We start from the raw sequence: 128,664 nt of genomic DNA on the forward strand, positions 1-128,664 counted from the left end.
TCCTTCTGCTCCCATCTCCTCTGGGTGCTTCTTGGGATCCTTCACAGCTCCCCTTGTCATCCTTCTAGCCACGCCATTTGCCTCTCACTTGCCTCTCACTTGGTTGGGTGTCATGTTTTCTGAATTCTATCTCATCTTTTTCAGTTTTTCTCTCTGTTTGCTGTAACTCATCCATAAGTAGTGTTCTCAGAAATGCATGAGAGAAAATTCTTGAGACCTTCTAGTCTGAACAGTTGGGATTCTAGCATTCCACTTGATCATCTGGCTGGGTATAGAACACTAAGTAGCAGATCAGATCAATTTCCCTTGGAATTACCACCCCCATCACCCCTTCACCCCAAGTCCCACCCTGGTACTGGGGATGAAACCCAGGACCTTGAGCATGTTAAGCAAATGATCTACCACTGAGCTACCTGTCCCCAGCCCCTCCCTTAGAATTTGAAAGCACTGTTCCCTTGTGCTGGTTGGGTCCTCTAGAACAAGGTTGAGGGAAAATGGTGAGAGTGGGCAAATTTGCCTTGTTCTTCATTTGGGGAGAAAACATTCCATCTTTCATGTTTTCCTCTTTTTCTTAGTAGTACCTTGCTCTAATTCTGTGAATGGAAGTATTTTCCTCCTTATTTGAAAAAAATCAATTATTGATTGGGTTTCCTTGATTAGATTTGCTATGCTCCTTGTCTGATTCTGCCAAGTTTTTGTTTATATTTTTTTTCATTTATTTTTGGTTTTTTTCTTCCATCTATGACTTTTCTCAAATGGAATTATTATCACTTGTCTGATTGTATATAAAATGAGGCACTGCAAGTTGGGTGCCTGTGGTGGTGCACGCCTGTAATCCCAGTGGCTCTGGAGGCTGAGGCAGGAGGATTGTGAGTTCAAAGCCAGCCTCAGCAATTTATCGAGGCACTAAGCACATCAGTGAGAGCCTGTCTCTAAATAAAATACAAAATAAGGCTGAGGATGTGGCTCAGTAGATAAGTGCCCCTGAGTTCAATCCCTGGTACCAAAAAAAAAAAAAAAAAGACATGGCAGATGACTGGTTTTTGCATATTTGGCTGTTCAGGTAGAGAATACACTTCAAGCCTGCTTTGTGACTACCTGAGGTCATATAACGAAGTTTTCACTAATAAAGTCAAACAGAAAATATACATGCTGGTTCCATCTCATTTACCTTAAACAAACTTGCTGCTCTCAATTTCCTCTGTTCTCTTCCTGCAAGCCAGAACATAGATTCCATGACTACATGAAGGTCATCACTTAGGGGATAGTAAACCAGCAAGATAAAAAGAAAGTGAGTCTGCGAAAGACCTGTGAAGCAAAACGCAATTAACTTCTATCATCTTTAATCCACTGTGTTTTAGGTCTCCTCGGTATACGTCCCCACTAATACAAACACTGAAAAACTGATTTTAAAGTCTACTTGCATGAGTGACAGGTTTCACTGCAAGGGAACAGATCTCCAGGTGTGATCCAGGCAGCTCTGGGAGTCCTTGAGACACTCGCAGGGAGCATTTAAAGTCATTTTCATGATAATACAAAGTCAATATTTACCTTTTTTATTCTCACTCTCTCCTGAGTTTCCGGTAGAGTTTTCCAGAAGCCACAGGACTTTTGATAGCCCAACAGATTAAATGAAGGATCCAAGCTTTACAAAAATGTAAAACAATGTCGCTCTTTTCACCAAATAGTTTTGGGGGGATCTATAGACATTTTTCATAAAAATATGTTATGAGTTTCTTATTGTTATTTTAAATGGGTCAATAAATATTTTAAATTTCTCATTTTAATGTTGAATGTATAACCATCCATATTTTAGAAAGCTCTCTTAATAACTTTTAAGAATATATTCTACTGTCATGAATAACTAAAAAGAACAAATAAAAAATTTTTTAAAAATAACTTTTAAGGATATAAAGCTCTCTTAAACCAGGTGCTATGGCACATACCTGTAATTCCGGTGACGTGGGAGGCTGAGGCAGGAGGATCACACGTTCCAGGCCAGCCTGGGAAAATTAGAGAGCCCACTGTCTCAAAAAAAAGAAAAAAATGTAGCATGGTGGTAGAGCGCCGGACTACTGAGGTTTAATCCTTGGGGCACACAAGCACACACCCGTGAACACACACACACACACACACACACACACACATGCACGCGTGCAAAAAAAATTTTTTTTAAATGTCCTAAAATGAAAATCCAAGGGCCATTGTGCCAGGATGATCTGCCTTGATTCTGACATTGTGAAATTCCAACTGTCAGCATCTATAGATTTTTCTTTGGGGTTAAATGTTTCCTCCAAAGAGAATTTTCTATTCTGCTTTAAGACTCTCAGGGACTTCTCACTTCAATTAAAATCAAACAAAGCTTTTAAGTCAAGTTTACAACATCCTCCAAGGCTTGCTTATCCCACCACTGAGCTCTCCCACTCGCTCCTCATGCTTTGGCCACATTTGTCCTCATCTGATTCCTCCAGTGGACCAAGCTCTTATAATACTGGTCCACTTTATGCTTTGAAGATAGCTAATTTATTTATTTATTTATTTAAAATATTTTATTATGATTATTTTTTTTAGCAGTAGTTGGACACAATACCTTTATTTTATTTATTTTATTTCTAGGTGGTGCTGAGGATAGAACCCAAGGTCTTGCATGTGCTTAGGCGAGCGCTCTACCGCTGAGCCACAACCCCAGCCCCTGCAATTTATTTTTTAAATGGACATGTTTCTCTTCCTTTCTCCTTGCTCCTCCCTAATCTCCCCCCACTCCAACCCGCTAATCTCAGGGGAAACAGGATTACTTTTCTTCCTCATGCTACACAGAGTTATCCATCCTTGCCCACGTACCCACCACAAGAACCAAGTAATCCAGACTTTGGGGACAGCACCGGAAGATCTCAGAAATGACTGTCTCCCAAATCAACAAGTGAATTACAACTCCAACAGAGAACACGTGGAATGTAGTCTTTGAACTACTTGTTTCAAAGCCTCTTGCTCCCCTTGATGGGCAGAATCACAGCCTCTAGGACAGGAGTCCCTTGGGTTTCTCTTTTGCTAGCCAAGCAATAAATCTTCTTTTCTTTTTTCTCAAAACCATGTCCTCATTACTGGATTGGCACTGGGGACAAGGACTGAGCTTTCGGCAATACTCTGACCTGCCTCAGTTTCCCTGCGCGGTAGAGAAGTGGCTCCTCCGGAGTGTCCTGGCAACCTCGCACTCCCTACACAGTCCACCCGGGCAAACCTGGAAGGAACCTCAGTTGAATCTACGTCTTGGCAGAATGCCTTTCCATCCTCCCAGAACACAAGTGAGGCTTAAGAGGAGTTGCTACAGGCCATTTCTCACTCATTTGCCTAACTACCAGGAAAGTTGCCATGAGCCGTCTTCTCATAGTGCCCAGTTCTCAGGAGGTGTGAGGCTGTCATCTCATTTCCCCTGAGGATACAGCTGCAAAGGACAGCTGCATCCTGGCACTGGCTCCTCAGCAGCAGGATCACCTGTAATCTGTGTTGCAGTCCTGTGGTCCTTTTGTTTCTGTGTCACCCTGCACAAGGGCCACTAGGAGCTGGTATCTTTGGCTACTCTTTTTTCTGTGTCTATGTAAGTAATAAACTGTCTGAATCTAAGAAGGGCTCACTGTCTCTTTAGAACCAAACTTATCAGTCCTGCTTTGCCTTGTGCACATGCCCTTCCCTCTGTCTGAGTGCTCTAATCTCATCCTGCCCACTCTTTTCTAAATATCATCTCTTTAGATCTTACCCTAAATGTCATCTTCTCATAGAGGCTTCTTTGGCCGGTTTGTACAAAGTAGACCCTTATGGCAGACACCATTGATTGCAATTCCAACAAGCATTCTCCCAGTCCATTCTTCTTCCTTTTTTTTTTTTTCTCCCCCAAGTCTGGGGATCAAACCCAGAGTCTCACACATGCTAAGGAAGCACTCTACCACTGAACTATGCCCTCAACCCTCCATCATTCTTCTTTACTAATAAGAACCCCCATTTTGACTTGTTAGGGTGTTAGGAGATTTGTCAGATTTAGGAGAGGCCCCTCCCCAGTCCCAGAGCTTTCCTCTTGATACTTAGAATCCCAACATAGCAATCCCATTCCTTTGACTACAGCCTGTTCAATCAGCCACTTCAATGCCCTACATCATTGATTCATTCAACAAAAACTGAGCCCCTACTCTGCACCAAGCTTTGTTCTTTGTGCCAAGAACAGAATAATTAAGAGATTGGACTAAACTTCCAGCTCTCTTAGAGTCTAAAGATCTGAGGAAAAAGTTATGGTTAGTTTGGGCAAACCCAGGCTACACAAAAAGTACTACCATGGATATCGCTGCCCATTGATTATGACAAGGAGGGATAAGAAATCATAGAGGAGAGAAATGTATGGAAGTGGAATAAATCCAATCCAGAAATGGTTCCAATATTGTTACAATTATGCGTCCCTACATCATTTATGCAGTATCCCAGCTAAGAAATGCAAAACCTGAATCTAATCATGATGAAACATCAGACAAATCATCTAAAATGAGAAACATCCTTTCCCCCCCCCCCAACTTAATAAAGGACAAAGTAAAGCTGAGGATCATTTTTGGATGAAAATTTTGGGGACTAAAGAGATGAGAAATAAATGCAGACGGCATCCTACACTGGAGGGGAGTTCTATAAAGTTTATTATTGGAAAAACTGACAAAATTAGAATGTAGAGGATAGACTGCATTTACTCAAGTAAGAATATGTCCTTATTCTTCAAAAATACACAATTCCTTCCAGAGAAGGAAAGGGTGGTGAGGAAGGCCAGGGAAAAGAGAGGGGAGGGAAAGAGGTAGGGAGAAAAAGGGAACAAAAAATAAAAACAATGGAGTTAACTGTTAACAATAGGTGAATTTGACAAAAGATACATGTGTTTTTTGTACTATTCTTGAAACTTTTCCAAATACAACTTTTTTTTTTTTTTAATTGTGTCCAGGCGACTGTATTCTAAGGCAGCTCCCTTGCTCACTTAGGGCACGGACCTGCACAAATCCCTTCCTCTCGGGCCTGTTTTCTCGTCCAGATGATTTCTAGGGTTCTCTCTGGCTCTGGCAATCAAAGCCTCACGACTCAAGGGACGTTTCCAGACAAGGCTTTGGAAAGAAGACGGCTCTTGATATCCTTCTGTCCAACAGTTATTTCACAACAACTTTCTTCAAAGTGTCCAACCGTCCTCTTTCACCAGCCACAAATTTGCCCCTGCCCTGTTTTCCAGACTCTCCTTCTCAGGCCCTAGGGGCTCATCTTCCGGCAGTCATGAGCGATGTACAGAATAGGCACGTGTATTTATCCCCAGAGCACTACAGTCCCCAAGAGGCTTTGAGGCAACATCTCACCGTTTACCACCAAAGAAAAAAGGCTTTCCTGTGCGGGTCAGCCGCCGCAGGGCTTTTTGGGAATTGCAGTCCCTCTACCAAGAGCCGCAAGAGCTGCTCAGGGCTGCAAAACACGCTTCCCAGAAGTCATTGCGCTCCTCACCACCAATCAGAGGTGCTGGTCTTGGAGGGAGGGCGGGGAAGAAGAGCAGCTTTTCGGCGCACGCGCAGTAAGTGCTGTTGGGGGAATTCATGTGGAGGTCAGAGTGTAAGCAGGTGAGAATGGCTGGGGGTGGCCCAGGCTTGTTTCTGGCGGGGGGGTCTCTGCTGCCCTCCTCTGCCCTCCGATGTGCATTTTGGGCGAATAGGGGTGCGTGTGCGTGTCCATTTTGTGGGGGAGGGGAAAGAGCTAACCCAGGACAAGCCAGGAGTTGCGCAGGTTAAGGGAGGTGTGTATGGGGGCAGGGTGAGGAAAAATCCAGAAGCCATTAGAAAGGAAAAGGATTGAGTGCCTGGGTCTCAAGGAGGGAGCTAACGGGCGGGGAGAGATTAAGGTAGTTCTGGGAGGAGGGAGGGGGGATTTGACGGTCTTGGGGCGGGGCATTAAAAAGTTTAAGGCTGGGGCTGGGGTTGTGGCTCAGGGGCAGAGCGCTTGCCTAGCATGTGTGAAGCCCTGGGTTCCATTCTCAACACCGCATATAAATAAATGAACAAAATAAGGGTCCATCAATATCTTAAAAAAAAAAAAAACATTTAAAAAAAAAGGTTTAAGACTGGAGTGTTTTTTAGTTGGGTCAACTGTACTCCTACCCGTGGCATCGCAGCCCCTTGACCCTGTTATGCAGAGCTCTTCCTCACAGTGCAGCAGCAGTTTAGAGACTTTCCCCTCAGTTGCTTCTTGTGTTATCTTGATCCCAGAATGTCATTCAGCTCGTCCTAATCGGTTCTCACTACAGCATGTAGAGAAGTGGCAAGGTGAGGAGTTAAACCATACCTCCTAGAATTAGACCTCTGCGTTTTAATCCTGGTTCTGCCGCTTAGTGTGATCCTGGGCGTCTCATGTCACCTGTATGTGTTCCTCTGTTTCCTGGTCTATAATAATTACTTCATAGAGTAGCTGTGAGGGTTAAATAAACTGATATAAATGATGGCAGTTTACTGTTATTTATTTTTGTTGTTGGCATCACTGTTGTAGCACGTTCTTTTGTTATTTTTCTAAACAAAATTTTATAGAACCAACCATGTAGTGTCTCTTGGGAACTTTTTGTCCAGGAAATGGGAGTGTGGTTTAGTATGGTGCAAGATCCCTATGGGTATGAGGCCCATGCCTTGTTCCCATTATTTTGAACCAAGTGTCCCAGATTCCTTTCTTTCTTGGTTGAAAAAAGAAACTGCAAAAGAAAAAGGTTGAGGAATTGATGATGGCACTTTGCCAGATGTAGAGTTATTTATTAGGTGTCCTCAGTTGGTGATTAAGAGCTGTCAGGAGTGGGAAAATAAATAATAAGCTTGAGAAGTGAATGTTATGCCTCAGACCTTCCTCTGAGGGTTTGGGCTAAGTTGTTTTATTTTTTGTTTTTACCCCCTTAGGTGTGAGTGGGTCCAGCAGAAGGAAACATGGCTGCCAAAGTGTTTGAATCCATTGGCAAGTTTGGCCTGGCCTTAGCCGTTGCAGGAGGCGTGGTGAACTCTGCCTTATATAATGGTGAGGCACTGAGGTGAGGGGTGGTGGGTCGCTGCCCTTTACTGGAAGATTTCTGTTGGAGTGCATAGCCCATGACACTCTTGATGGTAGCGACTGTTTGTGAATGTTTGTGAAGAGGTTTCACTATTGCCATTCCCCACCACGTGCTTGTATTATTAGAGCCTCTGTTCAAAGACAGCTTCCCAGCCCAGTTGCTGGTTGGATGTTTTTGGCTGTTCTTATCAATTTGCAGTGCTGCTGCTTCATTTGAATACTGCAGCAGAGTATCAGGGGATTTGCATTGCTACCTGAAATGGAGATCTTGTCTGTGTCTCATCTGCCTGTATGTGAAAAAACTCAGCAAAGACTTTAGATCAGTTTGGGTGATCCTTGTCCTGAGCAGCAGCTTTTACTCTGCTAGTTTCAAAGAAAATGTCTTTGCAGTGTATCGCCCAGCTTTTAACAGGGTTTAAGGTAGCCTTTCTTCCACTTTACTGTGTGGTCTTAGGCAAGTTGCTTTCACCTGTAGGCCTCAGCTTCCTCATTGGTCAAGCAGTGAGTTTGAACGAGTTTAATCTCTAAGATCTCCTCTAACTCTGACATTCTTTTACTTTCATGCCCCAAATAATTGTAGATTGCTACATACCTGGCTGTCTAACAAAAAGATTGTTTTCAGAGTGAAGATATTTGGATCAACTCTAAAGTCTAGCGATGGAAAGTAGTTGATGAGAAAAGCCTACTTGGGCCAGGCACAGCAATAACACCTGTAATCCCAGGAACTCCAGAGGCTGAGGCAGGAAGATGTCAAATTCCAGACCAGCCTTGGCAACTTGGCGAGACCCTGTCTCAAAACAAAAAAACTTAAAAAGGGATGGGGATGTTGATTAGGGTAGAGCATCCCTGGAATCCCCTATGAAAAGAAACAAGCCTGCTTGGCTTATATGGCAGCTCTTGATACTGTGATCATCTTGGTCTCAATCTGTACATCTAAACAGTGGTCTCCATCACTGAATTTCTCTCTGAATCAACAAGATAACACTATATCCACTCCAAGTTTAAAAAAAACTGTTATTTGTGGGACCTTCTGAATTTCAGGATTCTCCTAATGAGGATGCTACTGGGTTATGTTGGAACCAGGATAGACATATTAAAATAGTGAAGATCTGAGTTGTAGAAGTTTTAGGAGATGATTCCTAGAAGTATATTGTTGGGAGTTTGGGGATGGGATGGTTAATCAGAAAACCAACAACCAGTTTTTTCAAGGAGAAAGGGAACCAAGGAACAGATCCTATTACCAAAGACCTTGGGAGGCACATGGGACAGGAAGTGATTGCTTAGTTGTGTAGCTAATTAGAAACCTCTAGAGACCAGAAGTTCGGGATAGGGAGAGGAGATACTCAGTAAATGAACAGAAAGCAACAGGGATCTTTCAAAGTCAGGATCCTCGTGGTTTACAAGGTAAAGGACCTTTTTGACATGTCATTATCTTTCCTTCCTAGTGGATGCTGGGCACAGAGCTGTCATCTTTGACCGATTCCGTGGTGTACAGGACATTGTGGTAGGGGAAGGAACTCACTTTCTCATACCTTGGGTTCAGAAACCTATTATCTTTGATTGCCGCTCTCGACCACGTAATGTGCCAGTCATCACTGGAAGCAAAGGTGAGTCTTGCCTTTGTTTTGGTAAAGCACGGAGAGTGGAGGGTTCTCTCTTTTCTCGGCTCCAGCAGCCTGCATGGGATACTAGGATCCAAAAGAGGTTGAACTTAGGACTGGGGATGTGGCTCAGTGGTAGTGTGCTTGTCTAGCATGTGCAAGGCCCTGGGTTCAAACCCCAACTCTGCCAAAAGAAAAAGAGGTTAGACTTGACATCATAATTCTCAGCATGTTTGCCCTGGAGAGCTCTATATGGATTCATAGAGAGAAGTGTATTCATAAGATACATACAGACAGTAGAACAAACTTAGAGATACATGTGAAGGTTTATTATGGACTGGGGATGTAGCTCAGTTGGTAGAGTGCTTGCCTCGAATGCACAAAACCCTGGGTTCAACCCCCAACACCACACACACACACACAAAATTTTTTTTAAATAAAATAAAGGTTTATCTTAAGAGTTACACAGTGATATCATTTTAAAGAAATCTAAATTATTCCCTCTGTTGATCCTTCCCATCAGCTCTTGTTCCCCAGAGTGACTATCCAAGCCTGTCTCTGGCCATCTGTCTTTGTAACTGACTTATCCTTTGCCGTATTTTCCATGGCCTCTGCTCCAGTAGTGTGGACCTCACATTGCTGTCTCATAGGCTGAAGTCCTAGTGACTGAGATGTTCCACCAGTTTCCAGTCAGATCCTGACGTGGACTGCCATCACCATCCCCCCCCCCACCCTTAGACATATACAGACAGCACATAAAGTTGCACATACCCAAAATGTCACAGCTGTGACATTTCTGCACATAAAGGAGAGGGTACGGTGGTGGTGGTGGTATAGTGGGGAAGTTAGTTTTTATTATCTGGATGACATTTGGTGTCCTCCCTGTTATTCCTCAGTAGATGTTTGCTTGTGGTGATTGTGCCAGTCTTGATTCTATTTTGCAGAGTGGACTAGTTCAAAGAGGACTAAAATGGTTGCTGTGAAGGAGCTCAGTCTATGCAGGAAGACAGATGTGAACAAGAAATTACAGTAGAGTGTGGGAAGGACCACAGGGCCAGGGTTCTGTGGTGTGTTGGGGAGCAGAGAAGAGAGTAGCCTACTCCCTGCAAGGAACTGATGTCTGAGTGGTGATCTGAAGAGTGCAGAGTGTGTGAGGCAGAGAAGAGGGTGCAGGGAACGTTGGAAATCTGTCTGTGGCTCCTGGCCAGGGAAACAGCAGCCTTTTGAAAAGGGGCTGTCTTGCCTGCTTCAAAGAGGAAATAAGTTGGACAGGATTTATGAAGAAACTTTTTTTAGTTACCAATGAACTTTTATTTTATTTATTTACATGTGGTGCTGAGAATCGAACCCAGTGCCTTGCAGCTCGAGCCCCTGGAGAAACTTAATTTAACTTAAGCCTGCTTCTAAGTTTCCCATCTCTTGTGGATTTCTTTCTGTACTATTTTGCAGTTGTTCTGAGGATGCATTATGTACCTATTCTGAAAACTATTGAAAGGTACCTCCTGAGGTCAGGGGCTTATTATATATGTTGATAAGTTTCCCACCTCTCTTGGCCCAATCAGGACTCCATTTCCTGGGCACTTGGTCCATACTGTTGATGACTGCGGATGACCTGTGTCAGTGTGTTAGCTTCCCGCAGGCCTGGTGTGTCTAAGGGAAGGGCTGATTCCCCCCAAAATCCTGATAAGGTCTATGACTAATCAGACTCTTAAACCCTCCCCCTACCAATGACTTGCGTGTCTTCTCTTTTAAATGCTTTACCAGATCTACTCACACCTCTTGGGTCTTTTGCACATTTGACAGAAAGCTCTTGTATCTGTTTTCTCCTCTAGTTTTTCCTGGATCATCCCCATTCTCAGACAAGAAAGTAAGTTCAGGTTATCTAAGGCTATCTGAAGCTGCATAATTTGTAGCCAGCAGAGTGGGACCACAGCTCAGTTCTGTGGAGTGTTAGTGCTGTGTCTACCAGTCCCACACTAACTTCTCAAGGTTGACTCATAGTCATGTTCACCTGGCCTTGGAAAGGCCTGATTCTAGAATTCTTAGTATTGACTTGTTATTTGTCCTAAAATGTTCAGTCTCCTAACATTTCATGTTACCCATGAGACATACTGTCATGACCCACCTGAGGTTTACTTAGTTTCTCTGAACTGGGGCAGTGAGTCAGATTAGAATTATTAAGCAGTATGAAAAATTTAAGAAATAAAGACCAGGGGCTGGGTTTGTGGCTGTCAGTGGTAGAGCGCTTGCCTAGCATGTGCGAGGCCCTGGGTTCGATCCTCAACACCACATAAAAATAAATAAAATAAAAATATTGTGTTCAACTAAAAAAATAAGTATTTTTAAAGAAAAGAAATAAAGACATAGAAATAAGTAAAATAGCGGGATCCGATGGGGACCAGCTCTGATGGAGACTGGATATAATGACAAAATGGAGTCTGCACCTGTGCACTTTATTTAAATGGGTGGAAACACCAATGGGATTCAGTGTGAAGAACTTCCTGAGAAAAACCTGAAGAAGATAGCAAAAACTGGGTTGGGGCTTAACAGGTTATGCCCACCTTCTCTACTTCAGGGCAGCTGGGATTTGAAGTCAAGGCTTTTTGAACTAGTGAGTTCCATGACAACAGAACTTCCTCAAGAACAGAAATCACCATGCAAATGGGTGGGCGTTCCCTGGGCACCCTTGTACCGCACCGTTTCACTGTCCAGGATTTCACATAGTTCAAAGCAAAAATTTATCAGTCGCCTATGACACCATACCATGGTAATTGCTTTATCTGTGGTCATTAGGACACACTGAAAAGCTGGTGTCATCACCGAATCCTTTCAGACATTCCTAACTCTCTACAGTGCTCTATGGCTTCTTTGCCAAGGAAACCGGACATATCTACTCCTTGCCTTTTAAGATCTTACTAAATACCATTTTGCATTGTAGCAAATTTGGGGTGGGAAAGGTCACATAAAAGGCCATTTGTTTCCCCTACGGGTTTTATTTTAACTCCAGTGTTTGTTTCTTACCAAGATTTGCAGAATGTCAACATCACACTGCGCATCCTTTTCCGACCTGTTGCTAGTCAGCTTCCTCGAATCTTCACTAGCATTGGAGAGGACTATGATGAACGAGTGCTGCCGTCCATCACCACAGAGATCCTCAAGTCAGTGGTGGTGAGTGGATAGGGCCTTCACCGTGAGCCCAGATCACTGCCCTGAAGATCGCTAGGTAGCAGGAAGAACTTGGCCATAGTGGGTTGGGATGTGGCTGAGGTTCTTTTCTGCTTTATCATTAGCCTGACTTGCTTTCTGCCTGTCCCTCTGAAACCAGGCTCGCTTTGATGCTGGCGAACTGATCACCCAGAGAGAGCTGGTCTCCAGGCAGGTGAGCGATGACCTTACAGAGCGAGCAGCAACCTTTGGGCTCATCCTGGATGACGTGTCCTTGGTAAGATCCTTGAGGAGTCTGAGCAAAGGTTTTGGTTCTTGTCTGGTACCTGGCTCATTTCTGTATACACATGATTAGGTCTTGCCTTCCACTTTCCTAAATGTGAGACTTGAAAACAGAATCTTCATGGGGGTGTGAGGCAGTGTCCTTGCATCTGTTTTCAGTTGAGGGTTCTTTATCTCCCTGTCTTACACATTTTTTTTATAATCTCTGCTCATCCCCAGACAGTCTCTAAATCACCAAACTATGACTGTTCCTCAGAAAGTGATGTCTTCTTATTAACCCTATTTGATAAAGTAAGAAATTGCCTGGTAGAGACCAGAAAATAGCTTGGTAGTGTTTCTCCCTAGCACAGACTTCCCAGCCTGACCCCCTAAGAATTTTCTAACAATTAGGGTTTGAAGCTCTGTGAAGTTCTGGGGACCCCCAGGGAAAGGTGATAGAGTGCTAATAAATGGTTCTGTTTCCCAAGGTCTGGTATTGAGGACAAGGGACTTCTCTGAGGTGTAAGCTAGCCTCCAGAGACATTATAGTCTGTGTATTTATATGACACTGAGTGTCATAACTCAAACAGAAAGCAATACAGGCAGGATAGGGTTTCGGGTGGAGGAGGGTGAGGGGAAGGGGTCGTGTTTCTAAGATTCTCTGGGAAAAATCATTTGGAGTAATTCGTTCAGGTAGTGAGGTAGAGTGTTTCCTGTTCAGTTCTCCTGTGCATCACTAGGGAAAGGCACTGCTTCCTCTCAGCATCTGCACAGCTGTTTAAACAGAGATTCTCTAAGTACCCAGCCCTCACCCTGAGGGCCAGGGCACTGTTCCACCTTCTGTTGCTCCAAGGGAAGGGCGCGTGGCTCCCTCTGCTGGCAGCATGCCAGGCTGCAGCCTTTGGCCCCTCCACCTCAAGCTCTCCCCATTTGCTGTTAGTTAACCTGAGTACCTTGGCTGTGAAAGCTCGCTAAGTAAAAACCTGGGGAAAACTTGGCATTTTACTTGACTCTGACCACATACTCCATTCTGGGGAAATGTGGGCTGACCACAAGAAACCATATCTAAGAGGTGTAAGAAGAAAATTAGATTTCCTGGGGAATTTGCTGGCCTCAGCTGGCTCTTTTAGAAAGAAATTTTATTCCTTAATTATACATTTCATTTTTCATTTCTCAGAATTGTACTTTCTTATCCAAACTTTGAACAAGAATCCAGAAATGGATCAGGCAAAGTAGAGCAGCTGCAGTGTGAGAGTTCGCAGTATAGTGTAAAAGCTTTAGAAAACAGTAGGGCCAGGATTGACTTCTCAGAAGTTTGGGGCTGCTTGTTTTTTAAAAAGCAGACATTGGGAGAGTGGAGGAGAAAATGAAACAAATAACATTTGATTGCAAAACCATTGCTGCTCTTCTCTTTATTTCTTCTTTTTAAATAAAAAAATGAATAAGAGAATTGCTTAAGGCTAGGCATTAGGAGCTCTGAGTCTATTCCCATTATCTGTACTATCTTTAGAGACAGTTGCTTCAGCCAAGTCTGTTACTTGATTAGGGGAGGTATATGGATAATCAGACTTAAACCCTCACCCGGACCAATGGCTTTCCCTGCCTTCCCTTTCTTTTAAGCCCTTTACCAGAACCACTCATATATAGGAATACCATGATGTGCTCTCCATCTTGCTCCATCCTCTTCCTGTTTAGTGGTGGGGATGTTCTGCAAAAGTGGACTGGTGAATCCATAAGCAGAGAGTATCAAGCTTTTGGAACCCTGGGAACTGGCCGCATCCCCTGCTCTCAGGGGCTCACTTTTCCATCTGGCCTCCCTTGGGTCTTTGAACAGGCATCAAAGAAGATGATGCCTTGGAAGAAATCTGGTCAGTGGTGGGGGTCCTAGAACTCACAGATCTCCTCCTCTAAGGAGGTGGTCTATTGAGTGAACACCTTCTGGTGGCCATGGGCCCCATCAAAAGCTGCAGATGCCGTTTTCTGCGTGAGGTGGCCACAATGAGGGTGACAGAAATTTGTAGGAACAGTGTTGACAGCCAAGGATTCTGGGGTATAAACTCAGTGTGGATGAGAATTTGGAGGTGGAAGTGTGTCTCCTAGTGCCTCCAGCTGCTAGAGCCATTCCTGGCCTTTTCCTTCCAGCAGCTGGGGAGGCCTCCCAGCAACCCTGTCTGAGCAATTACACTGCCTCAGCTTGTGCTTACTCTCTCCCCTTAGACACATCTGACCTTTGGGAAGGAGTTCACAGAAGCGGTGGAAGCCAAACAGGTGGCTCAGCAGGAAGCAGAGAGGGCCAGATTTGTGGTGGAAAAGGTGAGCATTCAACCAGATGGCAAGAGCCTCTTTTCCTTTCTCCTCTGCTCAGCTTTCCCATTTGCTGGGTGGCCTGGAAATTCATCATCTGTCATCTCTTCTTCCGGGATAATCGGAAGGGGATTGAAGGAACTGTACTCCTGCAATTGGTTGCAGAGTCTTTGGGGGCTAGTCAGGGACATGTGATGTTATGTTCCTAAATCACTGAAGGGTAATTTTTTTTCCACGTGCCCAAGATCAAAAACTTTCATACAAATAAAAATGTTACTCCTGGAATATTTTCAGCTTCACTGAGAAGTCATTTTGAACCATAGTTACATAGTGAAAACTTGACGTTGATCAAATGTTGCACCAGATGTGATATGGTCACTGGATATTTTTCACTAAATCCATCCAGATGTGTCAAGAGAGTGTGATGGAACACAGTATATTGGCCTAGCAGCCTGGTCTTGCAGATATTTGTGAAGGTATATTTATTTGCTCTCCATTCCCCACCACTAGTATTCCTATTCTAAGGCCTTTTGGTCTTTCAAATCAAGAGAGAGATTCGATTTTGGAAACTGTAAGCTTCATATGGGCAGGGTCTTGCTTTGCTTTGTATCTGCCATGACTCCAGTAACAAGTCTAGCACTTTGCCTGATGATCCTAGATATACAACATTTGTTGAAAACATCCTATCAGTTTCAAAATTGTTGGACCAGGGGTGTCACTCAGTGGCATAGTGCTTGTTTAACATGTGCAAGGCCTGAGTTCGGGCCCTGCATTAAGAGAGACAAAAAGAGGGTTGATTTCAAAGAAGCTCAATCCTATACTCTCCTCCCACATTCTGAAGGTCACTTGTCTAGACAGATGTTTCCATGTTGGTGTTGGTAGGACAAGCCGTGGAGATTCCAGGTACCAGCTGAGCTCACAGGCAGCTCCTGGCAGTCATAGATGCATGCTTCTCCTTCTTAACTCTTGTGGTGGTTCTGTTTTGTAGTGCTGGGGATTCTGAACCCAGGGCCTCATGCACTCTACCTCTGAGCTACAACACCAGCCCGACCAACTGGTTTTGATGGAAGTTGTTTTGGCTTAGGACTGGAGGGAAAGATGAGCCTGAGGATTGGTTCCACCTTTCTTTTTTCCTCCATTTTCTCTGGCCTGAATCCTTCTAGCTTAAAATAGAATTGTCTGGATCAGATCACTAGTAATGTTAATGGGAACTTTGAAATAAGTACACTACTTACATAGCCAATTGAAGCATATGCCTGCAATGATAAGTGGGCATTAGAGGAAAGAGGAGGTTGGGTGGACATAGTGCTTGTCGACTCTGTTAACAATAGGAATGTAAGTTTCCGAGTGCCTTCAGAAACCTGTGAAGGCAGGGCTGGGGTTGTGGCTCAGCGGTAGAGCACTCACTTAGCACGTGCGAGGCCCTGGATTCTATCCTCGGAGATAGATATATATGGAGATATATATATTTATTTATTTATTTTCAAGTACAGCTTTAAAAAATAATAAGTAAATATTTAAAAAGAAACTGTGAAGGCACCTAGGCTGGTCCTTGCTAGGCTCTAGTCTGACAGCACCCTGAGGTTTGTCACTCACTCTCCATCTCCACTCTTTAGGCTGAACAGCAAAAGAAAGCTGCCATCATCTCTGCTGAGGGTGACTCCAAGGCAGCCGAGCTGATTGCCAACTCACTGGCCACTGCAGGTGATGGCCTGATTGAGCTGCGCAAGCTGGAAGCCGCTGAGGACATAGCATACCAGCTCTCACGCACTCGGAACGTCACTTACCTGCCAGCAGGGCAGTCCGTGCTCCTCCAACTGCCCCAGTGAGGGTGCCCTGTCCGCACCTCCTCAGGCCACTTGGGCCACAGCCCCAATTCTGAATACCATCTTTCTTCTGCCCCTACCCCAGAAATCACTGTGAAATTTCATGATTGGCTTAAAAAGTGAAGGAAATAAAAAGTAAAATCACTTCAGATCTCTAATTATCAAATGAAGCTCTTTCATTCTTCTCACCTCCCATCTACTTTTTTATTTACCTCCCTACCAAAAATTGCCAAGTGCCTATGCAGACTGGCTTTGGGTCCTGCAGGGCCTGCTGGCACTCCAGCCTAGGCACTGGCAGTTGGCAGAAGAGCAGGGCAATGTGCGTGATGGATGGGGGAGCACAGCCAACAGCCTGCATAGACCTGTAGCCTCCCTCCTGCCATTTATTGAAGATTTGAGGACAATGGCACACACGGCTGAACCAGGAAGGCAGGTCTCAGTTACTTTCCAGCCTGTCCTGCACAGATGCAGCTGAAGAGGTGCTGGGGAAGGTCAGAGAGGAAGTGGTCTGTCTCTTACCATAAGGCTGATTCCCTCCAACTGCGACCAGCGGAAGCAGGTGTGTGTCAACAGGGCATGGATTGAAGAATCTGCCCCTATTGAGGTGGGTGGGCCTGATTTTGCTACCCCCCCAGGGTTCTAAAACTGGGATGAACTTGGATAGTGAGAGAGGAGGTCTGGACTGAGATGTAAGTCCTGTTGAAGACTTCCTCTCTACCCCCCACCTTGGTCCTTCTCAAATACCCAATGGAATTCCAACTTGAAGGATTGCATCCTGCCGGGGCTAAGCATGCCTGCCAAAGACGTGTGCAGCCTGCGTTCCTGCTGCTTCAGACTGCCCTTCTCGAAGGCTGTGTGCCTGTGCTTTGAAGGAAACAATCATGGGAAGAAAACAAATGTGTGTAAACTGCTGTTAATAAATGACACCCAAACCTTCCAGCTGTCCTACGGGTTTGTTTTTTGTTTGTGGGAGTAGTGGGATCAGAACAGAGTGTTCTAGTAATTTTTGTGTGTGCTTGTTTGTATCACCAGCTGGGATAGAATATCCAGCAAGGCAAAAGATGCTTTGGTTTCAGAAAGCACTTTGTCCTGTGTTCCTAATTGAGACCCATTGTGAAGTGAACCTCGGTGATATTAAGTGAAGTTTCTCATGAGGTGATTCTGAGGAGGTGAGGCTGTCTTCTGTGTATTGGTATGACCAGCAGAGTGGGCCTTCCTGCCGCCAGCAACACCCTGACGAAAGGGAAACCATTGGCAAGAAGTTCACTGGTCAGTAACCCTTCCTGCCCTCTAGTTTGATCTTCATACACATTAGGTTTCCTTGGGTGTTATTTGATGTGTCATTCTACTTTACTGTGACTGATGTGGGAAATGCAAATGCTTTGGCATTTAAGGAGACCAAATTTATGCATTTTGGATGGTGGAGGAGAGCAGACCTAGGATTGAGAAATAACTGCCAGCCAGCCACCTCAAAGGCTTTTTAGGAACAATCAGAAGTGTGCAGCCAGGTGCGGTAGCATATGTCTGATGACTTGGGAGGCTGAGGCAGGAGGATCACAAGTTTAAGACAAGCCTGAGCCACTTAGACCCTAAGCAACTTAATGAGACCTTGTCTCAAAAAATAGAAGGGGCTGGGGAATGTAGCATGTAGCTCAGTGGTAAAGTGCCCCTGGGTTCAATCCCCCCATACAAAACAACAATAGAGTAAGGCCCAGCCCTACCTGCGCCTTCTCCTCCGCCTCTCCTCCGTATTCAACCCTGGGCCCCGCCTGGCCTTAGGGACCCTTCTGAAGACTTAGGTTGTGTTCTAATCTAGAGGGCCAGGGCCAGCTAGCAGCTAAGAAAGAAGGGGACCTGATGCACAAATTTGGGGTGGAACTGAGGATTTAAGTTTTCCCAATAGTCTCCAGCTCACCTCAGGCCTCAGCAGGATCTGGTCCCCTGAGAGCAGGCGGCAGTGTGACATGGTACTGACCCTCCGCTGAACCCCAGAGCTCCCACCAAAGTCTCCCTTCTGGCCTTCTCCCTGCCCCTCCCCCAGACTCCTCTATCTAGGCCTGGTGTAGCTCTTCCGCTTGTGTTTTTGCTGTAAGGATGGCAAGGCCTGCAGATGATGAGGTGCCTGGACTCAAAGCACATTAAAGACTGGAGCAGAAAGAGCATAATTCCCAAATAAGTTCCAGACTGACTTCCACTCTGCAGCCGTCCTCCTTTCCTGCTGTTTATTGCTTTGGACACCCTTTGGGGGAAGGGGGCAGGAGGCGCCTCTCTCCTTAGCCCTCCTCCCAGGCCTTTTTTAAAAAAGCCCTTGTGTTTCCTGAATTCGGTGGGGAGATTGGGTTTCATCCTCCAGGTGTCTGTGGGGGACCCCTGAGCTGAAATGCTGCCCAATACAACGTCTGGGTTCCTTCTGTCCCAGGTCAGTCTTTTGGGCAGCAGACAGGCCAGGTCTCCTGCTGGCTTTGCCATTAGTCTCCCCGTCATGGGTGGCAGAGGCACCTCCCAGTGGCAGCCCTGGCGCCTCATTCTGCCTTGATTTCCGCCAAGTAATTCTTTTTACAAATGTTCAAGAGCTGTTAATGGCTTCTTAGCCCCAGAGACCCCTGATGGCCTCTGGGTTTCTCAGAGGCTGCCACAATGGACCTTTATCAGCTGCAGTTCTCTGGGCTTTGGATCCTAAGCCATGTCCTGTCCTGGCTAAGGAAGGGAGAGAGCGGGAAGTGTCTTCCTCCCTCTCTCCTTTTGACAGGCTGAATAGTTCCCTTGTTTAGACTCTGAAGGGTTGCATGCTAAGAAGGCAGTGGACCCTGGATGGGAGGGGAGAGAAAAACCCTCAAGGGCTTTTCGTTTACCTCGTGTCTGTGACTTTTAGGTGTGCACTAGTTGGGGGAGGGTTGTGACCATCCCAGATGGATTTATTTGGGAGGTGGAGAAAGAAGAGAGAACATGGGTCAAATCCTGACTTAACTAATGCCATTCTAATAGGACCTTCCAGAAATTAGCATTGGGTTCTTCTCTTGACCATCATCAGTAACTGTGAGTGAAACATCCACCCTGGGTAAGGTTACAGGATATTGCACCACCACCCCTTCCTCAGTCTCCCATTCATACATAGCGCGCACTGTTTCAAACCTCATTTTGCTAAAGCAGATCTCCTCCCTTCCACCAAGGAGGCTTCAGTGGGCATACAGATGATCTCATCTCCCCCAACCCCATTACCTCTCCCTTTCCTAAAGAACTAACTCATATTCCCATGAGCATTTAGCACTCTCTTCATTAAATTGCTGTGTGTGTGTGAATTCTCTCCTACCCTAAAATTATAGAGGGAAGATACCCTTCCTTTTCTTTCCCCTGTGATATTTTCCCAAGCCAAACACACCTGGCTTTTGTGGGAATTACTGAGTGTATTGGAAAAGGATCTGAGTTTGAAATGAAGGCTAGGGGTCAAGGCTCCTGAGTTCACCCATGCTGTTATGGCAAGTTACCTCGAGCTGCACCTAATTGGGGTTCTCTGAAACTAGCAGGCCAGTCATGCACTAATTGCCACCCCCACACCAATTCCTCAGAATCATCCCTCTCTCCCTTTATATGGCATCCATGTGGGAACTCTCCTTTGCAGTCACCTTCCCATGGCCCACTCTTTCCTGCTTCTTCCTGGAACACCACTCTGTTCTCTCCTCCCTCCTTCAATCTCTGTGTCTGTCCCCACCACAAACCCAGCTTAAAATGCCCCTTGTCCAGGAATTTACCTCTGGCTGACCCCTTACAAGCTCTGCTTGTGTATAAAGTCTCCCTTTATAAAAGAGACATCGGCTCTGGAACTCCGGCAACACTGGGATTGAGAATTGAACATAAAAGGAGTGATGAGGCCTGCCCCAGCTGGTAGGCGCTGGGTGCCTTGGCAAGGCCCAGACACATATCTGGAAGAGAGATAGGATGGAAATGTACTGGGCCTGGGGAAACCAGTTTATAGCTGGAAGGGAAGGCCCTTGCCCATGACACAGGGTGGATGGGAAGAGGGTTTCCTCTCTCCACCCTCCTCTAATCAAGCTACTTCTGAAGAGAGGAAAGCCAAAGACAAGGCTGCTTTTGGGGACCTTAATGCTGCCATTATCCTTGGAGGTCAGGACAAACCTCCTGGATTTACTAGAAAAGCCATGATCAGTGAAAAGCTTAGACAATCTAAGTTTGGCTGCAAGAGTTACAGACACTTCAGGGGGTTTGCAAACCACAGTGCACAAGCTTACTGCTTGTTTTTGTCTAGCTAAGAATAGTTTCCATACTTTTAAATGGTCAGGGAAAAAAATCCAAAGACTATGAAATATGAAAACGATATGAAATTCCAGCTTCAGTGTCTCTACGTAAAGTTTTATGGGAACACAGCTAGCTATGCTCCTGTGTACTGCAACAGCAGCACAGGGTATTGTCACCGAGTCTGTGTGGCCTACACAGCCCAAAATACTATTATAGAAAAAGTTTGCTGACCCCTGACTTAAGGGATTAGATGGTCTCAGAAAAGGAAGAACTCTGGAATCCAGAAGTCTCAGACACCAGAAGGAACGGAAGGCTTCAAGTCAGATACTAATGTAACGTCACCAGAGTCCTTGATTGTGTCCAAGGCCATGGTGACCTGAGAAGCAAAGTCACCCTGGGGCTCTGGTGTGCAGATTTATACCACCCACTCTTCTCTGTGGCTTGCGTGTGTTTCTGTAATGGCAGAAGATGAGAATGGGGGTAGCAAACAGGAATTATGAAAGAAGAAGGACACTAAAATCTCTCAAGGTCTGAGGATTTCCAGGTTTGGGATAAAACTACTTTTTTATTTTTTTTCCCCACTGCTCTGCCCTCTAGGAAGCATCTGCAGTGATGAATTCCAGAAACTGTGGCTTCTGGGTGTTTCAGATTTGGCCAGAGGAGTCTCTTAGCTAAGACCATGACTGTCTTGGACAACTGGAGACCCCAAAAGAACCTACATGGGCTCTTTAGGGAGGACTGTGCCAACTATGGTCTTTACCAAGCATCTGAGAACAGACAGATGAGCTTTCTGTCTCTGGCCGGCAATCCCTTCTTTCCTTGGCTGCCCAGACCTGCTCCCCGTGTGCAATGCCATTTCCTTCTTCCTGGTCCAGCCCCCTCCCCTCCTCAAGGTCCTCTTCAGCACTTCCTTCCTTCAGGACTCCTATCCTATCTGTACCCTACTGAAACGGCAACAGCATGATTTGCAGATCCCCAGGAAAGCTGCTCCCTTTGGGAGAGGAGAGCCAGGAGCCTTGCCTGATGTCCCAAAGGTGCTAGGTGGCAGAGCCCCAGAATCTGTCTAGTGCTGCTTCCAGTCCCTCTCAGCCCCCAAATATTTCCTTGTGGGAAGCACTTTGCCAGGTAAAGCCTTCCTTCCCACTCAGAGGTATGGCTGAGACCACCTCTTCATATATTTCCTGGGTACACTTTTATCCCCAGCTAGACTGAGGGTGTGGCAGGCAGAGTCAATGTCTTCCCTTTGGAAGGCTCCTTCCTGCCGGTGAGCTGCAGCAGTGCTTGCTGGCATGATGAGACTCTCAGTTGGTCTGGACTTCCCAGACTTCTCACTCTAGATGGCACAAGTTCTAGAACTGGAAATATTTAGATCTGAATTCTGACTCTGGTGAGACCTTGCGTAAATTACATAAATACTTTGAGCATCCTCTTAAAACCCTAAGGTTATGAATATTCATGTCCCAGTGTTGTGGAAGACTGAGAAGACAGGTGTGAAAAATTTCACAAGCAGAACAGCACTTAGCTTACTAGTCTCCTATAAAGGCCTTAGACAACCCACTCACCCCTGCCCTTGTTGTTTAAGGAAGGGTTCCACAGCTGCCAAAGTTTGGCTGTCCTGGTTCTTCTCAGAATTCCTCTCATCTCTGTTGTTTCATATCATGAGCCAGGGGAGGCTTTGGCCTCTCTTCTCCACCAGATGGCAGCAGCCTGACTTCTACTGCAGGTGCCAGGCTCTGGGGACAGGAAAAAGATGTTCAGAAAAATATGCTAGGGAAGGGACTAGGAGACTGTTTGCAGCAACACCACAGATAAATACATAGGTTGAGGTGACCCTCTGAAAATGACTTCCTGATAGAGAATTCCTCTGGGCATCTGTGGCTTCAATCTACCAACTGTCCTGCCTAACCACCAGCCAACTAGTGCCACCCATCTCTCCACACCGGCTGGGTGGGGATGGGGGTCACCACCCACCAGCTCTGCTTTCACTCTCTCTTAAACCAGCAAGTCTCAGGGTGCTGAATACTCAGGCTTTAGGAGCCCAAGTTCAATTTTGGGAGTTTATCCAGCTGTTAATGAATCCATACAAGACTGAAGGGACATGAGATTTTTTTTCTGCAGCCTCAGGAGTTTCCTTCCAATTTCCCAAAGTTAAAGAGGCAAAATTTAATCTGATAGGCTAAGTGGTTAGGGAGGCTTGACCTTCTATCCTGAGGATGCTTCTCTGAATGAACAGACCTGAAAAGGATAAGTCTGGTACACACAAGTTGTTTATACATCCATCTGGCCAGGGCTATAAGAACCTATTGTGTGCATTTCTGGGGCTAGGTATTTTAGGGGATTAAAAGCTGAATGGGATGCAGGTAATTTTAAAAGAGACTTAGTCCAAATGACAGGGGATTGGGCCACCTATCTTGAAGTATTTTGTTATTGTTTTCCTTCTTCTTCCTTCAGATTTCTGTTCTGTATTGTTTGACTCAGGCCAACAGTTAGATAATGAGGTGATGAAATGGGGAAGAAATATGGAAAAGGAGTGGTTAAAAGGGAGCCGGAGAGGCTTCCAGCACTTGCCATAAGGAATCCACAGAGTGGAGGGTAGAATTGGCTGTACTGTTACTGATGTGTACAGATCTTCTTTTTTGGGAGGTGTGGGGGCCCTGGGATGGAATGCAGGAGCACTCCACCACTGAGCCACATCCCCAGCCTTATTTTGTAATTTATGTAAAGACAGGGTCTCTTGGGCTGGGGATGTGGCTCAAGCAGTAGCCCGCTCACCTGGCATGCGTGCGGCCCGGGTTTGATCCTCAGCACCACATACAAACAAAGATGTTGTGTCCGCCGAAAACTAAAAAAAAAAAAAAAAGACAGGGTCTCACTGAGTTGCTTAGAACCTCACTTTTGTTGAAGCTGGCTTTAAACTTGCAATCCTCCTGCCTCAGCCTCCCGAGCCACTGGAATTACAGATGTGGGCCACTGCGCCCGGCCAAGATCTTAAGGCAAAGCATTTCTTCCACCTCTGTCTTCAAGTTTCCTGGAGAAAATTAGCTGCATACTGCTTCATTTTGCAAATGCATGCTGGTTCCCCTCTTTCCCTCTCTCTCAGTGCTAAGCGTCAAACCTATCATGGCCTTGTGCATATTAGGCAAGCACTCTACCACTGAGCTACATTTTCAGCCCCTGCCTGATTTTTAAAATTGTCTTTAAAATAATACTTATGGCCACACATGATGGTGCATGCTTATAGTTCCAGCTTCTCAGGAGGCTGAGGCAGGAAGATCACTTAAGCCTACGAGATTTTTTTTAAATTTTTTTAAAAATTTAACCAGGTATTGAACCTGGGGTGTTACCCACTGAGCCACATCCCCAGGCCCCTTTTGTGTTTTTGAAACAGGGCCTCGCTAAGTTGCTGAGGCTAACTTTGAACTCATGATCCTCCTGCCTCAGCCTCCTAAGTTGTTGGAATTACAGGTGTGTGTCACTGCACCCAGCTTTTGAGCCCAGAAGTTCGAGACTAGCCGGGACAACATTGTAAGATACTGCATTTAAAACAAAAGAAAACAAAAAACACCCCAAAAAATGAATATTTGTGGTTTAGTACTTTTTATTTTCAATGACACAGAGAAGTATAAAGAATAAAACAGAATGAACCATAATCTCACTGCCCACTGGTAATATTTTAATTACATATTACATCACTGTAATGCAAACAGCACAGAAAGACAAATAATGAAAAATGGGAGCCCTCCCCTCACTTTTCTCTCATAGTTCCTCTCCCTCAAAATAACCACTGTAGGTTGCTGAAATTTCCTTCCAGAAAAAAAAAAAAAAAAGTGATGCCTTCAGGATCACATGTAACTCTGAGTCTATATGTACACGTCCTCTTCCATTGTCATTATTTGCACAAAAAGGAATCACTGTACACACTGTTCTGCACCTTACTATTTTCATTTATTGAAATATCTTGGACATCTTGTCACCGTAGCACATCCACCTCATTTTTTTTTTTTTTTTTTAATGGCTACATTGTTTTCTCTCATGTGGATCTGGGATGTTTTGTTACCACCAGTTGGCTTTTCTTGTTGCAAACAAAGCTGCCTTCCTTACATGCTGCCTGGATCTTAAAAGGACCCAGAGATCCCTGCTCATGGTTTTCCCATAGGCAACAGGATTATGCCCAGGGTCCTAGAAAAGGACCTTTGCAGTGAGGGGAAGGGCAATGCTTGGGTTCCTGGAGCTACCCAGTGGCTTTCTATTGTGAATGTGTAGCTTTGACTTCTTTGGGGAAGTTGCCCTTCCTCTTCCTCCTGTTCCTAACAAGCAGGCTGGGCTGCTACCAGGCCAGCCCTCCAAGCACCGGCTACCAGGGAATGGAGTCCTTGCATCTCCCAGCTGGTTGAGGGCTTGCTGGGTTAGAAGGTGAGCTTCCTGCGGTTCTTGGCTCAGGTCAGGGTTGCTCTGCTTGGTTGGTGTTCATGGTTGCACGGTGCAGCTCTGAGATTCACAAACAAACAGGAAGCCAGTCCACTTCCTCCTTGCTGGGGCTGCTCCCTTGTCCTTATCAGCTGGTTAGCCCAGCGGGGAAGAAGCTGCTCAGGATTCAGAGGGCAACTTCCTGGTAGAAAGATGGGGAATTCTGGTCCCACTGCCAGGATGGTCTCCTCTCCTCTGTAACACCCTGTTTGGCCAACTAACACGATCAAACTTAAGTTCAAATTTACCCCTGGGAAGCTTTTTTTTTTTTTTTTTTGGATAAAGCCCACCCTGTTTGGATCCCCTTTGTCCTTTGGTTTTGAGACACAGGTTTTTTGAACTTGAGGTAAGAGCTCTCTAGGTGATGGTAGTATGAGAATATTTTATACTTTTTCTGCCTTTCCCAGGGTCCACCCCACACAGCAATCTCTCTATTCACGGGGGATGTTTGATAAATGTTTGTTGACTGAATGACCAATTCCCAAAGGGATGCCAAACAGGGTTCCACACAATGGGGCCAGAAAGCATTGCTACATGGGACCCAGGGGGAGCTGAACAGAAGGGAGTGGTGAGGACAGTTACAAGAGTGTGAAGCAGAGGTGTGGCCCGGGTGGAGGCTGAGATGAGAGCTGCAGATACTCAATGTGGTCAACAATCGTCCTGCATGCCACCAGGCCACATAGAAAAGTGATTCCTTAATTGAAGAGTAACTGCAGACAGGAGACAGGGGGTACTGATTTTATAGGAATTTAAATTTTAAAAACACATTCAAACATAAATACAAAGCTGAACACCTCTAATCCTTTGCAGTGTGACTCACAGTGTGGATTAGGATACCGTGGTGCCTCGGGCAATCATTATGACTATCAATTACTTTAGAGAACATTAGATGTGGGCCTGGCAGCCTGCATGAGTCACTGTCAGTTGTTTTTTGAAAAAAAAAAAAATCTCTGATATCAACCTGTTTAGTTGCTACTGTTTTCTTTTTCAAGAAAGCTGGGTACAGAAACTGAACTAAAACAGACACTATGAAGCCCTAAATGTCCAGTTATCTCCCAAATGCAGTTGTTTGGGTATCAAATGAAAGTTTCTCTATTAAGAATATGAATGCAGGGGCTGAGGCTGCAGCTCAGTGGTAAAGTGCTTGCCTCGCATGTGTGAGGCACTGGGTTCAATCCTCAGCACCACGTAAAAATACATGAAGATACTGTGTGTTCATCTACAACTAAGTACATTTTTTTTTTTAAAAAAAGAGCATGAATGCAGGGCTGAGGATATAGCTCAGTTGGTAAAGGGCTTGCCTTGCATGCACAAGGCCCTGGGTTCAGTCATGAGGCAAGAGAATTGGGGAGCCCATGTAGGTGAGGGCAGAGTGGGGAATGAGGAGGGGTCAGTCTGGGGGCACAGACCTTCCGGATGAGAATGTGTAAGGAGGCTCTGGAGAGGGAGTATGGAGCTCTCTGAGATTCATCTAAAAGACTGGGACAGAGCTGGACCCAGTGGCACATTCCTGTAATCCTAGCACTCTGGAGCCTTGAGGCAGGAGGATTGTGAGTTCAAAGCCAGTCTCAGTAAATCAAGGCATTAAGTAACTCAGTGAGACGCTGAATAGGGCTGGGATATGGCTCAGTGGTTGAGTGCCCCTGAGTTCTATCCCTGGTATCCCCACCTCACCTGGAAAAAAAGCCAGCTTCAGCAACTTAGCAAGGCCCCAAGCAACTCAGTGTGACCCTGTCTCTAAATAAAATATTAAAAAGGTATGGGGATGTGGCTCAGTGGTTAAGTGCCCCTGGGTTCAATCCCTGGTACCAAAAAGAAAAAAAAAAAAAATTAAAAAGACTGGGACAGGAGTTGGCGGTTCAGCTCAGTGGTACAGCAGTTGCTTAGAATGTGTAAAGCCCTAGATTCAACTGCTAGCACCAAAATAAACCACCAAAACAGAAAACTGGGGCAGCGGACTGGGGATGTGGCTCAAGTGGTAGTGTGCTCACCCAGCATTCGTGAGGCACTGGGTTCGATTCTCAGCACCACGTAAAAATTAAAAAAAAATAAATAAATAAAGATATTGTGTCTACCTAAAACTAAAAATGAAAAAAAAAAAAAAAAAAAAAAAACTGGGGCAGACTATGAAGAAGCAGTTCTGAAAGTCCCCAGTCCCTCCAAAGGACACCATGCTTAAAATGGGGATCGGAGAGTAAACTTGCCCCTGGTGTCTGTTGCTAGGATGTGTGAGGTTCAAGGTGTTCCTTGCTCTTCCTCTAGCTCAATATACCATCTTGACGGCATCACTGGGAGAAGGTGAGCTCCTTACATGCCCTGAGCAGTTTCCAAATCTTTGCTTTGTTGCATGTTTATTCCAGAAACTGACAAGGGATAGCTCCACAGCAAGAGCAGGGCCAAGCTGGGGCCAGGAATGAAGGAAGCAAACTGCAGCCTCGGAGACTGGCCAGACACTCCCAGGCTTCCCAGCCTGCCAGCACCCCTGCCCAGCCCAGTCCCCTTTGGACAAGAGGAGATGAGTGAAAACCTCAGGTTAAAAATACCCAGTCTTTTTGTAAAGAAAAAGAGCCACAGGAAGGAAGTGTGTGAGGGGGGCAAGGCAGAAAAGAGAAAAAGCCCCAGAAAGAGGGAGAGTGAGATGTTGTTAATGGCCAGAAGCTGATCAGGTGGAGCCAGGGGGGGACAGCCTCCAGGTGTCTGTAGGGGTGGTGGCTGCGGATGGGGTTTGATGAGCTTCACTTTCTTGGACATGGTTCACACAGTTCTTCCCAGAGAAATGATCTTGACCTACTAATACAAGGATTCAGATCCCTCTGAAGAGTCTTAGTTCAGGTTGTCAAGCAGGGGGCCCCCTCCAGGCAGTGCGGCCTGGGTACCCAAAGGGGAGTCTGTCATGCCTGTCACATTCTCTGGGGAGAGAGAACCACTGGGGTCATCAGACTCTCATCCCTGGGCAGGGTGGAAAGGGTGTTCAGTTGGTCTTGGGAATAGCAGCCACTCTTGTCAGGGAAGGGAGAAGAGTGGGACAGCTGAATGCCACAGCAGAGGATTGACCAAGCCACAGCAAGAGGTTGAGAGCAAGACTTCAGGTCTGGAAAGCCTGATTATATAACATTTTCTAGCTGCATGAACTTGCACTAACACAAAACTCTCTTATGCTTTAGTTTCCTCATCCATAAAAAGAGGATGACCACAGGTGGCCTTGCAGTATTGTGGAAAAGATTAAGTGAGCTAATATACTCACAGAGGTTGGAAAAGTATTTGCTATTTACAAGTTGGTTATTGGGGCGGGGTGGAGGGCAGTGCAGGTGATGGATGGAAAAGAAATCTTTGACACTAAGGTCAAAGGGAAGCTCTTCACAGGAGCCTGCTACCAGACCTGGCCAGGAGGCAGCAGGCGAAAAGAGAGACTAGAGATAAATAAGATCTGGGCCCCAAGTGTATTTGAACTACTAAGCAAACCCATTTCAGTGTAATCCAAGAATATTTAGCGGCAAGAGCTAAGGTGCAGAAAGAGGCGTAACTTTCTCTGGTTTCAGTATTTGGAAGGGACCAGGTAAGTTGCTCTGGTCCCAAAGAAAAGACCTGGAATGTTGAATGAGTAAGAGGGCACATGGTAGTCAAGGTGGCATCTTCAGGGTGGTTGGTTGGAGGTTTGGGAACAGGAAAGGTATCTGGGGGTGGCCAGTTTAGACAGGTCAGTAGGGACAGCCTTGCAATGCCCTGTCAAGAGTTTGTGCTTAGCTGGGTGTGGTGGTGCACATCTATAATCCCAGTGGCTCTGGAGGCTGAGGCAGGAGGATGTCGACTTCAAAGCCAGGCTCAGCAAAAGCAAGGCACTAAGCAACTCAGAGAGACCCTGTTTCTAAATAAAATACAAAATAGGGCTGGGGATGTGGCTCAGAGGCTGAGTAAGTTTAATCCCCGGTAACTAGCCGCCCCCGCCCCCCAAAAATAGTTTATGTTTTAGTGTCTGGGTTGCATTCCCAGGGCTCTCAAAGAGTTGCACTGTCCCATAGGCATGAGGCAAATGGAGAGACTAAAATGGGGAGAACCTGAACCAGATTTGTGTCTGAAAGATTTTTTTCTGGCAGAAATGTGTAGGATAAATGATAGGGGAAGAGAACCATGGCCCGGAGGCCAACCGGTCCCAGCGTGGTCTAGTAAGAGACAATGTGAGAAAGAGTCTTAGCAAGTGGGTTATTTAGAAGGATGACCAGGAGGAAGGAGTGCAGAATCTTCTGTGATTTGTAGTCCAGTTGCTGGGCATCTACTGGTGTCTTTAAAGTAAGCTTGAGATGACTGAGATGGCCAAGAAGGTATTGGAGGGGTCAGAAATGGAAGCTATTGCCATGGGAATGAGGTGGGCAGGCTAAAGACTCCCTTAGGACCAGGTCTGGCAAAGTTTTACTATATTATTTTATTTTGTGGTTCTAGAGATGGAACCTAGGATCTCAAACATGCTAGACAAGTGCTCTCCCATGGAGTTACACCCCTAGTCGCTCCAGTTACTTTCATGTGTGGATGAACACAAGAGTCACAGGCCTTGTTTGGTATGTGAGGTGTCCTAAGGGAGGCATGGGAGGGGTGTCAGAGGGGCTGACAGGGCTCCCTCGCTCTTTAGTTCGTGGCCAGAAAAATCTCAAAGCATCCTGGTTTATTTTGCCTGATTAAATGACATTATGGATTATATTATGTAATCTGAGCTAAATGAGCCTTTACAACATGGGGTTTAAAAATACTCCTGCAAAGAAACTGCAGGTGAAGACCATCCTAAACCAGCAAGCATTAACATGCCAAAAAAAAAAAAAAAAAAAAAAACCCAAAACAAAACAAACAAAAAAAACCAGACAACTTGGCCCTTCTCCTCACATGAGCTCTCTGTTGATCCCATTTTATGAGATTAAAACAGTGATGATCTAGTCAGATCTACTATGAAGATGGCCAACATTTTCTTTTGTATTGTTACTATCAAGACAGTTATTTGAAACGTGGACCTCCGGGTCTTCCATTGCTAAATATGAACCTCATCCCACATCCATACTGTGTCTTGAGATACTAATGATAGCAGGTGGCTTATACAGGTTAGCAATAATCAAACATCTGTTTAGGGCATATACTCAAGTTTTGTGACTGAGATGTCACACTTGGGTTGGGGATTGTCATCTTACAAAGAATTTATTTTCGCAAAAGTTTCTCAAGTCATGGGTTTTGGGTCCCAGGGAATGAACTGGTTTCCTGCTTTATCAGCTGTCCACATCTGCAATACTATGTGTTGCATTTACCTGAAAGAACAAAGGCTGCCTGTATTCTGCACTGTGGCTGCAATGGCTCACTTGTCTTTCATTGCCTTCATCCCTCTCTTCCTTCTAGAGATGAAGGAAAGATTAATTGAGCTCCCTGGAGAAAAGCATTAAGTAAATACAATGCGTTGCCAAAGTTATTGTTACTATTATTGACAACACCTGTAGGCAGCGGTGGGATGTGCTGCTCCGAGAGGTTCCAATGCCCATCTAGGCCATACTCTTCCTCCACTTCATCCATTAACCATGTGAATCCACAGGTCCCTCTGGCCTGAGTCTTATGGACCATGGAGGCTGCTGGGGCTTAGAAAAACAGAAGCTCACAAAGGGTGGGATTGTCATTTTCTAAAGAGGAAAGACCCTACTTCCTGCTTCTCAGAGTCCCAGAGTGAACTGGACTGGTGACTGGTCAAGGAAAAACATTTCTTGTGTCAATCCAGGAGCAGAGACCTTCACTCAGGCTTGGGACCTGATCCTACCTGCAGAGGCATCTGGGAAAGGGATGGGACTTTCCTGACCTTTGCTCTCTCTTTTCCTCTTCAAAAACACACAGCCAAAAGATTTTACTTTAAAATAATCATTTCTTTTTTTTCAAGGCACATCAGTGTGAGGAAGTTGACAGGGTAGATCTGATTATGCCCCACAACTTACGTCCAGCACTTATTTATTGAGCCTGTGCCTTGTGTGCAAGGTCCTCTGCTAGGCAGATGGAGACACAAAAACGATGGAATTGTGGGGACACCAATGATCCTGTGGGCAATTTCAGATATGCATGTAACCACAGCACAAGATTGGTCCAGGGGCTTGAGAGGCTTAAGCATAGAGGAACCAACGGTTCCCCAGTGAGATAAGGATATGGGCACAGTCATGGAGGAGATGACTCTGGCCTGACCTTAAAAGCTTGGAGGGTCTGGCCAAGTAGCAATGGAGGCAATGACATTCCCAAAGAAGGAACAGAACCCTCAAATGCAAAAGCATGGGCTATATATGCCCACCCGTGAGGAGTTACTTCTGACTGACCCAGAGGGTGAAGGAGAAACGTGGGGTTGGAGAGGTGTATTGGAACCAGACTCAGAACTACCACATGCTAAACGAGATCCAGAGTTTATCATCAGTGAGCAGCTTAGAGCCTTGGAAAGCTCTTGAGTGGGTGAAGCAACAAAGCCAAAGAAGTTAAAAACTAAACTAGGGTTGCCAGGGTCCTATGGTGAATTAGTTTGTGGCCCAGCCAGGATTTTAATCCAGGTTTTGGATTGACACAAGCAAAACTTCTTGCCCTTGTGCTGACCAGACATAGATGGGTCTGTGGGAAAGTGCTCCAGGCCAGGGGCGGGCAGGTTGCTTCTCTGGGAAACCCTAGAGCCTGAGTTTCCATGTAGCTGTGTGTCCTCTTTTACTGTTGGCTTGGGTCTTGTAGAGCTGAATCCTCCCATGGGATCTGGGTGGTGGACAAGCCAGTGGCTGGACTGTGGTTCTTGGGAACCCAAGAGGGTTGGGCTGGGAATGGCAGAGTGTGGGATCATGGCAATAAAACACAGGGAGAGGAGTCCTTGCAGTGTCCTGGGGTGTGAGGCACACAGGGTGTGGGGCCCTGCATTCCTGGATGGTTAAGACGCCACAGCTGATGATTATCATCATTATTCCTGCTCTGACTTCTCTGAGCTTTCATCCTGCAGGACCCTGCCTTGCTGGGCCAGCGTCACCAACAAGCAAGGGGCGGGGAGGGCGGCTCCTGGCTGCGAGGGAACACACAGGACCGGCTTTCTTCCCCAGTGCTGAACCTAACCTTGGAAGTACGAGCAGAATTTCTCGAGGAGAAACTGAGGCGCAGAAGCAGGGAATGACTTGATAGAGGTGCTGTAGAAGAGACCACCTTCCCTTCCCTGCCACCACCCCCTCCTCAGTAGACCATGATTATCCTCCCTGAGTTGGGACAGATCTTAGCCTGGAGGGGAGCCAGAGAAGGTGTGGATTCTAGAAGAGAGAACTGGTCTGGGGCCAGAACAGCAGAGCTGGTACCCTCTGTGCCAGGTGCTGCGGGCATCATGAGGTCAGGCTCCCAGTTTCGCGTCTCTCTGGAAGAATCTGCCACATGGGTGGATCTTCCCCAAGCCCCTGAGGGAGGGCAATGCCGCAGACGTGCAAAATGACCAGCTCTCTCCTTTCGAGGCCAGGTTCAGCATCCTGGAATAGGAAGAGCCTGGATCCCATAAAGATGGGCCAGGCCCAGGGGCAGAGAGCCAGACAATGGCGAAGAGACCGGGAAAGGCGTGTATGCATGTGTGTGTTGTGTGCACATTTGCTAACACCAGGCTTCGTGTGGTGACATGTCTCTGCTTGCTGAGATGAGATGAAAAAGAGAAAGACAGGCAGGGAATGTGAATGGCAATTTGAGGACTGGGTGAGGGGCTGAGTGGAATCCTATAGCACATTAGATCCTGTCCAGAGTGGGCACCCAGAGGAGAAGGGGGTGGTCTGCCAACTTCAGGCTGAGACTCAGTTTCCTTCCTCAATACCTGCAGTCCACTTAAACAGTAGCAATCCTTGGGAACATCTTCTGACTTAAAGGAGAAGTGGGACACCCAGAAAAGTAAGAGGAAGTTAGAGAAGGGAAAACAATAAGCAGGGCTTTGGTGGCCTCCATAAGCTCTCATATCTACCAGAGCCAGCCAGCCAGCCCAGCATTCGTGTATCCAGAACTTACTATACAGCTACTATGAACAAAGCACTCTGCTTGGAGCTACAGGTACAGATGTATCAGACATGTCCTCTGCCCTCAGAGGCTCTCTGGTAAAGACAAATCTTCCTTCCTTCCTTCCTTGGTACTGAGGATTGAATCCAGGATCTTGTACATGCTAGGCAAGTGCTCTACCCCTGAGCTACATCATCAGTCCTTATTTATTTATTTAATTTTGAAACAGGGTCTGGATAAGTTGTTGAGGCTGGCCCCAAAGTTGAAATCCTCCTGCCTCAGTCTCCCGGAGGAGGTGGGATTACAGCTGTGTGCTACGGCGCCCAACTTCTTGCTGGTTTCTCAATACCCACCCAGCCATTCAGCTCTCAGTCACAGAAGTCATCTCTTGCATTTGCCAGTGTGATCAGGAAATTCCAAGGCTCACAGTTCTTCCAGATCAAATATACCTTCAACCTCTAAGGCTTCTGCCTGCCTGCCTTCTGCTCTCTGTGACCTGAAGAACTTGCAGCGGTGACTCCCTGATGCTTATCAGACACAATTTGAACTTTTGGGGCTATTTTCCAGGACCCTCCCACACATTTCTCACTCTTATTACACAACAGTGTCCCTCCCCATCCCCAAGACAGGAGCATTTGTATTGTAACTCTTCACGTGTGAACAAGAAGGAACACCTGTTTGTTTTTCTTTGAATGTCTGGTATTATTTTATTTTTAATTTTTAAAATTTTTGTAGTTGTAGATGGACAGCATACCTTTATTTTATTTGTTTGTTTTTCTGTGGTGCTGAGGACCGAACCCAGTGCCTCACATATGTCGGCAAGTGCTTTGCCGCTGAGCTACAGCCCAGCCCTGCAACACCTGTTTTAAAGGAATCATTTTCATGTTTATTGTTGATTTACTGAACAGCTCCTACGTACCAGGCACTGTGACAGGTACTAACACAGCTCTTTTGGTGATTGAGAGAGACAGGCCTACTGCTCTGGAGAGCCCATGATCTAGTAGGGAAGACAAACACTAATGATTGAAATAGAAGGTAGTGAAAAGACATACAGGGCAACATGTGGGGTCCCTGAGAGTCCCGATGAGCTGTGTTTACACCTTGGCTTTGGGTTCTTCACATTGTCGCAGATCATGCCTTGCTGGGGAGAAATGTAGAATGTTCCAACAGGATATCCACATGGCAAGGCCCAGAACAGACTGGTTGCCAGTCTGTTCTACCCCTATGGGTGAGGTCTCTCCCTTCCTGAATTCCTGTCCTCTGGAAGTGACAGAGAAATCAGGGACAGAATTTAGAATCTAAGAAATCCACGTTAAAACAAACCCTTTGGACAATGAAATTGTGAGAGGCTATAAAAGGTACTCAGGATTTCACCGTGTTAGGAAATAGAAATACCAGCCCAGAGCACCTCCCCTGAAAGTAGCCATCATTCAAGATGTGAAATCTACTCTCCTCTGTTCTGACTAAACTGCGGTGACAGGTGGAGCGGCCGTGTTTCTGAGACTCACCCACGAAGAAAGCCTCTGACCCTTCACATGCAGTTGTTTAATGGGTAGTCAGAGTGTAACCACTCTAAATGAGAAAAAAAAAAAATCTTCCAACTCTCTAACCAAGGTGAGATGCCCGAAATTCCACCCTCTTGCTTGTCTGCCATTGCCTGTGGAATGGAGAAAATAAGGCCAGGTTATATTGCCTTGTATATTCTCTACTCCAAATGCTCCATAAAAACTCTTATAAAACTGACATAAAAAGGCTTTGTAGGACTGGGTTTGTGGCTCAGCGGTACGGCGCTCACCTAGCACATGTGGGGGCGCTGGGTTTGAGCCTCAGCACCGCATAAAAATAAAATAAAGGGCTGGGGATGTGGCTCAAGCGGTATCGCGCTTGCCTGGCATGCGCCGGGCGCTGGGTTCGATCCTCAGCACCACATAAAAATAAAAAAATAAAGATGTTGTATCCACCGAAAACTAAAAAATAAATATTAAAAAATTCTCTCTCTTAAAAAAATAAATAAAATAAAATAAATAAATAAATAAATAATTGTGACCAATTACAACTAAAAAAAAAAAAACAAAATATTTTTTAAAAAAGCTTTTGTATCGATGATCCTCATTTTCTCAAGTGTCAACATCCCACATGAACATTTTTTAGAGGGTGGATGGTGATTGGAGAACAGATAGAGGGCTCAGACATGCTGACCCAAAGCCTCCCAGAGCTCTCCTGTGGCCCTCTCCTAAGTGGGAGTATTCTCACCCACCTGTTGCTTCTGTCACCAAGGCACATTGGCCCCCAGGTGGAACATTCCTGGTGGTGGAACTGGGATGGATCCCAAGAATGCCAGGGGAGACAGCGCTATGCATATGAAGCATAGCTTTAAAATGTTCCTTTTTAGGTGTGCCTGGCAAAAATGAAAGTGACTCAGGCTCCACAGTGAGAGAGGCATCAGAGAAATAAAACGTTCAAAGCCTGCTGCCCTAAGTGTGTGGAAATTTCCTAAATCAAAGGGCAAATCTCTACAAAGCAAGAGAAGTTCTTCCTTCCTCCTTTGTTTTCCTTCCTTCCTTTCTTCCTCTCCCCCACCCTTCTTTTTTATTGGGAATTGAACTCAGGGGCACTCAACCCCTGAGCCACATTTCCAGCCCTATTTTGTATTTTATTTAGAGATAGGGTCTCACTGAATTGCTTAGTGCCTCGCCATTGCTGAGGCTGGTTTTGAACTCATGATCCTCCTGTCCGGCTTCCCCCTTGCTTCTTATCCTCCCTTCCTTCTTGGTTTCCTGTGTTTCCCCTTTACTCTTTCAGCCAACACCCGACCATCCTGTCAGTTGAAGTGTTACACACTTCATGCCTCCTCTACCATGTAGTCAAGCTCCAGTTGAACTCTTTCTCTGAATTTCTACTTAATTACACCAAATTGTGCAGATTGATTATACCATGTCTCTTATTCTCCAGCTATATAACATGCATGAGTCTTGTCTCCCCAACCAGTTTGCAAAACATCTAGAGGGCTGAGACCATGCTTTATTTTACATTTGTACTGAGGATTGAACAACCCAGCAGCACTGCACCTTGGAGCTCCATCCCCAGCCCTTTTAGTTTTTTGTTTGGAGACAGTGTCTTGCTAAATAAATTGCTGATGGGTCTTATTAAGGTGTTTAGGCTGGCCTTCAACTTTTGATCCTCCTTGCATCCATTTCCTAAGTCACTGAGATTACAGGAATGAACTACTGTACCTGGCCATGCCTTACAGTTTAAAATCCCTCAGAACACTGAGTACAGGGACGTATGCATAACAGGCTTTTATGGAGACCTTTATTTGCTTTTCGCTTCTCATTAAACTTGAGAGAATTCACACTGGAGAAAACATTCAGAGCCATAAAAAATGGACATCAGTCTTTATGGGATGGAGTAACTAACCATCCTATACATCAAAAGATTCTTTCTGGACATCCCCATCTCTGGATATGTCCATGGGAGAATCCTCAGGGGAGTTTTAAAGGACACTTTACTCAATACTCAAGCACTGAATGTAGTGACTGGGAAAACCTTTGCTTCAGATGATACCCAACATCAGCACACACCTCAGAGAGAAACTGTGAATACAAAGAATGTGGGAAAGTCTCCTCTAGGATCTTCAACCAGTACCAGAGAAGTCACCTGAGAGTAACAAACACTCTCGATGCTGGGGACATAAAGAGGTGAGAAGCAGACATGGCTCTTAGCATCATGAAGCTTGCCTCTAGACCTGTTTCCCCAGTCGAAGAGATGGAGATGTGGAGAGGAAGCATTATATACCATGGGAACAGGTGGAATATCACACTTTGATAAGCACCTTTTTCTTCATTGAAATGGAAGCATCTCATGTCTGGCTTTCTTTCTTTTTTAATAACACAATACCTTTATTTTTAGGTGGTGCTGAGGATGAAACCCGGGTCCCGCCCATGCTAGGTGAGCGCTCTACTGCTGAGCCACAATCCCAGCCCCTCTGGTTTTCTTTGTCCTCATGTCTCACTAGGGAAGGGAAGGAACAGTTCACTCAGGGCATGCCACTGATGGAGAAAGGGGGCCAGAGGGCAGTATTACTGGCCCAGGGCACACTGGCAGTCAGGATAAGAGCTCTAGTCCCTGAGGACCTTCATTTGATGTGCTGGGGACCATGCTGGGTATGAAAGAAGCCCAAAGATGAAAAGCATATAGTCCAGGGAGGGAATAGATAGGTCTTTAAAATATACAACTGCTGCTTTAACAGGAATGGATAAAAAAAATGCAGCAGGGGTACAGGGAAAGCAGTCCCAAGGCCCTCCAGGGGCAAGTAGGAAAGGTTTCCCAGAGGAGGCATTGTTTGAGCTGAGACATAAAGAATAAGGAGCTTGCCAGATAAACAAGTAAGGAGAGGTGTTCCAGGTGGAAAACTCAGTACCCCTAAAGGCAAGGAAGTCAGAAAGGGCAAGGTCTCTTGAGGATGCTGGCGATGTTCTATTTGTAAAGCACAGGGGAGCCAGGGGAGATGAGACCAGTTAGGCATCTAGGCAAGGACCAGATGGCACAAGGCCCTGATTGTCCTGCAAAGAAGCTCAGATTTCCTTCTAATCAGTGGGGAGCTGTATTCATTTCCTCCCTCTGCTGTAAGAAATCACCAAGAATCTAGTGGCTTAAAACAACACAAACATATTATCATACAGTTCTGGAGGTCACTCACTGGGCTAAAATTGAGGTGTTGGCAGGGTTGTTCCAGAAGAAACAGAGTCCTTCTGGAGGATAGGAGAGAGAATCAGTTCTTTGCCTATTTCCGCTTCTAAGGTGGTGGTGGAGACATGCTTTTTGGTTCAAGTTCAGCTTCATCTTCAAAGCAGCAATCATACAACTTAACTTTTGTGCCTGCAGTCACATCTCCTTCTCTGATTCCAACACTCCTGAACCCCCTTTTCTAAAGACCCTTATAATTACACTGGGATCACCAGGTAATGCAGGCTAATCTCTGCATCTCTTAAATTTAAGCATATTAGCAAAGTCCTGTTAGCCATATTCACAGGTTTCAGAGATTCAGAGATTCAGGTGTGGGCATCTTGGGGACCATTATTCTGCTCACCAGAGGAGCCACTAAAGAATTCTGAGCAGGAGCATGATGTGATAGAATTGGGTGCTGTTTAGTATGGCACTGTTTAGAAGAGCTAGAGTGCAGGAATCTGACCACCCAGGATCAATCCTGACTCTGCCACTTAACAGCTAGGTGACCTTATATCATTTCCTACTTACTTTCTCTGTGGCTTGATTTCTTCATCTCTAAAACAGGAATATCTACTTTATTCCTAGCTGGAAGGATTGTATGGGATAACAGAGGTGACACTTAGGACAGTAGAAAGCATTCAATAAATTAGGAATCTCTTGGTGCTTAGTAAGTGCTAAAAACCGAGACCTGGTCAGAAGATATTCATACTCAATGCCATGCAGAGCAGAACCAAGTTTCCTACGGGACTGGCATTATAGGGAAGGAGGTATCCAGGCACCAGGGAGTTTGGGGCACAGAGGAAACATGTGGCCACTCTGATTGGCACTGCACTGCTCAGGACAACACTCACCTGCTTGGGGCTGGGGCTGTAGCTCAGTGGCAGAGCACTTGCCTGCATGGGTGAGGCACTGGGTTTGATCCTTAGCTCCACATAAAAATAAGCAAATACAGACATTCTGTCCATCTACAACTACAAAAATATTTAAAAAAAAGAAAGAACCAAGGGGCTGGGGATGTGGCTCAAGCTGTAGCGCGCTTGCCTGGCATACGTGCGACCCGGGTTCGATCCTCGGCACCACATACAAACAAAGATGTTGTGTCCGCCGAATACTAAAAAATAAATATTAAAAAAAAGAGAAAGAACCAAGGGGGGCTTGGGCTGGGGTTGTGGCTCAGTGGTAGAGTGCTTGCCTTGCATATGTGAGGCACTGGGTTTGATCCTCAGCACCACATTAAAAAATAAATAAGTAAAATAAGGGCATTGTATCCATCTGCAACTAAAAACATAAAAAAAAAGAGAACCAAGAGCTATAATCTATTCTATCTATCCCCGTTTCATGGTGGGGTGGGATTAAAGAGTATATTTATTTTAAACTTCCTTTCCTGAGATTTCCAAAACAACTTCTTGGCTTGACAACAACTTCTTCAGGCCAGTTAAAGACCTGGCACATCTTACCCAGGCACCCAGTGTGATGATGAGTGTGCTTCTCGGAGTCGGTAGACACCTGGCTCTGGCTCCCTTCCTTCCCTAATACATGTTTTCTGTGCCCATTTCCTAGTTAGTATGGATGAACCTGTTGTTTTTTTTCTCTAGAGAATTCCCAGGAGTGGATATGAATCTCCTAGTGGTTTACCTGCAGGCAGTGTTGCCAGATAAAACAGAAGACACCCAGTTTAACTTGAGTCTCAGATAAACAATGAATAATTTTAATGTAAGTATATCCCAAATATTACTATGTGTTGAATAGTACTTTGTTAGCCAGATTATTTAATTAACCAGAACATTCCATTCTCCAGCTTCTGCACTGAATACTTTACTGTGTGTTCTCTTATGCAATCAACAAGGTAGATTGGTTTTCAATCCCTGAAAGTTCTAGTTCCTTCTTACAGACGACTTTGTAGTAATACAAGGAAGAAAGGGAAGGCTACGGTTCAAGAGAGATGGTGAAGATCTCAGGGCCAGAAGAGTGGGACTGGCCCCGTTCCTTTCATGACATAGGTTCTTCTGCTGCCCAACTCTGTTTTTCATGATATGAATTCAGACAAATACAGCTCCTGCTCTGGATCTCACCTGCCTCTTCATTAGATCTACCTACCCTCAGGATACTTGTTCTGTTGGAGTATATTGAGATTTTGTTGTTGCTCTTTTATTTTTTAAAAGGTGCTATACAATGCATGCTATGTATTGCTGTCTTTGAAACCTGACTAGAGCGATAGTGACAACTGTCACCAACTATGGGATGTGCACAGAAGTCTGTCCTTGGATTGGGTGCATATAATTTGTAGTAACTACTGTTTTGTTGTTGTTGTTGTTTTCAGGAGCATTTAACCTCTAAGCCACAACTCCAACCCTTTTTTATATTTTATTTACAGACAGGGTCTTGCTGTGTTGCCTAGGGCCTTGCTAAGTTTCTGATTGTAAGTTCTGGTTTTGAACTTACAATCCTCCTGCCTCAGCCTCTCGAGCTACTGGGATTACAAGCATGCATCACGGCACCGGGGTTGTAGTAACTCCTGTTATAGTCGAATCTGCCAAGCTTGTTTCTCTGGGCATGAAGTTTTGCTCAGGCTTTTGCTCCCAGGTTCCTTCCCCCTCAACTCCTCCAAACTAGGAAAACAAAAACAAAAACAGACAAATAAAAAACCCTCCTCTTTTTACCTCCCTCCAGCGTTCTTTCTGAATTTCCCTCCTTGGGCTCAGAGAGTTTGAAGGCTGTCAGCCCGGAGCCAGTCACAGGGCCTCACCCCACAGCGTACCAGAGGTGGCTCTTCTCTGCAGCATAATGTTCAGCTGTGCTGTCAGATGGGACTTGAGTGGTCACATCAAAATTGTTTAGGCGTCTTGTGGTGGCAATTTCTACCCGCTATCCTTTCAGATTTTAAATAATGCAAAAGATTCTAACAGTTTATGAAGCCCTAAAGAAACCCTGAATTTTATTCCTGTGAAAAAGAATGAAGCTTCCCAGCCGAGGGCAGCAGACCTTGAGAACTGGCAATGGGATGCTCGGGGTCCTCAGGTGCACAAGGATCTTCTTTGTCCTCTCACACCCCCACTAACTTTTTAGGAAAAGGTGTCCCCTCAGGGCCAGGGGAACTAATGACTTAATGCCTAAAATCTCTAGGAAAAACTTGCTCCAGATAAGGTCTCATTATCTTTAATTATTATTATTATTGTTATTATTGTTATTAACCCGACTCCTATGAAAAGCTGCCACAGCTTTGTTAATGACCTGAGGTCAGGGGTTTAATTAATACTGTCTCTGAATGTAGAACCCTCAGGCACCATGTTTCGGCCCCCACATCCCCACTTCTGGGCTCTGCCTCCTCCGACTCTGCCCACAAAAGCCCTCCTCTGGATGATCCTCTCAGCTCCACCCCAAGGCCTCCATCATTCCTGTTCCTGCCAACCACTCCTCCTCCCCTTCCAGTCCCTCTGCTTCCACAAACCTCCCCTTGACTTTCCCTTCACTTTTCTGCAGGTACCTAGTTCCCCCACTCCAAACAGTTCTTGAAAGCCAAGACTTTTGGGGGTCGTGGAAGCTAGGAGAGGGACCCCCGAGTCCTACCCCTCTCCCAGCAGCCCCCGCTTCCCACACTGCTTTACCAGGTCTCCCATCCCACCTTCATGAGAATCCCAGGGCTGTGCCTTGGGTGGTGAGGCCGGTTGGGTGGGTTGGCAGGTTTAGTGTTACAGAGTTTGGCACTCACTCCCAGCCCTGTGCAGCTGCCCTCTTTAATTAATTAATTCCATTTTTTAAAAAAAACATCTCAATTGGACCTCAGTGCATGCCTCTGGGGCATATGTCACATCAATTACAGACAACAATTAAGCGTGCTGCCTAAAAGAATCTGTGAGCGTCTTTGAAGACTCACACACACCTTGGGCCTTACTGCCTTGGATCTCGCTGCAATAGACAGACCGAGGCAGAAAACCTTAAGGGAGGAACTGGGCTACCAGCAGTTTACTTAGAGATAGGAAGATGTTCTTTCCCTCAGGTCCCAGCTCTGCTAACCCCAGGGTTCCTTTCTGCTTTTGCTTAGATATCCAGGAAACTAAGGTATTACAGGTGGGGTGATAGTGGCCTCATTTCTCTACGATGGGACTAATGTCTCCCAAATTCAAAAGTCCACCTAACTGGCTATCTGGCATGAGTAAGGATGACTTGCAAGCCTACTAAAGACAGGATGGGTATTGAGTCCATTATCTCAGTGGAATCCATGGTAGTGCAGGGTAACTGACACTTTTCTCACAGAGGTTTAAATTCAGGAAATGGCTGAAGATGTTGCTGGAGGGCAGAGATGATTTCTTAATGGCCTTTGATTCACCTTGTGATCCCTTACATTTGGTAGATGCTCAGGGAGGTTCACACAACATTAAAGACAAGGAAGTAAATTCACAGTGCAGTTACAAATATTTTTCCATATGCAAAAGCAAGCAGGCAAAATGGGACTGGCCCCAAACCTTAGTCTTATTAACACTGTCCTTTCTACTCCACTGGAATTACAAGAACATCAGTAGACTAGGTGAACATGCCTTGCCTTATCTATTTAACTAATTTGTTTATTGTGTGATTCAACTGTAAATCACTTTGTCCTTTTATGTTTGCCAGCAAAAGGGTTGTCCATTTGAATCCAAACTTTCAGAGGTCAGAGACCACATCTGTTTAATTTGCTTTGTATGGTATCCAGCAAAGGGCTGAAGTATAGTGTCACAGAGAAGTCCTGGACTTGGACCCAGAAATCAAGGTTTTGGTTCTGGCCACTGACCTTTAAGATCAGACTCCCCCCCCCCCCCAACTAGGGATGGAACCCAGGGCCTGGGGCATGCTAAGCAAATGCTCTATAACAGGTCTGCATCCCAAGGCCCAGGGCTTCATTTTTATTGGCTGCTGAAAAAAAACCCAACATTTTCTGTCCTTCCTACCTTACAGGGCTGAGGGAAGGGTTAAATGAAATAACTTAGGAGAAATACTTGTAGAGATCGTCACATTTTGTGTGGGGGTTGCAGTGGGGAGAGAGTGACTAACTAAAGACTGAACCCCAAGGAATTTTACCACTTAGCTACATCTCCAACTCTCCATCTCACCCCCATCCCATCTTTAAAAAAAAAAAAAAAATTGAGACAGGATCTTGCAAAGTTACTGAGGCTGGCCTTGAACTTGCGATCCTCCAGCCTCAGCCTCCTGAGTTGCTGGGATTACAGGTGTATATCACTGTACCAGCTTAAATATGGTTTTCAAAAAATTATAAAATGCACTTTGATTATAAGGATACAGAGTAATTAGAATTCAAAGTCTGAGATGTTTCAAAGGGAGAAACAGATGCACAGGGAATACAGCTGCAGGGTATGGTCCCAGACTACGCTGCCATGCCAGCTGTCAGGAGAAGGGGGTATTATTAAGGTGGAAGGAAGCTACAGCTAAAACCAAACTTTCCACCTACATGACATTGGCTCTTCCAACAGCCTCCTTATCTCTATAGCTACATTAATATATCCTGCATTTTTAGTGGATTCTCTTTGTTTCTTCTAGACCATCCTGGAATTTAACTTTTCACTAAAATTCAAGTGGGGCTAGTGGGAGGTGAGAGGGAACAGAGTGAAGGTACACATGGCCATGGCCCTTCAAGAACGGGTATACACATACACTGTGCAAGTATACACGTCCACATACAAACCTTATGGCTGAAAAGACAAGAAAATTCAGCTTTCTGAGCTGTCTCTGGACATTATCACTTAGAGAAATGAGAAAAAAGTGAGTAAAAAGGGGGACTCTAGGAAAGCTTTATCTATTCTATAAAAGTGACTGTTTACTGTAGGGAAGGGCTTAGGGATGAGAATTGAATAGTGATTCTTAGGAAAGAATATAATTGCGATATATGATTGAACACAGTTATTCTCTAGAGTAAAATCCTAGGTATCAGATCTAGAGGATCATATAGTCCCCTCTTTTTACAAAGCTTAAAGGGTGAAATGATTGAGCAAAGGTCATGACCAGGACTCTGACTCCAAGTTGGTATTGTAGAATGGGGGTGTATCAGTCGATAGGCAAACAAAGTCAGAGGTACTGTCCTTATATAAGTACAGGTGGTAAGAACTATGTTCCACTGAGGATACAGCCCTGGAAACTCAGCAATGAGGAAATGCTATGAGCAGGGAGCTCATATCAGTCTAACCAGTTCACTTTATAGGAGCCAGATATCTCTACTACTGTTGAAATTACATGTATGAACTTTTTAAGGAATCTCAAAGTGTACAGAACTTTTCAACGCAATGATTCTAGTTAAAAAATTGGGTCTGCTGGTTTCTACCCACTGTCTTAGTGAAAAAAAGTTAGTGAAGAACTATCCAAGGCCAGGATATCAAAATGACAGAAGCTTGATCTTCCAATAAGGTCAGATGTGAGTGCTAAATGTTGATTAATGTCAAGTTGCAGTGTCAACAGCTAGCTGATCAAGGGAGGCCCTGGAACTAGCCCTTTTCGTGTTGAATTGGTAACACTGTTGGCAGCCCTCTCCCTGTGGTGGGTGGATGGAAAAGAGTTAGAAAACAGAGGAATTGGAATTTCTAAAAAGGGACCTTGCTAGATAGTCCTGAGGCCCAAAGCCTCCCAAAGTTTCACAGGGGCAAGAGAGAGGGAAGGAAGGGGTAAAAATTAAATAAAGAAGACGCAGAAGTAGATTTGAATGTTAGAATTATTTTTACTATTTGTTAAGAACACTTATTTTCATTCCAAAAGATGTGGCAATTTTATCAGACCCTCTGAAAGACCAGCCCATTGGGAATCAGGAAACCCTGGTCTGGCTCCTTTGTTTACTAGGTTGGATGACTTTGGCTGAGCCATTAAAACATTCCTGGCCTGAACTTCCTTCATTGGAAATAATACCTGTCCTCTCTGACTTGCAGGATTGTTAGGAGATCTGATGAAATGATAGACATAACCTCCCTGCAAAAGCCATGAAGCACTCTTCAAATGCAAAGTAATATTATTACTATTGCAATAACTAGCAGTCCTTCAGAGAGTCATAGCACTTGGAAGGTCAATTTGTTCTTTGGCCATCACTCTGCATAACCCTCTTCCAAGCAGGATACTCTGATCTTGGTGGCGGGGGAGGGGGGCAATGGATCAAGTGTCCAAATAGACATCTCAAACATTCTGGGTTCACCAACCCCCACAGGCACTAATTTCTTTCTTACATTGCGTTAGAGTCTCTCCTTTTATTACTAACACATAATTCCTCCTGTTCTGCCTGATGATTTTTTTAGCTGATGAAATATAATTTTTAGTGTTAATCCAGTAAAATACTCACTACTGAAGAAAATGACCAAAAGTTGCCAAAAGTATGATCCCTGAAGTCTGGAGTTCAAGTGTAATAAAAGCCAAGCATCTGTTTTTGGAAGGGGCCAAGGATGGAGTCAGCTCTTGGACCCCTTTATTTGTAAAGTTTCAATCTCTTCCTTGATTTTGTCTGGCCTCAGGTCATTTTACTCCCTGCAGGATATTTTTTTGGGGTGTTCTGTTTTGAAGAAAAGTAGCTGTACCTGTACTGAAAATGTTTACGTGTTACTGAGGTCAGCCTTAAGGCAATAACATTAGTTGTGTGCTTTTAATAACGCAAGGAGTTTCAATTAAGACAAGACTGGACAACTTCTGGGAAGTTTGATTTATGGTGGGAGAGGGTCATCCTGACCTCAGGGTTATTGCATTGGTCTTTTCTAACTTGGACCTTCAGCTTGCCAAATCATTTCCTCTCCCTATACCCTACACACTTTCAATTATGGACACTCTCTCTTGGCTCTGAACTTGGATAAACGCTACCTTGTTAGCTAATAGCATCATTAATTATATTAATGATTAATAGCTAATTAGTCATAATGCTGTAATACTTACAATGGAGATTTCCTTTCTTGCAGCATCTCTGGGTCTCCAGCACACACAGCTTTCCCTATTCCTGACTATAGGACTAATGCAGCTCTAAACCTGTTTTTCTGACCACCCTGGCAATCTTTAAGTTGCTTCAGTTTTTATTAACCAACCCAGTCATCTCATGAACGATCACTACTGCTCGCATCTTGTATCTTGTTATTTCTGTCCTGTCACTAACTGCCCTCCAGTAATGAGGCCAGCAATCAAGTTTTAAATTTTTATTCTATAAGCGCTTTTACTTCCACTCGGCCTACTTTTCTATTTTTGCCCCTATTTTCACTTTACTTTTCCCTAATCCCAATTTCGTGGAATCGCACACTGCCAGCACACAACTCCCTCCTACTCCGCATTTCGGCTTCCTTTCAGCAACCACGCCCCCCGACCCACGGGGACCAGCACGCATGCGCAGCCCACGCCTTTACCTGGGCGCTCGGGAGTGGGCGGAGTGGGCGAGGGCGGGGGTGGAGCGGATAGTCGGCGGTTATCTGCGCCGCTGAGCGCTCACAATGTGGCAGGAGGGAGAAAAGGTGCGCCAGGGCCGGCCCAAGGGCTGCGCATGCGCGCCGCCGCTCCCCGCAGCCGGGATGCCGGGGGAGGGGGGGCGGGCGGAGGGAGGTATCGGGATCCCTGCCGGGCGGGGGGGCCGGCGAGCGCAGGGGCCTCGGGCACGCGCGCGCGCTCTCTCGCCTCCCTCCCTGCCCCCCCTCTCGCACACACACATCCACACACGCACACCCCCTCCTCTGTCGCCCGCCCCGCGCGCCGCCCGCCCCGCCGGCCCCGCTCGCCCTCGCGCGCTCGGAAGGGAGTCGCGAGACGTCGGAGCGGCGGCCACGTAGCGCTGCGGCGGCGGCGGCGGCGGCGGCAGCCGAGGCCGGGTCTGAGGAGCGGCCCTGAGCGCATACGTTGGGCAGGGGGGAGGGGCCGGCCCCGCCGGCGGTGGTTACTCGAGCGCCGCGGCTACAGGCCCCCAGCCGCAGGGATGGACCGCCGAGGCAGCGGTCGAGGCGGCGGAGGCGGAGGCGGCCGGCCCGGGTGAGTAGGGGCCCCTTCCCCCGCGCACTCGCCACCGCCGCGGCGGCGCCCCTGGCAGCAGACCTTCCTCTCCGCCGCCCGCCGCGCCGGGCCGGGCTCTGGGGACCGGCTAACGCTGCGCCGAGGCAGCTGCGTGCACTAGGCCGGAGCAGCCCCCATCCGGCGGGGAGGCCCCGGCGCTGCGCTCCTCTGGCACCGAGCTTGGGCCGGGGGCGTCCCGCTCTTGCCCTTTCGCCCCCTCCTTCACGGACCTGGGCTTGGTTGCAGTATTGCAACGAGTCCACTTGCCCCGAGGCCTGAGGGGAGGCTGGGGTGGCATGGGTTAGCGGGCAGAGGGGAGGTTTGCACCGGTTCTCTTGCGAGCGTTCTCTTGCCCTGCAGCTGGTAGCTTGCACTCACTGCCTTCCCCGCCCTGTGGCTGCGCCCAAACCTCCAGCCCCCAGGAGTATTGTGCCACCGGGGACAACATGCATCTGATGTGCACCCGCCACCAGCAGCCCCACTCTCACCCCAGTGGGTAATGCAGACCTTTCTCCACCCCCACCTCCTCCTCCCCGCCAATCAGGCTCTGCTGAAGAGTCTCAGATCCGAGACACCAAAGGTAGTGACACCCCCGTTACTTCTCCACGTAACATGTTCATTGTCGAGGGATGCCTTCTGTACAAATAATAACTGCCCCTCCCTCACCTCGAAGTCCGTCTTCAGGATTTAAGATCCTGTGTATTCTTTTTTGAAGTGGACCACTCTTTGATCACATCTAGAGAATCCCACCTACCCACCCCCACATACAAACGCACACTTCCTGATTGCAGAGCAGCCCCTGTCATCGCGGATCCATTGTGAGAATGGCTTGTGCCAATCAAAGGAATGTGCCTTCGCCTTTGGAGGAGGGTGCTTTCCACAATCTTGTTACAGGATGTTCTTGCGTTTGTCGGTCTTTGATTGCCCCCAGATTGTCCCAGTGTTCAAGCATCATTATTATGGTGTTTTCCTTGTGTACATCTCCTGCAGACCCGCAGCAACACCTGAGTGATGCTTTTCCCCCAGTTCATTAGATACATATGGTGCCGTGGGAATTTTATCCTTTTTGTTGTAATGTTTAACATCTATGGTCAAGGTGTAGTATAAAAGTCGGGAGATATTTTGGGATGAAGATCTCTGTTTTTCCAGAGGATGACCAGGCCGGTATTGTTCTGGGAATGGCAACTAGCACATGCTTTGTTGACAACATGTATATGTTTAGGGAAGGAAAGGTGCTGTTGCTGGGATGTGTGGTGTCGGTGCTGAAGGCAAGTGATGTAAGAGTGGGAATGTTCTGTGAGTGGTGCACTGCACTAATTGAGAGCACTCCCAGGTAGCTTAGTTAATTGTGTCTCCACTGTACACATGTATTTGGATAGACACTGTCTTTAGTATAATTTTGCTTAAAATGTTCACTGCTAAGTTTCAGCAATTCTGGAAATGTTTCTTTCCATGGTTCCTAACCTTTCTTTGGGGTCATGGAAACCTTTAGGGCCCCTTTCTCAGTGAAATAAACACATAATTTTTTATGTGACTATAGTCATCTTGAAGCTGTTCCTGGGATCTCAGATTATGATCCACATTATGCAAAAGTGAAAGGAATTTGAGTTTTGTGTTTTGTTTTTCTTATAAGGATTAGTTACTTTGGCCCTGAGCGGTAAACTACAACAAACATATGTATGTAGCCTTGTGTTTTGTTCTTTGGTTATAGTGAGTTAGGTATTATGTCTCCGTCTTCCCATTAAAAAGGGAATGTGAGTCTTTCAGAAAAAGTTAAAACTAGAGTCAAAATAATTTGTTTAGATGTGACCAATTGATACTGTATGTTCCTGGCATCTCCTTCTAAATGTAGCAGATTTCAACAGTGAAGTAGTCTGTTTATAATGCCTGCCTGGAATCTGTATGTGTCGGCTAAATTAGATCTGATCTCTTAAAAGGAGGCTTTGTCATACCCATAATAAAGCACCTGCTCTACGATGAGAATTTTTTTCAACTTTGTTAAATATGATTTCATATCTTTATTAAAGGTAATAGTGCCGTCAAAATCAACCATTTAAAATTTTTGTTTTAATGGGAGGATTTTAATTGTAGTTAAGGAATTTGGGCTTCATGTTTGGAGTCTAGAGCTGGGGATGAACTTTGCACCATTCTATCAATAAGATTGTAAATATCAGTTATTTTGCTTAAATTGCTCTGTATTCAGCTTTTGTCTTTTAATAATGTTTCAATCAAGGGACATTTAATCTTGTGATAGTGTTAAGATGGGCAGTGATGTTAAATAAGCAGTCCCCAGCTCTCTAGGAGTTTATAATTTTGACAGTATTTTTCATTTTATATTTTGTTTGTTTATATTTTCTTTTATTTCTTTTTGCATATTTTGGGGTTCTGAGAGTCTAAGGAATTCATGGTTTTAACTGGCACTTTGGAAGGCAAGGTAGGAATCTTGCATAAAACCTGTTCCACACACCTGAAGAATAGCATTTATTTCAATAATTATGAAGTATATCCTGTGAAATTTGAAAACATGCTGAGATTGCATATTTGCATTTTTATTACCTAATGTACATGCTTGAAGTGGCTTATATTACAGGTTACATTTTTTTTTGTTCATGTCACACCTGAAGTTTTACTATCAGAAATGATTTGCCTATGCTAAACCCAAACCATTTCAAAGTTGCAAATATACTATTTTTCTTTGTCAACATAGTATACAGACAGACCATTCAAATCTCAGGGAACCGTGTAGTTCCTTGGTTTAGTTTTGTAAACCCTCTTCTATCCAATCATTTTCCTAGTTAAACAACCATATGCCCATATAGCAGCTGATCCTATAACGCATGTGGCTGTGAGAACAGCATTCTCTCCCTGCCAGCTTCAGGGCTTGGAAGCTGGAAAACAATTGCAGAGCAGTGAGATACTTTTTAAGAAGTAGTGGTGCCAGCAGTTCGTCCTCATTAATACAAGCAGCTTGCTTCAGTTTCTCCAACACTCCTCTTCAGACACCCTTCCCTTAGGAGGTTTCAGATCAGCAGCTCCTACTCAAGGGAAACAGCACCTACTCTTTGCAACTGTGGCCTCAAGATCTGATTCGACACCCAGAGCTGTTTCCATTTCTGCTCTAAGTATGGGAAGTACTCTTGTGGTGTGGTAAGAAAATACTTTTCAAGTCTGCAGGAAAAAGAAAGTTGGTTAATAATGCTACTGATGTGATTTTATTTTTGAGTGGCTGAAGTCTGTCAAAGTAAACTATAATGTGAATTGTTAAAAAAAAAAAGTCGCACTTTTCTCTAGGATTGTAGATAATTTTACCAAAAATGTGAATATACTCTTGAGTTTCATTTCCCTTGTTTTAAAAAGTCAGTTGAGAGACTCCCCTCACCCCCCCAAAAAAAGAAGTGGATGGTCTTCTATTTTGAATCATGTCCTTTTGAACTAGTTATTCTGAAGTAGGTAACTACATCTCTTCATTGGTAACTCCTTGGTCTTGTGCTACTGTTTTAGGTAGCTATTGTCATCATTTTAGATGGTTATCACATGAATTAGCCTTGATAGAGGCAAACTGGTGTTGCAGTTAGTGTCATTAGCTAAAAGGAGATGGTTCTTTGGAGCCAGGTAAAACTAGCTTTCAGTTTGACCTACACCATTTACAGGCTTTATGGCATTGAACATATCACCTTGACTTTTTCTGACTTCAGTTTCTCATCAGCAGAATGAAATTTGTTTTGAGGACTTGAAATAAATGTTTGCGATCTCCTAGCACAGTTCCTGGTGTGTATTCATATTAGGAACTCAACAAATGGTAGAACACAGACAAGTCAGAGTGAAACTACAGATCATTTTGGATTAAGACAAGATTTAGAGGTCCGGTGCTATGATTTGGCATTCTTTCATTTGTGCAGATTTGGGATGAAAAAAAATGCAAATATTGGACTTGCAGCATACCTAAGTCTTGCAGGTGTAATGTGTTTATTGGAACTTTGATTTCTTACTTTATGGATGGTTGAACTTGGTAGAGACAATAAAACATAGCTGCAAATTCTACAGTGTTCACAGGCTGTACTTATTTTAAGCCTATTCAAAGCTTATGTGGTGAAAGAAGTGTTTTGGACGTTAACATATCTCAATGAGTTCTGTGTCTAGAGTTGAATCATGAGCAAAGTCTAGTATAAATTTTCATGATTAATGCAAACTCTAAAGTGCTTAATAGAATCAGTGAAGACATCAGTTGCTTGTTTTAGTTAATCTGTTTATGTAGCAGTTGTGTTTGATTATTAAAAATACTTATAAACATTTCTCTTATAGAATTTCCATTGCTTTTTTGAGGTTTTGATCATAAACTGTTATTTGGGCTACAGGTTTGAGTGCTTTGTACATTTTTGCTTTGGTAGGGGAAGGAAGGAAATGTAAGGTTTCTTTGCCTGTCAGATTTTATTGACTCTGTTTTAGGCCTAAAGATTGTGTTTCTAGCCACTTCTTTTTATCCTAAAGACAGTTTCAGGTAATAAGACATTCCTTTTTTCCTTTTAAAAATATCATTTAAAAGACTAATTACTTTGAAATGTACATTCAATGTATGTAGTTTATGTAGTACATACAACTTTAAAAATAGAATTTCTTTGGTTTTATGGAATTAAGTTATTCTGTAATTTTCGCAGCATTGTGATAAGTCTCTGAGCCCACAAGATTTACCTAAAGACTGTTCAGATAAGGGAGACACATCAGAAATGCCTTAGGATTTATTTCAAGGGAATTTGCTAATCCTTATTTTCTTTTACTGTTGAGCTATCTAAAGGCTTGCCTATTGAAGGAATTAGTCACTAGTATTGGAAACTGATAAAGAAAGATTGGCAAACAATGGTCTTTGACTCACCTTAGAATTTGCAGTATACTTTGAAAACTTAATCTTGGTCAGAATATATACTAATTACATACTAGCCCAGAATGACTAATAAAACAAAATTTGGATGATTGGACTACATATTTTTTTCCTTAATTATAAAACATTTTGATAAGTAAACTTTTTTGGGGGGTGGGGTGCTTTTTCTTCTAAGCTTGGGGTGGCTGGTTGCCTTGTCAGTTTTTTTTTTTTTTTTTTTTTGATAAACCGATGAGTGTGTGACAAGAACAGATTGTAAGGGTAGAAGAGAGAGGGAAAAAAATTGGCTTCTAGCCTAATTTCTTGATGTTTACTGTGCATGTGGCATCAGAGGGTTAAACAAAGATGTACAGTGTCTCTCTGATTCCTTTTGTCATTAATGCTAGTGCAAAATATAACATTTATAATTTTTCAGCTTTGGAATTTGTATTCCTTTTTTGGGATTCAATGGAGCATAATTTTTTACTTACACTGTGTGACCTACAAAATGAGAAGACTTATAACTAGGACCTTGTGAAAGTTTTTCACCCTTTTGAATGTGTCATTTTAATGTATTTAAGTAATATCAATGACTTATGAACACTGAAACACGTGGTAATTTTGGATTTTTGTTTTGTTTTTGCTGGAGAGGAATGTTTCTGATCTTGATTGAATGGATAAATCTATGTTTACCTTGGAAAAATGACTGGAATGACCGGGGACTTTTCTGTATTAATATACTATGAGATCTGGAGTTTGAAATTACCTTTCCTGAAAGTTCTTCATTGTAGGGAGCCCCACATTTTTCTCTGTTGTTTTGTTTTGTTTACGGTGCTAAGGATCGAACTCAGGGCATTGCTCACGATAGGCAAGCACTCCACCAGTGAGCTACATCCCTAGCATCCCCCCATTTTTAAAAATATACAAAGTTATATAAATCAAAATTAACTCTAAAAGTTTAAAAACAGCTTATATTCAAACAATAGGATAAATATTGCATAGCTGAAAAAATTAATGAAGACACTGTATACTGCTATGGAAAAAATCTCTAAAGTGTTCATGAAAAAAAAAGGCACAGACAGTGTAGAGTGTGCAACTGTTTGTTTTATGGGAGAGTGAATATATTTGAGGATTATCCTGTATATCATAAAATAACTCTAAGAAACTTACTAGTTTTATAAGAAACTGATAATACCAGCTTCTGTTGCAAGCTAAATTGGATGATAAGGAACCTGGGTTGGAGTCACATGTTTCACACTCTGTGTGTGTGTATTGATATATGTTGTTTTTTTTTTGAGTGAAATTTTAATCACAGTACACACAGAAAAGTAGAGGCATCATAAATGTGCAGTCTAGTGAATTTTCTCTATATAATCAGCATCTATAATAAGAAACAGATTTTTAAAAAAATATTTAGTTGTCGATGAACCTTTAATTAATTAATTTACTTATTTATATGTGATGCTGAGAATCGAATCTAGTGCCTCACACTTGTCAGGCAAGTGCTGTATCACTGAGCCACAACTCCAGCCCAAGAAACAAATGTTTGTGAGATCTTACTATGTTACCCAGGTTGGCCTCCAGTTTTTGGACTCAAGCCTCCCCTGTAGATCAGACTATAAGTGTGCGCCACTATGCCCAACTAGAAACACATTATTAAAGTTCCAGAGCCTCTCATGTCCTTTCCTAGTTATTGCTCTTCCAAATGGTTTTCATATCCCGTATCATCATAAAGTGGTTTTGCCTGGTTTATGGAAGTTTTTTTTTTATTTTGGTGCTGGGTACCCAGCTAAGCTTATGCTCCACTGTTGAGTATGTCCTCAATCTCTTTTGTAAATTTATATAAGCAGCATGTACTCTATATAAATGTACTGTATAAATGCAGCATGTATTCTTTTGTATCTGATTTTGTTATTAGTTTCCTATGAAATTAATAATAGTAAATAAATAATAAACATAATAATAGTAGAGTTTTAAATATAAAGACTTTAGTATAAGTTTTAGTGCACCAGTCATCTTTCTTTCTTTTTTTAAACAGGCTATTTATAGTTTTCTAGTAGGTAAAACCAAATTATCTTGGAATATAGGTTTATATATAAAAGGTATTCATAAAGAGAAATTAGTATTATTAGTTTTCCTATGAAACTAATAATACCCTATTATATGCATGCACTATAATTTATTTATTAATTCTATTATTGATGGAAATTTGGATTATTTCTGGTTTGGGGCTATCATCAATACTGCTGCTCTGTTCATTATATGTTCTTTTTCACTTAACAGGGTATATGCGTATTAAGTATTTAAATTTAAAATATATCCCTTAACTGATTTATAGGAAAATTTCAATGGTCCATTTTAAATTAAAAATTAAATATTTAGTTGCACAAAATAACTTCCAACTATTTTGGGGGTCTAAGATTTTCACAATATTAAGAGAAATCCCAGTGCAACCTAAGACCAAACCCCATATTCTTCTATCCTTAAATAAAGAGGGGTTAAATATGAGAGAAAATGTCTTTTTTTTTTTTTTTTTAAAGAGAGAGTGAGTGAGAGAGAGAGAGAGAGAGAATTTTTTTAATATTTATTTTTTAGTTTTCGGCGTACACAACATCTTTGTATGTGGTGCTGAGGATCGAACCCGGGCTGCACGCATGCCAGGCCAGCGCGCTACCGCTTGAGCCACATCTCCAGCCCAAGAAAATGTCTTTAAAATAGTTTCAACACCTGAACTAGGGCATGGACCTGTAGTCCAAGCTACTGGGGAGGCTGAGGCAGGAGGATCCCTTGAGCCCAGGAGTTCAAGTCTGTCTCAAAAAAGAAAATAAAAAGTTATAATGCCCAAAAGATATGATTTTGTAATTGCTAAGTATTTCTTATGATATTTCATTCATATATATATATATCTCACAATCCTGCCTGCACTGGTAATTATTAAACTATTTTATTTATATACATTTTATAACTACACATATTTAACTTTTTTTTGGAGTTCCAAAGTTCTAAACAAGTTACAATATGGAATACTTTAAATATAGTTAAACTTGTTTTGAATATTTTAGGATTTGGTAGACCTGTCAACCAAATAAGATGGTATATAACTGTATGTAGCCCTGCAGCTTGATAACTGTGGAGGCATCAGTGTTCCTATTAAAAACTGCATTTGATAAAAAATTTTTCCTTTATTTGCAGTGGTACCCCCATCCCCAAAACATGGAAATAATTATTAAAGTATGAGACCATAAAGCAGTGGTTCTCAATCACAGTTGATTTTGCCTCCAGATGCTACTGGCATCTAGTGAGTAGAGGAGCAGAAGAATACTGCTAAGCATTCTCTAACACATGGAACAACACTCACCATAAAGAATCACCTACAGTGCTGGCTGAGAAATCTTGTTTCAAAGCAACTAGTGACTAAGCTGAGGTACTAGGCAGGTAACAATTTTAACATTGACTTTGTTAGATTTACACAAAACTCAGCTAATTTATCTCATTTAGAGCAGAAATAAGCTGGGTAATTTTCTAAATAGTAGTAGAATTTTAAATATGAAGACTTTAGTATAAGTTTTAGGGCATCAGTCATCTTTTTTTTTTTTAAAAAAACCAGGCTATTTATAGTTCCCTAGTAGGTAAAACCAAATTATCTTGGAATATAGCTTTTATGTAAAAGGTATTCACAAAGAGAAAGATTATATTTGTGTGTGTGTATATATATATATATATATAAAATATAGCAAAGACTTATTTTTTTAAAAAGCAGATAATCTTCTGTGATCCTAGTGTGGATCTTGCTTTACTCTAAGAGAAAAGCAAAGTTGGTTCTTTGACAGTTCTGTCCCCAGCATACTACACACACAAATTAAATCATGTATAATATGGTAAGTTAAGGAAAAAAAAATTGCCTTCTTGGAGCAGATATTAGGCTGTGTGGGTTTAATCCCCCACCACTGGGGGAAGAATTGCCAAGTGAGAAAATGTTAAAATTAAATATTAGAAAATTCATGCATAATAGAAAGAAAATACCTAATTTAAAATGGCAAAGTTCTTCCTGTAAGATTGTGGTAAAGAAATAAGCACTTGTGCATCCATTCCATGTTGTCAGATGTGATAATCCATATCTAGGAGATGTTTTTTCTGTCTTCCAGTCTCTCCTCAGTCCTTTCATCACCTCATATGGAAAGTTAGATATTTTTTATTTCTTTGAAGATGACTTAGGTCTCTAAAGCCAGGTGGTATACTGAGTACTGAGAGACCTGTCCACAGCAGCTAACTGCTGCAGGATTGGGCTATTCCAAATCTAGAGCTGATGTGTGTTTAATTCTGTCTAGCAGTAGTCCTAGCAGTTGGGCCATATCTGTAGAAAGAATCAGAACATGCATATACACTCTTCACTTACATTTACACCCACATCTGAAACAAAAACTTTGTGTCACTATCTGTGAGACAATATGGTAGTTTTTATTTAGTTTGGTTTCATTTAGAAAAATTGGTTGGGACAGGCAGTTTGAAAAAACATGACCTTATATAGTGTTTTTTAAAATGTATCTTCGTGAAGTAGATACTGAATAAATGCTTATTGGATTAAAAAGGGTGCAAGAGGGTGATAAAAATCATATTTATGGCCTTATTCCATATAGAGGGGTAGTTCTTTAAAAACTGAAAATCTAGAAAGGGTTTAGGTTGGATCCCATTTTGCCCAACATTTGAAGCTATGGTCTTCTCAGAGATAGTACACTTGTCATTGCTAAACACACGCATATCACCTGTGCACAGATACATGCAAACGCTGTCTACTGTTCATTATGTTAAGTAAAACTGATAGAGTCAATGAATATGTAGAAAGAGATTTTCTTAAACTCTGTAGTATAACCCCCTTTAGCATCTTGTCTTGAAATAAAAAATAAAAAGGTCTGAGGATGTAGCTCAGGGGTAGACTGCCTGAGTTTAATCTTCATTATACAAACAAACAAACAAACACAAAAACAATAAACAGAGAGCCTAGTGTTCCAGAAGGACAAAATTTCTAAATTTCTATACCTGAAGTTGCATATACAGTGTGTATAAATATGAATATATTTATTTAACAAACCTTTATATAGTATTTACAGTTCATTCTTCTTATAACCCCTTTAGGTGGTAGGTGTTATTTTTTTCCCCCATTTTACCAGTAGGAAAATAGAGACAAAGTGAGGTAAGGTTAATTTCCCAAGTTAAGTGTCCTTTTTCTTGGTACAGATATTTTTAAAGAAAAGACCCATTAAAACATTTTATTTTACTAATTGAAAAATTAAAGAGAAGAAATTTCAAATCCATGAATACTTCTGGTTTTTAGAAACCAGAGACTGAGTAATTGCTTTACATTTTTAAATCAATGAATAGTAAATTGACATTTTTGTATACATACAATTCTGGGAATGTTAGTGTATATGTAGGTTTGTGTAACCACTACTGCAATCAAGATACAGAAAAGCTCCATCATCCCCCAAATCCCCTTTTGCTATTTTTTTGTATTCACCCCGTCCCCTGCCCTCTATCCTGCAAACATTGAGCTACTTACTGTCTGTCACTATTGTCTTGTCTTTTGGAGAATGTTATATAAATAAGGATAAGTATATAACATTTCAAGGCTGGCTTCTTTCACTAAAAATAATGCCTTTGATATTTATCCAAGGTTTTTGTTTGTTTGTTTTTTTAATACCTTTTATTTTATTTATTTATTTTTATGTGGTGCTAAGGATCGAACCCAGGGCCTGGCACGTGCTAGTTGAGCACTCTACCACTGAGCCACAAACCCAGCCCAATATTTGTCCAAGTTTTGATGTGTATCTTTTTTCCTTTTTATGGCCAAATAGTATTCTATGATATGAGTGTATCGCTAATTGAATACCAATCACCATTTGAAGGCCATTTGAATCGGTTCCAGTTTTTGGTGATTATGAACAAAGTTACTATAAACATTCACAGGCAGGTGTTGAGGTAAATATGTTTTCATTTCTTGAGGGTAAATACCTAAGAGTAAGATTGCTGTAGCATATAGTATGTGTATAACTTTACCCCAAACTGCCAAACTGTTTTCTAGTGGGTGTGTTATTTTGTATCCCCACCGGAAATATGAAAAGTTCCAGTTGATGGGGACGTTGGTAGGTATCTGTAATCCCAGTGACTCGGAGGCTGAGGCATGAAATCACAAGTTCAAGGCTCAGCAACTTACTGAGACCGTGTTGGGGATGTGATACTGTAGTGGAGTACCTCTGGGTTCAATCCCCAGTACTGGGGGCGGGGGGTGGAAGTTCCAGTCATTTCACATCTTTTTCAGCATGTGTCATTATTAATATTTTATTTTTGTCCATTTTGCATTCTAATAGGTATATAGAAATAATTAATTTTGAACCTTGATCAGATTCTGGGTACTTAGCCCAGTTCTGCCATTAGAGGAGCCTTGCCTTTTAACTGTGATGAGGCTCTCATTTCCTTGTCTTTTATGTAATAGGGTTATATTGGATACATTATGTTCTCTCAGCTCCCAAATTCACTGATACAGAAAGAATCCTTGGTAAGAGGAGGAGAGAGTTATGTTTACTTGTGCAAAAGAATCCATTGGTTTATCTTTTCAGCTAAAGTACAAACATTATCAGCAGGGTGTATATTTATAAATGGAATCCATATAAAGTAACCTGATATATATCTATAGTTTGTCCTTTGGAGTTAAAATTGTGATCATGTCTATCTTTAAGATGAAATTATATTGTTAATGTTGCGGTTCACATTGACAACCTAGAATCCTTTGGCTGGTGTCTGATACTTTTATATTTCTTAGCTTTCTAGGGTTAAAATTTACAGTAAGTTTAATAATAGATATTTTGCTATTTGTCATTAATAGGAATCACTTAAAAATTGTATATTTAGTTACTGTCCTTAATGTCTTATTTGGGTGTTAAACAGATTGTTTCTAGTAACATAAAAATTAATAGCATTATTATTTTTCTAGAAGATTACAAATGCATATTTAAGGAATATAGAAAAATATGAAAAAAATGTATCCCCCTCCCTATCTTTACTTTTCTCCTGAGACATCTCTCAATGAGTATACCTATGCATGAGTATATTCATGGTTTTGCATATTGAGATTATATGATCCCATTTACACACATCCTTTTTTTTGTGGGGGGTGGTACCGGGGATTGAACTCAGGGGCATTCAACCACTGAACCACATCACAAGCCCTATTTTTGTATTTTGCTTAGAGACAGGGTCTCACTGAGTTGCTTAGCACCTCGCCATTTATGAGACTGGCTTTGAACTCATGATCCTGCCTCAGCTTCCTGAGCCTCTGGGATTACAGGTATAGGCCACTGCACCTGGCTTACACACTTTAATGTTTTTTTTTTTTCCTATGTGGACATATTTCTGTGTCAGTTAATGTAAATCTGTATCATAATTCAGATGGATTCATAGCATGCCTGTTTTAAGCAGTTTTTTCACTGCTGTAACTAAAGGACCTGATTAGAACAATTGTAAAAGAGGAAGGATTTATTTGAGGGCTCATGGTTTCAGAGGTCTTAGTCCATCGAAGGCCGGCCCCATTCCTCAGGGCTCGAGGTGAGACTGAACATCCTGGCGGGAGAGAGTGGCTGAGGAAAGCAGTTAACGTGGTAGTCTGGAAGCAGAATCCACTTGCCAGATACAAATATATACCCCAAACCACCCTTCTCCAGCCACACTCTACCACTTCGGTTACCACTCAGTTAATCCCTATTAGGGGATTAAATCACCCATTGGGTTCAGACTCTCACAACCCAATCATGTCTCCTCTGACCCTTCTTGCATTGTCTCACACATGAGCCTTTGGGGGATACCTCACATCCAAACCATAACAATGCCTATGTCTATATGGGCCATTTTTTTGTTTCAGGTTTTTTTTTTTTTTTTTTGGTTATAATAAATGTCCTCACACACACATCTTTATATATTTCTAGTGGCAAATTAGTTATAACTATAATTCTGTGGCTGGGTCCGAAAGTATATACACCTTACAGGTAGGAAAATAGTGCTGAACAGCTCTCAGGAAGGTGGTTCTGTATTCACATAGTGTCATGAGACATAGCTGGCCATGCCTGTTATGCCCAAATCAGTCAGGTTATCTTGGCATTAGTCAGTTTGGGACTTATGCCATAAGACATATTTACACATGTTTGTACATGGATTCTGGTGAAAAACCAAGCCCACTTGCTAATTGATAGTCTTTACCAAGTAAACCTGACATTGCTTAAAAAAATCAAAGCTTTAAAAAACATTAAAAATCAAATCTGCTTTTGAGAAAAATCACCTGATAAAGACATCTGATTTTTTTTTAATTCAGAGAAAATCTTTTAAAGTAACTATAGTATTTAAAGTATCTATAGTAGTGCTGTAAATTTTCTTTTAAAATACCTTTTGAATAATTTTAGATTTATAGAAAAGTTGCAGAGAGTAGCATATAGTCCTTATCCAGTTTCCCTATTGATTCAGTCTTTCATTAACCATTGTTTGTTTCTTAGGATTAAGAAACCTACATTGGCATACTACTATTAACTAGACTTCAGAGTTATCAGATTTCATTAGTCTTCAACAAGTATTCCTTTTCTATTTGGAAACATATTAAGCTTTTCAACTGTATACTTAAGCTTCAATACCTGTTCACAAATTAATTTTAGTCATTAGATATATCATACTTGTATATGTACTGTATGTACTGTATCTGGATGTCTGTATTCGTTTAAACAAATGTAAGTTATCTTTGATATTAATATCTTTGAAAATTATCTTTTGACATTCACAGACAATTCTGCCCAAGGCAATTTTAAGGTAGGGCTGAGGAGCTTTCCCTGCCCTTTTTGTGTTCTTTGCGGAAACGAGATTTATAACATCTACAGTGTGTTTCTTGCACAGTGGTACCCTTTTTAGCGTAGTTACAAGCCCCCATCTCCAGGACACGTGGAAAATTTCCTACTGTTTACAAGGAAATTAGCTATTGAGAGTGGTAGAGAAGAGTGTCTTATGCCGGATGGTTTCACTATCTTAATTTCTCCAGGTGTGGTAATGCACCCCTGTAGTCCCACCCACCACTTGGGAGGCTGAAGCAGGAGGATCACAAGTTCAAGACCAACCTTGGCAAAGTCCAGTCTTGGCAATTTATTGAGACCCTTCCTCAAAATAAAAAATAAAAAGGATGGGGCATGTAGCTCAGCAGTAGAGCATCCTTGAGTTCTATCCCCAGTACTACACAAAAACAAACAAAAATATCTTTGTGGTTCTTGAAGAAGAAAAAGGTGTAGGTTTTGATAGGGTAATAGCTGGGTACCTTTCACCTCTCACTCCACACTTTCTTTTTTTTTTTTTTTTTTGGTAGGATTGAACCCAGGGGCACTAAATCACTGACTCACATCCACAACCTTTTTATTTTTAATTTTAAGACAGGGTCTTAATAAGTTACCTAGGGCCTCACTAAGTTGCTGAGGGTGGCTTTGAACTTAAGAGATCCTCCTCCCTCAGCCTCATGAGTCACTAGGATTACAGGCCTATGCTACCATGCATGGGCTCACTCTGCACTTTCTAATGTGAAGAATTCCTTCTGAGCAAATAAATCATCACACAAACTCACTATATTAATTTAAATCATTTCTAGTTTATGGCAAGGAAGGAAGAAATTGGCTTTTTCTTTTTTTGTTGTTTCTTGGTACCAGGGATTGAATCTAGGGGTGCTTAACCACTTAGAGACAGGATCTGAGTTACTTAGGTCCTTGCTAAATTACTGAAGTTGGCTTTGAATTCATGATGCTCCTCAGCCTCTTGAACTGCTGGGATTTCAGGCTTTTGTCACCATACCTAGCAGAAATTGGCATTTTTAAAAATCACTTTTCCAGGGCTGGAATTGTGGCTTAGCACTTGTCTAGCATGTATAAGGAAGTGGGTTTGATACTCAGCACTGTATAAAAATAAATAAATAGAATAAAGACTTTAAAAAATGCTTTTTAAAAAATCACTTTTCCTCACAGTTAAAGGGAATTCTTAAAGTATTCCTTCATTAGCATACCACTTTAAAAAAAACTGAAAAAATTCTTTTTTGTATTCTAAGAAGCAAAAATGCAGAGCAGTAACATGAGAAAGCACACACTAGATCTGAAGTACATCTTCCTTTTGCGGAGGCAAAGAGGAAGGAAGACATGGCATTTGTCCTGTATGTCAGTTAAATTAATGAACTAATAGTAAAGTGGTCCTGACTTTTGCATGTTTCATGAGTGCCTCTGGGCAGAGCAATGCATTAGGTCTAATGAAAAAGTATAAATTTATTTTCTTTCTCTCAAAGAGCTTGTAGTGGGAGAAATACCATTTGTAGACAAACAAGTGCAATTTAGGATGTTGTATGTTAGATGACAGCTCTGTGTCACAGAAGTTTTGAAGGGGTGCTTCAAAACTTCAAAACCCATAATCCCAGCAACTCAGTGGTGGGGGCTGAGGCATGAGAATCAGAAGTTCAAAGCCAGTCTTAGTAATTTAACTTCCCTTGGTTCAAGCCCCAGTACCAACAACATCAACAACAAAAAGGAAGTTTGGGAGGGGAAATCCCTTCTGTGCAGGCAGTCATGCAAGGCTTTAAGAAAAAGTGCACTGGAGCTAGTTCTTGAAGGATGGCTGGGATTTTATTATAGTGATAGGGGGTTTGGAAGGTATTCTAGGTAGAAGGAAAGAATGACAAGATTTTAGAGGTGGAAAGTGCTGTCGTATGCATGATGAGTAGCATAAATAGCGTGGGGACATTAGGTGGGAAGGAGAAGATGAATTTTGGAACCAAGATTGGGCTCAGGTGGTAGAGGCTTTCTGAATTGTACTTTATTTCATTGCTGTAGGAACCATTGAAGGTTTTGTGGCTAGGGAGTTACATGATTCAAATTTTGAAAATCTCTGTGTAGGGTGGTTTGAAAGAGGGAGGCAGAAAGAGTATTATAATTGTGTGAATATGAGGTGATGAGGGCCTGAACTGGGGTTCTTGTTAGTAATTAGAATAGGAAGAACAAGATAATTTCAAGAAATAAAGCTTAGCTTATTGGATCATTAAATATTGAGGTAAGGGAAAGAAAGCAGCCCAAAATGAACCTGAGGTCTGTAGCCTCACTCAGGCTATGCTTTATTTGGTTCTTTTGTAGATTTGATCATAAAATAACTTAAAAATCAATAATCTCAGAGGCTGGGGCTGGGGCTCAGCAGTAGCACACTGACCTGGCATGTGTGAGGCACTGGGTTTGATTCTTAACACCGCATATAAATAAATAAATAGAGGTTTATCAACAACTGAAAAAAAAAAAAAAAAGAAAGAAAGAAAAGATGGGGCTGGGATTGTGGCTCAGCAGTGGAGCGCTCGCCTAGCACGGGCAGGACCTGGGTTCAATCCTCAGCACCACATAAAAATAAAGGCATTGTGTTGTGTCCATCTACACCTAAAAAATAAATATAAAAAGAAAGAAATCAATAATCTCTCAGAAAAGAAGGAAAGTATGTGGCATTCTTGCTTTAGAAGTAATAAAATGTGCAAGTGTGTAGTTTAAAATAGAAGATGCATGGCATTTGTTGATTCAGGGTGGAAGGAATAAACCAGAGAAGGAAGGTGGGCTTACATTTGATGGGGAGTATTATGCTGATGGGCTGTGCTTTCATCTGGTTTTCCAGACCATTTTACTGTAGGTGACAGCAGTACAACATTGAATAAGAGAATCCTTGTTAACTCATGTACAGCAGATTTAGAAAACGATCTGAAAGGTTCTTCTGCTCACCCTTGAACCCTTGGATATTTGTCCCTTCACTGGGCCTAGGGAGTCAAAGGTATGTATCGTATCCACTGGAGAAAAAGCAGCTTCAACACCAGCTGCTGGCAAACTGGCTGTGCACTGGAGCAGTGTAGACCTAAAACTGTGCCAATGGATAGATCTACATGAGACGTTCCACATGAAGACAGGTGGTTGGTTCCATTTCATTGTACTGTCCCTGAAAAATTAAAAGATAATTAGCATCTGGATATAATAGTTGCTACTATTTAGTATCTAATCCTCATCGAGTGATGAGAGTGAAATATAAGCTAGGCAGGAGAACTGCAAGTTTTGAGCAAGATCTTCAGCAACTTAGTGGAACCCTGTCTCAAAATAAGAAAATAAAATGGGGCTGTGAATGGAGCTCAGCGGGAGAGCGCTCACCTAGCACATGTGAGGCCCTGGGTTCAATCTTCAGCACCACATAAAAATAAATAAATAAAATAAAGGTATTGTGTTCAACTACAACTAAAAAATAAATATTAAATAAATAAATAAAACAAAAGTAAAAAAAATAACCAAACTATCTTTGGGCCAGGCCCTTGTGGGGCACGCTGTAATCCCAGTGGCTTGGGAAGCTGAAGCAGGAAGATCATGAGTTCAGAGCTAGCCTTAGCAATTTAGCAAGGCCCTAAGCAACTCAGTGAGACCCTATCTCTAAATAAAATATAAAAAGAGGTTGGGGATATGGCTCAGTGTTAAAGCATCTGTGGGTTCAATCCCTGGTACCAAAACAAAGAACTATCTTTGGTTGCTCCAGCTACATACTTTAAATGTTACCAAACCCAGGCATAGTATCACACACCTGTCGCCCCAGCAGCTCAGGAGATTGTGGCAGGAATACTGCAAGTTTAAGGCCAGCCTCAGCAACTTAGTCCCTAAGCAATTTAGAGAGACCTGTCTCAAAAAATAGAAATAAATAAAAAGGGCTGGGGATATAACTCAGTGATAAAGCAACCCTGGGTTCAACGTTCAGTACCTAAAATAAAATGTTACCAAAAAGTAGTGTTAGAAAATTTGCATGAGTGTGAACTAATGTGAAAGTGCTTTGATTTTGGAAAAGGAAAAAATTTAAAGATATTACAATAAAAATCCATATCACTAATAGAAAATTTTCTTTAACATTCATAGATGAAGAGGAATTAGACTTAGTCATAAATCCCCAGTCTCCAGGCAGGTTTGGTCACATCATTGGCTTGGCTACCTTGACCATGCACTGGATTTGAGTTATGACAAATTTATTTTAAAACAAAAGCAAGCAAGCAAACAATACATTTACTAAGTTTTTTGACTGATTGCATCTATTTATAGACGTATGTTGTGAAGAGTTGTGGTTTTCTTAGATTAAGAAAGACATTGTATAAAAATCATCTCCCCACATAAATGTTTCCTCCACCTACTCATTTGTCTGCAGGCCAGGAGTCTGGGCTGGTGCCTTTGCTGCTCATAGGCTCATTTTTTAGATATTCTGGTGTAGTTAAAATATAAATGTCTAATGTGTGTAGTGTTGCTAATTATTTTATAACCTAAAATTAACTTCTTTGGAGTTTATGGGGAGATAGTGGAATGAACATATTGTTTTACATTCATATTCAGAAATATGAATGTTTGGGGCTTTTGCCTTACTGAAAATGCAGTTATTCACAACGCAATATAGAGAATGATATTTTGGGAAAAGATGATTAAGAATTCCACGTAGAAAGCTGGGCATGGTGGTTCACTCCAGTAATCTCAGCTACTAAAGAGTCCTAAGCAGGAGAATCCCAAGTTCTAGGTCAACCTGGGCAGTTTAGAACTTGTTTTAAAATAAAATTTTTAAAAAGGGATGGGGCTGTAACTCAGTGGTAGAGTACTTGCCTAGTATGTATGGGGCACTGGGTTCAATCCCCAGCACCACCACCAAAAAAAAAAAAAAAAAAGAAAGAAAGAAAGAAAAAAGAAATCCAGTGGAAGAAACCTTTGTATATTCAAATGTCTTCCATCTGTTTTCCCAGCTCAGGTTATTACTGAGCAATTATTGTGCCATGGAGCAAGTAGCCAAGAATAATTTTGTGTGATGAGGAGTTTTTCTCCTCACAAGTCATGTCATTAAACTGCCACACATTCTGTAGTTCAGCCTTGTGTTAAAATTTTAGTGTTGTGTTACCAGTAACTAATGGAGACTTGTTAATGTGATGTGTATATTCATGGGGAATATGCTTTTCTTCCCTTACAGTAGAGATATGTTGCAGCATGAAAATGTGTTGATCCATTGAAGTCCCCCCCCCGCCCCCCGCCCCAACTGCTTTACCTGTTGTCTGGCATTTAATGAAAAAAACCTTGCTCGAAAGTTGCAGATCTCTTGAGGGCAGCAAATGCTACACTCAGAATGAAACTAGGTTACTGCTTCTGCAACATGCAGTGGTTTGTATCAAAAGCTGTTTTGGTCTTGTCTTTGAAATTATCCCCTATTCTTTGAAGTGGTCATATTTTGATTGGGAGTGGTTTTAAATTTTAGAATTTCCTGAATTGAACCTAAAATGTTTTATTATTTTCTTATGTGGTTGTTGTACACAAGCTTTTATAGAAAGCTTATCTCAAGATAACATACATCTTTAGTAAAAACAAAAAAATAGTTTTGAGAAAGTATTAAAGACAGTGTTTTAAGAGGGTATTAAAAATGGTTTTATGTAGCTAGAATATATATTTCCTTAGCTTTTAAAATATCTTGAGTTTTATCAAAATTTTAGTACTTTGAGTTTGTATTTTAATTCTGGAATCATCTTTATATTATCAAGAGGAAACTAGGCATTTTTCCTTTACTATTTTTTACTTCTTAAAAAAAGTGTATTTGGGCTGGGGCTGTAGCTTAGTGGCAGAGCACTGGCCTAGCCTGTGCGAGACACTGGGTTAGATCCTTAGCACTATATACAAATAAAATAAAGACATTCTGTCCATCTACAACTACAAAAAAAAATTTTTTTAATGTATTGTCTTTTTTCCTTTTGGATGACATGGCTTGAAGTGAGGTGGAGTTTACAGCTGTTCCTTTATCATACTCTTTCTTCTCCATATAAGGTTTTTTCTGTTTGTTTTTTGTTTTTGGGGGTGCTGGAGATTGAACTCAGGGGCTACTGAGCCACATCCCCAGCCCTATTTTGTGTTCGACTTAAAGACAGGGTCTCATTGAGTTGCTTAGCACCTTGCTTTTTGCTAAGGCTGACTTTGAACTCACAATCCTCCTGCCTCAGCCTCCTGAGCCACTGAGATTACAGGTGTGTGCCACTGTACCCAGCTACATATAAGTTTTGAAATCTTAAAAGTAACCTATTTTAATGAATTCCAAGATGTTTTTCTTCAGTGGTGTTGTTTTATAGCAAGAAATGATCTTTCCCTTTGACATTTAAACATGCTCAATGCTCTCCTATCTTTAAAAGCCAAATTCATAACTTTTTTCTATTTTATGTCCTTCTGCCTCTGCTGATCATCACCTTTTGTCTTGTCCTCACCACACTTAACTCTGTAGGGTTAAGTGGGCCCAGAAGGCAACCTTGACCCTTTTGCTAACTAACACAAGACTCCCATTCTCCCAGGGAGAAGAGGCTGGTAGGACAAAGGGATATTCATGTTAAGGAATTATTCTGGTACTATATTTTATGGTCATTTTTTTCTATCCTCATTGTTTAGCAGCATTTGATACAGGTGACCAATTCTTTCCTGAAAATTAAATATATATATATATATATATATATATATATATATATATATATATATATATATATATATATATATATAAAATAAATAAAATTTTTTGTTTGTTTTTAATCACTTGTCTTCTGTGCTCTATAATTTAATGCTTTTATTTGGCCTCACTGTTAATTTCTTCTCTCTTCCTTGGTAGTTTTGTCTTTCTTCTTTGGTAGCTCTTTCTCCTCTATTCTTGGAGTACACTATTGCTTGGTGTTCTGCCCATTTCTCTATTTACCTGCCTTCCTAGTCCCCAATTATATATATATATATTTTTTTCTGTATGCTGATGTCTCCCCAGTATAAATACTATTCAACTTAGAGTGGCATTAGGTCCTGATGAACACTGTAGATTGAAAATATTATAAGCGAAACTGCATTTAATTCACCTCACCTACTGAGCATCACTGCTTAGCAACATAGGACTGTGTTGTTTCCCTTTGTGGTTGTGTGACTGACTGGGAGCTGCAACTTGCTGTTGTTGCCCAGCATTACAAGAAAGTATTGTCTGCATACCTGTAGTCCAGGGAAAGGTCAAAATTCAAAATTCTTTTTTTTTTTTTTTTTTTTTTGGTGCAATGGGTTAAACTCAGGACCTTGTGAATGCTAAACAAATGCTTTACCACTGGACTCCAGTGGTAATATCTCCAGTGAAATGTTTCTAAAGAATTTGTATCACTTTTGCATCACTGTAGATTTGAAAAAAATCTTAAATTATCTTTAACCATCACTATGTAACTGTAGTCCTGACTTCTAATTAGGAGATTGTTACATTTGACTACTTGACAACTCTACATAAATGTCTAATTTGCATCTCAAACATTATTATATAAATTAGGATGCTTTGAGCTCCAAATAATAGAAAATACAACTGAAATTTATTTGAAAACAGGAAAATTTACCCTCACCAGTAACAAGATGACTTAGTCTAGGATTGATTTAAATTTGTGGTTTAGCAGTACAATTTGGGACTCATTCCTTCCACCTTTCTGATTTGCCAGCTTAAACATGTCTGCCTTGTTCTGTGGTCACCTCTCATCATGGGTGCAAGATAACATCCAGCAGAAAGGGGTAGTTGTCTCTTCCATTGCTTCTTAAGAGTTAAGAAAGATCTCTTAGAAGCTTCTCAGTAGATCCACTTAAATTCCATTGTTCAGAACTTGATAATGATCCCATCTCTAAACCATTCACCCACAAAGTAAATGTATACATACAATTTTCATACAAAATGGAATGATAAGTATAATAGAGATAGAACAGGAGAGTGGAAACACACATATAAGGAAGAGGTGACAGGAATTGGGGAATTTCATAAAGACCTTCCAAGATAGGTGGTGTTTGAACTAATTATTGAAGGATTAGTGAAATTCATTTGATAGCAAGGAACATAAGGGCCAAAGGGGCAGGGTATACTGATGACTGGTATACAGAAATTATATGACATGTTTGGGGAACACTGAATATATTCTTAAGGCTGGTACTTGGGGTCTATGGAGGGAAGGTGAAAAATTATGTTAAAAACATAAGGTGAGGGGTTTATTGTTTGATTTGCATTGTTGGGAATTAAACCTGGGGGTGCTTTCCCACTGAACCACATCCCTAAACTCTTTTAATTTTTTTTTTTTTTTTTGGAGACAGAGTCTTGCTAAGTTTCTCAGGCTATGCTCATGCTTGCAATGCTCCTGCCTCAGCCTCCCAAGTCACTGGGATTACACCTGGCTGAGATGTCCAATCTTGAAGGAGGTTTGCTCTTAACTTTTAAAGTGGTTATCATTGTAAATAAATTTTTGCAATATTTAGCAAAAACTTTATCTGGTTATTATGCAAAAAACAGAATTAGGTACTATCTCTGAATTTGAGGCTTATTATCTTTAAAATAATAAAATAATGTACCTTCTTATCTCTCCCACCTATGTTTTCCCATTAAATGTAGGTATGAAGTTCTAATTGTCTAAATTGTCTGTGATCCTTTTCTTTCTTCCCCGTTCACATCTAAAGAGCAGATTCTATTCATCTCCTCTTCTTGTTCTCTCTGCCACTGTCAGTGGTACCCATATTTATCAGCCTTCTAATCGAAAGTCTTTATTTCCTGTCCCTATTCTACTTTTATGACTTTATCACCTACTAATAATAAGGTGATAATGTCCTGTTTGATTTCTTTAGGTAGGACAGTATCTTCACCCCCTAAACAGACTGTGCTTAATCGTGAACATGACATCTTTACTCATATAGTCCTCTCCTTAGCATAACAGGTCTTTTAATATCCTCTCTGTCTTTTCAGATCTCTCCCATTCTTCAGGATCCAGCTCAAGTCTCTTCACATGGCATTCCATAGCATGTCCAATCTACATCCTTTATGACCCTTTAAATAATCATGTGCCACCTTTTGAAAAAAAAAATCAGCATTTGTTTTATTTGGTAATTGTGACTTTTTGTGTGTGTATAAAGTCTTATTTACCTACCAACTTTTAAGCTTGTGATATAGGGTGACTACCATAATTATTTGAAGGAATAAATTAGCAACATCTCCTGATATTAGATTCTTTGAACTTTATATTTAGATGATAGTAAAAGCTTGTGAATGGATGGAGTATAGGAATTGAATAGAAAATGTTTATTGTATAAACCCATTTTATCTATAAACTTCACCTTTATATCAGAAAAGAATAAACAGTTGATTTCTCTAAGGTGGGGAGGGAAGACATGGGCATTTACATATAAGCCCCTGTGACTAGCATCAGTTTTAGTAACACAGTCCCATCACCACTTCTAAGACTGTGAGATTCTAGATGTCCTGTGAAGATTCATTAGCTATAGCTTGCTAGAGCCAAACTCTAGAAATCAATCTCTTCTCTGTGTTCAACTGCACTTCCTGAAAGGTAGGCAGGATCCATTGGATCAGTTTACCAACACCCAATGTTGAACATCTTTATTTAGTACAGTTTTGCTCTGTGTTACCTATGGAGTAGTTGGGCACATTTGCATCTAATTTTGACAGTGTGGCAATGTTACCAGACTTTATTTTATTCATCCTATTATGTTCATTTTTAGAAAAGGAATGATTAGAGAGAAGTGGTAAATGGATATGCCAGTTAACTTAAGGCTTCATTTTCATGAATTTCTTCTATGCTCTATTTGGTACTTGATTGAATGCCTTTTTTTTTTGAACACTGGGGATTGAACCCATGGTCTTGCACATTCTAGATAACTGCTCTACCATGAACAACATCCCCAGCCCTTTTTGAGACAGGGTATTACTAAATTGCCCAGGCTAGCCTGGAATTTGTGATCCTCCTGCCTCAGCTTCCCAAATCGCTGGGATTACAGACATGTGCCACCATACTTGGCTCTCAGATGCCTTCTGATTAAGGCAGAGGATTGAATAGAATCATCCAAGAAATAGTGTTAAGTGTGGTCACTTCCCTCTTCTCCTTAAGAAAGTATGGTAAACCCAATATTGTTTTTGGAAAAACTTACCTATTCCATGGGTAAGGTTGTAGGCTCAATCCCAGTAGGGATCAAATTTATTTCAAGACTATGTTCTATTCCCTTTACCCAGGTGTCCCCAAACTGAGATTTATAAGCTAATTTTATGTTCAAAGAATCAAATGGAATTCATGGGAACACTTTACAGTTTAACCAAGACACTATGATTGGCTGTTTTTGTTAGTAAAGAATAAACAGTGTGGCCAAAATGTAAATTCTTAGTCAATATATATATTTTTGAGCAATTAAAAAAGTATGGCAGTGTGAAGTGAGGTGAGGGGGAAATATGTCATAGCTCTTAATGTTAACAGATTGGGAATTACCTGTGTGGCAATAAGTGACCAGATAAAATAGGCAAGAGATTAGTCACCAATAGTCAGTACAAATTGTGGAGCATTAAATGTCAGTGATGGGAGGGAATTCCTCAAGCTATGTTTGAAAAAACTGAAGGCTAGAAAGGGAACCTACCAGCAGTATGGAAGAGCCCCAAATAGAGCCTGTTGAGATCCTCTGACTCTCCATACACCCATGATGTTATTTTTCCTTCTGTCTCATTGCATCAGAGCTGTTTGGGCTAGTATACTTTATGAAATAGCCAGTAAATCAAGAATGTCATATTTATCATAATTTATTTTCACATAATTTAACTGCTTCAGTCAGTGTCTTTGTCTTGTTTGTGTCATTTTACTTATTTCTATTGAGATATAATTCATATGCTATAAAACTTACCTTTTTAAAAAGTGTGCAGGTTTTGTGTGTATTCACAAGGTTGTATAACTGTCACCAGTATTTAATTCCAGAATCTTCAATTGCCCCCAAAGAATCCTAGAACCCATTAGCAGTCACTCACTATACCATCCTAGCCTCTAGCCTCTGGCCTCTGATTTACTTCTGCCTCTATGGATTTGTTTATTTGGGTCATTTCATGCAAGTAGGATCATATGATTATGTGGTCTTTTGTGTCTGGCCTCTTTCACTTAAATGTTTTCAGGGCTCAGCCATGTTGTACCATGCATCAGAACTTCATTCCTTTTTATGGCTGTTAGTCTTCAATTGTATAGTTATACATATCCAGCTGAAGTATGTATATTTGGATTGTTTTTACTTTTTTGCCTATTATGCTGCTATTAATTTTATGTTCAAGTTTTTGTATGAACATATAGTAATATCTTCAGATCTCTTGGGTATATGCCTAAAATTGGAATTGGGTCATGTGGTAGCTTTTAACTTTTTGAGGAACTGCCAAACCTTTCCATTGTATATCATTTTATATCCCCACCAGTAGTATGTGAGGCTTCAAATTTTTCTGCATTCTTGCCAATATTTGTTATTTTACAATGTTTTATTATAGCCATCCTAGTAGGTATGAAATGGTATCTCATTGTGGTTTGGATTTATATTTCTCTAATGACTACTGATATTGAGATCCTTTCCTGTATCTTTCGTTATTTGTGTATCTTCTTGGGACAAATGTCGATTCAGATCCTTTCCCCATTTTAATCTGGATATTAGTGTCTAGATACTAGATACTTATCATCCAATGCTGCTGGGCAGGTTATGTTTCAGTTTTTTTGAGCCATGAGGGATTCATTCCTTATGGGATTCATTCAAGGAATTCCCTTCCGCTACTGACATTTAATGCTCTACAATTTATGCTGATTTTTTAATGACTAATCTGTCTAATTCATCTGGTCACCTGTTGCCACACAGTTTATGAAAATGATTTACAAAATTTTCCTCATTCTTGAGGCTGAGGTAGTGGCTCAGCGGTAGAGCACTTACCTAGCACGTCCGAGGCCCTGGGTTTGATCCTCAGCACCACATAAAAATAAATAAGTAAGTAAATAAATAAATAAAATAAAGGTATTGTGTTCATCTACAACTAAAAAAAAATTTCCCCATTCTATATGTTGTCTCTACTTTGTTGATAGTGCTCTTTGATGCACAAATATTTTTAATTTTATAAAGTTCAATTTATTTATATTTTTCTTCAACTGTTTCATTTCTAAAACTTCTCTTTCTTCTAGTCTTTCCCCTCGTTTCTACTACCTCATGTTCCTTGTGCAACAATGTTTGCAACAAACTTAAATTACATAAACCTCTGATCTGCCATCCATAATTTATAACTTCTTTAGGAAAAGATCTTCTCAAATAGGGGAGGAGAAGGGAGCCAGCACTGCAAGCCTCTTCTGTAAGGAAGGAAGTGGACCTATGGGATCAGTTAAGCCTTCGCAACAGCCCTTAGAGGTGTAGGCACTCATATTTGAGTTTTATAAGGGAACACACACTAAGATTCCATTTATCTGTCCAAGGTCATAGGCCTGGTTAAGTAGCATATTGGGATTCATACTAATCTCTGAGGCTCTTCTATGCTTCCTCCCTAAAAACAGACAGCATCTGCAGACCTTGTACAGACATTCTTGTTTATAGCTGTAAGCTTTTTATTCTGTTAATTCATTTTTTATTATATATGTGCTGTAGAGATACAGAGAATAGAAATATAGGGAGAGAAGGAAAAATTTCAGTTTGCAAACTTCATCTAAATATACATCACAAATAAGGAGGGGTAAGGTCTGTTCTCTGACAGTTCTTAGCCTGGATTTTGGGTCCTTAGGGGATTTGTGGTGGGTGTCTGAAATTGGACAAACTCCTGAAACAGCATTAAAATTTTGTGTGTATTTGTAGGAAGGGATTTGTAATATTTCTTTCCTTTTTTTTTTTTTTTGGTACTGGGTATTGAACCCAGAGACACTCTACCACTGAGCCACATCTCTACTTCTTAAAAAAAAAAAAAAAAAAAAAAAATCAATAAGGTTAAAAAAAAAAAAAAGTTGTTTTTTTTTTTTTTTAATTTGAGACAGAGTCTTACCAAGTTGCCCAGATTGACCTCATATTTGCCATCCTCCTGCCTCCTGAGTAATTGGAATTATAGGCGTGTGCCACCGCCTGGCTGAGAATTTGTAATTTTCAAAAGAATCTCAAAAGTTTTTAGAATTGCTGCTAAGGAAAGAAACATACAACCTTTCTGGAAAGAAAATGCAAGTAGTGTGTTAGCAATTTGTCCTTTTCTATTAGCCATGTTTTGGGTACATTCTGGTTTGCATTAAATCTTCCCATCTGGTTTCAAATATTTTTGTTTTCAAGTATCTATGTATACCTGTTGACTTAAGACTGTTAAGATCTTTTCAAAGTGTTACTTTTTGAAGTATCAAAACCTTCTTTGTTAGTGAGAAAGCAATAGCAACCCTTTGACTTTGTGTAGATCAACTATATTTAAAATTGCAACATTTCCTCATGTTATTCATACATCTAAAATATTTGTGATTTTTAAAAAAATTTTAATATATAAGAATATAATGAGGGTGTTTCTTATTTTCATTTTCTACATGAGTTTTTAATTCAGATTTCTGATGATCCAGTCAAGATTGACATCTCTCATGAGAGGTGATAGGCAGCCAGAGTATGAACATCTGTACCTGCCTGATGAATACATTTCAGTTCTACCCAAAGGTGATACCTCTCAGAGTTAGGGGGAAAAAAAAAAGGAAGGGTCACAGACCTTTTAAGTCTGGTTTTTCTTATTAACTTATATTTTGTCTATTAGAGTTAACAGTGATCAAGGATCATATAAGCCATCTTGAAATGAACTACTGTATTAAAAAATTTCATTCCTGCCAGGCATTGTGGAATATGCCTGTAATCCCAGCGACTCAGGAAGCTGAGGCAGAAGGATTGCAAATTTGAGGCCAAGTTTAACAAATTATTGATGCGGGGTCTCAAAATTTAAAAAAGAGAGGCCTGAGGATATAGTTCAATGATAAAGTACCTCTGTGTTCAATCCCCAGTGCCCAAAAAATAAATAAATAAATAATCTCATTCCAGAAAACAACTTTTGGTCATGTGGCTAGACTGAGATCTCTCAAGATTATTTGTTTTGCTGGTGCATGCATGCCTGTAATCTCATTGGTTCAGGAGGCTGAGGCAGGAGGATTGTGAGTTCAAAGCCAGTCTCAGCAATTTAGCAAGACCCAGTCTCAAAATATAAAACAAAGGGCTGGGGATGTGGCTCAGCACTTAAATGCCCCTGAGTTAAATCCCCAGTACACACATATATGTGTGTGTGTGTGTGTGTTTTATAGATATGTTCTGGGTGATTTTTTAAAAAAAGTTTATTGTGAATTATACATAATAGTGGAATTCATTATGCTATATTTGTACATGCACATCATTTGATCAGTCTCATTTCCCAGTACTTTTCCTTTCCTTCCTCTCCTTCCTCCCTCAGATCCAGTTGCTTTTATTCTACTGATTTTCCTTCTATCATCATCATCTTTAAGGGTACTGAATTTTATTTAAGCCAGATTTTAGTGGAAAAGATCATGGTAATATACGCAAAACATTATCTTCCTTTAAAAAACAGCCCCTTTAGGCTAGGGATGTGGCTCAAGCGGTAGCGCGCTCACCTGGCAGCTCGGTTTGATCCTCAGCACCACATACAAATAAAGATGTTGTGTCCACCGAAAACTAAAAAAAAAAAAAAAAACAAAAAAACAGCTCCTTTGTTTAAATTACATTTCTACTCAAAGATGATGTTTAGGAATAGAATTGAATAATAGAAAATGTTTTGAAATACATTGTGATCATGTAGGTTCTGCTTAGTGGTTGATTTCTTCTTTGAGTCTGGTGGACTCATTGATGAAAGTTAAGGTTGCTTAGACTGTGTGATAAGTAATACACACAGTTTTGTTGTTTTGCATGGAAATATGGAAATTGTTGAGGATTGATAGCAATTAGTTAGTACCTAGGAGGAGCTCCTTGCTTACCCTCTTCTGGTAGCTACACTTGCATATTGTCAAGGAAACACAATAGCAGCCTCATTTAAATGCACATGTAAAAAGCTACAGTGAAATTTTATTTTTATAAAAGCTTTGTTTGAAACTAAAAGTGACAGGCATTTCTCAAACCATTTTTACAGAAAATGGGTTAAATGGACTGCTTAAAAATAATTCTTCGACATTAAATTTTTATTAGATGAAATTACATTAAAATTAGTTGTTTTCAACCATTTACTGTAGGCATCTAAGAATATAGTGCTTATCCAAAATATGGCCCAGTATTGTATATCATTTGAGGGTTTTATTTGTGTAAAGTAGATTTATGCATGTTAGTATTGTAGCTTTCCTAGTGTATTCTAGATTGATATTGTGAACACCTTTGGAAATGAAGGACATTTATAAATAATGCCTCTGCTACTGTGACACAGAACCTTTTTTCATTGTAAATTTTGTTTCTGTAACTTCTACTTTACAGAACATATTCAAAGCCCACAAATTTATTTAGGTTTTATACATTTTATTCATTTTGTTGCAAAATGAACTAAAACACAATTTAAATTTTAAGTCCTTAATTTGTCAAAAGTAAGCCAGGCATGGTGGTACATGCTTGTAAGTCCAGCTACTTGGGAGGCTGAGGCAAGAGGAGTGCAAGTTTCATAACTTAGCTAGACCTTGTCTCCAAATAAAAGAGCTGGGGATGTAGTTCAGTGGTAGAGTGCCCCTGGGTCCAATTCCCCAGTCTCTCTCGCACATACGCATGTTCACAAAATAATTACTATACAAAATAAACTGCAAGTGGATCAAATTGAAAATTGGCATGTATCCATGTGAACCAATCTTGACATTCAGGGCATTCAGATGAGAGGTGTGAATTCCACTAGCTGAGGATAAAATTTAGACCCTTAAACACTATAAATTTTTTAAACTTTATGTTATTTAGTTTTATTTAAAACCTAAGTGGATCTTTTTGCTTAGCACTAACTGAATTAGGAGAGTATGGTACACTGGGACTAGGAATTTTCTAGCACTTGCTCCATCACTTGCCAACAATGACAACGGGAAAATTGTTATCAGTTGTGAAATAGAAACAACAGTCTAAGTCATCGTAGGGCATTGATACTTAAGGAAATAAAATTCTGTGAGATTTCATTCCTGTCATTTCCTCCCTCCCCCTCCCCCTCCCCCTCCCCCCCCAAGATGCCTACCTCGCTTCTCCCATCTATCTGACTTCTGCTTATCCTTTAAGACTATCTTCATCTTTGTCTCATCCCTGAGGCTTCCATTGATGAGTTCATTACTTTTTTTTTTTTTTTTGGTACCAGAGATTGAACCTAGGGACATTTAACCACTGAGCCATATCCCCAGTTCTTTTTTTATATTTTGAGATTGGGGTCTTGCTAAGTTGCTGAGGCTGGCTTTGAGCCCGCAATCCTACCTCAGCCTCCTGAGTTGCTGATATTACAGGCATTTGCCACTGTACCCTGCAAGTTTACTACCTTTTATGCCAGTTAATCACCTCATTTTCTGCTCTGCCAAGATACTCGTTATATGGGCAGGTGTATTTATTTAACACTTAGAGTAGTGCTGTGACTGAGTACTCTCACATTCATACCAGTAATAATTCTATGAGGTAGATAGTGTTTATATCTCCTTTTTATAGATGCACAAAACAAGACATACATAGGTTAAGTAATTTGCCCAAGCTCCCCTACTAGTAGGTGTTGGAGCCATATTTTCTTTTCCAGTGCTGGGGATCAAATCCAGGACCTTACACATATTAGACAAGTACTTTGCCACTGAGCTACCTTTCCGGTCCAGGAACCAGATCTGTATAAGCAGTCTCACTTCAGAGTTTTTGCTCTTAACCACTTTGCTGTTTTTTTGTCTGTCTTCCCACATAGACCTTTGATCACCTTTATGGTGGTTCGGGCTCCTATAATCCCTAACACATAGTAGACAGTTAATAAGTAGTTATCAAATATGTGATAAATATGATTTATCATATTTATAAACTATATCACATAAATGCAAATTATTATAATCACCATATGAATTTTGTAAGTCAGAGAGTAGAATTTACCAAAGCTTCTCAGTTTTGCAGTTTGTTTTCTTGGCTCTCATTTTTCAGGTTGGTAGACTACTAAAATATAACTTGGTAAAATTTAAGGATTGACTACCAAAAATTGAATTAGAAACGAACTCTAGTGCCAGGAGTGGTGGCATACACTGTAATCCCAGTGACTCCTGAGGCTGAAACAGGAGATTCACAAATCTAAGCCCAGCCTGGGCAACTTAGCAAGACTCTCAAAAAATAATAATAATTCAAAATAAAAAATAAAAGGGCCAGGGATGTATCTCAGTGTTTAAATAAAATACTCCTGGGTTCAATCCCCAGTGCCATAAAAAATAAAATGAAATTATATAGCAGTTTAGCATCGTAAGTAATCTTCGAATATATACCATTAGGTGTACTGAAAAGTTGCTTATTATTAAAGATTATGTTTAAGGAAAAAAAACAGATCAGAGTGAGATTTCATTCATTTCAGACAAAGAGGATGTACTACATTAAGAAAAATAAATAGGGCTGGGGTTGTGGCTCAGCAATTGAGCGCTCGCCTAACACATGCGGGGCCCTGGGTTTGATCCTCAGCACCACATAAAAATAAATAAAATAAAGGTATTGTGTTCAACTACAACTAAAAAATAAATATTTAAAAAAAGAAAATAAATAAAATTTTACTGTGGATCTGAGTATTTAGCAGGGAAACTAAATATTTTTCTCATAAGAACACATCCTTATTTTTAGAAAGTTAAAAAATTAGAATTCATATATTTTAAATTGTCTTTTAGTCAATACTGACATATCACAGAATTTAGTATAAGAATGTTTGTACTTACGTTTTTGTTTTGTTTTGTTTTGTTTTGGTACCAGTGATTGAACCCAGGGGTGATTAACCATTGAGCCACATCCCCAGCCCTTTTTATTTTGAGACAGGGTCTTGTTGACTTGCTTAGGACCTCACTAAATTGCTGAAGCTGGCTGTGATCTTGTGATCCTCCTGCCTTCACCTCCCGAGTCACTGGGATGTGCCAATGTGCCTGGCTTCTACTGCCTTTTTAATTTTGAGAAAGGATCTCACTAAGTTGCCCAGGCTGGCCTTGAACCTTCTCAGACTCTCTGAGTCACTGGGATTACAGGTGCATACCACTGTAGCTGGTTTATGCTTATTTTCTTCTACTTTAATTTTTTTTTACTTTTTAAAAAATATATTCTGTCTTGCCCAATTGTATATTTTTCTTACTGTGTTTGCTACTTTTGCAGAAGACTTCTCACTTCATTCTCCATATTAGAAAAGTTTGTTAATGACACATTTGCCAAATAACTATTTTCAACATCTCTGGATGGTCAAATTATTTTTTAACATCTACCATATGCAAAACAAATGGCATAAAGCAATGTGAAAGTTTAGAAGAGAGAAATAACATGTATTGGGGGGCAATCTGGAAAAACTTTATGAAGAATAGTACATTTCAGAAACACTTTGAAGGGTAGGTATTAAAATTTTAGATGGGCAGAAATGAAAGCAAACAAGTTCATTTCTAGCAAGAAAAATCAGAATGACATAATGGTGCAGGACATTCCTGAACATGTGGCAGTTAGCAAAGAATACAGGGCTTGTAGAAAGAAGAGATGGCCAGTTATTGGGGATGAGGATGCAGCTAACTGGTAGAGCACTTGCCATAGTAAGAAGTCTTCTGCAAAAGTAGCAAACCTTTTGAATAAAGCTTCAGACCATTGGACTGGAGTTTTGGCTCAATGGTAGAGCGTTTGTATATCATGTGTGAGGCACTGGGTTTGATCCTCAGTACCACATAAAAATAAATAAATAAAATAAAGGTATTGTGTTCGTCTACAATTAAAAAAGTATATGTATATGAAAATAAAGCATCAGATCATTCCTATCACAACAAATAAGTGTCACCCTGTCCTCCTTCCTAGTGGATCATTCTTTTTGGAAGAACTCTGCTGATATGCATTTATTTTCCCCTCCTTGTTCCTTTTAGTTTATTTATAGCTTTAGTTTTGGCTTGCTCCTCATGGATAGTTTTATGTTTTAGAAACTCATTCATCAGGACCAGGTTAGGGAAGGGCAGGGGTGGTTCAAGCTTTGAAAACAGATCAGTACAATTGGTTTGGAAGGAAATGGAATAAGCGGAGGTAGCAGATTAATATGACTTACCAGGTTGCCCTTCCAACTTAGAAACACTAATCCAAGTGGAATCTTTGTAAAGTAAAAGGAGGATGCTTAGGTATATATTTTAATAAGGAAAAAACAAAACTGTTGAATTTAGAAGAAATTAATTATTAAAGCTTTCCAGGAAACAAAATTATTTCCCTTTAAATTTTTTTTAGTCAAACAATGATTTTATTGCTTGAATACATAAACAAACTTATCCTACCAGGGCAGAGGAAAACCTGCTTGATCTTGTGATATTGAGCCAATCAGTGAACACAGCTCTCTATCAGAATCAGATGAAATTTAGCATCCTTATCCTTTCTGTTCCTCTCAAGATGCCTTGGAACAACAATTGCTTTCTTAATTAAATGGTAGAGATTTTTAGGAAGATGAAGAGCAAGTCCTTTGGAGTTAAGGATTCTCAAGATTTTATTGCTGGTTGCAACATAATGTGAGCCCCTCAGGATCCCATTGACTTGTTGAGTGAATCAGGCTCTTGGTCAGTTTGTAAATCAGCTCCTTCGAATCATCAAATGTCAATTTCAGCTTGGTGAGGACGCTGATAGGGCAGAGCCAACTGGGACAGGCCCTTCCCAGGAGCATGCATGTATAATGGTGGTGGTCTCAGATTCCCTTTTAAAACTAAATTTAAGTAAATTTCTTTTTTTTTTTTTTTTGTACTGGGGATTGAACCACTGAACCACATTCCCTGCCCCCCCTTTTGTTAATTATTTTATTTAGTTATAGTTGGACACAATATCTTTATTGTATTTATTTACTTTTATGTGGTGCTGAGGATCAAATCCAGTGCCTCACACGTGCCAGGCAAGCACTCTACCACTAAGTCACAATCTCAGCCCACCACCAGCCTTTTAAAATTTTTTTTTTACTATTTATTTTTTTTTAAGCTTTTAGGTGGACACAATATCTTTATCTTATTTTATGTGGTGCTGAGGATCGAACCTAGTGCCTCATGCATGCCAGATGAGCGCGCTACTACTTGAGCCATATCCCCAGCCCTAAATTTTTTGTTTTGAGAGAGGGTCTCACTAAGTTGCTTAGAGCCTTGCTAAATTGGTGAGGCTGGCCTTAAACTTGAGATCCCCTGCATTAGCCTCCCAGGTTGCATGTGCCATTGTGCCTGGCTTCAAGTAAATATTCTTAAAGACAGTAAACTTGTTTTTTTTAGACTACTTAAAAAAATGGCATTGAAAAGAGCACATTCTGAGAAACTTTATTTTACTCTCTGCAATATACTATTGAATATTTTTCTTAAAATTGTATTTTTCGTAAGCTTTTAGAGTGCCAGAATTAGTTGCTTATCAACTTTTACACCTACATTTTACATACCACATTCTCCCACATCCCCACAAATTGTTTATGTTAATTATAGCAAGACACTAAGGCATGAACCACTTCATTTTGGAATTCATATTATGATACTGAAGATGATCTGTAAGAACAGGTGAACATGCTTTGTGTAATGCCACTATAGAGATTTCTCTAGTATCATGTCTTAGAGCTCAATGTATTACTTAAAGAGTCTTATAAGAAACTATATTAAGGTGATCTGTGGTAAGTGGGATTGAGGATACATTGAGAAAGTAGGATCTTGGAAAATGGAAGGTCCTAATTTCCCTAATGTGTTTTTGGTTTTGTAAAGTCATTGTATTCTTAGGAAATATTTTAAGTTTTCTGGAAAGAGAATAAAGGAAGATTATCATAAAAGCTCAGATAAGGGAAAAATTAAATGAAGAATGTAAAATGTGGGCAGAATGTCCATGTGTTTTGATGTGAACCCTTAGACTACATCTTGTATTGTGACTGTGTGATTTAGTCATGATTCTTTTGAGTTTTTCTGGTTTTAATAGTATTGAGATGTTACTTTCATGTTCATGTGGGAATGTATATGTGTGCTCATCCCTTAAAATGATGAATAAAGCACTTCAATTAGAATTTTTAGTAGAAACGAGTCTTATTATTTATTATCGTCATCTCATTTATTTTGTTTTTTTGTTTGTTGGTGGCACTGGGGATTGAACCCAGCTCTACCACGAACTACATCCCCAGCCCTTTTTATTTTGAGACAGGGTCTCACTAAGTTGCTCAGGCTGCCCTCAATCTTGCCGTCCTCCTGCCTCAGCTTTCTGAGTAACTGGGATTACAGTTGTATTGGGATTACAGTACCCATACCCAGCTATTATCATCTCACTCATTAAGAAAGGATTCCCTGGGGCTGGGGTTGTGACTCAGTGGTAGAGCACTTGCCTGGCATGTGTGAGGCCGTGGGGTTCGATCCTCAGCACCACATATAAATAAATAAATAAATAAATAAATAAATAAATAAATAAATCCATTTAAAACTGAAAAATAGGGGCAGGGGTTGTGGCTCAGAGGTAGAGTGCTCGCCTAACATGCATGAGGCACTGGGTTTGATCCTCAGCACCACATAAAAATAAAATAAAGAGAAGTAAATGAAGGTAAAATAAGATGTTTAAAAAAAAACACTAAAAAATAGAGGAATCATTTCTTTCTTTTTTTTTAAACTATGAGTTCAACCCTTTATATTTCTGATTTTTAACCTTGTACATATTAATTCCATTTTTTCTGCTAACTCAAGACTAAGACAATTAATATGTTATTATGTATATATGTGCACAGAGTACTACATTAGCTAGGTCATACTGTGGTAACAAGCATGACCTAGTTAATGAGGTCCAATCTAAGAGCTTGAAACAATGAAGGATTTCTTTTCTCTCACAACATCAGCTGGGGAGCTCTGGCTTTTATCATTGGGCAGTGATGCAGGCTGATGGGAGGGTTGTAATCTTTTTTATATATTAGCAATTAAATACAGTAGCTCAGAAGTGACTAACATCAACAGTTCAAAAACCAATGTACACTACTAGTCATGTAGACCCATAACTTCAGGGAGGCTAGGAAGCATGGTACCTCTGTGCCAGGGAGACAGACAGCTGAAAGTACTTGCTGAATGACACATCTATCCCAGTCCATCTTTCTAGTTGTCAGATATTTGGTCTACTGACTCTTAAAGCAAAACTTACTTACTTCTTCCCCAGGGTAAGATACCTCAACTTCCTATAAAATCACGATATTAAGCTCAAAGTCCAGAATCTCAGAGTTATGCAAGAGTGTGATGTTTAGTGGTCTGTTAGTGAGGAGATGATATATAGTAGTCTTTTCATTGAGTCCAGATGTTGCTTTTTTGATCCAGGAACTTTGAAAAGAAATTGACAAATGATTTGCTGTTCTTAGTACATTAAACAATACGATAGCAAACAGCAACAAAATAATAAAAATAAACATTCTTGTTTGAAAGAGGTGGAAATAGGAAACATAGAAGTCTACAAAAAATTCTGAAACCCTTCTGAGCAAAGAGAGTTCACTTATATGTTTTTTGTTTGTTTGGTACTGGGAATTGAACTCAGGGGCACTCAACCACTGAGCCACATCCCCAGCCCCATTTTGTATTTTTATTTAGAGACAGGGTCTCCCTGAGTTGCTTAGTGACTCTCTAAGTTGAGCTTACAATCCTCCTGTCTCAGCCTCCTGAGCCACTGGGATTACAGGCATGCTCCACTGTGCCTGGTCACTTGCCTTTTTTTTTTTTTAATCCCTAACTTCATCCTTTGGACCTTCTGTTTCTTCTTCCTTCTCCTTCTTTTTCTTTCTTCTTTCCCCTCCTCCTTTCTTTTTCTTCTCTGCCCCTCGCTCTCCTCCCTTCTATTCCCTTTTCCTTCCTTCTTTCCTGTGACCCTCCTAAACTGTATCTGAAATGGACAGTGGGTATTGTCTTTGGGAGGATCAACACTTAGCCCATTTCCTGCCACAGATGCTTGGAAACCCATCACTCATTTTGGTCTTGAGCAGTCCCAGTCTTTTAGCTCCAGCTGGTGGGTTCTTATGGCAGTATCATCTTTGTAGGCTACTTCTTTTTTATCTATGTCCAGTCACCTCCATGTGCCTTAGCTATATCCATGACTCTTTTCTAGCCATACTTCTGATATTGGCTGCGTAGCTCTGCTTCAGTGGTTGCATACTTCTTCCTTCTCTTAATTTTGAGTACAGGTGCTTTTGCTCCAATGCCATATATATGTCTTCCTCAAAATATGCACAATTGAGCCATAATTTCCTCATTTTAATAGAAAAAAAGTATCACTACATCTACTTAGATGTCAAGTAAAACCTGGTGGCATTTATCATCATTCTTTTCTGAAATTCCATTAAGTGAAAGTAAAATAATTTCTTTTAGGAAAAAAAATAAATCTCTGAAGTCAAAGAAATGGGAGAAAATTTGGAAGAGAAGACAATAACAAAGGCAACAAATAGTCACAAACTACACAGTCCCAAGCAGTATACTGATTTTAAAAGTTCTGATACTACTGTATTGTATGAGAGGAGAGTTGAGAACAAAAAAAAAAAGAAAATTATAATGAGAGATGAGGTGTAGTGCCTGAAATTGGGGTGGGGGGGAGTCAAGAAATAGAAATATTCTTATGTAAAAAGGTAAGAATTAAATATCAAGGAAGAAACAGCTAAAATGGCATTATTGTCTCTGAGGAATGGGACTCAAGGTAGCTAAAGTAGGGCCAATATATTTGATTTGTGAAACTATGGGTGCTTCTTTAAAATTACTTTGATTAAAAAAAACCCCAAAGTTCTGCAGTAAGTATAAAATAGAATCAGTAAATCTTTTGCTGTGCCCATGCGTATGGCAAACATTCTTCCCTTTTGTCAGCTCCAACAGGGTCTGTGCTCACAGTAGTGTTCATATGACTCAGCGGTTAAGTGGTTGGCTAAACAGCAATGTGAGGCATGTCACAAAGCAAATAGTGTGCCCTTCTAGTCTTTTTTTTTTTTTAATGGATGGTTTTATTTTTCTTGGAATCATATATCAACCTGATGGTTACTATTTCTTAGAATTTAGACCTCTGTGCAACTGACACATGAAAAAAAAATCACCTGGTTATTGAATAGATCTACTGAGTTTTCAGGCAACAAATTTTAAAATACTTAACAACTTTGAAGTCACTCTATTAAACCTGCAAACAATTACATCTATATCTAGTTATAAATTTTTTTAAAGCCAAGGGTATTTTCTTTCCCTTTTATAATTATATCAATTAGCTGCTTTATTTCCATGATTCCCAGGGCCTGTGCCACCACCACTTTTCTTGAAATCCCACTGTAGTCGATGTGGTGACTGATACTGAAAGAAAGCCAGCTTATTTGAAGCTCCTGAGTGTTTCATGATATTTTGTAACTGGGCTGTAGACTCTGTGCAGACACAGGCCTTGTATTCTGCCTTGTCAGTGTATCTGTAGCATCTGGGATAACAAATGCTATGCATTAGTAGATGTTTATTCATCAGATCCATACTGTGTGATAGGCACTGTGCTAAGCTCTGTAGATATCTCGGTGAACTGGACATCCTAACAGAAAATATTTGTGGACTCATGTAAGCCAGTGAACTAATGGCCCATGCTGAACCATCTAACCATATAAAGCATTGTATATGTAAGGAGCTTAATAATTTTAACTTATGTTTGTTATGTTTTTAATTTTAAGTTGTTGTTGTGATAAAAGCCATAAAAAGGAAATGGTGATATCTGATTTTTTTTTCCTCTTTGTTTCTCTTTGTAGATAAGATGCTCCAAGTTCCTTGCAGCTCTCTTCAGAAGAAAATCACCTGTGCTCTGCTCTTGCCATAATACCAAACCCTTTTTCTTATGTTTTGGTGCTGTGACACTGGAAGAATTGCACACAGGTTCCAGTAATATCTTTTTTTCATTTAAGTAATTCTCTCTGAATGGAAAAAGATTTGAGTCCTAATAATTTCTTTATTTTAAAATTAATTCTCTATACTCTGAACTGCTTAATAAATTGGGCCACTTACCCATGAGCCACACAGCCAGTTCTTGTCAGGAACTGGTTGAAAACTGTGCTGTGCATGTAGCAGGGATGGCACAAGAAGAGAGCCGCCGTGGTCAAGTGCCATCTACTTTTTATCATGGTGCCAACCAAGAACTTGACCTGTCCACCAAAGTGTACAAAAGGGAATCAGGAAGTCCTTATTCTGTGTTAGTGGATACCAAGATGAGCAAACCACATCTCCATGAGACGGAGGAACAGCCATATTTCAGGGAGACAAGAGCAGTGTCTGACGTGCATGCTGTCAAAGAAGACCGGGAGAATTCTGATGACTCGGAAGAGGAGGAGGAGGAGGAGGAGGAAGTCTCTTACAAAAGGGAGCAGATCATAGTGGAGGTAAACCTTAATAATCAAACATTAAATGTATCTAAAGGGGAAAAGGGTGTCTCTTCTCAGTCCAAAGAGACTCCTGTTCTTAAGACGAGCAGTGAGGAGGAAGAGGAAGAGAGTGAGGAAGAAGCCACTGATGACAGCAATGACTACGGAGAGAATGAAAGGCAGAAGAAAAAGGAGAAGATAGTGGAGAAAGTCAATGTTACACAAAGGCGAACGCGGAGAGCTGCCTCTGTTGCCGCAGCTACCACTTCCCCTACTCCCAGAGCTACCAGAGGGCGTAGGAAGAGTGTAGAGCCACCTAAGCGTAAGAAGCGGGCCACAAAGGAGCCCAAAGCACCAGTCCAGAAAGCTAAGTGTGAAGAGAAAGAGACTCTGACCTGTGAGAAGTGCCCCAGGGTGTTTAATACTCGATGGTACCTGGAGAAGCACATGAACGTTACTCACAGGCGCATGCAGATCTGTGATAAATGTGGCAAGAAGTTTGTCCTGGAAAGTGAGCTGTCCCTTCACCAGCAAACAGACTGTGAAAAAAACATTCAGGTAGGTCTTATCACCGAGAGGGCAAACTTTCCAGGATAGAACCTGGCTATTCAGATTCATCTGGTGTCTGCCCAAGAGAATAAATACAATAGGAGGCTGAAGGGACAGATTTCACCAATTTATCATTTTAGAAGCTTCTGCTTGGGTCTTTTCAAAACCAAGGCTTAACATTGTATTTCAAAAGCATTACATTTAACTGATGCTGGACTAGTGGGAACCCAGGTACACTGGAAGGGGGATCTCTTAGAGATGATTGACGAGGACGTAAAGTCAGCATCGACTTTGCCCTGAGATTCACTGTTGTAGGACGTGTGATATAATTCATTCTGGCATCTTTTCTGTCAAGGTGGGAAACGTTGAGTAAAGGTCAGGAGTAGAGAAAGGTCCCTTTCTATTTAAAAGGATGCCAGAATCTAGTGCAGCTGATGGGGACAAAAACCATAATGACGCAGACCGGTGGAAATGGAAGACCTCCAGGAGTGAGTTTGCTTTTTACCAGTGGAGAAATGACAACACTAAATTTGTCAAGAGGCTGAGCCCAAGGGAATATGCAAACTTTAAACAGAGGCTGAGTTGGTTGAAAATGTTGCCCACCTGCAGTGGGATTTCGTAATGCTACTGTACAGTATTATTAAGGTAACAAAACATGGTATTCAAACCAGGCTGGAGTCTTGAAAGGACTGTTGTGGTAGGTTAAGAGGTGTGCTAATCATGTTAGGTTGTGTGGATTGCAGCTATATTGTTTGCATATTAGTGGATATTCATAAAAGGTAAGTCTTTGAAAGTCTAAGATGTGTACAGTAGAAATATTTTGTGCTGTATTTAAGCTAACCTTTTAAAAGATAAATTGTTTTACTTTGTTTTTTGGAGTGCTGCTCATGTTAGTGATCATTTTTAATTTTTACTTTTCTTTTATTGCTTTTAATCAACTGAAGTCATTGCCTTACTTTAAAGTGAATTTTTAAAAATATAAATTACATTTGCTAAAGATCCACTGTTTTTTTGGTCTATCAATTGTGACTTGATTTTGACACGTGGTAAATAAAAGAAGATTTGAGTCATGGCTCCTCTGTCTTTCAGCAACAGCCAGTGCCAGTGAGTGCCCTCTCTAGGATGTGAATTGGTTACAGCGTTTAAAGCCAGCGGGAGGGTAATGCTGCACCCTAGGGGTCAGAATTGGATTCCTTAATGTTTCATGTCTAAAAAAGTGTTCCTGATCTTTAGTTATAGAATACTTTGCTTAACTTTGCTTTTAGTTACAGGATAAAAAATATTTTAAAGATCTTTTTTTTGTATGTGACTTGCCTTGCTATTCCTCATCATGGTATGTTTAAACTTGTGTTTATAGAGTTTGCAGAGTCTGCTAATTGAACTTTCTTCGCATTCCTGAAGAACACTGCTTTGTTCGTATATATATGCTTTGTATAGATCCTGATAATCCCAATGACCTGGTAACAAGTGAAAAATCAAAACCCTGCCCTATAAGATGGCTTATGGAAGTGGTTTGTCCTTTTCTAGAGCATTTTCTAGCCAGGGACTTATCCTTCAACTCTGAATTCTCAAGAGTTCTTGTTTCCTGCAGTGACACTGATGTTCAGAGATCTTTATTTACAGAGAACACTAACTTGTTTTCTAAGTATTGCAAGGTCTATTGATTACCAAGAACTTTTGGATATTGTTTTTCTTTAACCAGAAATATTTTATTTTGTTGCTCTATTCTAAGCTCCATGACATAAGAGACTAGGCAGTGTGATGTCTTTCCTATAGATATATGTAAGACAGATCTGGAACAGGGCTGTAGGGGAAAAGGAGGAATGATGCTAACAGTTTAGAGGTTATACTAATTTCTACCAGAGGGAAATGTTTAATGGAGTAGATTAGATTTGGGAAAATACAACAAAATCTCACTTGTTAATGAGGGCTCCAAATGCATTGTCTAAGGTATAAAAATATTTTTGTACTTCTGCAGATCTATAATCATTGCTATATGTTGTTTTATTTTTATTTATTATAATTTAAAATTAGTTTGTGTTCTCTGGTCAACGCCTATTAACTGCATAGTGCCTCACGTGTGAGAGGCAGCCACTCTGGGTAATCCACGGACTAAATAAATCTGAAGGTTCTTTTTGTAGGTACAACATTAACTTGATAATAGCAGTCACATCTTTGATATTAGTGGAACTTCCACTTCTTGTTTTACTTTGTACAATTGTTATCATACTCCTAAAGGCTCTCTAAAAGATGCATCTTGTAAAATAGAACGTACAGATGTTGGTGTTGGAATCTGGACTCCACGGTGGAATAGCATTTGTTTAGATTCCGGCCTTGTGCTGTGAATCTAAAGCACATCCATTTCATCTGCCAGGAGGCCAGTATGGCTTTCTGCCATAAATAAAGTAAATAAAGATTATTTCTATTTATCCTGCTCAGTGTGTTTCCTGTAACAAATCGTTCAAGAAACTCTGGTCCCTTCATGAACATATCAAGATTGTCCACGGATATGCAGAAAAGAAATTTTCCTGTGAAATTTGTGAGAAGAAATTTTATACCATGGCTCACGTGCGGAAACACATGGTTGGTAAGTTTTTTCTGCTTCTTTCTCTCACACCTATAATTTCCTCTTGTTCCTTGGTGTGCTTTATGCTCTGGATTGGGCAAGATATGTGGAACTGCTGTACTTTAATCAGTTTTGACATGTTGAGACTAAATACAGCATGTTTTCAGTAAGCATCACCAAATTGGATGGTGTAGTTTTCCACACCCAGATTTCTTTTTAACTTCGTTATTTTTCTCTTCAGAGTATACTATTAAAGTGTCACCAAAAAAAAGTGTAAAAAGTTAAGATGGCATAGTTACCTTACAGTACATCTGGCTTTCAACTTTGAGCTTTTTTGGTGGAATTATTTTGAGTGTAAGTGTGTTCTATGTTGCAGCACACACGAAAGACATGCCATTTACATGTGAAACCTGTGGAAAATCCTTTAAACGCAGTATGTCACTCAAGGTGCATTCCTTGCAGCATTCTGGAGAGAAGCCCTTTAGATGTGAGGTAAGGACTATGTCACCCCATAGGCCAAGCCCAGAGCTAACGTTGTATAGATGGTGCAGCAATGAGAGTGAGATGCTGAGGTACAAGGTGCATGGCCACATGCCACAGAAGCTTCAGAGGCACACTGAGCTTTGTGTGCACTCTCACTTCTAGGAAGAGAAATGTCCTATTTAACACATGGTTAACTCTCTTAGGTTAACTTGGGAATAGCATGTAATGACTTATTTTTTCTTTCTCAGTGATTCACAGAAGTTGAGTATGCTCCAGTAATAATTATATGGAAAAAATCCCTTTTATTCATAACTCAGCTGCAGAAACATAGCAAAGCCAAGTAGCTGACACGAGCAGGTTCTATTTTGAGTATGAGAAATAGACCTAATGTCAGAGAGTGTGTTAGGGTGGTCTCAGGTAAAGCTTCTGTGATTGGCATTAAAAAATCTTCACTATGTCCAATGCAGAACTGTGACGAAAGGTTTCAGTACAAGTACCAGCTACGCTCCCACATGAGCATCCACATTGGGCACAAACAGTTCATGTGCCAGTGGTGTGGCAAGGATTTCAACATGAAGCAGTACTTCGACGAACACATGAAAACACACACTGGTAAGGATTTCTCAAGTACTTGTTGATAATCACCCGTGGGTCTACTTTGTTTTAAATCTGGATCCACAAATTTTCATCCTAAGTGAAAAAAAATTCAATTTTAAATAAACCAAATATGTAAAAATACAGATTCATAATAATTAAAAATTTAGCTTTCATAACTTTCAAAAAGGTTTATTTGTGACTGCCTTTTAACTGTGGGTTTATTTAAGGAAGTGGGTTCTTGTGGTTCAGGAACTTCTGAAATCTTGCTTTGTATATACATATGTTATTTTTCTTAGGAAAATATTCTGGGTCTTAAAAATTGAAGGACCCTTACTACTTCAAATAGAAGACCCTCTGATATTCCCAAAGTTTAATTGGATTTTTTAAAATTTCTTTTATTATTATTATTTTTTAATTGTAGTTGGACACAATATTTCACTTATTTATTTTTATGTGGTGCTGAGGTTCGAACCCAGGGTCCTGCACTTGCAAGGCCAGAGCTCTACCACTGAGCCACAACCCCAGCTCGTGATTGGATTTTATTCATTAAAATTTTGCTACCTTTCAGGAACACATTCATTAAATGAAGCTAAATAGATTTTAATCACTTTGTAGTTTTAGGGACATGGCTTCATAGCATGCCTTTGAACCCTGTCACCACTTGATTATTCAGATTGTAGGGAACTGGATAAATTAATAGCTCTCCACATAAATACTATCATTATTTTACAGTGTGAACTTGATGTTCTGGGGTTACCCATCTCGGCACAAATTGAAGAGCAGATTGAAGAGCATGAAACAATTTTAGATTTCTAAGTAAAATCTAATCAGTAGAGTAACAGAACTAGAAAGAACCATAGGAGATTATCTTGCTTAGCCTGCTGTTCTTTTTGCTTAACTAGTGGTGAGGAAATTCTGCCCATGGCTGGATCTCTTTAGTTCCCATTTCTCTGTTGAAGTCCAAAGAAAAATGCCTGCTTGGTAGCTTTCTTTCTTATTCAGAACAGAGCACCCTCAGATTGTAAGCATTGGGCAAGGTGAAGTCATGAAGTGACTTTATTTAGTTACATTAGACCCCCAAAATGATAATAACTGAAGATATAGCTCAAGTAAATAGCAAGATCTATCAAAGTATTTAACAGTCTCATCTTCACTGGCTCTTAGACTCTTAGTTCTAATTGAATCTCTTTAGGATTCAATTTTTCAGTTACTTGGCAGAAAACAATGGAACTAAACAGAACTTTTTTATATATATATTTTTAGTTGTAGATGGATACTTTTATTTATTTTTTATCCATCTGTTTATTTATTTATTTTTGTGTGGTGCTGAGGATTGAAACCAGGACCTCATATGTGCTAAGCACAAGTGCTCTACCATTGAACTACAATCCCAGTCCAGAACAGAAGTTTTTTGACGGCAGAGGTTGTGTTGCATTCACAAAGAGTGCTCATCCCATAGGTTCTTGGTAAATGTTGCACTGTTGAAAATGGCCCCCAACACTAAGTTTGCCTCTGCATTCACCTCTTCTCTGCATGTTTCCCTGTGTGTCTTTCTCCTTGCTCCTTCTTCCCTCCTTTTCCCATTTTCTTTCTTTCCTCCCCTTTATCTTTCTATTTATTCTTCAGACCTTTAAATGTCTACAATATGAAATCAAAATGTATATTTTATAATTATTTTAGTTATAAATACAATTTTATGCTAAATATTTTTCTTTGACCAAATAGGCTAGCTGGGGCTGGGGATGTGGCTCAAGCGGTAGCACGCTTGCCTGGCATGCGTGCGGCCCGGGTTCGATCCTCAGCACCACATACAAAGATGTTGTGTCTGCCAAAAACTAAAAAATAAATATTAAAAAAAAAAATTCTCTCTCTCTCTCTCTGTCTCTCTTATCTTGAAAAAAAATAGACTAGCTGAACATTTCCTATTTTTTTCTAAAGGAATACAATTCACTTAAATTTTTATCTTTCTCCTTAAAAGGGTGATACATACTGGGCACAGTGGTGTTTGCCTATAATCCCAGCAACTCGGGACTGAGACAGGAGGATCACAAATTATTGCCAGCCTTAGCAATTTAATGAGACATTCAGCAATTTAACAAGACCCTTCTCAAAATAAGAAAGTAAAAAGGACAATTTAGGGAGGCCCTAAGCAACTTAGCGAGACCCTGTCTCAAAAATAAAACCTTAAAAATAGGCCTAGGTTGTGGTTCAATGGTAAAGTGCCCCTGGGTTTAATCCCTTGTACCCCTCCCTAAAAAAAACAAGTAATATACATTTATTAAATTATCAGAAACTATGAAAATCATAAAATAAAAATAAAATCTTTGTTGGGTAGGGTATTGCACACCTGTAATCCCAGTGATTCAGGAGGCTGAGGTAGGGAATTCACAAGTTTGAGACCAGCTTGGGCAATTTAATGAGATCCTGTCTCAAAATAAAAAAAATGAGATCTTATCTCAAAATATAAAAGGGCTGGAGATATAGCTCAGTGGTAAAGCTCCTCTGGGTTTAATCTCCAGTACCAAAAAAATAAATAAAAATCTTACCAACAAGACCACTGTTAATGTTATAGCATGCATCCATTTTTTAAAAATGTTCTAATTTTTAATACATATAGACATACATACTATGCATATGTGTTTCTGTGTTGATATGAAAAGTAATGAAACAAGGGACTGGGTGTGGTTCAGTGGTTGAACATGTGCTCAGCATGCATGAGGCCCTGGGTTCAATCCCTAGCAGTAAAATAAAATAAAATAATATAGTCTTTATTCACTAGTGTAACCTGTTCTTTATCTTATATGTCATGTCATTATCAGCAATGGAATTTAAATCTCTAAATAAGATTTCTTCTTATAAATTTGCTATAAGAGCAACTATTATTTATTATTACACAAAATGCCAGGCATTACATACATGACCTCATTTAGTCAATAAAATCTTTACAACAGTCCTATAAAATAAAAGATGTTTCCTCCATTTGGTTAGCCAGTTCCTGTTGGACATTGTTTTTTCTGTCTCCAGTTTTTCTGCTGTTATAAACAATAGGGTGATAAACAACCTTGTAGCTAACACATCCAAAATTATTTCCCTAGATCAAATTCTGGAAGTAGGATTATTAGGGCAGAGAGTGTACACGTTTTTGACTTAGCAGCATGTATTGCAAAATAGCCCTTCACATAGACTCCTACTAGCGGTGCATGAAAATCCCCATTTCCCTCACCTTTTTTTTTTTTTCTGGTTTGGTATCAGCAGTACCTAACCACTGAACAACATCCCCAGCCTTTTAAATTTTTTATTTTGAGACAGGGCCTTGCTCATTTGCTGAGGTTAGCTTTAAAGATGTGATCTTCCTGCCTCAGCCTCCAGAGCCGCTGGGATTATAGGCGTGTGCCACAGTGCCTGGCTTCTCTCACCCTTCTAACTGTAATATTTCTCACTTGATAGGTGAGAAGTGGTTTCTTCTTGTATTAATTTACATTTAATTAATATTGTATAATTGAATATTAAGTAACTAATATTAACTAAGATTGAACATTTTTCACATGTATATTATCAGTGCATTTTCTTTTCTGATTTGCTTTGTACCTTTTCTGTGTTCATCTTTCTGTTGCAGTGTTTGATTTTTCTTATTGTTTATAATAACTCTTTCTATATTAAATGTGCTAGACCTTGTTTAACATCCATATTGAAATACTTCTGCTGTCCTGTCATCTGCCTTGTAGTATTATTTGTAATACTTAAGTTGTGAAAAGCAGCTGGATGGTAGAGTTGGACAAGCCTGGACCCTGCCACTCACGAGCAGAATTACATAATAGCTATAAGCCTCTAGTTTCTTGGCATCAATAAGAATGATGGGAAGCAGACTAGGGGAGAAGGGTTAGCTTTGGAGAAGGAAAAGGGAGCCAGGCACAGTAACACACACCTGTAATCCCAGTGACTCAGAGGAGGCTGAGGTAGGAAGATCACAGGTTCAAGGATAACCTCAGCAGTTTAGTGAGACCCTCAGTAACTTAGCAAGACCCTTTCTTAAAATAAAAAATAAAAAGTGCTGGTAAAGGGCTGGGGATGTGGCTCAAGCGGTAGTGCGCTCGCCTGGCATGCGTGCCGCCCGGGTTCGATCCTCAGCACCACATACAAACAAAGATGTTGTGTCCGCCGAGAACTAATAAATAAATATTAAAATTCTCTCTCTCTCTCTCTCTCTTAAAAAAAAAAAAAAAAAAGTGCTGGTAAAGCATTCAGTGGTAAAGTGTACCTGGGGTTCAATCCCCAGTTCCAAAGGAAGAAATTATTTAAGTCTGGATGAAACTATGTTTAGAGACAACAGCATATTTTGATGGGCATTAAGGCAGTTGTGAAAACTGACATTCAGTGGGCTATTTCTTTGTAGATAAAGAGAAGTGAGGCACAACTAATCTAGGGAAGCTAATCAGCCACAAGGCAGGGCTTCCTGGTATGGTATGGACATGGGGTGAATTCAGAGTAAAACACTTGCTATTCTCCTTGTACTGGGCTGAGTGTCTTGTGCTTAGGGACATAAGGATGAAGACCTGGTTTCTGCCCTCAAGGAGCCTACAGTCTGATGAATGATGATGGTGATAATAATAAAAGTATCTAAAATGCATTGAGTGTCTGCTATTACCACATCCTGCTCTAAGCATTTCCACTTGTGTATTCTATTACAATAACCTATTAGTTAGGTTATTATCTTTATTTTTCAGATCAGGAAGCTTAGGCTCAGGGATTAGAAAACTTGTCCAAGGCAATATGACTCCAAATCATCCATTTAATGATTGTGATATAAATTTAATGAAGCAAGATAACAGGACATCAGCTTCCAGGATTTGTCGGAGTGCCCAAGCAGCTCAGTATCAGAGGAAATGATATGTGCTAAAGAGTCCTAATAACATGCAAATAAAATTGCCAGTCTATTAAATTATGAATGGCAGATAGTTTTCCCCAGTACTAGTGATTGAATCCAGTGGCTCTCTACCACTGACCTACACCCCAGTCCTTTTTATTTTTTTAATTTTAAGAGAGGGTGAGAGGGTCTTACTCAGTTGCTGAGGCTGGCCAAGAACTTAGAATCCTTCTGCCTCAGTCTCCTGAGTCACTGGGATGACAGGTGTACACCACCACAACCAGCTAGTTCAGAATTCTTAATGCTCTTTAGTCAGAATATTCTTTGCCTAAGGAAAAATCTATATTAGAAGATAAGTTATAATCAGAAGATTGTCAGGAACAGAGAAGTAGAACAGAGGAAGGCAACTGAATGATCTTAATAGTGAGTGCTATACATCATTGAATCCAAGAAGCCATCAGTTGAAAGACAAAATTTATATACTGCTGAGGAAATGCTATAAATTAAACATGATGTGTCATTGATTATAAAGTATATGCCAGTTTCAGAGATCTTAAAACATAGGGGAAGAGATATATCTTAATTAACAAATATTTATTAAGAGTTTGCTAAATGGCACTACTAAGGTAAGCAAGACTGAGATAGTTCCTGGGTCCACAGAGCTGTTGGTCAGGCTTGGGGGCAGGTGAGCAAGCATGACAGTGATTTGGCCGTAAAAGCACAGGGAGGAGTGTGAGGGGCAGGGAGACTGATCACTGTAATACTGGAGAGCATTACACAGGGATCAGATCACAAAGAACCCTTTATGCCCTGTAAAATATTTTGAACTTTATTTTAAGGACAGTGAAAAGAGAATGATTTTAAGTAATATGTGACACAACTCTCTGAGAGTTAAGTCTGGCAGTAGTGTGAAGAGAGGACTGGAGGGTGGGGAGCAGGAACAGAGATGGTAAAACTGGTCAAGTGGCTGTTGTGTAATCCAGGTAACAACTGTGATGATATGAACTGAAATGGCAGTGGATGAAATCTCAGCCACGGACAAGGTAGAGTCAAAGGAACAAGGTGATTGAATGGATATTGGTAATGTGGGAGCAAAGAATCAAGGGTTAGTCTTAGATTTGGGGCTTTGTACTATTTTCACAGTAGGGAATAGTGGAGGGAGGAGCAGATTCGTAGGTAGGCTAATTAATTTAATTTTGAGATATCTGTAAGACATTCAAGTGGAGATACCAGTAAGCAGTTTGAAAAGTAAGCTCAAAGCTCAAGAAAAAGATTCAGGTTAGGTATATAGATGCATATGTTTCTGATGTTCATTTGTTGACCAGATCATTTTTTCCTTGGAACAGTACAAAAGACAGCTAGCCAGACTCTTGCTCTTTGCAATCTTTCCTGTAGATTGTCTTCGTTTATAACATCCTTTCTCTGGGTTCCTCATAATAACTCTTTTCTTAATGTTAGGTCAGCTTTATTAGGTACGTCTTTGTGTATTGATATACATGCTGGTCTAGTTACTTTGATGAAGTTAGCTGTTCCTGTATCTTCTAGCAACTAAATATGGCCATGGAATGTTATACAAGTGGTTGATTTTCTTGGGTTTTTTGTTTGTTTGTTTGTTTTGGTATGGGGATTGAGCCCAGGGGCACTTAACCACTGAGCCACATTCCCAGTCCTTTTTATATTTTATTTAGAGACAGGGTCTCACTAAGTTGCTGAGACTGGCTTTGAACTTGCAATCTTCCTGCCTCAGCCTCCCAAGCCACTGGGATTACAAACTTGTGCTACCATGCTCAGCTAGGTGGTCGATTTTAAATGTTTAGCCAGTTATTACATTTTGTGCCCATGACTTGGGAGGCTGAGGCAGGAGGATTGCAGGTTGGTAAAAGGGATCGTGTCTGGTATACTAAGTAGTGATCAGCGAATCAGGTGGAAAGTGTTTTCTCAGACCATGGTAATTCAAAAATTAGGTCCTTCAGCTCTATTTCTAGGTAGCTGTTGTGAGTGAAGAATACTAACTCTGGAGAGTCAAGGAGGAGGTGGTTCAGGGGGTTAATGAGTTATCAAACAACTGTGTTTTTAAAACATTCCATTATATAAGTAAATTGTGTTTATTTTAGAAAAACAGAAGATACAGATAAGTGTTTATAATAAAGTCAGTATATGCATAATCCCATTACCTAGAGATAATCATGGTAACATTTCTGTATAACACAGACTTTGAAGTTTTAAAGATGATTGGAGGAAATGGATTTTAAAAGAATGAAAACAAGATGAGCTAGAACTCATTCAGATGTGAGTATGAGTCACAGTGAGGAGCCTCAGTGCAGGGCTGGAATAATGGAAAGCAGAAAGATAAGAGCTACACAATAGCTTGGAAATAGCACTGACAGATGGAGCAAACTGGCCCCTTCCAACTCTTTAAACTGATCCCTCAGGGAAGCAAGGGAAATTCTGTCTTCTGTGGTAAAGGCAATAGGAGACGTTAAGGTTTCTACTAGAATAAGAAAGTGGAGAGAAGAAATATGACTGACCATAGGACTTTGCTCCTAGTTATGGGGAGTCCCAAAGTGGAGGAAAAAGAGTAAGAAAACACATCCCTCTGTGTGTACAGAAATGCACCCGGAGTGTGAGTACTCTGGTCCACATACAGACACAGACTTTGGAGCAAGACTTTAGAGTTTTCAGTTTGGACCCTCCTCTAACAAACAGTCAGCAGCTTTCTTAACTTCCTCATATCACCTTGTAAGGTCACTGTGAGGATCACCAAGATTAGCAGATGTGAAGCGATTAGACTAGAACCTGGTATACTGTAAGTCTCAATACACGGAGAAGGAAAGGAGTGGCAACTGAAGTGACAGCAAGTGCTCCTAGCAGGAGTTAAAGGGACCCGCTAGTGTGAAGAGAAGAAGCCATGCAGCTGCAGACCCCTGCGCCACTACCACCTTCCCCCAGTCCCCTCTCCATTAACCAAACCAAGATGGTAGATTGCATGTGAGTGAGTCGTACTTGTGTCTGCTCTGATCTCTTAAGTTGCAATCTGGATGACTCTTTTATGACTAGAATGTAAGATGCGTGCAGAAGAGAAGTGGTAATCTCCTTTGTAAATATGAGGAATAACATCAGCAGATAGTTATTGCCCAGTGGGTTAATCCATTTCCATGTTCATTTCAGGAGAGAAGCCCTTTATCTGTGAAATCTGTGGCAAAAGCTTCACCAGCCGCCCCAACATGAAGAGGCACCGCAGAACTCACACAGGCGAAAAGCCCTACCCCTGCGACGTGTGCGGGCAGCGGTTCCGCTTCTCCAACATGCTCAAGGCCCACAAGGAGAAGTGCTTTCGGGTGACCAGTCCCGTGAATGTGCCGCCTGCCGTCCAGATCCCACTCACAACTGCCCCAGCCACCCCAGTTCCTTCTGTGGTGAATACACCCACCACCCCGGCTCCTCCCATCAGTATGAACCCCGTTAGCACTCTTCCCCCACGGCCCATCCCCCACCCCTTCTCTCACCTGCACATCCACCCGCACCCTCACCACCCGCACCACCTTCCTATCCCTCCAGTCCCTCACCTGCCCCCACCACCAGCTCTCTTCAAGAGTGAGCCTTTAAATCACAGAGGCCAGAGTGAGGACACCTTTCTGCGGCACCTGGCAGAGAAGAACAGTTCAGCACCGCATCATTAACATCCATCTCCTTAAGCACGTTCCCCAGTTGTGTTCCCACGGTGAGTTGGTGGAGCATTTCTGCACTTCTCAGGCTCTCCTCAGCTCCCTCAGGGGCTTTGCCATTGTTGGGGTGAATCAGCAGACCCAAGGGAGTGAACCAGAAGACGACCTTGAGCTCACAAGGAAACTCATCTAAACCAGGGAACCACTAAACTAAAGCCCAATTTGCTTGCATTTTCTGACGACTTTTATAAATTTCAAATACTCAGACTTGTGGGATTTTATAATTTCATATCAGCTGATGAGGTATGCTTGCTTTTATATCCTGGACTTCTCCTCAAAGAGGGGATAGGCCTGGTCTCCTTTGTACTAATCGGGAAGGCTGTGAGATTAATCCAGAGCATTAATTGTATCACTGTGTATTGTAATGAATTCTTTTCAGCTTTTGGTGCTGGCTACAGAGTTAAGCTGGCCATGTTTCACAGTATATCAAGCATTATAGAGAAAGATGGAAATTTTCTTCTTTGTGTAGCTCTCCTAACGCACTCTTTATTTTACTACAGAAATTATTTTAGAGGTTTTGTATAGACTTCTTTAGTAGTCTGTTTCTAAAATGAAATGTATTTCAATAAGCGGTGTAATTTTTTCTGTGTAGCTAAACCTATGTTGTAAAATAGAAAAAAAATTTTATAATCATCAAAATGTGATTCTTAAAGATGCATATAACTTCTATAATTCAAAGTTATTCTTACATCCGTACAACTCAAAGGTGCTTCAGAGACTAGATGTGTCTGCAAGGGTCGCCAGACCAGGTTCTTGCAAAAACCGAGGTTTTGCTTTCAGAGTGTGGTGTAAGTACTTGGTAAAAATCTCTGCTTAGCTCTCAGATGTCCATCAGCCTCACTGACATGCTCCTCTCCTCCGTGTTGCTTTGGGCCCCACATGCATTGAATGGATGATTTACAGGGGGTCCTGCCTTGAAAAGTCTTGAATGAAGTTGTTCACTGTTAGAAGGAAGTAGAGATTATTTCATCTTAGTCACATCTGTTTCTTACTCTCCTTAGGAACTGTGTTTACATTTAACTCTTCTGGGAAGACAAATTAGAGTCTCTGTTTTTGAGGTTGCTTTATTTTTCTAGAATTGTTATGAAAAACTAAAATAGTAAACCAAAATCATAAACTTATTGCTGATAGTGGCTGAGAAATTTGAATGAGAAGACAAATTGGTTGAGTTTTATGTTATACATGAAATGTGGATATGCCTACAACTTTGAGCTATTTTAACTTAGTTTAAATTATAGTGAGGGGAAATTCCTAGGTTTTGCTGCCCTGTCCTCTGAAGATAGTTATGTAACACCAGCACCCTTAAGTGAGGAAGAGAGCAGCACCTCTCTCTCGTTTTTCTAGGTGGCTTCCTTTTTCAAGTTTGGGGGTCTTCCAATGGGCACCATCAACCAGGAGCTGATTACCTGGAAGGGAAGGTTGAACAGAAGGGCTAACACAATGATTGCATTTAACTGACCACATTTATCCAGACTCATTAGAAGCTACAAATTTTATATTTCTTCATCTCAAACAACTGAGTTCCCATACCCCCTCCTCCATTTTTTTAATCTTGAAATGTCTTCATTTCTCTTTCCTCGGGCTCTTAAATCATTGCCTGAATCAGAACTCTTTTATTTATTTTTTATTTTTATATGAAATGTGCAGATATGTGTCAAGCACTTTTCTGGATGATTAGCTCTGTAGCAGGGATAAATGGAACTCTCATTTGTGAAGTTAGGTCTCTATTTTTAAACAGACCACTCTCTACTAGCTTTTTGGTTTAATGTTTCCAATTTTTTTCCTTCCGATTTTGCCTTTGTCTTCTATAATGCATAGGAAAATTTTGCAGTGAGGCAGAAAAATATCTTAAGACATATTTTTCTTCCTGTTTTTGGATGTAAGTTTTAAAGAATGGTATTTTTAATATTTGTATACATTCTTTGAGCCCCCAGGTACCCAAGCTGGTAAGGAATTTTAGTTCCTTGATTTTGATTGTTATAACTTTAGTGACCTGACCTCCACAGTCTCTTTTGCATTCCATGACAAGTTTGTAAATCCACACTTTTATGTAGACTTTTATCATTATTTCATGGTCAGGCCTGTAATATTAAAATAGTTTTATAAAAAGATGTAAATTATACCTTAGTTAATTGGTTATACCTTATTTTGTTCTAAATAAATGTGTAGAATTGGGCGGCAATTCTGAACTCTAGACTTGAGACCACTGAATCAACTATTTCATGAGATGTTCTATAATTATATACTGGAAAATTCAGGTAGTCATCTTTGGTTTTTCATTCAAGCAATTATAGCCATAAGAAAATATCTGTTACACAGACAAAAAATAGTAAGCAAATAGCCACCACTATTCTTACAGAAGGAAAAAAATGATTGGAAAAAAAAAGAATTAACATTGTCACACAGTATAATTTTTAGTGAAATGTATTGTGGAACAATCTAGAAACTTACAATTTTCTCCCCTGGATAGGTGTACCTTTCCTTATTTGGGATTTGTGGTCTTCAGGAAAACTTCTCAGAATATGATTCCTCATCAGTGTCATTTTATGTATGAATAATGAAATGCATTAAGAATAGTCATGACATTAATGCTTCTGAATACAAGAACTAAAGGATTAAGCCTTAAAACATGTATGTGCATCAGGTTTAACGTGCTGAAGACTCAAACTCAGGGTTGAAAATTTGGTTGGGGTCCTCTACCAAAATAAAGTTGCATATTCTATAGCACCCCATGAATTCTTCAAAGCCTATGACCTCCTCATTATCTGTTTTTGAAAAAAAAAAAACTCTGGAGGAGTTTGAGTCCTCAGCCCTTATCTGTACTTATATCTCAAAGACAATAAAGGCCACATTTCAGCATTATATAGATAATGAGGCTGTCTCTCATTACTATATCTTATACTGTCTTTAAAGGCTTGTATCATTGCAAGGGTTACTTATTTGAGGAAAATTTCCCAAGGACTTTCTTGGGTTGACATTGCATTTTTGGTAGTTAGTTGTTTTTTTTTTTTTTTTTTTTTATGCATTTTCTATTCTTTTCCCATAGATTTATCATTCAAATGTAAACTCTTCTTTAGCCCTAATAAAAGGTTCCTGTTTTCTCAAATTGAGTCAGGTAGGCTTATACTGAGGTAGGTTTTTAAATCTGAATGAAGAAAAAAGGATGAATAGTTTAAAGGCACATGGCCTCCTTTCTACATATCTTTACGATTTGATTCTTACTTTTAGCAAACATCTCTGAATAAAACTTTACCATAGTTCAAAGAAGCCTGTGCAGATCACTCCCACATACTTTTATAGTCTACCTTTTACACCAATTATTCTAAATTAATGATTGAGCATAGAAGTTTCCATAATTTTATACCATCTTTTTTTAAAAAAAAAAAAATGAAGAAGAAAAACTACGCTTTATTGGAAGTACCTTTTTATTGTGGTTAGAATGCTCCCTGTAATTTGATTGTTCCTAGCCCACTAACTGCAGGCAAAATGCTTTGAAGAGGAACTTGTAAACTTTGAATTTTTTACTTCTTAAATTTTTTTTCAGTTTTTATTTTTGTTGAATGGATGTGTGTGTTTAGTTTCATTTTTATTTCACTGGAAGTTTTAAATTTTGAGAATCTGGAACAAAGAAAGAAATTCTTTGCAGATGTATAGGTAAATTTAGCCCACCTTGCAAATTTTTATACAACATCCTGTGGTAGGTAGGTTTTTATTTTCACTTTTTTTTTTTTTAAGTGTTAGATGAACACTTCGGTTTGAGCTACTGTATGGAAAAGATAACTCTTGTTGCATTGCTGGTCCACATGATGATGTTCCAGACTGGGGAGGATTTAATTAAAATGGGGATAAGTTACACTTAAGCATTTTATCGGTTAACTATAATTTTTTTTTTAAAAATCAGCTCACTTGGAATTCTTTCAACTGTAAAACTAAACAAGTAAATATTGGGTCTTAATTTTCCTTTGCCTGCATCAAGATAGGAATTTCCCAAAAGACCATTTTTTTCAGGAATGAAGTTATAAGCCATTAGAGATAGTGGCATCTCATGCAATAACAACGCCCTAGCTGACTTGCTTTTGGTCATCTGTAGCATTCATAAGAGATAATGACAACCTTCTAACCCTGGACACTACCTCGATAATGCAAACCAGAGGTCCTCTCTACACTTTCTATGGAAGCCATAAAAATTGCCATCAGAATATTCACTTTCATAGTTCTATACTTTTATACTCTGTAGACATTTTTATAGACTTTATGACCAGATCTTTTTGTCTTAGAGGATAGGCTTTGCAAGACTTTAAGGAAAATCAAACTCCTAAGTTTTCCCAATGTTGAAGCTTCAGCCTCAGTAAATTTGTTTAAAGAACTAGATAACTTACCATTTATCAAATTTGTTACTTAATTCAAACTAATTTGCAGAATTGCATATCCAGAAAACAAACTTTTCTTTCTTGTTTCCTAAGTAGAAGCTATGTTGTTGTAAGAAATGACTCATGAAGTGGGTTTCTTTCTACCTTGTCAACTCTGTGGATCACTCCATGATACATGTCTTGTCCCTGTGTTCCTGGCATTGTTTTTGTTTGTTTATGACAGATAAAGTGAGAATATGCCTCTCTGTCTAGGGTTGTGATCTCACTGCAGCTTCAGTCTCTCTCACTCTGTTCTTGAGTGCCTTCAAAAAGCCAGCATCCTGGAGCATTATTTCCCTGGTCTAAATCCTACCTCTGATTATTTCATTCTGCATGAGTATTGGGATCCACCCTTAATCCAAAGGGTTTAACTCTACAAACTGGCTAAAACCTTGGTCAAGAATTCTGAACATATTTTTTTGTTGTTCCTGCATGTGTTTTCTGTTTACTTTTTAAACTTTGATTTACATCTTATTCATATATTGTGTTGCTAGTGTTGAAAGATATTATCCTTATCTTGCTCTTCACCTTCTTTCATGAGAAGCTAGATGTTCCTTTAAAGGTCCTTGAGTTTCTTTTGTACATCGTTTTCTCATCTGAAGTCTTCCTGAATGCCTGCCCTTCCTGACAAAGGGATTCTGAATGCTGCTGTTGCTCTGCACCCTCTTCTCTTTTGCAAATATTTTGCAAGGTTGTACCCATAACTTTCTTTTAGTCAAAATGAATTTAAAATTGCTCTCTGGATTTAAAAGAAGACCTTCACTTATTTCTTTCTTTTTAATCTGCCTCTCTCATCTCTCAAAAACCTCTATTTACTTTCTTTTCTAGTTATTGTCATCTAATTCATTTTAAAAGTATGATTGATACATAACACCTGAAGGATGTAATAAACAGAGGGTCAAAGTGTGTTCTGTCTGTGATATGGGCATTTCATTAATAAAATTTATTTTAGCAATTGGCTAATCGTTCACAGCCAAAACTAGTCTGTGCTGTGTACAGGTTGATTGCTCCTAAGTTCTCCTCCAAAGGTAAAAACAAATGAACCCTTTAAAATGAGAAAAATGATCCCAGGGACTCTTGAGTTAAGGCAGGAGGATGGCAAGTTCAAGGCCAACCTCAGTAATTTAGTAGGACCCTGTCTCAAAATAAAATTTAAGAAAGGGGTTTAGGGATGTGGTGGTGGAGTGCTCCTGTGTTCAACCCATGGAGTCACAAAAAAAAAAAAAAAAAAAGGAAAGAAAGAAAGAAATTGGGTTCCATTTTGTCAGCAAATAAAACTATTGAATATTTTGGCCTTGGTCAAAATCTTTGCTTTCTGACCCAAAGTCTCATGTCTCTTCCCTTAAAGTTATTAGTATTCAGGTTTTCAAGACTAATAACCACATAAGGTGGGAGTCTAAAAAGGTAGCTGTTACTAGATTCTTAGCCCCTGTTGGCTGGTGATAAACAGTATGTTATTCATAAAAATTGGTTGTGAAAATTGGGTATTGCGATAATGAATAAATTCAAGCTATCAAAATGTTTCACTATTTGGAATGGAAAGACAAGTTTACAAAATATAAGAGGTAGATTTCTGTATTAGAGAAATCAGTAACGAGTTTATTGTTTTAAATTCTTTTCACTTCAGTTTGCCTTGCTAATGCCCATTATTGACCTAGAATTTTGCTACTTGAGTACAACTGGCTGTCTAAAATATGTTGCTTTCCAGAGTCCCAGGCAATAAAACAATAGAGAGCCATATTTGCCTGTCATTTGGAGGAACCGTGTCTTTTGAGACAGACTGCTGCCTTGTTTTTTGTCTTCAGTAGGAAACATTTAGTGCAAGTATCAAAGGGAGTTCTTGCCCCGAGAAGTGTCCCTACAGCTCTGACTCCAGGTTGCTTTCATGCTATTTTAGCTTCTCTGGTAAGATTAGGGATGTTCAAATTACTTGAAAATGATTCTTAAAAGGATATGTAGGAAATGGAAACGGGGCAAAAGAAAAAAAAAAGGATGGAGCCTGGATTTTGCTTACTTCAGAAGGAAATTTGATACTTGCATTGGATAGTTGGATCCACAGAGCCTGTCTCTGTACTGGATGTGCCAAAGAGGAGTTCTTTCTGAATGTCTGGCTCCTGTGAATGAACACAACTTCCTCCCCACCTTTTACAGGTGAAAAGGGGCCATGTGATCAGAAGGACACATCCTGCATAAGACTTGAGACTGGTTCCCTGTAGTTGAAAGTTGGTGGAAAGTATTTTATCCTCCTAGAACTCTTAACCCTCCTAGAAACATCTTTCATGTCTTGATTGTTCACCTCATTGGGTCGAAAAGAAAAACAATGTGGCATAGTTTTGATGTTTACTTCTACAGTTGTATTTTTGAGGGTATATATGTGGCCTCAGAAAATCAGATGAGTTCTCAATCTTCCAATAATTCTAGTATGCATTTTATTCATTTCTGGACATGGGCATATGCAGTACTGGCTCTTTCCACAAGGGGGCAATAAGGTACTTTACCTTTATTCTCAGCTTATAAAGATCCCCTTTTAAGTCTTTTTCTGGAGTGCTGTCTCTTGACTCAGTGCTTATTTGTGTATCTTGATTATTTAAGGCATTTTCCCTCATTACTAAGACCAGTAGTTGCTTAGCCTTCATGATGCAAGCAAAGATTGATGTGCAGGTCTATGGTCCTTGTGGGTCAGGCAGTTCAATTAACTAGTCTTTGTTAAGAGTGGTGACCAAGATTACAAGCCTTGCCTTGAGGGATCTGCAAGTGCTGAATGCACAGCAGGAAGGTGACCCTCCTTATTTCCTTCTTCCACATCCCACCTGCAGCAACAGCAGCTTGGACCTCCTTGTCCAGGTAGGGTGGGGGAGATTTCCTGCAGCAGGCACTCCTCTAGTTTAAAACTCCAGCTGTGCTCTCTCTGTAGGGTGTGTGTTGAGGCTTCTCCCCCCTCATCAGCTCAGACCTGGAGTTTCATTTGAGCTCATTGCAGTAGCATCTTCATAGGGAACATGTCAGTCATCAATTAAGGGAAAACGCCAGGCTGTGAATATTTACCCTGCTGAGCCGGGAAGTATTTACACCCGGGAAGGCCTTCTTAACTGATTTCTGCCTGGCCCCCTTTTCCCTGCCAAGTCCGTTCACTTATAATTCCAACACTTTACAAAAAACAAAACTGAAGCTGCGATTGGTTTAGGTATCAGGTGCCCAGGTGCAATTTGTTTTTCATTTTGTTTTCCCCAACAGTACTGAAATCACTTGCACTTTCCCTCATTTCTTCAAGAAAAGAAAATCCAGTTTGCTTGCCAGGAATTGTTTAGCGTTAGGTTTACAAAGCTTGTTGTTGAATGTTGAATATTGTCCAAAGGAGTTTGACAAAATAGAAGCTGCTTGGTCCCTGTTCTGCCTGCTAGGTCATAAGGATTAAGGCCATTGGCTGGGGTACTTATGTCAAGTCCAGAATGGGGCAGTGTCCCTCTCCTACCTCTCTGTGGAGATGCTGTTGAAGATCAAGTTGGACTCGGTGTAGGGAAAGTATCTGTCATGCTGCAAAGAAGTTTAGAGGAGTCTTTCAATGACAGGTAGGTAGGACAGGATCTCTTAAGATGGGAAAGACCAGGGAGAGGAGGGCTGCTTGGCCCAAGGGAACTGCAGTGGGGTGGGCTCCTGAACCGGCTGGCACTGCCTGGCCTCCCTGGGTCATCTGTTTCCCCACATCCTGTCAGATCCCTCGGTGTGCTGATTTTCCCCCGTGTGTTAACTATACCAATATTATTTTTTTAGCAATTGAAATGCACTTTTTTATTTCAACTCAATCATGATTTTAAGTATAAAAAATTTATAGATTGTTAAAACTACTTTTTGTGTATTTTTAACCACTCAATGTAGCATTGTATATTTTATTCTTGTGAGACTCTGGTACAAGGTGTGCCGCTTAATGATTTTTTTTTTCTGAGATGCTGGGCCTTTGGATGTGTACGGTAACCAACTTAATGCTAATGTTCAAAGTAAAAAAAAAAAAAAAAGCATGTCCCTCCTGTGTCTTTCTTTGCTTCATTTCTTCCTTACTTCTGGTGAGCATTTTTTAGTTCCCTTGCTTAATGAATTTCCCTTTTAATATAAAATGAACAATCCTACAAGCCTTACTAGAGTGAATGACTATTGTCTCTGTGATGGTTATGGACGGCCCCAGACCACTACCCTGCCTCGTCCTTTGGGAATACTTGTCTTCAAGGCCATTGACCAAAACTAGACCGATTGCAGTGCTGCCTAGCTCCGTGCTCACTGGTCCCACTAACATTACTCTGTCCATTGGAGTGATAATCTGAAAATGTCCTTGGGAAGAGTACTTGGGGAAAGGATCAGGATTTGGGTTCTGAACCAGTTTGAAGAAAAATAAACAAAGATGCAAACAGCATACAAAATTTAGTCTGTGAGAAGAAGTGATTGTAAAATAGTTGGGATGAGACTTCTGTCCCCACCCCTGCCACCATTCATTCATTTAGTTATCCTGCATGTTTGCTGCTGGGAATTCAGCAGTAAACAAGACAGTCCCTACTCCCTGACACTTGCTTTCCAGTGAAGGAAACCCCACAATAAACAAACAATTATCAAATATAGTGTGGCCCATGTGGTCCCTTGTAATGTGTAATCGCCTCACAGGCACGAATGCACTGAATGAGAGAGCAACTAGTTTGTGTCCCAAGCTCCTCCACTCACGACCCACCCTGCTTTGTTCCTTCTAAGGATCTCAATGAGGGAGTTCAGTGCTTAGGAAGGAAATCTTATTGTTCCAGTTTCCCTTTGTATGAAACCTCTTAGAATGGAACAAAATTGGCCAAATCATAGAATTACCATTACATCTCTGTCTAGAGATGTGTTAGCACATTGCTCATCTGTACCAAGTAAATACTCTTCAGTGTGAACTAAATCAGTGCTTTCAAACTCTGGCCCTGAGTTTAATCAGAAATATATTTCACCAATATTTTGCTATCTAATTCACTTATATGTGATTTTTTTTTTGGGGGGGGCAGTAGTGGGGATTGAACCCAGTGCTTCCTGCATGCTAGGTAGGCAAGCACTGTGCCACTGAGCTCCCATTTCCTTAAAATGTTTTTTTTTTTTTTTTTTGGGGGGGGGGGTACTGAGGATTGAACCCAGTGATGATTTACCACTGAGCCACATCCCTTGCCCTTTTTATTTTTTATTTTGAGATGGGGTCTTGTTAAGTCACTGAGGGTCCCTCTAAATTGCTGAGATTGGTCTCAAAGTTGTGATCCTCCTGCCTCAGCCTTCCAAGTCTCGGATTACCGGTTTGCACCACCATACACAGTTTATATATTTATGTAAATGAATAAAATTTTCAAGAAAAGGGGCTGGGGTTGTGGCTCAGTGACAGAGTGCTTGCCTAGCATGTGTGAGGCACTGGGTTCAATTCTCAAGATCACATGTAAACAAATAAAGGTGCATCGACAGCTAAAAAATATATATTTTTTTTAAATAAAATTTTCAAGGAAAAATAGCTGTATATGCACAGTTTGATATTTTCTGTTTTTTAAAATGCTGATCATGAGCCACTAAATTTTAATAAGGCTCACTAATGAGTCTGACCTGGAGTCTAAAATATCTAAGGCTTACTGGTTTCTATTTCTGACTGCATCCAAACTCTTGAGAGTCCCTGCACAGATGAGCTGTTGTTTACTCTAGTGCCTTCAAATCCCAGACACAGGGTAGTCCTTTCTCCAGGTGGCCTATAACCCCCTGCTGGTATCACTATAGGTAACTATAGCCACTTCTTTGAAATATACACATAAACTCTCTTTTCAAGGCCTCCAAGGTATATCATCATAATAGTGATTTATGATGAGCCACACCTCCTTGTGTCCAAACCCTTTAGTGTGGTGTCCTTGCCCCTTCCACCAAGTTTCTGGTAAAAGGCCTGGCCATCTCCACACCCTTGATTAGGCTACCCTGGTGTCTTTTTTTTTTTTTTTTGTCTGTACCAGGGATTGAACCCAGGGGTGCTTAACCACTGAGCCACATCCCCAGCCCCTTTTATTTTTTGAGACTGGGTGTCACTAAGTTGCTTAGAGCCTTGCTAATTTGCTGAGACTGGCCTTGAACTTGTGGCTCCTCCTGCCTCAGCCAGCTGAGCCGCTAGGATTACAGGTGTGTGTGTGCCACTGTGCCCAGCTGGCTGATGACTTCTTTTACCAATAGAATATTGCAAAACTGATGTGCAAATCTTGGAACCTGTGGGACAAGACACTTTGCAGCCTCTGACTTTATTCCCCTGGAACATGCGAGATGGCCAAGTAATGAGAGTTCTCAGTGTCCCTGCCAGTCCCAGACATCGGCAGGGATATCTCAGACCCTGCAGCTCTGCAGTTCCAACAACTAATTGCATGCTTAGGAGCCTCGGTAAGATTGGCAGAGTAACTGCCCAGCCAACCCACAAAATCGCCAGACGCCAATTGCTCTTGTAAAGCCACTAATGCTTGGAATAGTTGGTTATGCAGTAGCAGATAACTCGGTGGGATATGGAGGTACATGCCAATATTTTCAGAGACTTGGGAGCCCAAGGCAGGAGGATCACAAGTTTGAAGCCCAGCCTATGCAACCTAGTGAGATCGTCTCAAAAAAAAAAAAAAGGACTGGGGATGTGATAAAGTGATAAAGTGGCTATAGGTTCAATCCCTAGTACCAAAAAAAGAAAAAAAAATTAGCCCACAGATTTTGTTCTAACATGGAGATCTTTGTGCAGACCCTTCATTACTGGAGTCCTAGGTCAGAGGTGACTCTGGGGATCCAACAAATCCGGTCTGACCACTCACCCCACCAAAAACCAAATGGAAAATAATGGGGAACGGCGGGAAAGAAGTTTTAATCAATGTAGGTCTACCAGGAGGACAGGGTTATCTGCCTTTGAAGGGTTAACATTGACTTTGAGGTTTTTCTAGGAAGGGAAGTGAGGGCAAGGGCTGGAGGGTTTGCACAGCTGCCAGCACAGGTGCTCTTGATAGGGGTGGTCTGTCCATCCTTATCTCAGGATTTGTCAGGTCTTGTCAGGTTAAGAAAGTTGATCTTGCCTAGGGCATAGTTTTGACTCTTGTCATAAGACTTCTTGTTCCTGAAATCCAAGGTGACTGCAGGAGAGAAAGGCTCAAGAGAACTCGGAAAGACAAAAAAATCAAAGTCAGAAAGTCAAGATGGAGTCAGAGCTGAGTTAGGTTGGTAACTAGGTCCTCCTTCACCTTGTATAAGAAGCTTAACATTTTTGGCCTCAACTATTAGTTTTAGCTAAATTATTCCTATTCAGTTTATTTTTTACCTCAATTTCAATCTGTAGTTGGTCAAGGAGGGTTTCCACTTGACCATGGCATCCCTCACCAATGGCACAACCGTTTCAGGATTGCTTTCTTTTTTTTTTTTTAATTTTTTTTTTATTGGTTGTTCAAAACATTATAAAGCTCTTGACATATCATATTCAGGATTGCTTTCTACCACGTTTTTGTTGTGCTCTTCCCTGTTCCTGACCGTATTCTTGAACTTGTAGATTATGAGATGCCTGGTTTAGAACCTGCTGCCTGATGCATCTCGCCCTTAACCCACCCTGCAGTCCACCCTGCACTGGACACACAGTAGCCTTGATCTGACTTCACTGTTCTGCAGCAACTTTGCATCCTTCCCAAAATGTTATTGAAGGAGATACTTCAGCAAAGGAATTAGAAACACGCAGGCTTGTTCTCAGACAGACCTGTGTTAAGGCTTTTCTCTCCCCAATAGTGTCTGGTATGGCTATGAGCAAGTAATTTAACCACTTCGAGCCTGTTTCCACACCTGCAGATGGGGATCATCATGGGGGTCTTCGTGAGGATTAAAGAAAGCGATGCAGGTAAAAGGCTCAGCTCAGTGTTTGAGAGGTAGTGTCAGGGACAGGTGAGAAACTGATGTGACTCCATTTTTGAGAAACCAGCCTCTATCTCAGAGCAGGTCCTGTCCAAAGGGGAGGAGGAATGACCCTTTCTTTGTCCTTGGAAAACCCATTCCTAGGCACATAGCTAACCTGCTGAGTCATTTGTCTGTACCAGACACCAGACGTCCTTGACTCAGCAAAGGCAAGTTCCTGAAAAGACCAGAAGAATGCTTGAGAACTAATTTCGGACCATAGCAACAACCAATCAGAGTGAGACAGGGAAAATATCTGAAATGCCAGGTGGCCCTCCCTGTAGTTTCTGTGATTGATAATATGATTAGGCCACCCTGCAGTTTAGCGTATACACTCTTGCAACCCCTTGCGGCCTAAAGCAATCAGTTCAAATGTATCCACCTCTTGAACTCACCAGTCACCCTTACCTGACTTGTTCCTGCCAATGAATGTGCTAATCAATGTTAAGAGTTGTTGTTTGACTTTCCTGAGGTGTGAAATGATTTGCTGTGTGATATTGTGACACATAGAGTATCCCCCCAAAAAAACTATAAATCCTCACTGAATTAAGGGCCAGGACTCACTCCTCGAGACCGCTGCTCGAGCTTGCAATAAAGACTCTTGTGTGATTGCATCGGATTCAGCTCCTGGAGGTCTATTGGGGTCCCACGAATCTGGCATTTCACAGGCAGCTTCCTCAAGGATATCTCCAGTGATCCCCACCCCCTGGTATTCATACCCTTGTGTAATCCCGCCCCCACCGTGCTTGTTCTGGGCTGGACTTAGTGATTTGCTTCTGACAAATACAATATGTCAGAGGCGATAGTGGTGGCACACACTGTTAATCCCAGAACTCTGGAGGCTGAGGCAGGAGCATGGCATGTTTGAGGACAGCCTGGACAACTTAGGGAGACTCTGACTCAAAATATGTTTTTAAAAAAGGGATGGGGGTGTAGCTCATTGGTAAAGTACCCTTGAATTCAATCCTCGGTAAAACACACACACACACACACACACAGATGGTATGTCACTGGCACGATGAAGTTAGAAAGACACTCTCAGATGTGGTTTCTTACTCTCCTGTCCCCATCTGCCATGTCATAGGACACAGACAGCCGATGGAGGACATGCTGTAGAACTGAAGCCTGCCAGCAACCCTGTAGGTGAACTTGGAAGTGGATCTTCTGAGGTCTGCTAGCGGTCACACCAGATAAAAACTGGAAATGAGCTTCCAGCTACAAGAGAGTCTGGAGGTATCTGGGGCAGGAGCTTGATGGCAGACACAGGCTGTGCCAAGTTCAAATTCATGGCCAATAGAAACTATGAGACAACAACAAGTGTTTGTTGTTTTAAGCTGAAAATTTGGTCCTCGTCCCTGGGGCCCATAACATGACACAATTTTGGGAAAAAGGGAAAAAGTTAAGTTTTATTGCTTTGCTAGCAAAGGAGAAGCACAAGGGACTCCTGTCCCAGAGGCTGTGACTCTCTGCCCATCCCGGGGAACAGATGGTTTTTAAAGAGGTGATGCAAAGGCTACATTCCATGTGTTCTGTCTGGAGTTGGAATTCACTTGTTAATTGGGGAGGTAGTCATTTCTGAGATCTTGTGTTGCCATCCCCAAAGTCTGGATTACTTCCTTCCTGTGGTATGTGTGTGTTCAAGGGCAGATAACGCCTCCTAGCATGGGGAAGAAAGGCAATGCTGTTTCCCCTGAGATTAGGGAGGGGGCGAGATTAGGAAGGAGGAGGGAGAAGGCAAGAGAAACATGTCCTTTTAAAAATAAGTCACAGTGGCAGAGCAGCAAGGGCTATATTCAAAGCATAAAGTGGACCTCTGTCAGGAAGCCGCTCCATTTTGTGGGTAATTTGTTGTGCATCAATAGCCAACTAATAAAAAGTAAAAATAATAACTATCGGAAGATACAACAAACAAACAAACAAAAAAAAAAAAAAAACAACAACAACACATGAGCCAGTTGCTGTGGCACATGCCTGTAATTCCGGTGGCTTGGGAAGCTAAGGCAGGAGGATCATGAGTTCAAAGGCAGCCTCAGCAACTTAGCAAGGCCCTGTCTCAAAATATAAAAAGGGCTGGGGATGTGGCTCATGATTGAGTTCAATCCCTGGTACCCAAAACAACAACAACAACAAAAAACCCAAAGCCAACCAGGATAGTGGGGTGATGGGGCACTGCACCAATTGCTCATGGCTTACTCTTGGCCTTACCTCCCCAGCAGTTGCTCTCAGGAAGATGGTCTCCTCCCCTCCCCAGGGGCAGCCACATCCTTGACTGGTTGATGGAGAGCTTTGCCTTGGAGGAGCCTTTCCTGAACGCCTGTGAGGTCATCCTTGGTCCTTGTTGTGACAGCAGCTCAGCTCGACTCCATCCTTTGCCAGTCCTCTTCCTTCACCCCCCAGGTTTGAGTTCTCAGTGTTGGAGCCAGTGCCTTGGAAATCTGCTGGGGCACCTTGGTTGGTGCCAGGAGTGGTTCACGGATTCCAAAGTGGGGGTTTAGTGGGCAGAGCTGAGCGCCCTGCCAACTGAAGGACGGTCATTCAGACTGAGTGGTTGGCCTTTGGGGATGCACTGAGCTGCCATATCACAGACCCTTGAGATGAAGGAAGTACTAATTCTCAGCTAGTCCAACGCTCTTCTTGATGCTTTAGAGGAAGATGATGAAGGGCTGTGATGGTTCATTCTCTAGTTGAAGGCAAGAGTGAAACTGCTCAGGTTTCACTGCCACCGTTGTGACCCCTGTTACACAGCAATAGACAACTAAAACAGATGTGGGATCTTGGAACAAGGTGACATAACACACATCTAAAAATGTGAGAATGGCAGTTAAATTTATAATCCCAGTGACTTGGGAGGCTGAGGCAGGAGGATCTACAGATTGAAGGCCAGCCAGCCTCCTCAGCAATTTATCAAGGCCTTAAGCAACTTAGCAAGATCCTGTCTTAAATTTTAAAAAAAATTAAAAAGGACTGTGGGATGTAGTTCAGTGATAAAGCACCCTTGGGTTCATTTCCAGTACAAAAAAAAAAAAGGCGGGGGGAATGGCTTTAGAATTGGACAGGTGGGTGGAGTCTGGAAGAATTTTGAGAAGTTTGATAGAAAATACTTAGATTCCTTCAATAGAACTTCAGTAAAAATATGGACACTGAAAACACTGTTGATCAGAAGACATGAGGATTATAAATTCTATAGAATTTGCAGAAATCCTAAATTGCCTTAGAGAAAGCCTCAGTCTCCAGGAATGGTCCATCAGTAGAAGGCTGTCTTGACAAGCTGTGAGAGCCTAGGAGAAGTGAGGAACAGGTGGCTGTTGGAAGCCACAGGAGGGGGACTTTTGTTAAGTGGCAGCAGCAACCTTATCAGAATTTTGCCTAACTCCTGTATGGAAAACGGAATTTAAGGTAGGCATAGCACAGACACCTGTAAACCTAGCCACTCCAGATGCTGAGGCAGGAGGAGGAAGGCAAGTTCAAGGCCAGCCTCAGCAATTTAGCAAGACCCTGTCTCAAAATAAAAATAAATAAATAACGCTGGGCGTGGTGGCACATGCCTGTAATCCCAGCAGCTTGGGAGGCTGAGACAGGAGGATCAGGAGTTCAAAGCCAGCCTCAGTAATGGTGGGGTGCCAAGCAACTCAGTGAGACCCTGTCTCTAAATAAAATACAAAATAGGGCTGGGGATGTGACTCAATGACTGAGTGCCCCTGGGTTCAATCCCTGGTACCAAAAATAAATAAATGAATGGATAGGGCTAAGAATAGATAGGGCCCATTATCAGTGGGCTAGCACACTGGTATAGTACCCCTAGGTTCAATGTCCACTACTGCAAAACAAAAAAAAATGAGAATGAAGTTCATAAGCAATGCACTTGGATGTTTAGCCAAGGGGATTTTCTAGGCAAAATCTGGTTTCTTTTTGCTGCTTGTAGTAAAGTGTAAGAAGGGAGAAACAAATGGAGGAAAAAACCTATTAGACCAAAAGCAGTTAGAACTTGATCTGGGAAATTCTTAGCCAGATTGTAAAAGATACTAAAATTCAGAAAAAAAGCTGCCTCAAACTGGCTTAGCGATAAGAGCAAGTGTAGGGCTGTACAAATTTTTTTTCTGAAATCTCAGATGAAAATGTCAGAAGAAGGGCTGGGGCTGTAGCTCAGGGGCAGAGTGCTTGCCTAGCGTATGTGAGGCACTGGGTTCGATCCTCAGCACCACATAAAAATAAAGAAATAAAATAAAGTGTGCATCTACAACTAAAATATTTTTTTAAAAGTCAGAAGAAATTAAAAGTTGTTATTAGTTTCATAAGTTTTCCTTCATGAAGTATCACAAACTGGGTGACTTAAATAACAAATATGTACCATCTTAACATAATTCTGAAGACTTCAGGTACAAGATCAAGATGGCGGCAGGGGCAGGATTGGTCCTTTCTGGAGTCCATGAGAACCTGCTCCATGCCACTCCCTTCACCTCTGGTGGTTCACGGGCAATCTTTAAAGCTCCTTGACTTGTAGAAGCATCCTTCCAACCTTAACCTTCACATGAGACTCCCCTTGTGGTGTTCAAATTGCCTCTTTTTACAAGACCCCAGTCCATTGAATTAAGGGCCCAAACTTACTCCAGTTTGACTTCATCTTAACGAATTATCTCTACAATCACCCTATTTCCAAATAAGGTAACATTGAGGAACTGGGTGTTGGGACTTCAACATTTGAATTTGGGGAAATGAGCTTCAACCTCTACTGAGGATAGTCCGCCTAGATCTTATTCATTAAACCACAGGGTTCTAGGAAGCTCACAAGAGGTCATCCTTGGGACTGGTGATGTGACTGAGAGATAGAGTGCTTGCCTGGTATGTGTAAGGCCCTGGGCTTGATGACCAGCCCCATTAAAAAAAAAAATTGTTCTCAGTGTTCTCCATAGAAAACAAATATAAAGAAGGGATCATTCTAGAAAGATGTGGGGAAGAAAATTTTTGTCTAATGGAGTGAATCTCTGCAAAATCTATACAAAGTCCATAAGGTCCTTGAAAATTTTATTTCAGTAGGAACACTGTGAACTGTACTGAGATAGAGAACAAAATGAAAGCTTTTTGGTTCCCCCAAATTTTACTGGCAAGAAGCAGGTTGATCAAACTCCGTGTAAACATGTGGTATCTTTTATGAAAAAGGAAAGATGACTCAGGGTGGCCCCAAGAGCCCAGAGGGCAGAGTCAAGATCCATAAAAGATCATTCTCCAGGTCTTGAAACCTAAATGGAGTTGATTTTTTTCCCTTCAAGCCTAATGGAACTTGTTCAACTGCATTTAAAAACCGTTTTGGATGGGTGACATTTCTCCCTTGTTGAATTAAATATAATTGCATCCGATGGCTTTTTTTTTTTTTTTTTTTTAAGTAATAGAGATTGACCCAGGGGCACTTCACCACTAAGCCACATCCCCAGCCTTTTTTATCTTTTCTTTTTAATTATTTACTTTTTTTTTTTTTTTTTTGAGACAATGTCTCCCTAAGTTGCTGAGGCTGGCCTCAAACTTGCAATCCTCCTGTCCCAGTCACTGAGATTACAGGCGTGAGCCACTGTGCCCAACACTATCCCACTATTGTCTATCAAAACTCTCAGAGGGTCTATAGTTTTTTTTTTTCTTTTTCTTTAATTGCATGGGCTCATAGCTGGAGAAGGAATGTGCTTGGGAGATGCACTTAAGACTCATCTGCGCTTGATTCAGGTAACAAAATTTTGGACTTTTGAGCTCATGATATATAGATGGGATTTGGGGCATTGAATTGATATTGAAATTGGATGAGGTTCTTGGGCATCTTGAGAAGAGGAGAAAAAAATAATATATATATGCCTTTATTTTACTTATTTTTGTGTGCGGGGCTATGGATCAAACCCAGTGCCTCACACATGCTAGGCAAGTACCACTGAGCCCCAGCCCCAGCCCAAGGAGAATGTATTTTGCATTTGATGGGGAGGGGATGAGAATCTTTTGGGGCCAGAGGGTAGACTGGGGTAGGCAGAATTCTAGAAACGGTTCTCCAGGATTCTATACCTTAAGTTCCTGGAATCTGTTAAAGTGATGGATGTTGCTCCCTTGATTATGGCATGGTTAACCAGATACCCTAAGCAGAACCCAGTCAAGCCTGCTCAGGCTCTGGGCCCCTGGAACTATATGAAAATAATAATAAATAGATGTTGTTTTTAGCTGCCATCTGTGGCAATCTGTTGTCCAACAATGGAATTAGTGCGGCTGCTTTGTAGTGTACAAGGAGAAATTCATCTCCTGCAGCCAGAAGGCAGAAAAGTCGAGGACCAGGCCTGGAACATAATTAGGAGCAGCAAGACTACAGAGAGAGCTGAATTCTCCTCTACTGCAAACCTGCTATGACAAGAGTAGGGCCCTGGCTGGGAGGGGTGGGACCCTGAGATTAGGGATGGGAACATCTAAATCCACAAAATCCCAGCTCTCCCTCAACCCTCTGGCACTCTCAACATGGTCCACTCCTCCCTGGAGGAGGCTAATGTTCCCCTCTTGATTGGAGATGCAGGAGTCTGTGCTTTGCAAAAACGCACATCTCCTGAGATCCACCCCCATCCCTGCTCCTTGCCATCAGATCAACTACCAGGGTCAAGTTGCAACATAACCCAGCTATGGGTTTTTGTTTTTTTTTTTCTTTTCTTTTTTCCTTCTAAAAGAAGTAAAGGACTAAGCCAGTTGTCTTTTAATCAATTAATTTTAATTAATTAATTTATTTATTGGCTCCTAGCTCCAAACACATCCTTCATTGTCTTCTCTGTGAAAATGAATCTGAACCCTCTAAGTATTTCTCCTCCATCAGTTGGCATGATGTCAAGCTTTGTCATCAGAGGCGACCGGAGAAACTTGGCAGAAGGAAAGTGCTTTCCTTCCTAGACTCTTGGCGGGTTCCTGTGGCCTACTCGCCCCCAGCTCCTGCAGCATGGGCAGCTTCTCCGCTGGCCAGCCCTAGTGTGTGGCAGGCAGCCGCGCCGGCTGGCCAACAGCCCTGTCGGCCCAGGGCTTTCCCAGACACCCTAGAGGGTGGGTTTCTGGTGAGTTCTACAGGGCAGATGGGTTTAGCTCCATAGTGACTTTTTGCCATCCATGGAGCCTTGACCCTGTCCTGACAAGATCTAGGCTCATCCTTGGGATGGCTTCTTCCTTGAGTGCTCTCTCAGCATTATGAGTAGGGGCTGTTCCTAGATTTTGCTCTTCCTAAATTGTTTAGAGTTCCTTTTATTTTTTATTTTATTTTTGGTACCACGGATTGAACTCAGGGGTGCTTAACCACTGAGCAACATTTCTAGCCCTTTTTTATATTTTATTTAGAGACAGGGTCTCCCTGAGTTGCTTAGGGCCTTGATAAATTGCTGACTTTGAGCTTATGATCCTCCTGCCTCAGCTTCCTGAGGCGCTGGGATTACAGGTGTGAGTTCCCGTTATTTTTTCCTAACCAATCCTTCATTGCTCTAATTTCCTATCATACCTAGTTTACTATCAAACTTCCCCTTGGCAGTACTTTGTTGTTGTTGTTATTGTTGTTGTTTGTTATTGTTTGACCCTTGATTGGACTCCCGCCTGATTCAGGGTCTATGTCTGAAGGAGTTACAGGAACTAGTGGACACACACTGGCAGAAGCCGGGATGCTGTTGTGGAATGGGATTGGGTATGGGAGGGGGCAGGAAAGAGGAAAGTGGTGTGTAAGTTTGGGGAAATGAGAGTGTACTAACAGGAGGTAGTTCTGCTAATGGACCCCAGTGAAGATCCCAAAAGATGGTTCTAGTACACTGTTAAGATGATTTGGGGAGAAAGCCGTGGCTCACACTAAGTGAGATACAAAAGCTGAAGCTGCTATGGAAGAAATTTAAATAAAGAGACGTGAGCCTGCAGGAGTGGACATGCTGTGTCCCATCGTTTAGATGTGGTTTGCCTGCTCAAAACTCATGTTGAAATTTGGTCCCCAATATAACAGCACTGAGAGGTGGTGAGCCTTAAGAGGTGATTAGGTCATTAAAACAGATGAATGCCTTTCTCACAGGGGTGAGTTCTTGCTCTTCTGGGCCTGGATTAGCAACTGCGAGTCCCTCCTGCGTGTGTCTTCCTCAGGCGCCTGCCTGCCCTTCCACTTTCTGCCGTGAGTGGAAGCAGCATGAAGCTCTTCCAGTGCGTGTTCTTGGGCCTCCCAACCTCCAGATCCAGGAGCCAATAAATCTCTGTCCTTTAAAGGTTACCCAGTCTCAGGTGTTCTATTGTCGCAACAGAAAACAGACTAAGACACTGTGAAAAACTGAAAAACCTACTATATAATTATCTTTCATAGGAGGACCTGAAGGACAAATCCTTTTATTAAAGAGATAAGAAGTCTCTGGTTGGGGCTGGGGTGGGGGCTCAGCGGTACAGCACTTGCCTAGCACGTGCGAGGCCCTGGGTTCAATCCTCAGTACCACATAAAGATAAATAAATAAAATAAAGATATTGTGTCCAGTTACAGCATATATATATATATATATATATATATATATATATATATATGATTTTTTAAAGAAAGAAAGAAATCTCTGGTGAGAGGGACACCACCATCATTGAGAGGCTCAATGTGGCTTGCAGTCTTCTGTAGACCAGAGCTGGTGTTGTAGAACTAGACTCCCTGAAAGCAATGAGGATGCTAGGATCCTTACATAATAAAGGCCAAATGGCACCCCCTAAACATTAGAAGCAAGACGGGTTCAATTATCCCAATGGATAACCATGCAGGGTGGCTGATTCTCAGCTATGGAGGTGGTAAACAGAACACGGCAGGAATAGTGGTCTCCTTTATATCTTTATTAAATTTACCCATCTGGTCCCTGCAAACATCAAACAGATCCCAAAGGATTAAAATGGACTACTGCAAACTTAATAAGCAGTAGCCTCTGCTTGAAACTGCTGTGCCAGATGTGGTATCTTTGCTAAAGCTGATTAACACAGACTCAGATCCATGGTTTGTGGTCATGGATCTAGTGAATGCTTTCTTTTCCTTCTCTATCAAGGAGAATCAGGAAAAAACTTCATTCACTTTTTTTTTTTTTTTTTGGAAAAAAGTATACAATTATGATCATATTCTGTGACTGCCAACACCTACCCCTGCCTATGTTGTCTTTCCTGTCCTCTGATATAATGTAGTCCAAAAGGCTCTGTTGGAACATCCTGAAGAACAATGTAGACCCAGAGTGGTGGCATATGCCTATAATCCCAGCTATAATCTCAGGGGTTGAGGCAGGGGGATCACGAGTTCAAAGCCATCTCAGCAATGGTGAGGCGCTAAGCAACTCATTGAGACCCTGTCTCTCAATAAAATACAAAAAAAAAAAGGACTGAAGATGTGACTCAGTGCCCCCTGAGTTCAATCCCTGGTACCTAAATTAAATTAAATTAAAAGGCCTGGGGATATGCCTCAGTGGTTGAATGCTTCTGGGTTCAATCTCTGGCAGCAAAACTAAATAAATAAACAAACAAATAAATAAGGATAATGGATGTCATTCAGTGGTAAAATGCCCCTGGGTTCAATCTTCAGTACCACAAGCAAAAGAGAAAAAAAAAAAAACTACTCCATAATAGGAAAGCAGGTTCACCATGGTACAAACACTACCGTTGGCTGATATGGGCATACAACTGTGGTATTAAAGATGTCTTTGAAGAAATTATGTGCATTTTGTGGAAAATAGGATTTTGTAGATAAATAGGGTTCTTATGTGGGTCCATGTCACCCACATAAGATTATTATAAACTTTTTGCAAAAGGGCTTCTGAAATGCCACTGGTCTCTAGGAGAAATGGAACAGGTGACCATGGTTATCAATGTTGATGCAGCCAGAACTGCCCACCCTGAGCTCAGTTCTGCCAGACTTGCTAACTTACAAAATCAGGTGATCCCAGCAGCTCTCCAAGAGGCAAGGAACATAACTGGGACTGAACCTGAGCAAGAATGAGGACACCAGCACAAGTAAATTACACAAGCATGCAGACCCCATGCCCCCAACCACATAGCTCTGGTACCTCTCCTATAGCTTGCATGTAGGGTGCCCATGTGGAAGGTGAGAATCCTTTATGATCACCTGAAAGAAGGAAAAAAGCAGAGCATGGTTCACAGGTGGGCTGGCCCAGTGGATGCCAGCTGGGAACAGACCCTGCTGCTCAATGTTCCTGCTCAGGTTGCCCTGAGGTACAGGATATGACTTGATTGGTAGGTCATAGGCTTGAGAAAGAAGGATGGGAATGTCAGAGATAAGGAAGTCTGGCAAAGAGACAAGTGGATGTGGATGAGAGGAGGTGTGGAGGGTGAAGGTCCATCCAAGAGCAACCACCATAGAAGATGCACCACATAACTAAGTAGACAGAATATCTAGGTCAGGGGACATTAGCCAGCCTCTAAAGCTCACCACCAGTATTCCTCAAAGAGATCAACTAGCACACGATGACAGGTGATTAACTTGGTACTTCCACCATGGGTACTTGCAATGGTTGAGTACGGTTTGCACTGATGAAACTCCCCAGTTTAATACCCATTAAAACATAAAGCTGTAACTGGGCCCAACGGCATGGACTTTCACTCACCTAGACTCACCTTGATACTGCCAACCAACCAGCCAATAAGAGGCGAATGTCCCATGCCTGATAAGGGACCATCATTCCTCAAAGGGATCATGTAGCGATTGCATTGGATGTGAGCATCACTATCTACTGTGTCCCTCCAGGGTCCTTCTGTGGGAACCTAAACCCCCAGATGATGTCATTAAGAGGTGGAGTCCTTTGTGAAATGATTAAGTCACGAGGACTCCAGCCTCGTTAATGAATTAGTGCCCTTATAAAAGGGACTGAAGAGAGGGCCCCAGCACCTGTGGTCTTTCTTCCTGCTCTGGGTGAGGACTAAGCATTCATTCCCTCCTGAGGATGCAGAAGCAAGACCCCATCTTGGATGCAAAGAGCAGCCTTTACCAGCCACCAAGGCTGCACATCTCCAGGCCTCCAGAACCATGGGAAATGTCTGTCCTGTATAAATGGCCCCCACTAAGGTGTTTTGTTAGAGCCACCCAAGCCGAGTCACCATCTGAAAGCTTATAGAAGAGGAGGAGTAATGGCAATAATCCCCCACTCCCAAATCACTTGTTTCCAGGAGCCTGACCTTGGTACTGAGGTCTTATCATGTGACATCCTTTAACCTGGACTTGTTGTTCAAGGACAAGACCCATGAAGAAGAAAACCATATTTGGAGTCAGAACTCTGATGTCCAGTGAGCATCAATAGCCACAGATGGCAATAAGTCACTTTTTGTAATGTTGTCAGTTGATGATAGGAACAGTAGTCACAGAGTGTGGCCAGCCTGGGGGGTGCAGGTAACAGATTAATCCAAAAAAGACTTTGGCCGAGAAGTCTTCCCTTTGAGTAAATGAACAGATGATATTCGGCGTGGGGATGGGAGGTCCCTGGAATTTGAGTACAAAAGCACAGGCCCCTGTCCGTAGGTCCCACATGTGTAAAATGACCAGGTCAAGCCCTGAAAGGGATCAGAAGTGAAGGAATGATAGATCTATCAATCAGGGTAATGAGGGATGCTGCCCTGGAGTCAGGAATATTGAACAAAAAAAAAATGAGAACAGTCGGTATTCAGCATGTGAGAATTACTTCTCTGGCTTTCTGGTTGCGACTCTGTGACAATCAGTTTAGGAAACCACGCAGCTGCTTTGACTGATGCATTAAGGTCACAGCTGGGGTTTTCCTCGCGCCTAGGCTCCAGGTGAGAGGGTATTCATTAGTGGAGGCCAGCACGCACCGTGGTGGATGAACACCCAGCCAAGTCGCTGGGACAGTGCCAGTCCAGGGCAGGCTTGGAGCAGTGGGACTTCTCCAGAGCAGGAATGTAGGAGGCGGGGGTGAATGATGGTGGCCTGGGTTAGCAAATAACATCCCAGACAATCCAAGACCACAGAGCAGTGCTCACCCTGGAGATCTGCAAAATTAGAACTTCAAATACCAGCTAGTTACAAATTAGGACTCCTTTATTTACCTTCCTAGCCGGCAGGGGACCACATCTTTCTGCCCAGGTCACTATGGCAAGGAGAATGAATCGAATTAGGCCTGTTGGGAGGATGCAACGTGTTTGGGTTGGGCCTGGTAACACCCACACCCACTGTGTTGAGTGAGACAACTAAGGGCCTTTTCAAAGGAGGTGGCTTTTTCCATCTCTTGGTGATCCAAGTTTCCCAACCCCAGGGAAAGTCAAGGGGAGAACTAGGAACTTGAGCTGAGGGGACTAATTGCTGAGAGTCTGAAAACCCCACCAAACTTGGGATCCCACTTTAGTAAAATGTCCCCAAAGTTGAACCATGGTCTGGGGCTGTAGCTCAGTGGTAGAGCACTTGGCTGGCATGTGTGAGGTCCTGGGCTCGATCCTCAGCACCACATATAAATAAATAAAATAAGGGTGTTGTGTCCCTCTACAACTAAAAACAAAGTTGAACCACAGGTTGTAGGATTGATTGACAGGGGCACTATCAAGTGCAAAGACTGGCAAAACCCTCCTCAGGGCCTTCTGCCTCTTCTGCCTGCCCCAAACCAGCCCTATCACCACCAGATGCCTCCCCTCTACTGCTCTGAGCCCATGCCACCCAAGGGCCTGTCCACATGCTCACCAGGCCTGGACCCAAGCTTGGTCTTTTTCTCCTCCTCTTTCTCCCTCTGCTTTTATGTTTTGGTACAGGGGATTGAATTTAAGGGCACTCAATCACTGAGTCACACCCTCAGACAGGGGCTCTCTAAGTGACCTGGTTTTCAACTTGTGATTCTCCAGCCTTAGCCTCCCAAGTCTCTGGAATTATAGGCCTGTGCCACCATGCTGGGTTCTAGACCCATCTGCAGAACAATCACCAGGAGAAGCTGCTTTCTACTGTTTATAAAATCAGGCAGACTTTAGGACAGAGCCCCGAGTCAAAACCCCATGTCATACATGCCTTGGTGTCTCACATCTCCTTCCCTACCCCTGGAGAGAAATGACCACTGCTGGCCCCATTGCAAATTTGTGGCAGAGTTGAGACGTTCATCCTTTCTCTTGTGTGCTAGTATCTCTCTTGCTCCTCTCCTTCAAAACAACACAAAAATTCTGATGTGCTCATATGTTAAAGGAGTGAAGCATCATAGGAATTGACCCCAAAGAGAGCAATAGGTTCCAAACTCATTTTTATTGTAGCTGGGCGTGGTGGTGTGTTTCTGTAATCCCAGCAACTCCTTGAGGCAGGAGGGTCACACATTTGAGGCCAACCTCAGCAACTTGGACCCTGTCTCTCAAAAGGGGAGGGCAGGCCCTGGGGATGCAGCTCAGAGGTAAAGTACTCCTGGATTCAACCCCCAACACCACCCCCAAAAATTCATTTTCATTGGATAGTCATTCTGTAATTCCAGGGAACACAGCAAGTTTCCCTTCTGAGTTAGGTTTGTCTTGTGCTATGACATTTGCTTCCTCCAGGCTTCCCATGCCAGATGGCAGGGAGAAGGGACTCTGGGAAGCAGTTCCTCCACCAGTGGGTAAACCACACACAGAGTCAAGAAGCAGATGTTCTGATTCACCAGGATCGACTTCTGGTGCCTAGGAACAGACGGAAATGGAAACTGCCTCTCCTTCCTTGCCCAGGACAAATGGAACAGCTAACCAGACCACCTAGACCCTGGTTTCCACTGGGGTATGCCAAGGTCGGAAGCACTCAGACCTTTACTTCTGCTGCCTCCCACGGTCTGTCTGCATGGGAGGCTGTTTCTCACCTCCTTTCCCTACTGCCCAGGCAGGTCTGGCCCTGCCATGGATGCTGGGGCTAGGCTGAACGTAATGGCCTTTCCCAGGCTTCTGCATGGAGGCCTGATTCCCCTACCCCTCCACCATCAGGCAGCTTCCCCAGCAAGTCATCTCAAGGTGATAGAAAGTGACCATGTATGGAATGAGCACCAGTCTAGAAAAGTGGGTTCTTGTCCTCTCTCCCAGCTCACCTTTCTGGGCCAACTGTTGATCCCCCAACACCCAGCTCAAGCATCACCTCCTCTGTGTATGATTCTTCCCCAAGCAGACATGGTACCTGCCAAGGTTCTTATCCCATCATTTAGAATTAGCATCGAACTTGTCTTTTGTCCTATGATTTCCTCAACCGAAGAAAATGGTCTAGATCATCTCATGGTTCTAGATGTTACACAGGGTACTCAATATGCAATTAAATAATTATGGAATCTCTCTAAAATGAGTGGGTGGGGCTAGATGATCAATGAAGGTAACTCCCTTACTTAAGATTCTGTGATGAGCCGGGCTCTGTGGCACACACCTGTAACACCAGCAGCTTGGTAGGCTGAGGCAGGAGGATTGTGAGTTCAAAGCCAGCCTCAGAAAATTATCTAGGTTCTAAGCAACTCAACAAGAGCCTGTCTCTAAATAAAATATATAAAAGGCTTGGAGATGTGGCTCCGTGGTCAAACGCCCCTGGGTTCAATCTCTGGTACCCAAAACAAACCAAAAAAAAAAAAAAAAGAGTCTGGGATGTCCCTACTCTCCCTTCCAGGATTGGACCCTAATGTCTGAGAGACACAGAGAAATGAAAGACCCAGAATACTTAAATCCTCAAATCAAATATGCTTGATCCAAGTGCCCCAGCCTTGGTCTCCAGGACATTAAGTATGTATGTACATGGATATATGACTGTTCAACAGACAGATTTGGGGGTTAAATCCACCTCTCTTCCTACTGTGAGTATAGATCAGTCAGCTGAAGGCATTTTGAGGTCTGTCACACAGTGTCCCAAATGAGATGGGTACTTCTCAATAGGTAAGGAGATGAAGGCTAAGAAGATTGATCTGCTCAGTCACACAGGCTGAGGAGGGATCCAGATTCTCAGCTGGTGTTCCAGTTGCCCCTCTGGGTCACCCTGACTAGTCTAGGATTTGTGATCAACCACAGCAGGGTAACTGGCTGTTTCCTCTCCGCACTGTTTGGGGCAGAGCAGAGATCTAGAAAGAGCTAGTTTTGATGTGGGACTTTTAAGCAAAGGACACTCCTTGGTGTGGTCCTTGGTGTGTTTGGATACTGGCTACATTATCCCTCCATAAAGATTGGAAATGAAGTGATGTCTAAATATAACCATAGAGGACACGTTCAGCAAGACCGGAGCAAGATGGCAATTCTGGGCAGGCAGTATGGGCTGATTTTGCCAAAGAAAACACAGCAGCCACACCCTGTTTTGCACAAACCATCATGTTCAGGAATGATTCTGGTGAGGGGGAGGAGTCTGTGGCAGATGGGGCGTGAGTCTGCAGCTATGGTCCTGGGAGGAAGACAGTGTAGAGCCACCACACATGACAGACAGATAACAGCACAGCAAGAAGTGAGCCTTTATGTTGTACGAAATAATAATAATAAACGAAACTGACTGTGGGACAGTTTAAGGACTGTGAGTAGAATAAAAGAACTCCATTTAGAGGGTTGAGACAGTAAAAAAATCAAATCCACTTATCTCCACCTTCCAACTTTGGGCATTTAAAAAAATCTTTATTATTAATTTATTTTCATGTGGTACTGAGGATTGAACCTAGAGCCTCACACGTGCTAGGCAAGCGCTGTACCGCTGAGCCCAACCCTAGCCCTGGGCATTTGTTTTTAAACAGGCTTCATTCACTTTATTTTTCATTTGTAAAAATCCTATGTTGACTGGGTACAGTGGTGCATACCTTTAATCTCAGCGACTCAGGAGGCTGAGACAGGAGGATCACAAGTTTGAGGTCAGCCTGGGCAACTTAGTGAGGCCCTGTCTCAAAATAAAAAAAATGAAAAAGGGCTGGGATGCCCGGAAAGATGGTGCATCCCTGTATTCACAGTGGCTGGGAAGGCTGAGGCAGGAGGATCATGAGTTCAAAGCCAGCCTCAGCAACTTAGCAAGACCCTGTCTCTAAATAAAAATTTTTAAAACTGGGGGAGGGGCTGGGGAATGTGGCTCAGTGGTTAAGTGCTCCTAGGTTAAAATCCCTCATACCAAAAAAAAAAAAAAACCTAGGTCATAGCCACAGCCTGGGTCTCCAGTGTGGATTTTTACAAGATGGTAGATGAATTCTTGATATTGAGACTTGGTGACCATGGTTCCTTTCCAGTCAGGGGTTAGGTATCTAGGTCTTTGAGATGTCATCAAAGAAGGTGTCCTTTACAAGGTTGCCCAGATGGCAGTACAGTCCCTGGCCAAGGTGTAGCAGTCATCAATACCAACCATAAGTAGCAGTTTTCTGAGCATCTGCTACAGGCAAAGAAAAAAAAAGACCATAAGTTGGGCAGTGTTCTCTTGGCTGTGGTAGGTGTCTTAGGCCTCAACTAATCCCCATGTGAAAAAAAGAGTTAATGTTTTGGGGGTACATGCTACTGCAGACTGGAGGCTTGCCACAGCCTATCTCATTCTCAGCATCCTCTACCACACTGCAGGGAGAGAGCACTATTTACAGATGGGATCAAAGAGGTCAGAATGCTGGCCCAAGGACACACAGCTGATAAGTAGCAGGCAGAGCATGCATTCTGCCTCCCAGGATGGAGATGGCTGTCCCCTCCCATCCTGCATCACAGGATTATAAAAATGAAAAGAACCAGAAAGCACAACTTGAAAGAGAAAAAAAAGATGAGCCCAGTGGTGCACACCTGTAATCCCAGCAATTTGGGAAGCTGAGGCAGGAGGATTTCAAGTTCAAAGCCAGCCTCAGCAACTTAGCAAGGCCCTAAGCAACTTTCTCAAGACCCTGTCTCAAAAAAAAAAAAAAAAAAGCAGGGGCTGGGGATGTGGCTCAGTGGTTAGGCATCCCTGAGTTCAATCCCCAGTATAATAAATAAATAAATAGACTAAAATAAAGACAGAAAAAGTTTCATGAGTGTAGAGGGTGATCCTGTTGTAGACAGCCCTGACCCCTTACAAAAGTTCTCTGGAGCACACAGCCACCTGAAAGATCCTAGGCAACGTGGCACTGATGGTTGACTCTCAGGACTGGATCCTGTGGAGACACGGAATCTCCATACAGGAAACCACAGGAGCCTTCCAAGCACTACTGTGAGCAATTTTAGAAACAGGAATACAGAAGGGTCCAAGAGAAGTGAAGTCAAACCAGGTCTTTGGGCATTTCTGCCCCTTCCAGATGTCAGAAAAGAAAATGCCCTGGTGTCTATGTGGCCTGCGGTGAGGGGAATCTGGAGCAGCGATGTCAGGCAAGGTTGTGCAGGTGTTGTGTGGACCTGGTGGATGAGCTTCATTACACCCTGGGCCGGTGGAGACGTCTTTTATTAGAAACCTTTCATTTTTCCGGCATTTTCCTAATTGAGCCAAACCACTCTTGGCAAAAACTCTGGGTGTCCTTAGCCTAAGGGTAGATTTAATTTGAGGTGGGTAGTGGAGTGTTGGAAAAAGGGCCCGGGGCTGGCTGTCAAAAGTGGGTGGGGGGCAAATTCCAGTCCTGGCAGGGCCATAACTTACGGTGGGGCCTCAAAAATCAGCCCCCTCTAGGGACCTTAGCGTCCTCATCAGTGGAAACGGAAGGGTTGATCCCTAGGCTCAGGACACGGCTTCCCCATCGGATGC

The 128,664-nt window shown here is 41.6% G+C and overlaps 2 protein-coding genes and 1 long non-coding RNA gene across 5 annotated transcripts; 2 read left to right on the forward strand and 1 right to left on the reverse strand.

Annotated features, from left to right (window-relative positions):
* Positions 1 to 5,541: 5,541 nt before the first annotated feature.
* Positions 5,542 to 16,401, forward strand: Phb1 (prohibitin 1). Its single transcript, XM_027924712.2, has 7 exons — positions 5,542 to 5,624; positions 6,939 to 7,053; positions 8,532 to 8,693; positions 11,713 to 11,855; positions 12,013 to 12,129; positions 14,331 to 14,426; positions 16,034 to 16,401. The coding sequence occupies exons 2-7, from the start codon at positions 6,966 to 6,968 to the stop codon at positions 16,244 to 16,246; spliced, it is 819 nt and encodes a 272-aa protein (XP_027780513.1). The 5' UTR covers positions 5,542 to 5,624; positions 6,939 to 6,965; the 3' UTR covers positions 16,247 to 16,401.
* Positions 16,402 to 46,093: 29,692 nt separating this feature from the next.
* Znf652 (zinc finger protein 652) lies at positions 46,094 to 101,565 on the forward strand. 2 transcript variants are annotated; one of them, XM_071603811.1, is made up of 6 exons: positions 46,094 to 46,140; positions 85,314 to 86,477; positions 88,908 to 89,055; positions 89,411 to 89,526; positions 89,985 to 90,129; positions 98,147 to 101,565. In XM_071603811.1, exons 2-6 carry the CDS (start codon positions 85,569 to 85,571, stop codon positions 98,656 to 98,658), a joined length of 1,830 nt encoding a protein of 609 aa, XP_071459912.1. In that variant the 5' UTR covers positions 46,094 to 46,140; positions 85,314 to 85,568; the 3' UTR covers positions 98,659 to 101,565. The 2 variants fall into 2 exon arrangements, with proteins under 2 accessions (XP_071459912.1, XP_027780613.1); XM_027924812.2 differs by lacking the exon at positions 46,094 to 46,140 and adding an exon at positions 46,413 to 46,648.
* An 8,398-nt stretch (positions 101,566 to 109,963) lies between these two features.
* Positions 109,964 to 113,757, reverse strand: LOC114083423 (uncharacterized). Of its 2 annotated transcripts, none has more exons than XR_003581143.2 (2): positions 113,253 to 113,757; positions 109,964 to 110,271 (listed from the first exon to the last, which is right to left on the reverse strand). It is a non-coding gene; the product is annotated as an uncharacterized lncRNA (long non-coding RNA). The 2 variants fall into 2 exon arrangements; XR_011704871.1 differs by lacking the exon at positions 109,964 to 110,271 and adding an exon at positions 112,426 to 112,704.
* Between the last annotated feature and the right edge of the window lie 14,907 nt (positions 113,758 to 128,664).

The sequence above is a fragment of the Marmota flaviventris genome, chromosome 17 (assembly GCF_047511675.1).
Source record: "Marmota flaviventris isolate mMarFla1 chromosome 17, mMarFla1.hap1, whole genome shotgun sequence".
NCBI classification, from domain to species: domain Eukaryota; kingdom Metazoa; phylum Chordata; class Mammalia; order Rodentia; family Sciuridae; genus Marmota; species Marmota flaviventris.

Excerpts from the sequence above, each read along its gene's own strand:
- Phb1 (XM_027924712.2), top strand. The coding sequence starts at position 6,966 with ATGGCTGCCAAAGTGTTTGAATCCATTGGCAAGTTTGGCCTGGCCTTA. Across the intron at positions 8,694-11,712 it reads AGTCATCACTGGAAGCAAAG|ATTTGCAGAATGTCAACATC; the intron begins GTGAGTCTTGCC and ends TTTCTTACCAAG. Across the intron at positions 14,427-16,033 it reads CCAGATTTGTGGTGGAAAAG|GCTGAACAGCAAAAGAAAGC; the intron begins GTGAGCATTCAA and ends TCCACTCTTTAG.
- Znf652 (XM_071603811.1), top strand. The coding sequence starts at position 85,569 with ATGAGCCACACAGCCAGTTCTTGTCAGGAACTGGTTGAAAACTGTGCT. Across the intron at positions 89,527-89,984 it reads AGAAGCCCTTTAGATGTGAG|AACTGTGACGAAAGGTTTCA; the intron begins GTAAGGACTATG and ends TGTCCAATGCAG. Across the intron at positions 90,130-98,146 it reads ACACATGAAAACACACACTG|GAGAGAAGCCCTTTATCTGT; the intron begins GTAAGGATTTCT and ends TGTTCATTTCAG.